General features: G+C 36.9%; 2 protein-coding genes across 25 annotated transcripts; both read right to left on the reverse strand.

The window, feature by feature from the left end:
* Nucleotides 1-34,143: 34,143 nt before the first annotated feature.
* Nucleotides 34,144-103,731, reverse strand: SNRPN (small nuclear ribonucleoprotein polypeptide N). 24 transcript variants are annotated; one of them, XR_002341281.1, is made up of 14 exons: nucleotides 87,782-87,946; nucleotides 72,040-72,135; nucleotides 67,445-67,612; nucleotides 60,726-60,871; nucleotides 59,152-59,303; nucleotides 56,190-56,301; nucleotides 55,360-55,512; nucleotides 54,815-54,953; nucleotides 54,068-54,193; nucleotides 49,354-53,949; nucleotides 38,259-38,387; nucleotides 37,659-37,810; nucleotides 36,968-37,061; nucleotides 34,144-35,190 (listed from the first exon to the last, which is right to left on the reverse strand). XR_002341281.1 is itself a non-coding variant. In XM_021082188.1 (11 exons), the coding sequence occupies exons 5-11, from the start codon at nucleotides 60,726-60,728 to the stop codon at nucleotides 53,912-53,914; spliced, it is 723 nt and encodes a 240-aa protein (XP_020937847.1). In that variant the 5' UTR covers nucleotides 60,729-60,794; nucleotides 67,445-67,612; nucleotides 72,040-72,135; nucleotides 84,491-84,645; nucleotides 87,782-87,929; the 3' UTR covers nucleotides 53,764-53,911.
* Nucleotides 60,740-87,919, reverse strand: SNURF (SNRPN upstream reading frame). Its single transcript, XM_021082196.1, has 4 exons — nucleotides 87,782-87,919; nucleotides 72,040-72,135; nucleotides 67,445-67,612; nucleotides 60,740-60,794 (listed from the first exon to the last, which is right to left on the reverse strand). Exons 1-3 carry the CDS (start codon nucleotides 87,793-87,795, stop codon nucleotides 67,507-67,509), a joined length of 216 nt encoding a protein of 71 aa, XP_020937855.1. The 5' UTR covers nucleotides 87,796-87,919; the 3' UTR covers nucleotides 60,740-60,794; nucleotides 67,445-67,506.
* Nucleotides 103,732-144,179: the final 40,448 nt, after the last annotated feature.

Raw genomic sequence — 144,179 nt, forward strand, 5'->3', positions numbered from 1 at the left:
TGTGATATCTTTTTAGCCTTGAAAATTAAACTTGAGAATTCTCATGGCTCTGACCTAAACCCTAAGGTAAAATAAATATGACTTCATAAATATGCACCATTACCCCAAAACAAGGGGAGATATAGCAAAATATAAGTATTTAAAATTATCATGTTCCAAAGTCTATGAAACCACAGGGTTGTGTGGGGTTTTTTTAGTTCTGAATAAAAGAATTAATACATACTTCAAATGTAGCATCAAAGTTAGCCTCTATTTTTCTTAAAAAATGAATGAACATCCTACTCTATATTATGAGCATTAAATAAGATAATCCGTGGAAAAGTGATATATACACCAGGAATTCAATAAATGCTATATACACATATGACACTGCAAACCACACACACACACGCCAGTAAAATAAATGACCGAAACTCACTATCGACATTTTTGAACATTCTTCCTATAAAATTGGTTTATTGACCATAACCAAACAAGCATATATATCATTTTATGTGAATTAAATACAATATTAATGCCTCAAACATAGTTGATACTCAATAACTGACAGAAAAATGAACTTTTGAAAGACAGATTTTCATATCAATTAATTTCAACATACATTACCACATATAACTGAAAAAATTCAACTGTATAAATGTATCACCACTAATTTCCCTAGCATTAGGACTTCATAAAAAGATTACATATAATTTGACAAGTATAACTATGGCTGTAATGAATATCCTAGAGTTTACATACAGGTTTGAAAACTCCAATTACATCCTATAGGTAAATTTCTAAGAAAAAACGTTAGTCAAAATGTGCTGATTTCCGTCTAATACATATTTTTTACCATGTGTTGGAAAGATTTTAATCCAGAAGGAGTCTGAAATTACCCACACTTTGTTAACAAACGTACCTATTAATCTAATAGGTGAAAAAGGTAATTGTTAATCTATTTTGTGTGTTTGTGTCTGTGTTTTTAAACACACACATATATTTAATGTATATATTTATAAAAATTGATGATTTAATACATTTTTGTTTAATTACGAAGATTGATAGGTTTGAGTATACTTTTTATGTGTTCTTGGCCATTCACAATCCTTTTATGAATTTCTCATTTATGTACTTTCCACTTTTGTAGTGGAATGATTGCCTTTTTCTAATTGATTTGGGTCAGGCTTTCATAGAAATAGTAACACTAAAATGGTCATGTAAGTTTCAAGTAACAATACAGGTAAATTCTCAGTTCATTGCAAAGTAATCAATAACCCAAATTCAATTTTAAGTTAATGGGTTTTAGCTACTATTTTTCGCTCCTCTAACTCTTCAATGCATATAAGATGGAGAAAACTTGGAAGACAAATTTTAATTGAATTAAAGATAGTATTCATTAATTAGGTATACTGTTGAATCTTCCACATTTTTACAAACTAGGTTAAATAATAGCCTTGGAATATACAAATCCTATTCTGAGAGGTTGAAACAATTACCAAAAAAGGATCATATGAAGTCAAAATAGACTGAAGTCAATGGCTAAGGAGACTGGATAACACCAAAGACGTGGAGAGACATTTTGACTTGAAGTGTATTGAAGGGGGAAAGAAGGCAGGAATGAGTTTGGACACAATGGACAAATGGAATATGGGAGAAGTATGCTCAATTTAAAATATAGTTTATTGGTTATAACTGGAAAGGGGTTCATATCTCCCCAGTCACTTATACAATACTGGCTTTACATTGTTTATGTTGACATGTAGTATTCATTGACAGCACTCTCTTATAAATAAGATTTACAGAGGAGCTAAAAATAATTTTCATGAAAATAAAATGGGGAGATAATTTTTAAATATTTTTTACAATGGTGGGGCTAATGTGATTATTTTCCAGGTTCTGGTTTAACCACTTATCTTGTTCAGGATGTGGTACTCAAGCCCACAGCCTGCTGTTATAAATAAAGTTTTATTGGAACACTGAAATTGTTTTATTGGAAAACAAATTGTTATTTGGCCCTTTACAGAAAAGGTTTACCAATCCATGGTCTAGTTTAGCATAGACTGAGCTGATAATTCCATGCAATTAATACTGAGTTTTAAAATATGGAGGCTGTACTGAAAAGACAGTCACAGAGACTAAATTTTAGAAGCTGAGACAGAATGGAGGCAGCTCTATTTTGAGGTTTCAAATTTGATCATGGTAGCAAGTCCAGAGTTCCTGATAGACATGTTCCTGAGTTAATATCCCTGTTATTATGTTCTATTCTTGCTGTCACTTTATATATCATCACCTCAGAGACCACTGTCATCACTATCATTTTATATGGGGGTAACTCCTTTGATTCTCCATTGTCGTACTCTTCAACTTAGCATACTTAATAGCAGGACGGATGTATGGATAGATGGAGATTAGACAGCTAGCTAGATGATATACAAACTATAGGTGACAAGATGGGTGACTAAATGATAATGTATCTATTAATAAGTTAGGCAGATGATAGGTAGAGATAGATAGATTACAGAAGATAGAACGGTAGATAAACAGTTGACATGTAGGAATGTCAAAGTGAAAAAATTTGCACATCAAATACAATTGAAAGGTTAATTTCATCTTCGCCAAAATCAGAGGTTGTAAGATAACCATATCCCAATGTCATCTTCAATAAAAAAATGTTACGTCAAGAGATGGATCAATTCAGTATTAAAAGAACTCATAGCAAATGTTTGCAACACTGCACAATTAACAAAATAGTACAAATATCTATGAACAAATGGTAACAATTAATTAAATGACATATTTCTAATATCAACTCACTCCAATCTTTTTTTACTTTGCTTTTTCTAACAAAACCATCCATTTTCTAACTTATTATTTTATTGTAAATACCATGAAAGAGAAACTATCCATTTAAAAGTATGGAATGATAAGAAGTTCCCATCATGGCACAGTGTAAATGAATCAGACTAGGAACCATGAGGTTGTGGGTTCAATCCTTGGCCTCACTCTGTGAGTTAAGGATCCAACATTGCCTTGAGCTGTGGTGTAGGTCACAAACGCTCAGATCTGGCGTTGTCGTGGCTGTGGCCTATAGTTCTGATTAGACCTCTAGCCTGGGAACCTCCACGTGCCATGGGTGCGGCCCTAAAAAGACAAAAGACAAAAAAAATTTTAATTTAAAAAAAAATTTTAAAAAGTATAGAATGATTATTTTTAAATGTATGATATATGACTTTCTGAGTAAGTCAAGAATATGAACAAAACCAAGTCCCAGTCAAAAGGAGCTCATTTGTTCAAAGCTATCGGGAGACACAGAGAAAATCATAAAACAAATTGTTTAGTTAAGAACTCTTCATAACTACTCTCTGTTAAAGTACCTATCATATCACACTTTGCTAGCTAAAACTTTTGCTTCAACTACTTTCTATATTAACTACCTAAAGAATGGATTTTATTTCAACAAAGTCCAGAACACTGTGGAAAATTATCTTTAAAGTAATAATGGAGAAAACCCAATCATAATTCTACAGAGAGTAACTATATCAATCAATAAAAAGGACTAAAAGGACAGAGTCAGATAAAAGAAAACAAAGAACTTATCACCAGTCAACTTGGCATGAAGGAAAATTCTTTGGGAAGACAGATAATGATAACAGAAGGAAACACAGATGTTCAGGATAGAGTAAAAAGAATTAAAACTGGTTAATACCTAGGTAGTTATGAAGTATTTTCCCCTCTTAAACTATTTAATATAAATATACCTGTTTAAAACAATTATGGCATTGGCTATAGGGTTTATAGTAGATATAGATATATATGACGACTATAGAATAAGAGGGGCCGGAGACTAGGCAATTAGGTACATATTATTGCAAGATTCTTCTTTTTATGTGAAGAGATTTAATAGTCTTTAAAAGACTGAAATAACTAAATATGTATATTGTAATCACTAGGAAAACCAGCAAAATTGCATAAAGGTAGAGTTAAAAAGGAATAGGAAAAGAAAATTCTGAAAAAAAGTCAAAAGGTAGGGAAGAAGGGACAGAATAATAAGAAACAAAAGACACATACTAAAAGGGAGTACACACAAAGCAACAAATGACAAAACTGGTGGACTTAAATCCACCTTTTTAATGATTATATTAGTCATTGAATAAACACTCAATCGTTAATGGCTAAAACATATCCCAACTACATGCTATCTAAAATTACAAAACGTTATACATAAAGATACAGGTAGGAAGAAATAAAAAGAGGGAAAGATACACTCTACAAACAGAAGGCGTAAGAAAGCTAGAGTTGTTATATTAATTTCAGAAAAAATAAACTTCAAATCAATTATTACCAGAGATAGAGATATTTCTTAATAGAGTCAATTTACAAGGAAAGTATAACAATCATGAGAGTTTATATGACTAATAACAAAGTTTCAACTTGAATGAAATGAAACTGGAAGAAATAAAAGGAGTAGTAAATAAATCTACAGTCATAGCTCTTTCAGTAATTTATAGAAAAAAACCAAAGTATTAGTCATAGAAGTAAAACACTACAGCAAATATCAGAATCAATTCATGTCTAGGGCATATTCACCAAGATGAACTATATACTAGGCCAAAAAACAATATTAAAATCTTTAAAATCATTCAAATGATATAGAATATATTAACTGATCATAATGAAAATTAGAAATCAATACAATAAAATGTCTTTAAAGAATGAAAGGAAAACAGTGAAAGACTTACCTATTTGTACAGCAAATGAAATTTCTATAGCTAATAAAAATTTCTCTGATTTTTCATAGTTGTATGATCTTAACTTAGGGAAGTTCTAGAGTTAAGCAATCCTTACTTGAGAGAGTAAGTAAGCATAGAATTGAAATGCAACCCTACATCTTCCCATGGTAGCACAATAGTATTGGCAGCATCTTGGGAGTGTTGGGATGAGGGTTCAATCCTCAGCCCAGCACCATGGGTTAAGGATCCAGTGTTGCTGCAGTTGCAGCTCAGGCAACTGTGGCTTGGATCTGATCCATGGCCTGATAATTGCATATGCCATGGAGCAACCAAAAAAAAAAAAGACTAAAGAAAAAGAAATATAACTCTACAATAACATGTCTACATCTCAATAAGACATAATGGAAGAAAAAATATTTTTTTACTGTCATTAATACAGGTTACCATACACAAGGCCAGAAAATCAAAAGACTAAATTGTTATTAAAGAAAACATCTCAAATTTCAAAAACACGTTAGAGCAAAGATAAAAATTTTGATGGAAAAGCAAGGATTCAAAACTTAGGAACTGGGAGGCAACAAGATCGTGACAAAGGAAGCTCCTGAGCTTCCCTCCTCATACTGACACATCAAATGGACAATTACACATGGAGCAACACCCAGCAACTAGCTGAGCAACTCCTACATGCCAGACAAATGAGAAAATACCCACATCAAAACAGGTAGGAAAAACTGTTCCTTCCATACTCTTGCCATAAACCCTCCTCTCAGCACAGTGCCCGACAATTAGGAGAGAAGCCCTGACTTCTAGCTTCTCCCTGAAAACCAAAGGGCTTGGACTCCATATCTAGCACTCAAACTTATAAGATTCACCAGAGACAGGCTCACAAAAACCACTTGCTCTAAAAACCAATGGAGCTTGTGTCCACAAGCCTCATAAGTATATAGCATAGAACCAATTCTTAACAAGCATGCAAGCACTCACCACAGCTATCATCCCAGCAATCTGCACAGAGGAAAAAGGCAAAAGTGTCCACCTCATAGTTTTCCCCTGAAAGAGTATCTGTGTACTTTAAAATTAAGCTGCTGCCTGAAGTCCAGTCTTCTAATTTAACAGGCATTAGGGACTAACCATGATCCTCCCCAGAAAATGGGGAAGTGGACAACATTCCTTCCCACTCAAGATGACTCTAAATTCCTAGTATCTCCCTGGAAGGAGCTAGTACACATGCCTACACCCCAGATTTTATAGCTGCTCCCCGAGAAATGGGTCTCCAGACCATCAGTCTTATAGCTAAAGGGGGTTCCACTAACAAGTTCCATAGGACTATAGAAAACAAAGGAGCAATTTCTAGCTGGCTATCCCCTTAGGGCGCAGTGCAAAAGGAGCAAAAAAATTTACCCATTTCCCAATCTTTCCCTGAAAAAGTTTTATATACATACTGTAAAAGATAGAAAAACACACCATGTTCATGGATTGGGAGAATAAATATCAGAAAATGACCATACTACCCAAAGCAATCTACAGATTCAATGCAATCCTTATCAAAATACCAACGGCATTTTTCACAGAACTAGAACAAATTTTAAAATTTGTATTGTAAAACAAAAGACACTTAATAGCAAAAAAAAAAAAAAATTTTTAAGCAAAAAAGAACAGAGCTGGAGGAATTACACTCCCTGGCTACAAAGCTACAATAATCAAAACAGAATGGTACTGGCACAAAAACAGACACATAGACCAATGGAACAAGACAGAAAGCCCAGAAATAAACACTTGCCCTTATTGATCAATTAATCTAAGACAAAAGAAGTAAGAAGACAGTGCAGCAGCTTGGGTCACTGCTGGGGTGAGGGTTTGATCCCTGGCAAAGGAACTTCCACATGCCACAGGCACAGCAAAAAAAAAAAAAAAAAAAAAAAAAAAAAAAAATCTCAAACATTCTATACAAAAATAAATCTAAAATGGATTAAAAACCAAAACATAAGACTGGAAATCATAAAACTTCTAGAGGAAAACATAGAGCACTCTGACATAAATTAGGTAAATTTTTTTTTTTTTGGATCCATCTCCTAAAGCAAAGGAAATCATCAATAAAACAAAAAAGATAAGCTACTGAGTGGGTGAAAATATTTGCAAATCATACATCTAATAAACTATTTGAATATCTCATACAACTCAACTATAAAAAAAAAAAAAACAGTTAAAAAATGGTCATAGGACCTGAAAAGACATTTGCTCAAAGAGAACATGTAGATGGCCAGCAGGCACATGAAAAGATGCTCAACATTGATAATCATCAGCAAAATGAAAAAACAAAACCACAATGAAATTATCACCTCACACCTTAGAATTGTTATCATCGAAAAGAACATAAGAAACACATGTTAGCAAGAATGTGGAGAAAAGCGAACCCTAGTATACTGTTAGTGGGAATATAAATTGGTGCAGCCACTATGGAAAATCATATGGAGATTCTCAGCATCTAAAAAGAGAACTACCACATGACCCAGCATTCCACTCCTAGGTATATATCCAAAAGAAAAAGAAAAGAAAAACGAAAACACTTAATTTAAAAAGATACAAGAAGTTCAATGCTCGTTGTGGCATTATTTATAGTAGCCAAGATATGTAAATAACCTAAATGTGCATCAGTGAATGAATGAATGGATAAAAAGATGAGATTTTATATATATATATATATATATATATGTATATATAGATAGATAAAATGGAATATTGTTCAGCCATAGAAAGAATGAAGTTCTACCATTTGCAACAACATGGATGGATGTGGAGGGTATTATGCTAAGTGAAAAGAGTCAGAGAGAAAGACAAATACTGTACGATATCACTTAGTATGGGATCTAAAAAGTAAAACTAAAGAATATAACAAAAAAAATAATCAGGAGTTCCCTAGTGGCCTAGTGGTCAAGGAACCAGTATTGTCACTGCTATGGGTTGGGTCACTGCTGTGTCATGGGTTCAATCCCTGACCCAAAAACTTCTGCATGCCATGGACTTAGCCAAAAAAAAAAAAAAAAAGAAGAAGACTCAGATACAGGAAAAAAAAAACAAAACAAAACTACTGGTTACAACTGGGGATAATTATTTCATTACAACTATAAATAGAATAAAATTTTTAGAAATTATGTATTATACATTATAAGCCTGTAACATATAATATTGTATATCAACTACTTTTTAATGTTTTAAAATGCTGCTAAAAATAAATAAAAATTAAAAATTGCTGCTGGCAGGCTGCTAATTTTGTGGCCATCCTAGAGCCTGGCTACAAAATTCCCCAGAGACCAGGAAGACAGTAAGACACTGACCCTCTATCTCCCTCCAGCCTACACCAATAATAAAACCATGTTTACCAGTATTTCCCTGGAAGGAGCTTCTACACACACTTAGTGCACAGCATTTCTGGCAGCCACCTGAGAGACAGGCCCCAGTATCACCGAGCTCTATCAGCCAAGGGGGCTTTCAATCACAAGTCCCACAAGACTTTAGCAAATAAGGAAATAGTGCTTAATGGGTACAGGAACACCCACATACACACGCACTTCATTTCTATAAACCCAGGCCCAAAACAGAAGGAGCAGTCAAAAATAACCATCTCCTGGTTTATTCCTAATAGGCACTTAACTACACTTTCCCAGCTGCTTCCTGAGGGACAAGCTTCTATTTAGCCTGCATCTAGATGCTGACTTCGAATCTTCCCTTTAGTAATGTGTCTTTGCACACTCAAAACTACAGGGAGCCACTAAGAAGGCTTGGACAATCACAAAGCCTGGATCAACGAATGGGAGCTTGGTCTGGGCTGATCAATAAGGTTCATCTCCTACATAAGACCATTCTGTAAAGACTGGCAGAGGTGGCTCTTTTAACTAATTCACAGAAACACAGAGAATCAAGAAAAATAAAGAAATAGAAGAAAATATTCTAAACCAGAAACAGATCTTAATAAAATGAAGATAGGTGATTTCCCTGACTAAGAGTTCAAAATAATGGCCATAAACATGCTGAAGTCAGGAGAGAACTATATGAGCAAAATGATAATTTCAACCAAAACAAAGGAAAATTATTATAAGTAACAAATACAAACTACGGAGCTAAAGAATAAAGCAACTAAAAAACTGAGTAGAGGGAGTCAACAGTAGACAACAGCAAGAGAAAGAAAGAATCAGCAAAACTGAAGACAGCACAGCAGAATTCATCTAATAAGTCAAAGGAAAAAATAATCAAAGAGTGAAATTAGCTTAAAGAACTTATGAGGTACTAGCAAGCAAGCCAATATAGGTGTTATAGAGGTCCCAGAAGGAGAAGATTGAAAGGAGCAGAAGGCTTATTCAAATAAATAATGGCTAAAGACTTCCCTAATATTGGAAAAGAAAGCTACATCCATATCCAGGAATCCCAGGGAATACCAAAATAAAAAATAAAAATAATCCAAAGGGACCCATATGAAGACATTATAATTAAACTGTCAAATGCTAAAAACTTAAGAATCCTAAAAACTGAATGAGAAGGAAAGTTTTATGTACAAGGTGAAACCCATAATACTAGCAAAAAAATTTCAGCAGAAACCTTGAAGATCAGAAAGCAGTGAAAAAAAACAAACAAACAAACAAACAAAAAAAACCCAACCAAGAATACCCTACCTAGGAGTTCCCTTGTGGAGTAGCAGGTTAAGGATGTGTCACTGGGACTGCAGGGGCTCAGAAGTCTGCTATGGTGCAGGTTCAGTCTCTGGCCTGAGAACTTCCACATGCCACAGGCATAGCCAAAAAATAAAAACAACAAAAAAGAATATCCTAATCAGGAAATAGTTTCCTCTGAACTCATACAGAAATAAGCAATTTTCTAAGCAAACAAAAGTTATCAGAGTTCATTGCCACTAGGAGAACTTTATAAGAAAGGTTAAAGGGGATTCTTTAAGCTGTAATACAATGATGTGAATTAGGAGAAAAACATACGAAAATATAAAATTTACCAGTAAGGGTAAATATACAGTTAAACTTAGAATACTGTAATATTGTAATGGTGATGGGTAAATCACTTACAATCTAATGAAGGTTAAAGGACAAAAGCATTTAAAAACTATAAAAACATTTATTCATGAATATACAGTTTTAAAAGATGCAAATTGTGACATCAAAAACATAAATATGTAGGGGTAGGAGTGCATTGGTACTCATTTGAAGTTATTTTCAGCTTAAAATAGACTGTTGTACATAAAAGATATTTTATGCAAGTCTCATAGTAACCACAAGCAAAAATCTACACTAATATACAAAAGAGAAAGAATCAAAGCAACTAGCAAAAAAAATCAATTCTAAAAGAAATATAGCAAGAGAGGAGTAAAGAAACAAAGGAATTACAAACAGCAAGAAACAATTAACAAAATGTCAATTAGTCCAAACCTATCAGTAATTACTTTAAATATAAATGGACAAAATGTACTGTCAATGGATGATTAACCTTCATAAAAGAAAAAAAATCTTGTCATTTGTGACAACATATATGAAACTTGGAGGATTTTATGCTAAGAAAACCATACTGCATATTATCACTTATATGTGGAATCTTGAAAAAAAATACTGCATACTATCTTATATATGGAATCTTACAAAAAAAAGTCAAACTTATAAAAACAGACTAAGAGACTAGTAGAGTGGTTTCCAGACTCTGAGGTTTGGGAGAAAGAGTTGAGTACTTGGTAAAATGGTACATACTTCCATTTAGAAAATAAAGCTGGAGGAGTTAATGTATAACATGGTGACTATAGTCAGTAACATTGTACTGTACAACTGCAATTTACTAAGAGTAAAATTTAAATGTTTACACATATGCAAATACAAAAAGAAAATATGTGATGTGATGGAGTTTTAATTAACTCAGTGGGGGGAGTACTTTCATATTGTATAAATATATATAATCATATTTAAATATCACTTTAAGGATCTTAACCATTTTAACTACCAATTACAACTCAATGTAAGCAAGGGAGAATACAGATTTCTTAAACAGAATCAAACATAAATGTTAACAACTGGCACAACTAAACCCTTATAGTTCTACAGGCAACAGAGCATTTCCTAGTCCACTGAGTTCATTTCCCTAGCAACCAAATAGACCTGAAGACAGACTCAAACCACTATCAGTGATATCACTCTCCACTCCCTACATAAACTCAAAATCTAGCAAAGTAAGAGCCTTGGCAAAGTGAGGTTTATATAGCAGTCACAAGGAAGCAATATAGGAGGGAGGCACCAAAAAGTGACCCTTTTCCAATTTCTCAAATTCAGATATGTTAAAGGTTTTTAGATATTATTTCAAAATAAACCCCAAAGTGTTAATACTACATGCCTACATCTAAGGGGGGGGGGAAATCACTAAATTTTATGTTCTTCTCTTTCAACATTGTCAAACACAAAATATTCCCAAATTACTCAAATAACATCACATGTCTATCTGACTAACACCATTGCTCCTTGATTGTTATATTATCTCATTAATTATTACCTCTCTCACATTCATTCCATTATAAATGTGTTTATTTAACAAATGTTGATGAAATTCTTATTTTCTAACATTGCAGCATAAGACAATAAAAATAATCCCTGTCAAGTAGGAGCTCATTATAAATTTTAGGAAAAGGAGACACTGTAAGACATTAGAAAAATCCAATCTGATACTTGTATTGATATAAATACAACATTTAAGAGTAAAGTGGGGAGCCAAAGCAAATAGGACTCAATACATGCAGCTATTTACATTAAGGCATATTGACCAATCCTGAGATACTTCACTTCTGAGTGCCATTCGACAATGCGATAATTCCATATTTACCATTTTGTCATGATTCATTCAGATGCTCTCTCCAAACCTACACTTTATCCACTAAGAGAAGAGGGTTTGAGTGGGAATCCCATTTAGTATTATGACTGAAAACAACATGAATCAAATGGACAGTTTAATAGGGCTTTGTTTGAATCTATCATTACTTCAAGCTGAACCAAGACCAGTACTTTTTCTCAAGGTAATAAAGTCGTAAGAAATCTTAAACTTACTCAGAACAGCTGACTAAAAGCCAGAATGAAAGAAAGAAGATGCACGTCTCCTGTTGACCTAATGTTTCAATGTCCTCCTAGAAATCGACAGTCTGACAGTTTGGTCAACTCCCTGCTGACAGGGCATTTCTTCCTCTTAACAATCTCCATAAAGGTTAGTAGTCTTATTCTTTAGACTTTGTGATCCTAAGAGCCATGTGGTGAAAGGCTCACATAAAAGCCTTTCTTCTTTTCCTTATTGTCTTTCTTGGTCTCTTATTTGAGACACAGATCCTTTCCCACCTACCAACAGTCAGTAGACAATTCTCCAAAACTCCTCAAATTCCAATACTAAACAAGTGAACTGGGTCACAAAGATGAATATAACTATCATACTTGGGGAAGCTATCCATAAGAACTGATGACATACAAATACACAAAGGAAGAATTTTTTAAAGTTAGGAAGTTCAAAAACATCAATATCAATACAGTATTGAGGACATACTGAAACATCTCACTGAAATCAGCTGTATAGACTATACTATGTTGGCCTTTCTCATGACTCAAAACCATTAATAAGGGACTATGTTCCACAATTTAATGTCTTATTATTCATCTTTCAACACTCTCTCAAGACCAGCTTTTCACTTTCAAGGTAGTTTTAAAAACAGAATTTATATTACAGAGAAAATGAGTATTTTAGGTACATATTGCACATAAAAAGAATGCTACTACAAAAGATGTTGATTTGATCCAGAGGGAACAGATTTATCTATAAGCTTCCTCTTTGGATTGCTTTTTTTGAAAGAACACAGTAAAGGGGGAAAAAAAGGCACCTCTGGTGCATGCTACACAAGCAGGCAAGAAAACAAGGGTTGCATTACACTATTCCACAACTATCAATGGGGATTAATCATCCTGTAATCTTCACCATAAAAAATCTAATTCGGAATATGCTCACTTCCTCAATACTAAATCTATATTTGCAAATTCCAACTCAGAGTAAGCTACAAAAATCTCTAATTTCCTCATTCATAGCCATACTACTACCAAAATCATCCTTAAAGAGCTGCCTCATGCAGGATCTCTATAACTTCTTACTTTCCTTGCCCTTTAAGTGACTGGCTAATTCATCAAAATTTCACTCATCCATACACTAAACAAATAGTTTAATCAACACAGTTAAATTTATTTGTCTGCTACATAATAGGCTCTGTAAGGTCATGAATGGAAAGTTAAATATGAATAGGAAAATATCCCTGTCAAAAGGAGCTCATTATTTTTCTAGTCTATTAAACAGACACAAAAATAAAACAAAATTTAGCAACTGAAATGTTAGAGACATAAAAAAGGTGTATTAAATGGTAGCAATTTTAGACAGTTTTGGATAAAAAATTTCCAGACTCATGTCCAAATCACTAATTATAAAACAAATTTCTGGACATATTCCAGACTCAATTGGGAAAGAAAATCTTCCACAGTCCTATCTTCTCCTTGACTTTTACAATGTTGTGTACATTTACTATCCTCCAGAACTACTATCTAAAATGTAGCTTCAGGGAGTTCCCATTATGGCTCAGTGGAAACAAACCTGACCAGTATCCATGAGGATGCAGGTTCTATCCCTGGCCTTGCTAAATGGGTTAAGGACCTGATGTTGCCATAAGCCATGGTGTAGGTGGCAGATGCAGCTGGGATCCTGCATTATGGTGGCTATGGCATAGGCCAGAGGCTATAGCTGCTATTTGACTCCTAGCCTGGGAACTTCCATATGCCATAGGTGTGGTCCTAAAAAGAATTTTTTTTAATTTTGAAAGTAAAATAAAACATAGGTTCAGCATATATTGGCTTTATCCTTACAGTTTTTTCCTTCAGAATTCTGTCATCTATATATTTCATCTGACTTTACTACTTTGATTCCTACCGTCATCCTTTTTCATTTGTTCATGATTAGGTTGATGCTTTTTCATTTGGACCCTCCCCCATTCATTTCTTCAATAGTCTTTGGTCAAGATCTCAAAAAGCCAAGATCTTTGGAACTACTGAGCTATCTTGATGAGATATTCTATATTAATAAGATATTCTTAATAAGATATTCTATCTTAACAAAATATTCTACCATAGCCAATGGATGCAGGAACAGAGACACACAGGTGGAAACTTAAAGGATAAAATTGCATGAAAGTTATTATGGCAATACTGACAACTTGTAGTGAAGAAATCAGTTATATCTTGTATACATATAGCGTGGAATTCTGAAAGGGATCTCAAACTGTACAACTAAGATTCACTTTCATTTTATGATGATTCATGGAATCATCTCATAAGCCATCAGCATGCATGTGTACCAGACTGACACTGCTAACAGTATTACAGGGCAAACTGTTGACTCAGAGGGATCTTTTGTTTTTGGCCTTGCCCATACTAAAAAGTACTAGTTAGTCTGCCAGTACATAGAGCAGTTTTACAAAACTCAATGATCTCTTTCATTTCCAAACTTTATTGTACCCTACAGTGCTACACAAAAGCCACCTGCAGCCTCTGTTATTCCTTTTTGAAATTCAAATCTTCTTTTCTCTTCATGGACAAAACAATATTTTCATTTTAACTCAATGACTCTAGCCACTATTGTCAATCTCATATACTAGGTCCTCCTCATTAGCTCACTATCTTAATGCTAGAGCATCCAAGGCACAGTCTTCAGGTCAATATATTCCAACATATATTTCATTTGTAGATCTCATCTTTATCCGTGTCCATAATTAACAGACTTGTACTGATTAAGTAGTATCTCAATCTCCAATCTCTCCCCTAAGCCTCAGATTTCTGTTTCTACCTTAAAAACCAAAATCTTAATCTGTAGGTAAAATATGAATATAAAACTTGCAAACAGAGCTTTCTTCCCTTGTGATCTAAGAAACCCAAAATTTGGCCAAAATGTATTAAAAAGTGTTCAGTAACACAGTTTCTATTACCCCAGAGAACAATTAAACAGTAACATCCTTTCCTTATTATGATTTCCTATTTTTTAAAAACTTTATATCATGGAAATTTTAAGCGCTTGCTAGATTCAGGCTGAATGTATGTATTTGGTAATAAAACTGTTTTAACATCAACAAGAAACAATAATACATGTGCCCTCATGGAAGAAAGGAGAATGTGTTTTAACCAGGCAGATTTCAAATTTTCCAAAATACCATTATATTACATGGGAAAGCACCATATATATATATTAAAATGATGACAAACTCCCCTTGGCCCCTGTCTTCTTCAATTCTTTTTCCTTCTTTCGATGACAAGTTTCTTTACTGGAAATTCATTTGCCTATTTATCTGCACATTCACTAAGTTCATAATTCATTTGTTTATAGTCACAAATTTTGGCTTCACTTCCATTTTCCCCTTCACACACTATGGCCAATATTCACTGAGCCTCCACTATAAGCATGTCATCAGAGACTAAGCAGAAATTTAGATTACAGGGGGTGGAGAATATTCAGATGACCATTTTGAGCCAAAGCCTTAGGTCATGCCCATGCCTCTATAAATACTCTTCACTGATTTACAATTTGCAAACTGGTATGACATTTCTATTCCTGGCCTGCACCTAGGGAACGCTGATCCATATTTTGAAACTCATCATATTCAGGATGATTAACAAGATTTCAATATTTCATCAAGGAGTTCTCTTGTAGTGCAGTAGGTTAAAGATCCAGTGTTGTCTACTGCAATGGCTCAGGCTGCTGCTGTGGTGAAGGTTTGATCCCTGGTCTGGGAACTTCCACATGCTACAGGTGTGGCCAAAAAAAAAAAAAAAAGAAAAAAGAAAAGAACATTTCATCAATTTAACCAGGCCATGTGTCACTTTTCAAAACTTAGAATATCTTCATTCTCTATATCTTATTTAACTAGCATAAAATTTGAGATTACATTTAGTAGTCTGCTTATAGTTCCCTGGTTATAGATAACCGAGAACAGAATTTAGGGATATAGAGATTTTAGCCAACATAATAAATGCAGCAGTCTATATCATCTATAGACATCACTACAGAATGTTGGAGGAACAGTGACAGGTTAAACATAAATAACAACTCTGAAAACTGAGTACTCATCTTTAGATAGCATCTGCAACATATGTCATTCATCATCAATCTCAGACACTATAACAGGTTTATGGAAACCTAACAAATTAAAAAAAATAGGGAGGAACACTGGTAATTGAACATCTATATGGAATATCAGTCTATAGTGAATCTGAACCTACTATACAGTCAGTTCAAGAAAACTGTTGCCCATTTCACCAGTAATGATGGCATGGTTACATTCCCTAGTTGGAACTTATTACAAAAACATGCTTTTCTCCCTCTACCATGTATTTAATCAACTATCTCTTAAAGAGTTATATATGCCTCTCACATACAGCTCTCTAGTTTAGACATAAACTTCATTAAATCTTTTAAATAACCCTTTCTCAGCTCTGAACTGTGAATCACCATCTCATTCTTTCACACGGTATTTAAGTTAGAAAATATTTCATTGAGCATTTCTCACAAGCCATGATACACAAACTCCCTTTAAAAAAAATGCCAACTAATATACATAACCAGTAAAAGAGATTTTGAAAAATCATTGATTCTGCTAAGACTTACTTGTGAATGCTAAAACCATAGTGTAAAAGTTGGATTCACAAGACTTAACTTGTGAATGCTAAAACTATACTGCAAAATTACACATATTCAAATGATTTCCCCATAGAATATTAATTACAAAGTGGAGAAACATAGTAAATATCAATTGAATCAAGTGATCAAATTTAATGTCATCAATAAGTGACATCACTCACCATTTACTGTGAACCACTGAGGTAGACACACATTATAGAATATATGGGGGTTGCCCACATGATTTTTGCAACACTGACTCTAAAATTATTCCAAAAATAAATAGTCAAAAATTAAACACTGGTATAAGATATACTTAGGAAGTTTATGAACCTCCAAGAAGCACTACATTTTAAAAACGTTTATGGTTTCTATGTCTCACAACTCTTGAAATTAGATGAAATGTGGACTATCGCTTTCCATTTTAGTTGGTCTTTTTATGTTTGCCCGTTTATAATTTATACTTAATTTAAATAATATTTTCACCTATTAGATTAGCCAAAAGTTTAAAGGATTGATAATATCCATCATGTACAGATTTTTGTGAAAATTAGCACTGCCATTATACTACATTGCATATGCTGGCTTAGAAAACATTTCAAAAGTAATTTCAAAATATCAACTAAAATCAAAGTATGCACAATTAATGATCCACAATGTCACATCTAAATCTATCATAGAATTAGGAGATCAGTTATATATGTATATAAAACATATATCATAGTATTATATACAACAACAAACAGTTAACCTCTATTTCTCAAATAGAGAAATGCATAAGTGTACTATGGTATGTACTTTACATCCAATGGAAAGTGTGTACTTAAGCTATAATTACTGGTTTGAAAATATGTCCAAAAATATTAAAAAAAATAAATTTGTAAAATACAACCATATTGACTACATATTTGTAAAATAAATTGCACATAAATTTATAAGCTTAGATAAATTATTGACCACTATACCATAAATGGTCACCCTAGAAAGTAGGAATGGAAAATGAAGGATGAATGACAATTCACTTTAAATTCTTTAATAACCCATTCATTCTCTGTGGCCCATATCAATGCATTCAGTTTTAGCCTGTATAGTAAGAGTCTGGACAATGTAATTACTAGTTCTCTAATGACAGGGCAGCTTATGTTCCAGAAGTAAACAAAACTTCGAATAAACACAGCTATCTATAATAAGCCCACTCAGAGTAAACAGATATGAGTGAAAATCAGAGTAATATGGATTAAATGAAAATCTCTTTGCTAACTTGAGTTTTTACTCCAGTCACAAATAAGAACATGTCAGTGATGCCAAGAAAATTGTGGAACCATTTTCTACAAGATTGCTTTACCATGGCTTCAAATGTCAATGAAAGCGTATGGTTCACCTATACACTAGTGTTGTGATGGCATCCAGGAATTATATTTGTATATTGGGAAGAGAAAAACTACACTCAGATTCAGATCATGTTCTATATTGAGACCTAGTAGGTTCAATATAAAGTGAAACTGGAGGCAGCCTGTTACAGGCAATACAAAAGTTTTAAAAGGATCTTTTAAAAAAACATTTTTTTAAAAGGGATTGACCTAAAAACTGTGGGCTTATGATTCAAAAGAGGAACAAAGTATCTTAAAAATGATACCAAAAATAGTACATGGGAAGCATGGGGTCATGGGAAAGCCTGGTTATTAACTGGGCCATGAGCAAGGTGTCCAGAGGGTTGCACTAATCATATTTATCACACACAAATCTCACATTTGTAAAGTAAAACATGGATAAAAAAAGTCCAATGGGGTAAAAACAATAATAAAGAAAAACACAAGATACATTCAGAGCACAGAGAACTACTAACAACATTCAAGGAAATTACTTGTCAAAAGCAACGTCACTTCTATTCCCAAGGATACATATATCAAGGCATGCCTTTCGGGATACAAAGATGAGACAAGCTTCTGAAAGGGGTAAATAATGACAGCAATTGGGTGATGCTGTGGATGAAACCACTGTGAAGATTTCTATGATCCTCTTGTCCATATGTTCACCACCTGGGAGAGTACAGAGGGAGATACTGCAAATGAAAATAAACAACAGGTTACAGGTAGCCACGCTTCATGACAGATGGGTATCATCTTCACATCAATATTTTACTGATACTCCATGGGGAAAAAAACACTCCCATTATCCTAATGCTAACTATCTCCAGAACATAAAAATCAGGCATATGAACAAAAATGATGACAATATAATCTTCTTTCCTTGGCCCATTTACTGTGATTTCATATCCACCTTCTATTCAAAATTATTTGCACACCACTCAACCACACATGTATTCTTGAAAAACTATTTCCTATGTATCTTCTTAATGATCATTTATAGACCAGTTCAGGTTTAGAACAAAATAAAAAAGATGATACAAGCAAATGCTGGTAATGTACTCTGTAAATTCCATGGTATTTCAGGGAAATCTTTCCAAAATCAAAACACATTGAAAAGATATTTGCATATCTATTCTCCCTGATTATGCAACTTCTGATAGTAATAACTGGAAAAGTCATAACTGGAAGAGAACTCTTTATACTTCAACTCCTGACTGACTTAAGTGTTGTTACTAACAAGAGGCACCTGAATATCCTTTACATAGTGTATATTATATAGTTTAACCCAACTATAACCTCAAAATAATCATGAAGGCCCTATAAAAAAATCTGATGAAAATTAAGAAGACACAATGTCAAATAATTCAAACAAGAATCCAATCTACCGTCAAAATAGGAATACAGGACTTAATGCTCTTATCTACAGACTAAATCTCTTTGATCCTTCCTTATGAAAGATGCTTGTAGAAAAAAGAAAAGAAGGCAGAAAGAAAGAGAAAAGAAACACTTGTAAATATATAAAGAATTGTCATTCACTCATCAAGTGAAAGGGTATCAAGAACCTCCTTCTATCACTCTAATATTGGAATATCCCTTAACTCCTGTCTACCCACCTTAACAACAAACTGATAGTGTTATTAATACCCTAAGTCATATATTTGGAAATACAATTCAGGCTCTTGCTGTCCTTAAGACTCATATTACACACAGCAAATTCTACTTTATAATGGCTTTGGTCTCTGATGTCTTTTTATACCCCTTTCACGTATACCCACATGCCTGATTTCCTTGTCTCTATCCAGCCACCATCGGTGCATTTATTTCAAAATATTTAATACTGGAGTTCCCGTCGTGGCACAGTGGTTAACGAATCCGACTAGGAACCATGAGGTTGCCGGTTAGGTCCCTGCCCTTGCTCAGTGGGTTAACGATCCGGCGTTGCCGTGAGCTGTGGTGTAGGTTGCAGACGCGGCTCGGGTCTGGTGTTGCTGTGGCTCTGGCGTAGGCTGGTGGCTACAGCTCCGATTGGACTCCTAGCCTGGGAACCTCCATATGCCATGGGAGCAGCCCAAGAAATAGCAAAAAAAAAAAAAGAAACAAAATATTTAATACTTAAATAAGTTAACAAAACTACTCGGTGTCAGAGATGGTAGCCTCTTTGTAGGTAACATATCCTCTTACCGTAGAATTTGATAAAAAGTAGTTAATCAAAACCTATATGATCTATGTATCATAGAGAAGAGCTTTTTTATCTCGACTATTGCATCTAACTGGCAATCACTCCACAATTTGAAATCTTATATGTCTTATGAAATTCATGTTTTTGGATTTTAAAAATATTACAAATTGGATTTCACATTAAACTGATCAAAAAATGAGCAGAGTACAGCAGTATAACTGATTTTTACCAGCACTTGAGGAAGAATGAATACTAATATATCTAAGGTAAGACGGTTCTTTGGGACACAAGTCCACCATCTTCTCAGTCTGCTTTCCTAAATCACTCACTACTGCTTGCCCTAACAATTCATCTCTTGACTTACTGGCTTATTGTGAAGCAAGAGTTATGAGCTTGGACTCAGTAACAATATATCCATTCATTCATGCAATTTTACATATGTGATATTATCACTGCATCTGTCTATTCTCCCAGTGATGAAATTCTTGCACCACCCTTTTGAATCAATCCATTCATGCATAGGTGGGAGGAGATGGGATTATGATGGTGGAACAGAAGGACTGGAGATCAACTTCTCTTCAAAAAACAACAAAATTTACAACTAAAGGCTGAGCAATCTTTGACCAAATGGACTGGAAACCTTAAAAAAGATATCATACTCCAGAAGACAAAGAAGAGGCCACATCAAGGGGTAGGAGGGATGATTTCACCATATAAGCAACTCCATACCTCCCAGGTGGGGATCCCCACAGACTTGAAACTAACTGGTCACAGAGACTCACCTAAAGGAGTGAGATTCTGAGCCCCTCATCAAACTCCCATGTGTGGGGATCTGGCACTGGGAGAAAGAGCCCCCAGAGAATCTAGCATTGAAGGCCAGTGGGGCTTGTCTGCAGGAGCTCCACAGGACTGAGGGAAAAGAGACCCCATTCTTAAAAAGGTACACACAGACTTTCATGTGTACTGGGTCCCAGGGCAAAGATAAGTCTCCATAGGAATCTGGGTCAAACATGACTACAGATCTTGGAGGACTTACTGGAAAAACAGGGGTGAATGTGGCTTGTTGTGGGGGAAGGACACTGGAAGCAAAGCTCTCAGGAATATTCAGCAGCCAAAGTGCCTTTATCTGGAGGTGGCCATTTTGGGAAAATCTGGCCCCACCCATCAGTCAGTGCTGACAAGCCCCAGGCCAAACAACAATCCAGGTGGGGTCACAGCCCCGCCCCTCAGCAAACAGGCTACCTAAAGACCCCTCAGGCACACAGCTGCTGCTAATCCCATCCAGGGACTAAGCCCCACCCACCAGAGGGATAGGAATCAGCTCCACCTACCAGTGGGCAGGCATCAGCCCCTCCCATCAGGAAGCCTACAGCAAGCTTGCCATACTGACTTCAGCCACAGGGGGGTAGATACCAGAAGTAAGAGAGGCTACAACTCTATTATCTGTAAAAACGTCACCACACCACAAACCTATAAAAATGAAAAGACAGAGAACTATAACTCAGATGAGGGAGAAAGAAAAAATCCCAGAAAAACAGCTAAGTAATCAGGAGATTCTCAGCATCCAGGAAAAAGACTTTAGACTGTTGATGCTTAAGATGATGCAAGACATTGGAATAAAGATGGATAATTTATAGGAAACACTGAGCAAAGAAATACAAGATATAAAACTTAAGCAAACAGAGATGCAAAATACGATAACTGAAATAAAAAATTCACTACAAGCAGCTAACAATAGAATACAAGAGGCAGAAGAACGAATAAGCGAGGTGGAGGACAGATTAGTAGAAATTATGAATGCAGAACAGAAAAGAGGAAAAAGATAGAAATCAAATGAAGAGAGTCTCAGAGAACTCTGGGACAACGTTAAATGCACCAACATCCATATTATAGGGGTGCCAGAAGGAGAAGAGAGAGAGAGAGAAGGGGACAGAAAAAATTCTCTAAGAGATAATAGCTGAAAAATTCCCTAACATGGGAAAGGAACCACTCACTCAAATCCAGGAAGCACAACGAGTACCATATAAAATAAACCCAAGGAGACACATATTGATCAAACTGACCAAAATTAAAGACCAAGAGAAAATACTGAAAGCAGCTAGGGAAAAGAAAGAAATGACATACAAGGGAACCCCGATAAGGTTATCAGCAGATTTTTCAGCAGAAACTCTGCAGGCCAGAAGGGTGTGGCATGATATACTTAATGTGAAGAAAGGATAAAACCTCCAACCAAGATTACTTTACCCAGCAAGGCTCTCATTCAGATTTGAAGGAGAAATCAAAAGCTTCAGAGAGAAGCAGAAGCTAAGAGACATCAGCAACACTAAACCAGTCTTGTGACAAATACTAAAGGAACTTCTCTAGGCAGAAAACAAAACACAGCAACAGGAAACAAAAATACCACAAATAACAAGGCTCACCATTAAAGGTATATATACACTAAAGATAAGAAATCATCCATGCAAAATTATGCCACCAAAATAAAAAATCATGACAAGAGGTGGGTACAAGTGCAGAACACTGAAGATGAACTTGCAATTAAGAGACCGGCAACTTAAAGCAAACTCATATATATATATAGACTCATATCAACACTTCAGAATAAATGAAAACAAAAATCTCCAATTGATAAACAAATAAGAAAAATCAACTCAAATACAACATTAGAGATAGTCATAAAACCAGAAGAGGAGAGAACAAGAAAAGAAGGGAAGAAAAAAGAGTAACAAGAACAAATATAAACCAATTAATAAAATGGCAATAAGAACATATATAAAAATAATTACCTTAAATGTTAATGGACTAAACGCCCCAACCAAAAGACATAGACTAGCTGAATGGATACAAAAACAAGATCCATATATATATATATATATATATATATATATATATATATATATATATGCTGTCTTCAAGAGACCCACTTCACTCCTAGGGACATATACAAATTGAAAGTGAGAGGATGGAAGAAAATATTTCATGCAAATGGGGATCAAAAGAAAGCTAGATGAGCAAAACTCATATCAGACAAAATAGACTTTAAAATAAAGAATATTTTAAGGGACAAGGAAGGTCACTACATAATGATCAAAGGATCAATCCAAGAAGAAGCTATTACAATTTTAAATATCTACGCACCCAACATAGGTTCACCACAATATATAAGGCAACTGCTAACAACCTTAAAAGGACAAATCGACAATAACACAATCATAGTGGGATACTTTCACACCCCACTTACAGCAATGGACATATCATCCAGACAGAAAATCAACAAGGAAACATAGGCCCTGAATGATACATTATACCAGATGGACTTTATAGATATTTATAGGACATTCCAGCCAAAAGCAAGAGAATACACATTCTTTTCAAGTTCACAGGGAAGATTCTCTAAGATTGATCACATCTTGGGCTACAAATCAATCTTTGTTAACTAAGAAAATTGAAGTCATATCAAGCATCTTTTCTGACCACAAAGCTATACGACTGTAAATCAAAAACAAGAAACAAACTGCAAAAAACACAAACACATGGAGACTCAACAATATGCTACTAAACAACCAATGGATCACTGAAGAAATCAAAGAGGAAATTCAAAAATACCTAGAAGCAAATAACAACAAAGATAAAGCACTCCAAAACCTATGGGATGCAGCAAAAGCCAATATAAGGGGAAAGTTTATAGCAATACAAGCCCACCTCAGGAAACAAGAAAAAGCTCAAATAAACAAGCTAACTTTACAGATAAAGCAGCTCAAGAGAGAAGAACAAACAAGACCTAAATTTAGTAGAAGGAAATAAATCATTGAGAGCAGAAATCAATGAAATGAAAACAAATAAAACCATAGAAAAGATCAATGAAACGAAAAGCTGGTTCTTTGAAAAGATCAACAAAATTGATAAACCCCTAGCCAGACTTATCAAGAAAAAGAGAGAGGACTCAAATCAATAAAATTAGAAATGAAAAAGGAGAAGTAACAACACACATCACAGAAATACACAGGGTCATAAGAGACTACTATATGCAACTATACGTCAATAAAACAAAAACCCAGAAGAAATGGACAAATTCTTAGAAAAGTACAATCTTCCAAGAATAAACCAAGATGAAATAGAAAAGATGAATGGACAAGTCACCAAGAGCTATTTCAGTTCTTGAAACTGTGATTAAAAAACTTCTAACACACAAAAGTCCAGGACCAGATGGCTTCACAGGTGAATTCTATCAAACATTTAGAGAAGAGCTAACACCTATCCTTCTGAAACTATTTCAAAAAATTGCAGAGGAAGGGATACTCCCAAACTCATTCTATGAGGCCAACACCACCCTGATACCAAAACCAGACAAAGATACCACAAAAAAAGAAAACTACAGAACAATTTCACGGATGAACATCAATGCAAAAATCCTCAACAAAATACTAGCAAACCACATCTAACAATACAATAAATGGATTGTTCGTCATGATCAGATGGGATTTATCCCAGGGATGCAAGGGTTCTTCAACACCTGCAAATCCATCAGTGTGATATACTACATTAACAAACTGAAGAATAAAAACCATACGATCCTCTCAATAGATGCAGAAAAAGCCTTTGACAAAATCCAACACCCATTTCTGATCGAAACCCTTCAGAAAGTGTTTTGAAGGAGACCCACCTCAACATAATGAAGGCCATAAATGACAAACCCACAGGGAACATCATTTTCAATGGTGAAAAGCTGAAATTCCCACTGAGATCAGGAACAAGACAAGGATTTCCGCTCTTGCCTCTAATCTTCAACATAGTTCTGGAAGTCCTAGCCACAGCAATTAGAGAAGTAAAAGAGATAAAAGGAATCCAAATTGGAAAGGAGGAAGTAAAACTATCACTATTTGCAGATGACATGATACTATACCTAGAGAATCCTAAAGACACTACCAGAAAACTGTTAGAACTCATCCACGAATTTGGCAAAGTCGCAGGGTACAAAATTAACACACAGAAATCAATGGCATTACTATACACTAACAATGAAAGATCAGAAAAAGAAATTAGGGAAGCAATCCCATTTACCATCGCATCCAAAAGAATAAAATAACCTAGGAGTAAACCTACCTAAAGAGACACAAGACCTGTACTCTGAAAACTCTAAGACACTGATGAAAGAAATCAAAGATGACACAAATAGATGGAAAGACATACCATGCTCTTGGATTGGAAGAGTCAATATTATCAAAATGAATATACTACCTAAGGGAATCTACAGATTCAATGCATAGCAAAAGACATCCTGAAAAAGAAAAATGGAGCTGGAGGAATCAGGCTCCCGGACTTCAGACTATACTACAAAGCAACAGTCATCAAAACCATATGGTACTGGCACAAAGACAGAAATATAGATCAGTGGAACAGGATAGAAAGCCCAGAACTAAACCCACGCACCCACAGCCAACTAATCTATGACAAAGGAGGCAAGAATATACAATGGAGAAAGGACAGCTTGTTCAATAAGTGGTGCTGGGAAAACTGGACAGCCACATGGAAAAGAATGAAATGAGAACACCCCCTAACACCATACACACACAAAAAAAAACTTATAATGGACTAAAGATCTAGATATAAGACCAGACACTATCAAACTCTTAGAGGAAAACATAGGCCAAACACTCTCTGACATAAACAACAGCAACATCTTCTCAGATCCATCTCTTAGAGTATGACAATAAAAACAAAAATAAATAAATGGGACCTAATCAAACTTAAAAGTTTCTGCACAGTGAAGGAAACCCTAAACAAAATGAAAAGACAACCCACAGAATGGGAGAAAATCTTTGCAATTGGATCGACTGACAAGGGGTTAATCTTCAAAATTTATAAACACCTCCTACAGGTCAATACCAAAAGAACAAACAACCCCATCAAAAAATGGGCAAAGATCTAAACAGACAGTTCTCCAATGAAGACATACGGAATGCCAAAAAAACACATGAAAAGATGTTCAACATCACTCATTATTAGAGAAATGCAAATCAAAACCTTTGATTTTGAGGTACCACCTTATACCAGCCAGTATGGCCATCATCAAAAAGCCTACAAACAGTAAGTGCTGGAGAGGGTGTGGGGAAAAAGGAATGCTAGTACACCAGTGGTGGGATTGTAAATTAATGCAACCACTGTGGAAAACAGTAGGGAGATTCCTCAGAAAACTAAACATAGAACTACCATTTGATCCAGCAATCCCACTTCTGGGCATCTATCCCACTTCTGGGCATCTCCATGACTCACAAAGACACATGTACTCCGATGTTCATTGCAACACTATTTTCAATAGCCAAGACATGGAAACAACCTAAATGTCCATCGACAGAGGAGTGGATCCAGAAGATGTGATACATATACACAAAAGGAACGAAATAATGGCATTCTTAGCCACGTGGATGAACCTAGAAATTACCATGCTAAGTGAAGTCAGCCATACAATGAGACACCAACATCAAATGCTTTCACTGAGATGTGGAATCTGAAAAATGGACAGACTGAACTTCTTTGAAGAACAGATACTGACGCAGACTTTGAAAAACTTATGGTCTCTAAAGGAGACAGTTTGGGGGGTGGGGAGATGTGCTTGGGTTGTGGGATGGAAATCCTGTGAATCTGGATTGTTATGGTCATTGTACAACTACAAATGTAATAAGTTCATTGAGTAATAAAATATAAATAAAAAGAGATAGTAAACAAGAAAAATAATCCATTCATGTATAAATACCTTTAGCAAGCCACCATGAAACCATCAATGATGCTGCTATTCATACATTCAATCTATCTATGCACTGACCTCTACATTCATCCATTATTCTAGCCAGCCTTACTTATATCCATCACTCTAAACACCTATATATCTGTATATGATCCATGCATCCAACATTCCATTCTGGAATCCACTCAAATTCTAGCATCTAGATATATACCTGTGCCTTCACTGATATCAATCCATACATACAACTGTTTGTTTCCAAAACATTAACTGAATCTTGTTTCTATCCACCCACTCATACATACTCTAATTTCCAACTGGTTTTATATTCAGCCAATTTTGCATTCATTCATCCAATATTGTACCCTAAATTCCATAAAGAAAATTTTGTATCTATCTCTCCCAATTTTCTCCTTCCAAATATCCAATCTTGCATTCCTTTCCTTAATTAATTTTTGTTGCTAAAAGCTTTATTGTTTCCATTTGTCCAAGCCTTAGTATAGGACTCACGCATGGTTAAAAAGGAACTTGTGGTTTCAGAGGGGGGCTTCTGTCGGAAAACAAGCAGTCATGCATTTTATCACCCATTAATTCTTGATTTCTCATAAGCTTAAATTATTAGGTAAAAATCTCATTATTATATCATTCATTCCATCTATCCACTCCTATAACTCTATAAAGTAGAGTTTTAACCCATCAATCTAACTGTCCATTCTATGCATTCATCCACAAATCCTTCAATTCTCCCTGGCAAATTATCCATTTACATTAGTTGGCATGAAGTCAAAGCAAATTCCAAGTCTCACTGGACAAACAATTAATTTTCATTCACTAAGAGACCTCTGCAGGTCTGACCTAATAGCTCTCCAGAATAGCTTTGCTCCATCCATGTTCCAGGATATTCTCCTTTCGTGGCAACTTTGCTTCAACACATGATTCTTTCAATACCACAGTTAAGAAGTGCAGAATCACTTGCAAGCTTCTAAAGTCTTCTGCCCATGACGTATCTCAAACATGCTACATTTTCAACAGTGAATTAGTTTGACTATAAATTGACTGGAAAATATTTTCAAAAGACAGTATTGGGTGACAAAAGCATGATACAACATGTGTGTTATAGGAACTGATTCTTACAGCAGAAACAAGTATAGAAATGCTTGTTTACAATCCACAGTTACAATTTCAGATTTCCACAGCCCACTCTCATCAACTGAGAGGCTACCATGCTGAAAATCAACATGCATATACAAAACTGAACATAGTCAAACAAAAAAATCTAGAAGACATTCATAACATGCTCCATGAAATCACAGTAGAATAAACATTCTTATCAAGTGCCAATGGAACATCTACCAAGACACACCATACCTCAAGCCATAGCAAGAAAATCTAACCACATTAAAAATAATTGAAATCAGTTATCTGACAATGGATTCAAATGGGAAATCAATAGAAAGACAAGAAAATATCTGAACACTTGTAAATTAAGCAACGTTGGCATGCTATATTTTAGAGTATGCTGTCTAACAAACTAAAAAAATCTGTGATTAAATGATATATTCTTTTAAAAGAGAGAAAGTTCTGCACTACTAGGAGGAATATATCTCACATTTCCCATCTTATAAATAAATGAACATGATAATGCAGAGGAACAATGTGCAAGAGACTGAGATAGGACCAGGAAGAACAAAGAACAAATTAACACCTCCCAACATCTTTTTAAAACATTCTCCACCCCCAAGATAGATGGTGTTCAGTATCTTTCCGGTAGGATATTTGAATTTATAAGAACAGTGATTAGTATGTCTCACATTCAATATCTTACATTTTATAAAGAATTTTCCCCCCTACGGTTGCCTTGTCCTTGCACCATAACTGTACAAGTGTGATGCTGTGTATCTATAGTGTGGTTCATGTATCTATATAATCATCTGCTTATCACCATGAACAAGACCTTGAAGTAACAAAATATATTCAGAAGATATTATGAAAGAAATAAAGGTCTTAGTTGTCATTTCTTGAGTGAGAAGACAGTAAAATGGAAGATGCATTATCAGATTCTATTACAGACATATTTTAAGAAATCCCAAGAGCCAAGAGCTTATGAAAAGTTGAGAGCATTGGAAAACACTATACATGAAATGAAACAAAAGAAAATTAACTCATCCATAAATAAAGAAAACAAGGTCACTTTCAGCAACATGGATGGAACTAGAGACTCTCATACTAAATGAAATAACTCAGGAGAAAGACAAATATCATATGGTATCACTTATATCTGGAATCTAATATTTGACACAAATGAACCTTTCTACAGAAAAGAAACTCACAGAGAACAGACTTGTGGTTGCCAAGGGGAAGAGACTGGGATGAACTAGGCTTCTGGGGTTAATAGATACAAACTATTGCATTTGGAGTGGATAAGCAATGAGATCTTGCTGTATGGCATAGGGAACTATATCTAGTCACTTGTAATGGTAAGATAATGTGAGAAAAAGAATATATATACATATATATGTATATATACATATATATGAAGGAACATTATGGAGGATAATATGAGAAATAGAAAATATTTATATGTATGTCTGGGTCACTGTTGTACAGCAGAAACTGTCAGAACATTGTAATAAACTATAATGGAAAAAAACAAAGTCAGGATTATCAATAGAAAATTAATTTAGAAAGAGTAAAATGCTCTCTAAACAATGACAAAGATACAGATTTCCAACAAGTTTACAGTTAACCATGATAACAATTATTATAGAACTCTGTACACTGGAGAATATGCATCTTTCCAAGCATCTCTAACACAGTTACAAATATGAACTATATTTTTGTTATTATCTATACAAATATAAATCCATTATAGTTTATTAGGGTATTTATATAGTCTATAAATATATAAATGTATAAACATGTGAAAGAATATCTGAGACAGAGAGAGGTAAAGTCAAGGCAGAAATAACTGAAACCAAAAAGCTCACCAATTGCATTCAATGCACTAGAAACGGTGAGTAAAATCATTAACATAACATGAAAATTAAATTCCTCCCAAGTGAAATGAATTACAAAAAACAAATCTTAAAAAAATATATAAAAGATACATAAAACAGCAAGGGAACTATCCCATATTAAAATGAAAGAAAATGAAAATGGGTAATTTAATAAATTTGCAAAAACTAAGATAAAAATGTACTAGATGGGGAGTTCCCGTCATGGCTTGGTGGTTAACGAATCCAACTAGGAACCATGACTTTGCGAGTTGAATCCCTGGCCTTGCTCGGTGGGTTAAAAATCACATGTTGCTGTGAGCTATGGTGTAGGTTGCAGTCACAGCTTGGATCCTGAGTTGCTGTGGCTGGTGTAGACAGGTGGCTGCAGCTCTGATTGGACCCCTGGCCTGGGACCCTCCATATGCCAAAGGAGCAGCCCTAGAAAAGGCAAAAAGACAAAAAAAAAAAATATATATATATATATATATATATACACACACTAGATGAAATGCAAGGTCATAGCCTGGGTACAGATTTCTTCAAACTACCATGTATAATTTTGGAATGACTAATAAATTTACATAAGGATTTATCTTAACATATATGAATGGATTCTAGTTTATAATTATATTGGGGATATGATCCTGTAATTTAAAATATTATTAGCACACATAAAACTTTAGGATTCAAATATGGCATTTATAATTTTGAAAATATGGCAAAATTTTATAAGTATTATGTTCTCACATGTGTCTTTGAAAATTAACAAAATAAAAACTAACAATTAATCCAAATATTAAATATGGAATTGCCGTGACTGTTAGAAATGGTACTCCTAGGTATATACCCAAAGGATATGAAAACAGACTCAGTGTTCATAATGTCATTGTTCAATGTGGAAAACCACACAGACACATTATTCAAAGTCAAAAAATGGAAATACTCAAGTGCTCAACTGATAAAATGTGGCATATTCATAAAATGAAATATTCAGCCATAAAAGGAAAAATGAAATTAATATATATCTTGCTTTCCAAATATTATTCCTCATAAGGAACCAGGAATCCTAGGAGAAATGGGTGGTTTCAGAACAGGAGCAAGTTAAGAACAAAATAAATTTGGATACTGTTAGGTGGCCAGGTGCTCAATAAAGGATGGGATATTTTGAAAAGACAGAGACCAACTTAAGAGAGAAAGGCCAAATGTGGGATCTTTTAAGGGATAAAAGGTAATGAATTTTACCCATAAGATAAAGAAAATATCCGGGAGTCAACATTTAAATGAACAACTTAAAAACGGAATGGGTCTTCTGCTCATTTTTCAATTGAAAAATTTGTATTTGTGTCAAGTTGTACGTATATTTTGGAGATTAGGCCTGTGTCTATTGCATCGTTTGCAAAGTTTCCCCCATTCTGTGGGTTGTCATTTCATTTTTTTTTTTAATGGTTTCCTTTGCTGTGCAAAAGCTTTTGAGCTTAAGTCCCATTGGTTTATTTTTGTCTTTACTGTCATTATTCTAGGGGGTGGAGCAATTAAGATATTGCTGTGATTTATGTCAAAGAGTGTTCTGCCTATGTTTTTCTCTGGAGTTTTATAGTATCTTCCCTTATATTTAGGTCTGTAATCCATTTCGAATTTATTTTTGTATATGGTGTTAGACAGTGTTCTAATTTCATTCTTTTACATATAGCTTTCCAATTTTTCCAGCACCATTTATTGAAGAGATTGTCTTTCTTCCACTGTAATTTCGTGTCTCCTGTGTCATAGATTATTTGACTATAGGTGTTTGGGTTTATTTTTGGGCTTTCTATCCTGTTCTATTGATCTATATTTCTAGTTTTGTGGCAATACCATACTGAAAAATTTGCAGAAGACCTAAATAGACATTTCTCCAAAGAAGACATACAAAAGGCCAGCAGGCACATGAAAAAATGCCCAACATCACTAGTCATTAGAGAAATGCAAATCAAAACTACAATGAGGTACCACCTCACACCAGTCAGAATGGCCATAATCTACAAATCAAGAAATAACCAATGCTAGAGAGGGAGTGGAGAAAGGGATACCCTTCTTCATTGTTGGTGGGAATGTAAATTGGTACAACCACTATGGAAAACTGTATGGAGGTACCTCAGAAAACTAAATATAAAACTACCATATGAACCAGTAATCCCACTCCTGGGCATATATCCAGACAAAACATTCAAGGAAAAAGATACATGAAACCCTATGTTCATCACAGTGCTATTCACAATAGCCAAGACATGGAAACAACCTAAATATCCACTGACAGATGAATGGATTAAAAAAAGACATAGTACATATATATACACAATGTAATAATACTTAGCCATAAAAAAAGACAAAGCAACAACATGGCTAGAACTAGTTTCTCATACCAAGTGAAGTAAGCAAGAAAGAAAAAGCCAAATACCATATAATATCATTATTTGTGGAATCTAAAATATGGCACAGATGATCCTAACTACAAAACAGAAATAGATAATGGGCAGGGAGGGCAGATTTGTGGTCCCCAGGGGAGAGGTGGGAGTACGATGTACAGGGTGTTTGGGGCTTTTGGAGTATAAAGTCTTACATTTGGAATGGATGGGCAATGAGGCCCTAATGTACAGCACTGGGCAATGTGTGAGATTGGGTAACTATTCTGTACAACAGAAAGTGAAGAAACATTATAAATTGACTATAATAAAAATAATTAAAAGAACCAGGCTATCAAAAAAACTGAATGGGGGAGAAAAATCAATTCCAATTAATAAAACATGGAAATCAGAGTCTTTTAACTCATGATTTGGCAAGAAATCTCAATCTGCAAAAATTAGCATATTACATACAGTATGAGAAGATACAGTATTTGCAGTATCTTTCCCCAAAATACTAAGTAAGCAAAATAAACAAAGTAAGCAAAATAAACAAAGCAAAATAAATATCACTAATCATGATTGGAACTATTTAACATTATTTTACCACTAGTAATGAACTAAGAACTATATCATTGCTGTAGTATTCTTGCCAAAAATATAAAACCTCAAACTCAAAAAAAAAAAAAAATTAAGCAAACCCACACTGAAAGACATGAATGCTTAGATATTTTGTAGTCTTCAAAAGTATCAACATCATGGAAAACTGGACAACTGTCCCAAAAAGGAAATTAAGGAGACTGACAAACATACACAATGTTGGACCCTGCTTTAAATCACTGGACATATCAAAGAATCAATAGTAGCATATTAATGGTAATTTCCTGCTTTTGATTATTGTATCTTACATATGGAAGATGTTAATATAAAAGCTGGAACATAATATTTAAAAAAACAAATAAGCAACAATAAGAAAAAACTATTTACTATTTTAGCAACATTTTTGTAGTCCAAAGTTATATCAAAAGAGAATTTTAAAGATATGTTAATACTTCTCAATTGTTTCCAGTCTACACTAAAAAAAAGTTTTGAGAGATGCAGTAAACCAAATAATAAATTCTAACAAATATAGGAAAAAATAATGCTATTTGTTTATCTATTCAGAAGTTTCAAATAAAATTATAATAACTGTAATATGGGCTAGTAAGATAGAAAAATGAAATATTTATTTTATAAAAATTCATTTTTTATCCTAATGGCAACTGTGACCAAATGCAATGCACAAGACATTTTATTAAAACTGTCACCCAATTTGGTGAAAAATCATAAATTAAAAGGAAAAATATTCCCAGTTACCTATAAGTACTTATGAAAGAAGAAACCCATAATTATGGAATTTTAATGAAATTGCATTCAAAAATATACAAAGATGGCTTTCATATATCAGTAATAATGTAGTGATAGGGATCATAAAACCAATTTAACTATGAAATGCCTGGGAATTAAATTTAAGAACTACACTAGCAGTATCCCAACATAATCTGATAAAAAAATAGACATACCTTGCTGTTGGGTAGGAAGACTCAATTTTTAAAGAGATCTAGTCTCTCCTAATTAATCTATTAAATTTGTTGCAAATGAAATTAAAACTGCATTATTTTTCCAACTTGCAAAGTAATTTTAAGCACCAATTGAGAGAAAAAATGCAAGTATAGACAGGGAATATTCTGAAAAAGAAGAGAAACGAGATAGAACTCAATGGAATAGATAAGACTCATCAGTTATTTTTAAGTATCAATATAAGGTAAGGCAAACAAATAAATAGAAACATGGTCAATTATGTCAGATTTTCTATAAGATTATGCTAGAAATGAAAATAAGTGGTAACCACATAAGCAAGTTAATAACTTGAATATGTAATGATTTAAAAGCACAATAATCATAATGGAAAGAGAAATGATGAAATATTTGATGAAAAATGAATACAGACCAAGAAATGATACTAAATCAAACATATTTTTAAAGAAAAACACAAAACTCAAAGGGCATAAAACATAACACAATTATATTTTAATACACAACCAAAATACAGAACACCATAGTAAACTAGTGGCATAAATACACAGTATTTCATTCCCGATGCATGACAAATGGTTCACATCCTTAATTATAAATGATTTCTTAGAAATCAGTAACACAGACATTAATATTCCAAGGGAAATGAAAAAAAAAGGAAAATGAAATAACACAAGTGACCAGTAAAGATTAAGCATAACATGAAGATGACCAAGCTAAACAACAGAGAAAAGCAATTTCTGTATAATCTCACATTACCAAAGATTAAACAGCTAATACTTGTATAATTTTGGGATATAGACCCTGGGGAACAAGACTGATGAGGACCCATCTATACAGTTGGGAGAAATCTGTAGATTGAACTCAAAATATAAATTTTGGATATCTTCAGAAGTAGCAGTTCTACTTCACTGGAACTATTTCAACAAATTATTCAGGCAAATTACAATTTATCAGTAAGTCATACTTACGGCAAAGAAAAATCTATAGCCAATATAGAGACCCCCAAATGACTTGCATATTAATTTATCAATACACTAGAAAGGATGTATAGAATTAGGAAAAGGCAAAGTAAAAACATACTTCACAAATTTCCATGTCCTTTGAGATCTTGAAAAAGACGATTTTTTATGAATCAATTTTAAATTTCCCTGTGATAAGTTAAAATTTTAAATACAAGAACCTAATGTTTATGAGAGCACTGAAACGAAGCCTTGCAATCACTCCATGCTGATCTTCTCCATGTAATGATGCCTCCATCAGTAAAGCTCCTGAGATTTAGTCCAATGGCAACAATTGAAATCTCTCAACATGCCTGGTTACAATTCTCTCCAATAACATCCTTCACGTCACTTTCGAACTTGAGCCTTCTAAGTCCAGTTTTTCTGATCTACAGGGAGTGTCTATTGTAACACATCAATGCCGAGTCTACATACATTATGAAGACTGTCTTTTGGTTTTTAGTGAAGATGGTTGCAGAAGTGATCAGTATCCTAATCAATCATCACCTAAAGGACACACTGGAGAGGAAAAAAAGAAAAAAAAATCAATAGGGAAAGGTTATTCACCCTTTATGAGATCATCCCCAGGGGCTAATAAAACTTTGATGTAAAGTGAAAGGCAACAGCTCTTCCATTATGAAGAAATAACAAGTGCATCAAAATTCATTTTGGAATTTTCTAACAATAAGAAAGGCAGACATTGGTAGTCTTTCTTCTTATATCTTGCTAAATTGACTGATCTGTTACAACTTTCTCCTCATGGCATCATTGTCTCTTTCTTATGGTTTCTTTTATCTCTAGATCACTGACTCATTCAGATACAGATACCATGCAAACCATACAGGCACTTTTGCACAAGAAACAGGACAACAATGCCTAAACATTGACATGAAAACAAAGGGAGCTCATTTCATTTGATAAGAAAAATAACTATGTAAAGATAGAAAGTAAAATGGAACTTAAGGAAAAATTTAGCTCCCGACCCATTATAGGGGCCACCAAAATTGCTTAGTGGGCACCTCCCAAAAACCATTAATCTTCTATTTAGCTATGATTTATCATAAAGAAAAAAGAAACATTTTCTCATAAAAACCTTCTCAAAGTTATTCCATGGATAAATGGTAGGCAACAAGGCTCTCTGAGAAAGAACGTTTAAGGAATTTGTCAGCATTCACTCTTGACAGCACATCACCTGAATTAAACTTCCAGAGGGTTATAGTGGGAGATGAAGGGAAATCTCCTAGGGTAGTAAGAGCTATGTCTATTTGCTATTTGTTACAACAATATTGGTTTCATCAACAATTGTTCTCTTTCATTCTTTTCATGGTTCCATAGCCTTAGTAGTTCTAAGATTTCAGTATCAGCACTTGGGCCTTTTCTTTTCTGTATTCCCCAAACTGACCTAATCCCCCAAATCATATTTTTTTTTTCTTTCTCTTAACTTCGCATCTTTTGCCTAATTACTCCCAAAGTCACAAAACAATTCACTAATTGTTGCCAGGCAATGAATAGGCATTTCTTGAAAACTTTGTACAAGACATTGAATGTTATAGAAGTGGAAGTCTGAAAATCATCTTATAATGGAAACACTGTGAAAGGACCCCATATTCCCAAAGCATAAAAAAAACAAACAAGCAAAAAAAAATAAACAAAACCCTGAAGTTCCACATTTTCTGATTAAAACCTTCTCAAAGTAACTACCGTGACTTCTTTGATTTGGTCTTACATGCAGTCTGGGTTGTGACACAAATCAACCATAAGATGGAATTTCCATTAACCAAATGACACTGCCAGCCAACAGAATATGGTAAAATTGATACTGTGTGACTTGTGAAACTAGATCAGAAAGGCCATGCCTTTCATTCAACATTTATATGATTCATGTGGGAACTGGTTATGAAGATACTCCAGTTGAAATAATCAGTCAAGCCCACCTTTCAAGTCATCTAAAACCAGTACCAGATATGAATGAACAAGTATCTGAAAAACTCCAGCCTCTGGGGGTCTAGGTCACTCTCAACCACTAGATTAGGTCTTCTATTTGATCCCACAGATATTCAGGAACTGTCAGAAATCTTTACCCACAGAATTCATGGAATTACATATGTGTATTACATGTTACTAAATTTTAGGATAATTTGTTAGTCAGCAGTATGTAACCTGAACAATACCTGCTCCTTTTTTCCTGCTGCCCCACCCCCGCCAAATCCATCAAGCTTAAGAAAAGCAGAATATCAATTCCTGTGTAACTTAAGTGATAAACTCTGAATTAAATGAGCACTCAAACTGTCCTTACGATTATGATGGCCAAGGGCTTCTCCAGGGTCCAAAGATGGGAGTGAAGAACACTTGGAATGAGAATACTGCAACAGGTCTGGTGGTACCAATTACTGAGATTTAAAAACAAAAGTGGCAAAAGTATGTTTTCTTGTAACTGTCATCACCTTATAGGGAAAAAGAAGAAACAATAAAAAGCAATCTGATGACATAGCTTAAGTAGAAGGTATATGTAGGCTCATGTTGAACTCTGCTACAAATTTCAGTTAAAGCTTAGAAACAGTTCCTCATGAATCAATCCATTTGCTGATTCAATTCTCCAACTTCAACATCCCTTTACTACTTTTCAGTATCAACACCATTTTAAAGTTTTCATCAACATCATCATACATCACACCACAAAAGTACACATGCAAAAACAGTTGGTCTATTCCAAATTTCTAATTATTAAAGAATTGATCATTTCCTTTATAATTAGTTAATGTTGTCATGTTTGGTTCTACATAATTAAAGGAGGCACAGATAATCTCCTACATTCCTCATACATTCCATTTTATTTTAATAAAATTTACTTTAAATAATTGCTTACTAATTCTGAGATATATTTGAAAATTTCAAGGTGCCCAAGAACAAAATCTATAGCAGTGTTATATTCCTCAACCTAGCCAAAACATTGTCCTAATAAAGCATTTTTTGATCCGGAATCTTACCTGTGGTTTAAATTTGAAATTTATAAATGAAAGAACTCCATAGGCATGTTTGCATAAGAATAAGAACTCCATAGGCATAGTTGCATAAGGATGTTCCTGATGCCAGCTATCCTCAGGTTATATGCAAGTGTGTCATTTTTTACCATGTTCACCTGAGAATTAATTATACAATATAGCCAAGGTTAGATACAAATTAAGCACCAGGAAACACAAAATAGGATGACTTTAGAATGGTCAGGAATAGTGACCATTCTGAATAATAATACCGAGCAAATATGATTGCCCAAAGACTAAGCTTTTAATAGCACTTTTAGCAAGAATGTTGAAAATCCTGAAACATTTTTCATGCTAATTCTGAATTTTAAGTCATAAAGACCTATGTGAAATTTTTCTGACTCAACTACCATAAAACAATCCATTTTCCAATTATGTCCATTTATTATAATTCCCAACCTATCCAAAGAAACCCATCCTCCAGTAACTTGAAGTCAGTAACCAAATATAGCATAGTCTTATTTAATTAACCTTCATAGAAAGTCTCAATGATTACTATCACCACACATCTTTTTGAGGATCCAAATATAATTGTTTAGTACCTACCTCAAATCCTGTCTTCTTTCTTCTTCTTTCCTTCGGTAACCCAACAGTCTTTATTTCGCTGGGTAACTCTGCTGCACTAGTCTATGTCACAGGTTCTTCATGATCACTCAAAACTATTCATTACAGCCACTGAGGATACAAAGTTGGATACAACAGCCCAACATTCCCAAGATGTCAATAGGCAACAATCAGGACAGGCACAAATCAATTATATCTCTAGAATTCCCTTCGTTGTTTAAACGTTGCTTTTGAAACACCTTTAAAATTACAAATGTGGGAAAGTAGCAGCAGACCCTTAATTTCTCATCTCTTTATACAGTAATGTTAAAATTTTGCCATGTTTTTTCAGGCAAGTTTCTCTACAATAACCCCTATATGCATTTTAGATTGTCACATAGCAATATACAAAGTTATAAACATTGTTTTAGTGTTTAAACATGTACAAAAATTTCAAGAAGAATGCCATTATAGTAACACAAATAAGTAAGCATTTCTTCACATTATTGTATCTAGACAGCCCCATTTTCCAGTAATAACAATGAATATTTAAATCAGGAAACCAGAGGCACATGGACAGACCTCTTATACATATTTAGTTGACCTTTCTTCAAAACTGACAATTTTAAAAATCAACTTAAAACATCCTTCAATATCAGAATATTTCAGTGTTTTTCAATGATATCCATATGAATAAGCTATCATTAGTCTTACACTCAACCTATAACATACTTTCTTCTTTATATTACTTGAGTAGGAATAGATAAAATGTAATCAGCAAATTCCAACAATTCAAAAGTTTTACACAAATTTTGATTGATTGCCAAACTGCTATTCAAAACGATATATTTATTTACACTTCAATTAATAGCAGATATATTCCCAACAAAAATTTTGTTTTTGGATAGATGTATTTAAATAAACATAACAGAAATGTTACAGCTTAACTGTTTTATATAAAAATTAATATTCCTTTATATATTACACAAGGAAGGCTTCTATACTTGCTTTTCAAACAGTAGCTTTATATGGCATATCAAAATAGCAGTTATTTTAGCAGAGTTATATAACTATAAATAAATCTATAGTTTAAAAGGACAATTACCTTCTCCTGTCTCTTTTACTTCTTAAAGAGAAATTAAATCCCAAGGACATTTTGTTTGTTAAAAGTGTATAATCTCAACATTTTTTATGCATGAGAACATAATGATATCCTTAGAAAGCCCGTGGCATAAACACAAAAATGTTACAAAGACTTAAAAGCCCAATTATTAATTACCTAAGTTGTTAAAACATTTATAGAAGCCAATTTATGATATTTTACAATTAGATATTTACAAATTTATACTCATGAAATTCCATGCATATAGAAAAAGTAGCCTTTTTAATGACATATTTCCTATTATTTACAAAATTGTCTTGAATGGTGTTATGCAGTCCGAATAAATACCAAACTATATTAATTCAGAGTGAATAAAATTTTTAAATACACATTTCTTATGATTGAAATATAATTTCCTATCAGCAATACAACTACAAATAAAATAAAATCTAAGCACTGAGTAATTAAAATGTAAAATTTTCTTTCAGCTGAGAAGGCAAAAATGAAAAACTGCCCTTTTAACCTCTGCTTTGCTGTAACAAATCAAGAAACAGATTCCAAAATATGTGTAACTCATGAAATCCACAAGTGTATCAATTTCACTGGTAGGTGAAGAAATAAACCATGAAACTTTACAATTAATTATTTACAAAATTGTACTTTGTGAGACTATACATCTAGAAAGACCAGATGTTAAAAATTAAAAACTCATATCTGCCTATTTACAAAGTTGTCTTGAATATTGTCATGCAACAAAGGGAACACATACAGAACTGTGTATAGTTCCAAGAGGTAGTATAAAATCTTTTTAACCAAGTCACTTATTAACTTGAATGTTGGCAGGAAGGAAGAGACGGAAAAAGGAAATAGTATAAGGGGAGGAATTAGTAACTGGAGGACAGAGAATTTTGAGGTCCATTAAAACACCATGTATGGTGTGATAATGATGAATATATGTTCATTATACATCTGTCTAAGCCACAGAATGTACAATACTAAGTTAATCATAATGTAAAGGATGGACTTTGGGTGATTTGTGACATGATGTGTCAACTTAGGTTCATCAATGTAGCAAATGTACTATTTTGATGGGGCATTTGATAATGCGGGTGAATTATGCATGTGTTGGGTTGATAACAGAGGAGGATTTATATATGCGTTGGGACAGGGAGTAAATGGAAAACCCCTGTATGTTCCCCTAAATTTTGCCGTGAACATAAAATTGCTCCTAGAAAAAAAAAAAGGCTTAATAAAAGATCATAACATAAAATACATCAGGAATATTGGTACCTCCAAAAACACCAAATAAATTTAAATGGCATAGGTTTTTAAATGGTATAGTTTTACATGGTGTAGTTTTTAAATACACATACTTGATAAAATGGCAAATTATTTTCCTATATGAGAACAGGGTAAATGCATAATCTTGTCAATGTTTCCTCGTAACCACCAAACAAACACATGACAAATTTTGCAAAACTCCAGGCCCTGTTTGTCAATTTCATGTCATTAATTTTAAAAGATTAACATACTTACAATGCAGTATTTACAAAATTATACCTTTTGAGACTCTCAATCCATTTAGAAATACTAGTTGTTTAAAACAAAATATTTCTCTTGCTGCTTATTTACAAAATTTTCTTGGTTATTGCCAGGTAACAAACTCAGAAACATTTCTATAAAATGTTCTGCAGAAAAATGAATTGCATCATGAGCCACAACACATCTTGGAAATTAAGTTATATCTACATGTTCCATAAATAAAAAGTATATGAGTATCAGAAATGTCTATATCTAGAAAAAAATGTGTTTTTAACATAACTATGTATAACATCAGTCTAAAAGTCACATTCTACAACTGTGAGGCTTAGTGTACCATTACATTTCTACAAACAAAAAAAAAATGATTATGTGCTATTAGTTTTAGGCAAATATTCAAAACTATGATAGAAATTTATGGACAGCTATAGAATAATGTGGTATAAAAACAAAAATTTGATCACATGCACAGAATTACAACCCTGACAATGTGTAAACACATAGATGTCATGTAACACTTCTATTGATATTTTTCTCCCACCAATGTGGCCACAACAATAAAAATATTTTTCGGTATTATTTCTACATTAAAATATTAATTCTGTTTGTTTGTGTGTATGTGAAGACAGAGTTTCGAAATACCTAGGTTAAAGTCAGTATGAAGCCTAATTTATAAATATGCTTACTCTAAAATCAATGACTGTTAACTTTAACATTTTAAAAGATATTTCTAAAATTACTGACAGAAATTATATAACCAAAAATGTTTTATCAAATGTATGTCTCTATATAGAAAACAAATTACTAACATAATCCTCAGCAAGCAACCAAACATCTCAAATAGACATAGTTTAGCAATCCAATTTACCAAAATACTGTTTTCACTTTCGTCTATCAGTTTGGTACTCACAATATATATACCTCAATCAGCAGGTCCTTTGTAGGTATCATAAGAAAAAAACACTAAATTTGTCTACCACATATCTAGCAGCCTCACAATATCCTCTAATAGACTGGAAAAAACTTCTGACCAAACAACCCAAAGAACATAGACTAAAGCTAAGATAATTGGGTCAAAAAAAATTCTATACTATGCCTTTTAATGAACACATCTATTCCACACAAATGTCCATGTATACATATTTATATGTAAGAAATCCTGATAAGTGTAAAGCAAAAACCATCATATATTCTATTTTATTCACGACCATCTAAAAGAGCACACTTCAGCTGCCAAATTATCTACTCAGAAATAATCTGACAATCATTAAGGAACTGTTTACTTCTATGTATAGCTAAAACACACAGAAATAATCATTTCTATGCTTAAAAAGCATAGCAGTGGTGTCTATTGAATACACATAACGCAAAAACATTCTCTTGATCAAGCCACTATTTAGTGTACTCAGGTCTGCTGGATCATGGCTAACATCACCCATAAAACTTGTAAATTCTCTATAAATTTGTAAATTTCCCTACAACTAGAAAAAAAGTGTTTTAAAGCAATTCACTATTTTCATCAAAAGTCAAATTCCACTGACCCCTGAAAATTTTTCTAAGCTATGCTATTTTATCAAATGCAGAGATTTTTATGTTACTCAAAGTGTTATATTCTATTTGTATACACACATATCCAAAAACCACAAATAAGCAGTCCAGTGATGTTTTCATCATAAGGAATCCTGTCATAAAGCAATGATATATTTATACCAGGCACTACACAATGAAATTCTCATAACCTATAAATTCAGCCTAATGATGTACCCAATGATTACAATGAGAGGCTAGATGGAACATCTCTTTTGCCAAATAGAAATATTTCTATACTATTAGAGTGATATGTATTTATAATGTTTATACATGTAGAAAACTATAGAGGTTAAAGAAAAAATTAACATTGTAACAAAAAGTTTTAACAATTTCTACCAGAAAATGAGATAATATGGAGAGATAATTTAACAATTCCACTGGCAAAAAAAAAAACTACCAACCAAACATTAGATTATTTATAGAATAGTCATAGATTCCCAATATCTGAGAATAAAGCCTTAGTGCCCTTTTAAATGTCTCTGTGCGTATGCATATATACAAACATCGAAATTTTCTATTCTCTATCTAGCTTTTATTTGCCTAATCTGTAGTCGTCTAGACATTTGTCTCAGTAATCAACACTACATTATAATAACTGAAATGCCTCAAATGTCAGTCCTCTCTATTACTGATGGGATTGTAACAGAGTACCTTTTCTATTACATATACAAACCAATATAACGGACCACTAAAGCCTTAACAGGCAAGTGTTCATTGTGCAAAAGTTCCACAATAAGGTAATATCGCCCCATACAAATTTTAACATAATGACCATTTACAGGATAATATCTATATTCAGTTAGAGCAGACTTAATAAAATTTATGTGACAGTTACATACAGGACATTCCCCTCCACCAAAAACCAAAAGCAATAATCCAATCAAATGATTTCAAATGTACATTACTCAGATGTACATTCTAACAATAGCACTTCTATAATCATGTAATAAAAATAATTATTCTATATGTTTTACCAAACTCCTTGTTAGCATTTGCAATACATTAACAAATGTCACAAAGCAAATATATTTGGTTATTTCATATAAACAATAACTAGTACCTTCCTTTGCTTTTCTGATTGATGTATTAAATGTTCCCATGTCTATCTCTTTTCTGCTATCCATAAACAATATAGAATTCTTCATAGCTTACAAAATGTTCTCGGAATCCCCTTCTAAAAGTGTTTCCAGAAGAGAATTTTACCAAACATGTAAAAGGTTTGTAAAACTTCTTTAGGAAATAAGTTCTACTATCACAATTTTCATTTTCAAAAGTATCTAAAAATAATATTTTTTTATAAAAAAAGACTGAGTAAAGAATAAAATACAATAATATAAACTATTACATATTGAATTTCATTCTCTCTATAATGTCCAATGAACAGTTCACATGTATTAATCATTCACTGAGTATTTTATATTTTAATTTCGATACCATTACCCAAACACAATTTCCTAAATATTTAAATAAATTCATAAGATATATATGTCCAGTAAATTACTTAACAGGATTTGATTCCAAATTGTTTTAAAATGCCAAGAGGGTAGGGAATAAGATTTGTTTATCACATATGCATACAACTACCATTTATATTTATATAGGGCTTTTACCAGTAAATCTTTTGAAGTTAGCTTGATATTCCACACACAGCAAGGAAAACATTCTTACTCCACCCCAAATCCAAAGATAACTAAGGAAATGTAAATATCTGAATCAAGAAGCTGCTTTAGGCGAATATAAATTTTTATTTTGTCTATAATTTTGTAGCTAATGAAAGCTTCTAGCTGAATTTAAAATGTATTATCCTTAGCTTCCTGTCCACATATATCTACAAGGTTGGCTTATGTTTACTTGAGATTGTCCAGAATAGCCCAGCACTTCAAGTTTTACCCAGCCCAAATAATTTTCAATTCAGTAGATACCCTTCACACACTGCCATCTTGGGGAGAAAACTGGTGTGAGAGATGTTCTCCTGCTGCTGTTAGATCAGGCAAATGAATTCAGGACAAAAAGATCTAAAGAATGTCTTTACAGGATAGGCCTGGCCAAGGACCCCTTAAATTGGCATGAGGTGCAAACTTCTCTAGCAGTCCACAAGCAAAACTTCTCAGGATACTCCAGAAAAATCTCCTTAACTATGTTAACAGAAAAAAGGTTTGCAAAACTACCCTAAATCATTCTGGGTTGCAATCATCTTGTATCTTGCTGTGTAAATTTCTTGAGGTTCCTATGGACCAAAGGTTTAAAGAAATGTCTGAAATTTATGAATCCAAATGTTCAGTAAATAAACATGAAAATTTTTCAGTTTCGACAGTGACAAAAGATGCTCTCAATATCAACTTATATAATCTTTGTCCTCTTCCCTGATTATTGCTTATTTCTAATTAACTTTTTAAATATGTCAACTGCAGATTTATGAAGAGTGTGATGTGGTTCATCTTCTTTCCCACTGGCAGACAGATGAATTAGAGAATCTGAAGCTAGAAAATGAGGAGCCAGTCAGAAGTTCCAATATGAAAGGTATCTCCAAAACAGCTATTTAATGGAGTCTGATCAGTACCTATCATGCACAAAAAAAGAATCTTAAAGTTTCTGGATGAAATCCTTGTCCATCTTTCTTAGGCTCCATTCATGTCCATGAATGATAGATAGCCAATTCCTCACCTTCTAGTTGGCATCACGTTTCAAATCTCTGTAAAATTGATAGTCAAATATATATTATACTTGGTTTTAAAAGAATGATGATGAATTAGTTTGAGTTATTTCATGTTTACTTGCCATTTTTTTCTTCTTTGTATATGTTTGCCATTTAAAAAATAATTATTCAATCTTTTCTTTTAAAATGAGTTCTGGGAAGACATTAATGGTACATAACAAAAACTAAGAAAATAAATAACCAATGTAATTTACCACCCTAATTTTCACATTTATTTCCTACCTAGGGCCACACCCATGGCATATGGAAGTTCCCAGGCTAGGGGTCTAATCGGAGCTATGGCCGCCAGCCTATGCCAGAGCCAGGATCCGAGCCGCATCTGCAACCTACACCACAGCTCAGGGCAACACTAGATCCTTAACCTACTGAGCGAGGCCAGGGATTGAACGTGCATCCTCATGGTTCCTAGTCAGATTCATTAACCACTGAGCCACGGCAGGAACTCCAATTTTCACATATTTTGATGTGGCTAAGCACTCTTTTAGCCACTAGCAAGTAAAGTCTGTCATATATGCCTCAACAAGTATCCCCTCTTTATTTGTAAGAGATTTGCTCTAGGAATAGCTTCAAATAAGGACTTTTTCTCTTTTTTTGGTTTTAACATGGAAAATTTATTCTCTGGCTAGCTAGAAAGGCATCCAGTAAGAATAGACAACTGTAAAGGATGCTCATTTCTCTTTCCACCAAAGCTCCACATGAAATTTTGCATACTCATGCGAGTTTAATTCCCTGATCCCAGATTGTGATACACTAAACATCCTTATTTCTTAACTCAAATCCTTACAAAAAAAAAAAAAAAAAAAAAACAGAAAATAAAGGTTAAACTGGAAATCAACTTTTGCCTATACTACAGGCAAATTTCATTCAAGTATTTTACCCATGATTATGGTAACAATAACAATTATTACTAACTATCCAAACACCTGCTAGATCCCAAATTTGTTTTGGCCACACTTGCAGTATATGGATGATCCCAAGTCAGGGATCAGGCCTAAGCCACATCAATGACAATGCTGGATCCTTAACCCATTAGGCCATCAGGGTACTCCCTAAATGTCAAATTTTTTTTGTCTTTTTGTCTCTTAGGGCTTCAACCGTGGCATATGGAGGGTCCCAGGCTAAGGTGGAATTGGAGTTGTAGCCCCTGGCCTATGCCACAACCACAGCAATGTCAGATCTGAGCCATGTCTGAGACCTACACCATAGCTCATGGCAATGCCGGATCCTTAACCCACTGAGCGAGGCCAGGGATCAAACCCACATCCTCATGGATGCTAGACAGGTTTGTTAACCACTGAGCAATGAGGGAACTCCTCCATAAATTTCAGTTTTTATTACAGGCCTTGGGGAAAGGCATAATGGCATAATTATAACAAGGCCCCTAGTGAACTATTGATGTTTCATTCTCCTAATAAAGGAAAAATACAGAAAAGTCAGTATATGTGCATTCTTATCACCATTTTTCCAAAACTTGCCAAGTTATAATCTTAAACAAAAGTTTAACAGCTTTTACAAAAGTTTCTTCATTGTGATTTAAGCAATTTTGGGGAAACAGAATATTCCTATTGTTACTTTAACATTACTTTTTCTGTCAAAATAACACCCAATCAATCTAAAACTCAAAGCGAGTGTCCAGCCAAGTTCATTAGAGTAACACATTATGCAAGAGTTACACATTATGCAAAGGATGATTAGAAAAATACAAAGCCCAAATCAGTATCACTGCAATATTTTCATAATACACATATTACAAATTTTAAAAATCCTCTCAATTCCACAGAAAAGCAGAATCCTTTATTCAAGTATGGGTTCATTCTTCAGTTGCTATAGCATGGGGAGTTACTGTATTTTGACTTACATGTTTATATTCTTTGCCACTTAGAAACTTGGAGGAATTGCAACTGAGTAATTTTTAGAGTTCGTAATTACAAGTGGACATTCCATTACAACACTAACATTATGGCGAACCGTCATTAAAAAAAAAACAGTACTGGATTTTAATAACCAATATGGCCACCAAGCTATTAATGTATTAGATGAAATTTCCTCAGAGAACAGTATTTCCTCAACTCAAAACCTGGACATCTATTGGTATTACAAATTTATGGTCTATCTAAAAAAAAAAAAATGACCTACAAGTGGATGCTTAAAATAAATTCAGTGTAATTCAAATTAGGCATAGTTCATTAACTAAAACAGAATATAAACTTGGTAAAACTTATTTATACTTTTTGGGTAAGGTTTATCAAGTTTATATTCTGTTCTAGTCACTTAACTATATATAATAGTACAAGTTGCAGGCAAAAATTACCATGTCTAGGAAATCAATATACTATTAACTCAGATCATATCTAAAACATCTATTTCCAAGAAAATTTTTTGTATTGGTCACTTTTATCACAGATAACTTAATTAAAAATTTAATATTGGTTCATTATTATGGAAATTACCAAAATTAAACTTTTTCCCTCAAATGAGTTATACGATTTAAATGTATATTGGCAAGAGCTCCCACTGTGGCTGAGAGGGTTGAGAATCAGACTAGGGAGTTCTAATTATGGCTCAGCAGTTAACGAACCTGACTGGCATCCATGAGGACAAAGGTTTAATCCTTGGCCTTGCTCAACGGGTTAAGGATCTGGCGTTGCCATGAGCAGTGGTGTAGGTCGCAGATGAGGCTTGGATCCTGCTTTGCTGTGGCCCTGGCATAGGCTGGAGGCTATAGCTCCAATTGGCCCCCTAACCTGGTAACCTCCATATGCTGCAGGTGGGTGCAGCCCTAAAAAAGAGAATTTAAGGACCTAGATTACATTGAAAACATGCACCAAATTATTCAAGTAATGTATTAAAAAGTACTATGGAAGAATTAATGTGAAATGTCACATAAAAAGGAAGACCAAATAGATGCATTTTGATTATTGGAAAGGCAATCCATTCTAAATTCTAATATCTATAATTCAAGGAACTAAAGTAGTATGGTAATTTAATTCCAATTTTAACACAGAAAAACAGGTGTACATGCTACTTTTCCTGATACATGTCTCCTAACAGATGAGAAATTACTATCAGGAACTACATTTTTTTAACTTTATTTTGCTATTTATAACACAAATGATCACATATAACAAACTTTATGTATAGCTGTTATCAATAAATGTCATGCGTACAGTCAGCCAAATGATTTATATGTGCAAATATTATTATGTTGTCCCCATCAACTGTAAATCAAACAAACAATAATTCACAATCAAACATCCAGTAAAGCTGACTGAGGCTTCTTCTTGGCCTCCTTGCCTACATTTTAAGATTAAACTTACTCAAAAGAAAATAACTCAGTCAAGTCTTTCCTAGAAAATCATTTCTAGTTCACAATGGAAATTCCTAAATTATAGGCAAAGAAGCATTATGTTAGCAAATGGGTTCTACAGCTCAACAGAAAAGGAACTAGTGAATTTGTTTCTTCTAGTCTATATCCTTGACACCAAAGGACACTGGAGCTTTGAGGGCATATCCCCTTTTTGTTCAGGGTTGAATTCACAGAAACAAGGTTATTTTGTCTACCATTTGTGAAGCTGAATTAAATTCCCCTGCAGTAACTGACCCTATTTGCTTTTGGCAATGAAGAAATGTCTGGGTAAATACCCGAGAAGATCAACATCTAGAATAAACATCTTAGAATCGGATTTCGAAAACTGCTCTTTCACTAGGCCCTCACCATACCTTTGTGAGAGGTATCCTCATCTTATGAACTCAAATAGCACTTTTTTATTTCCACTTTTGACCAAAATGACTATAATGTAACCCTAATTAACTTCATGACAAGGTATTTAGCTTCTCTAAAACAGACTTGGTTGTATACTAAATAGCTATTTCTTGAGAGGTGCCAAACTGACTACTACTGACTACTAAGTAACAAGCATATGAAATTAGTTATTAGACTGACCTAGATTCTAATCACAGACATTCCACTAAAAGAAGTAACTGGAAAGTACCTAATAATACTTTAACTAGTAGTGCCATTTTTCATAAATATCTATTCTGTGATAGGCCCTATGCCTGCTAATGAACTGTAGACCACCAAAATGGAAAATAAATAAACCATCCAAAACGGAAAATAAATAAACCAAAAACGTCTATGTGAGGGCACTTACCACACTCACCGTCTTCTTAAAATGTTCCATAAATATTCTTTTGGACATCACTTAGATATTTAGAACTTTGTCACTCAATGTTTGCTGTAAGAGGTGGTGATCTGCTTTTTACATGTCTTTGTTTCCATGTCACCACTTGCGGCCTTCTGAGATCCAAGGACGAGCCTCCATTTTTGTTTTGAACAGTGTTTGTGGGTACATACACACACAAACACACACACACACACATATATACACACACGTGTGTGTATATATAGTGTAAGAGAAAAAGAGAAAAAAAAGAATTAGCTCACACAAACCTATGAAAAGGGAAAAAAATAGGTATTTGAAGAACTGGCAAAGTGTACTACTACACCTGCCATTTCTAACTAAGTTTTCACATATCAAGCCAACATTTTCTGTCAAGAATAATATTCTCTGAAAAGTCTAGTGAGGCACATTGACTGGATTTCAGGGTATCCTTTTAAGCTCAAAATGTGAAATCACCATGTTCAGACAAGGTCCTGTGTCATCATAAACCGAGCCAAGGCCTCTGCAATATAGTCTTTTTTTTTTTTTTTTTTTTCTTTAACAAGATTATTTTACCTGGAGTAGTTTTATGTTTTGCTCCTAAAAGCAGCTAATATGATTCTCAGCTTCACTGCAACAACACTGGATCCATGGTGACATTACAGGAAATTCAGTGATTGAATTCTCTCTTCCTTTAGAGTTACCAACTATGTGGGCAAAAAGGCAGAAGACTGAAAGTTTCAAGACAAAAAAATAAATAAATAAATAAATGAAAACATGCATTGCTCTGTTTACTAACTGAAACAGCATTATTACATGTATTTCAGTCCCAAGATAATTACAATGCAAGATGAGAAAAACAAATCTTGCAATGTACTATAAAGTGACTAACATATCTGAAATTTCATGATATAACAGAGACTTTTACCTCACTACTTGCTGAAATCGATACCACTTTTATTTGAAATTAATACAATAGATTTTTCCTTGACCTTCAAAAAAAGACTTCTTAAATTCTAGACCAGTATTACAGTTTCAAATAATTCCAAAAAGCACTTACATCTATAAGATCTATAAGAAAACCTAAGTTTTGTTTACAAAAATTAAAGACTTCTCATCTCACTTATGTATGGATTGCAAAAAAAAAACTGAACTCAAAGAATAGAATGGTGACTGTTGCCAGGGGACTGGAGGTTGGGGAAATGGGGAGATGTTGATCAAAGCGAAAGTTTCCTTTCTTTCTTCCTCTTTTTTTTTTTTTTTTTCTTTAAAGGGCCTCAGGTGCGGCATTATAGAAGTTCCCAGGCTAGAGGTTGAATTGGAGCTACAGCTTCTGGCCCATGCTAGGCATAGCAATGCTAGATCTGAGGTGTGTCTGGGACCTTCAGCTTGTGGCAATACAGGATCCTTAACCCACTGAGACAGGCCAGGTATTGAACCTGCATACTCGTGGAAATTATTCAGGTTCCTTTCCCCTGAGCCATGACGGAAACTCCTGAAAGTTTTCAATTGTAAGATGCATAATTTCTAGGGATTTAATAGGCATCATTGTGACTATAGTTACCAATACCATATTAAATACTTAAAATTTGCTAAGACAATAGATCTTACATAATCTTCTGTAATTTTTAAAAATTACAGAACTTGTAAAATATAAACAATGGTAATTATGTAAGGTAATGAAAACAGCAACTAATATGATTGTGACAATCTTTTCACAATATATACATAACACAAGACATATTGTACATCTTCAAATTATACAATATTACTTAGCACTTACCATGAATTTTTAAAAATTACAGAACTTGTAAAATTTGACATGATTACATGATTAAGTGATAATGAGTTTATGAAGGTAAGAGCTATGTAACTTCTGATATGCTTCTTTACCAAGTATAGTTTATGTATTGCATAAACACAGAAAAAAACAATACCGCAAATAATTCAAAAACAAAGGTTAATATTAAATAACTATTAAATGCTTACTTTTAATCAAATTCCCAGAATTCCATTGAAGCTATAAAGCACAATGAAATGGATATCACAATACAATGTGTGTATATTTATAAAGTCACAGTTAATGTGACCAGGAAACCAAGTTGTTGTCTAACCATGTTTTAGATAAAATGTATACATCTGAATGGAGGAAAATTCTTAGGGTCTACACAAGTATTTGAAAACTGTTATGTTGGTATGTGATGCCCAATAGGACTCTACAGAAGCTGTGATCTAGGAGTGCCATAACAAAATATCCACACTTATCTTACATTCTACATGCAATTATATGAATATTCCTGCCTTAAGTTGTCTTAGAGTATGTTCCACAGTTAAGACTTCTCAAAAAAAAATTCAAGTAAATTCTAGGCAAAAAATGTATTTATACAAAAAAAGTCATTAGAATTACGTATCTCACAAAATATAATTCTTTTCACTCACCTCTAACTTGCAAGAGGACATATTTAGTTAAGAACATTATAGAACAAGTCTTTTTTAAATGTGTTGCATTCATGCCAAAATCTGAAAGCTACTATGCCAGCAGATCTATACGGGATAAAAAAAGCAAATTATTTGCAATTGATCCAGAGAGCAGATTGCTCAGAAAATAAGGTTCTTTTCATATTACCCTCATTTTTTATAACAAAAGTATGTGTCATACACAGAGTCAATTTTAGGCAATAGACTTTACCTATACTGATCCAGATGCCCAGGGCTCTAGTAACAATAGAATTTCTTTGTAACATTCACAAACTCAAAAAAAAATATCATATCCATATTACAAAAATCTCCTAAACCGAGGAAGGCTTGGCTACCCTATGTTTCTTACTTGATAGTGGCCATTAAGCTTATAAACTACTTTGCAATAGAACCCTTAATGATGGTGGCAGCAATGTAGCTATCTTGAAGGCCCGTTTTCTCCAGAAGACTATTACTGGAAAGGCTATAGTTTAAAAGCTGAAAAGGCAATATAGACAAAACCTCTGCTGATGAAAATCAAAGAAGAAAGAGTTCTCATTGTGGCTCTGTGGGTTAAGAACACGACTAATATCCATGAGGATGCAGGTTGATCCCTGGACTTGCTCAGTGGGTTAGGGATCTGGCATTGCCACGAGCTATGGAACAGGTTGCAGTTGCAGCTCAGATCTGGTGATGCTGTGGTTGTGTTGTAGGCCAGCAGCTGCAGCTCCAACTTGACCCCTAGTCGAGGAACTTCCATATGCCGCAGGTGTGACCCTAAAAAGATAAAAAGAACAATTGAAGGAGAAGACATGAAATTATGAAGGAGTTATTACCAATCTCTGTGGGATTTTACAAACCAACTCCTACGATCAATACGTCCTCACTGACTGTCTAGTTGAAACCTTAGCATAAAGCCTGGAAACCTTCAACCTCTTCCCTTTAAAAGTTATTTCATTATTACATAACTCAAACTGGACCTAGATATTTGGGGATGGCTTAACTATTTAACCAAAAGAGACTGTTACTCCCCTGAACACTTCCCAGGGGATAAGTGATGCAGTTGGATATAATCCTAATTTGTTTTTAAGAGTGTCAACTACATTTTTTGCCTTTTTTTAGGGTGGCAAACACAGCATAAAGAAGTTGCCAAGGTAGGGGTCAAATCAGAGCTGTAGCCACCAGCCTATGCCACAGCAACTCAGAATCCAAGCCCTGTCAACCAACTACAAGGAGGCCAGGGATCAAACCCGAATCCTCAGGGATACCAGTTGGGTTCATTCCCGCTGGGCCACAATGGAAACTCCCAAATGTTAACTATATTTAAAGTATAAATTACCTTAAAGTAATACAACTTGTCTCAAATATGCAGTCCCTGCACCTCCCAGGACCCAGAGTCTGCCATTCATTTAAAATTTTCTAAGTAAATACTTACTCACTGGCAGTAAATGATTATTCCAGGGTCACAGCATCTAATCTGATCACAGACACAAGGCGCTGTAAAAAGCTGATCAAATGAGGTAAATTTACCAAGAAAAGATGTACCTTCCTATGCCAAATGCTTTGATTTAATTAACAAAGTCTGATTTAGTACCACAGTTTCTTTCTAAAGTTGGCCTTCCAAGACCTTGCATCACATCCCTATTTTCCTTCAAGTAGGTATGGCAAAATACAGTAGAAGGGGCTATGTGTGAGTCCTAGACCAACCATTTAACCCCCAGTCACGTTTCCTTATGTGTAAAGACTATTACCTGATACCAGTAAGTGCACAAAGTCAAAGTTAGGAAGCTGAAATAAGTATCACAACTATTTTATCTTAAGAACTAAAAGAAAATTATTTAAATGTGTTGCCTAATAGGATTTACTTCATCCATAATAACTCCAAGACCAGAATAATCCCAGTCTTCAACTCTTATCTCAAAAAAAAAGTCAACAGGCAAAAAATGTCAACAGTACCTCACAGTTTAATTGCTCTATGCATTTATTCGCTAATATTAATGCAGCAAATAGGGGACAAAAGCTCACAAACACTCCACACATTTCACAAGACACATTGCAGGGAAAAAAGTGACTAAGAAGGATCAACAGTATCCTAGGGTCTTGGTGGACGCATTCCTGGGGGAGGTGGACCTAAAAAAGGACAAGCAAAATTCCATTTAAGAAAATAAGAAAAAAAAAACACAGAAAAAGAACATAGAAATATTCAGGGACATGGCTAGTACAACTGAGAACATGTGTACCCACTTACCTCTAATTCCTGGTGGAGGGGGTCTCATTCCTGGAGGGGGCATGCCTATTGGCGTCCCTCGAGTAGGAGGAAGTCCGATTGGTGGGCCCATTGGTGGTCTCATACCAGGTGGAGGAGCCATAATTCCTAGAAAGAAAAATGGCAGAAATAAAAGCCACATAAATCATCTCAGCCAAAATAGTAGCATTAAATACAAAATAATATTTAAAGAAATAGGCCCAGATACTAAGTAGATAGTTTAACAATTTGTCCTTGACCATTGCCATGTTGGTCATTCCCAAAAAAGTCCACAGCCTTTCATTAAAAATCAGTATCCAAAACTGGAAAACCCATCCAAAGTTCCTAGTTAGGTTGAATCTTAATTCAGTATCGTCTTAAGAATATTTTCAGTCATCACTTCTCGTGATGATATGATTTCTTTTTGTTGTTGTTGTTGTTGTTGCTGCTATTTCTTGGGCCGCTCCCGCGGCATATGGAGGTTCCCAGGCTAGGGGTTGAATCGGAGCTGTAGCCACCGGCCTACGCCAGAGCCACAGCAACGCGGGATCTGAGCCGCGTCTGCAACCTACACCACAGCTCACGGCAACGCCGGATCATTAACCCACTGAGCAAGGGCAGGGACCGAACCCGCAACCTCATGGTTCCTAGTCGGATTCGTTAACCACTGCGCCACGATGGGAACTCCCTGATTTCTTAACAGACCCACAACTATATCTAAGAATCAAATTCTTTTTGACAACCCCTTACCTGGAGGTGGGGTTGCTCGACCAACAGGTGTGGGTGGAGTCCCCCGGCCTGGTGGATACTGAGTTGGGGCTCCAGCAATGCTGGCAGTAGCAGCAACTGCAGCAGCAGCTACAGTGCCTCTTCCCTGTGGGGTCATTACCTAAGAAGGAATGGTCCAAAAGAAAGTAAATGTAAGGCACATTCTCACATCACTCAAATATAGAAAATAAAAGGTGGGTCACGGCCTATTAAACACAAAATGATTACAGCAAATCTGTACTTCTGTGATTGTCATTTAAAACAATTTTGGCACACCACCACAATCTCCTTTAAGCTGAGAATGTCCCTATCCACCTAATAAGGCTCTTTGATTTTTCTCAGCTCCAGTTTATCCATCCATTTCTCTTTACTCACCAACAGTGGTGAGCAATTTATATTTGTCCCTCACTTGCCTTTACAGCTATGCTGCTTACATAGTATGGGATGTACACTGAGATTTTTAAATGTCCTCAGCCTCAGGATCTAAGCACTTTTTCCTAATAATATAAAATCTTCTGGTTCCTCACCTGTTGGGATGGCCCCCCAACCCCTCGGACAGGACCTGCTAATCCAGCAGGTGCCTGGGGAATTGGAACACCAGCTGGTACACCTCTGCCAGCTGCCCTGCCAACCCCAGGGCCTCCTGCAGCTCCAGCAAGTGGTACACGAGCAATTCCAGTCTGAAACAAAAGAAAACTACAGCTTGAAATCAAACGATTTACCAAAGTTATCAATAAACTTATCCGTAAAAGATTACCCCTTCCTACTGTTTTCCCATACCACCTATATCATATTAGTTCTGTCTTCAAAACAAGAAATGGGTTTTCCCTTTGTGGCTCAGCATGTTAAGAACCTACTCACTGGGTTAAGGATCCAGCATTGCTGTCAGCTGCAGTGTACATAACAGAAGAGGCTCGATATGGCATTGCTATAACTGTGGTGTATGCCAGAAGCTGTAAGCTCTGATTTGAACTCTAGCCTGGGAACCTCCATATGCCAGGGGTACAGCCCTTAAAAGACAAAATAAAAAAACAACAAATGGTCAAGTGCACCAGAGAGGCATCCTATAGCTTAAGTGTTCATCTGTCAAATTGTGAGTTCCTGTATTTTCATGACCCTACCAAGAGAAAATAAATCAGCAACTCCTACCCTTATCTAGGCAGTTGTGGTCAGCACATAGATTAACCCACCAGGAAACTCTTAATCTCTAAGTATAGACAAGCAAGAATTGACATTAAACACCAGGCACATTTTACTTGACAAAAGCATGCCTCTGGTGTGCGTTGATTTAGCAAATATTTCAAATGATGTCATGTCTTTCCATATTAATGTTTTATTATGCCCTACATCTTCTTACATCTTTGGGGGGTGGTCCCTCCACAGTCATGGAAACCAAATTTTCCCCACGCAGCAACACCAGACCCAAAACCCGCTTTTCTTCACGCTCTGGCTGCTTTGCGTTCTTTGGCCTATAAATCAGAACAAAATTTTAGTATGTTAAGTCATGGATCACTCACTCACTAAAATATTTACAGATCATTAATATCAATTAAGGCAATAATTGATGCTAAGATGCTCATGTTAATGATTTGTGACAAAAACAAAACTAGACTCAACTAATACAAAGGTTAATGATAAAGCCCTTTTCCTATCATACCTCAATCCTCCAGAATATTCCCTCAATTTTATACTTCTTTGTGAAACACAGCTAACATGGCCAAAACCTTTTATTTTTGCTTTTTTGCTTTTTAGGGCTGTACCCATGGCATATGGAAGTTCCCAGGCTAGGGAGAGAATCAGAGCCACAGCTGCCAGCCAAGCCACAGCCACAGTGACGTGGGATCTGAACCACATCTCTGACCTACACCACAGCTCACAGCAACACCATATCCCGAACCCACTGAGCAAGGCCAGGGATCGAACCCACATCCCCATGTATACTTGTGGGATTCATTTCCACTGCACTGTAACGGGAACTCTGAAACCTTTTTTTTCTTTTTTTTTTTTTTTAATAGTACTGATTACAAACCTGAGAATCCCTTTTTTTCTTCCAGTTTTTAGATACAATGACATACAGCACTGTATAAGTTTAAGGTATACAACATAATGATCTTACTTATACTCTTCATGCAATTGTTACAAGAAAGTTTAAATGGACATTCAACATGTCTATTTTATACAAATGTTTCCCTTGTAATGAAAACTCTTAGCATTTACACTTAGCAAATGTCTCATATAATATATAGTAGTGTCATCCATAGTCATCATGTCGTACACTACATCTCTAGTGTCTTTTTGTAACAGAAAGTTTGCACCTTTTGACCACTTTTAAACAACTTACCCTGCCCCACATCTTGCCTCTGGTAGCCAAAAATCTGATCTCTCTTACTCTAAGTTTGCTTTTGAAGTATAACTGACCTACAACACTATGTTATAGTCTGGTAGCCAACACGGTGATTTGATATTTCTATACGTTATAAAATGATCACCCCGCACTAAGACTGCGAAGACAAACCAATATTTCAAGTTTTCATGGTAAGATGAGATTTAAATCATTTTAACTAAATAAATTAATGCTGATAACAGATAACTGAAATAAGGAATGGGAACAATAGGCGATAAAAGCTTAAGGTTTTGCATAAGACACTTGCATATTCCTGGCCTTACCACATATAACACAAACATGAGAAACTCTCAAAAAAACTTTATTCTAACCCCCATGATTCTTGTTTCTTAACTGTAAGCAGCAAAAATAAAACATGTGGGAGGTTTATACCACAAAATATGGGTAAAAGCACTTGACACGATGACATTAAACAAATAACACTATGTACTGTCACAGAGAACAATGCACAACTTAAGAATTATTTAGGTGAAATTATCTCCATAACTTAGTTAAGAGGGAAACAGACATTAAGAATATGCCTAATGTGCTCATCAAATGTCTTTAGGATTTAACATCATAAGTTTTTTTTTTTTTTAAATTATTTTCAGTTAAAAGTTAGATTATTTACACAAAAAATTAGCATTGAAGCATTTACCATCTTAAGAATTTTTGGGGAGTTCCCGTAGTGGCGCAACTAGGGGAATCCGACTAGGAACCATGAGGTTGAGGGTTTGGTCCCTGCCCTTGCTCAGTGGGTTAAGGATCCGGCGTTGCCGTGAGCTGTGGTGTAGGTTGCAGACGCGGCTCGGATCCCGCGTTGCTGTGGCTCTGGCGTAGGCCAGTGGCTACAGCTCTGATTAGACCCCTAGCCTGGGAATCTCCATATGCCGCGGGAGCGGCCCAAGAGATAGCAAAAAGACAAAAAAAAAAAAAAAAAAGAATTTTTGGAATGACCCAACTTGGTGTGGAGGAATAAATGAAAAGGGAAGGACAAGGAATAGGTTATGAGTTCTATTCAGATTTAAGAAAGACTTAAGACTATAGCAGGCAGGTAAAACTCATCATCACTTTTCTTTTCATATCTGAAATCCCTAAGATATGAGGTCAAATTAAACCTCTGGAGAGTATATCATTAACTATAGAAACAGAAGAAATCAAGCCAAGGGTCAAAGATGATGCCTTGTAAATTCTGTCCCAAGGGCCTGAAGCAAATTTATCTTTCATATCCAAAGATATTGCTAGTATAGACCCAAATACTCTGAAAAGTAGAAGTAGAATGTTGCTAGGATCTACCAAGTAGTATTCTTTTGTTACAGGCAGCCACCAGTGCAATTGAAGGAAGACCCCCCCAATCACAGGTACAAAGAGGGAAGCATCTTATCCTGAGGCACAAGCACCCAGAGGTTATTCTTGAAGAAATGGCATGGACATATCATAAAGACAGAGAAGCGAAAAGAGGATGAGTTAGGAATTGACACCAAATCATTACTTATCATGATTTGGACAAAACAAGGGGAATGCAAAGAGACTGGCTAAACAAATGTGAGTCCTAGCCTAGGGTATTCTATTCATATCCCAAATCATCAACCATGAAGAATAATTATTATTAAGATTCCTTCCATATGAAGGAAGGCTAAAGAACCTAACCTAATAATATTTCTCAATTTTTTGGGTAAATTTAATAAATTGGACATTTTGATCATACTATACAGTTTTATTCTCAGGTTAGCCCATAACTGTATTTCTAAATAGTAGTGAGGATACAGTGGCTTTAAGACTGGGAGATTCACCTAATGCAGAGATGAGCCCAGGACATTAGATAGACAACAGTCTTGCTACATTTTCCCTACCTGCTTCAGTTACCTGTGTAAGCCCTTACTATTATACTGCCTCTCCCTCAATGTGCCATTACCCAAACCCAAAGTGGTCTTACTTGATCTTCCTGAATTCATCACAATCACAGAGGATCAAGTTCATATGCTTGTCAAAAGCCTTAAAGGTGCCAATGAAGATCCGGCCATCTTGCAGGATACATCTCATTCTATAGTCAATGTGCTGCAGCATCTTGCTGCTCTTTCCCACGGTCTGGAAGGAGTAAGAAATCAGTCATCAGCTTGTCTGCATCTACTTTATCTTGAATTCCTATTTCCTCCCCACACCTAAGCAATCCAAACTTGACTTCCCTAACAAAAATATCATGCCTCCCACACCTTTAAGATACTGGACCAAATTTGTACCCAGGGCCACTTATACTCCCCATGAATCCTCTACTTCTAAGAATCCCTACGTAGTTTCCCATTGCCCTAAATATATTTCCTCCCTAATAGGGATCCCTAAATTCAGTTCTCCCTTTTAGTATTCCAACGTCCTTTCCCAATTCTAATCCCAAATCCTACCCTCCTACAGAACATGGAACCCTGTGGAAAAAATTCCCCCTGGACACATAGCTAAATAGTGGAAAATTCCTACCTCTATCACTAGCTTTGCAACCCTGATTAGCCAAATTCAAACTTGATATGTCATTTTCAGTTTCCCACAGGCCTCTGACCTAGTGCCACCACACCCACACTCATCACTGGGAACTTGCATTCATGTTTCACAAACATTTGTTTCACTTTTATCCCACTGAGACTCTTTTTTAATGTTCATCCTAGCCCACTGCACTGAAATTTTAATATGTAGAAATACTATCTCTACATACTGTGGCTCTCTAAAAGATCACAAACCAGTGTAAAATCTTTCCATTTCTCAAGAACTACTTTTGCTCTCTTGGGATTTCCTTCCCATTAAAAATGTTCTTGATTAGCTAAAATTAAACAGAACCACAAAGCTGAGCGGCATATTCTCTCTCTCCAGACTGCTTTCCTTTGTACTAATGAAGAACCCCCACCTCCCCCCACCCGCGTTTTATTTGCTTTTTAGGGCAACACCTGGAACATATGAAGTTCCCAGGTTAGAGGTCAAATCAGAGCTGCCTCTGCTGGCCTATGCCACAGCCAGAGCAACTCGGGACCTGAGCCCCATCTTCAAACTATGCTGCAGCTTATGGCAACGCAGGATCCTTAATGAATGAGGCTCGGGTTCAAACCCACATCCTCGTGGATATCAGTCGGATTCATTTCCACTGAGCTACAACAGGAACTCCCCAAACCCCTCCATTTTTATTATTATTAAAGTATAGCCCAAATCCCTCCTTCTTTTTAAAGCAGATTTTTGTCAATTTTAAACCAACCTCAGAGTCCCTTATTTGCAGAATGGTCCCTTACAACTAATTATAACTAAATGCTCTTCTATATTTCCTTACAAGATCTCTTAAAATATTTTCTAAACCATTTTATCCCTCTAACAACAGACAAAGCCCTTCCCCAGTTGTTATTCCATGCAATGCAGTATCATCCTTACAGGTTAATTCCTTATTAGGACCCACAAACACCCACACTCTGGCAATCCTTTCTATTAGGCCCTTAATATGGCTTCTCAGCCCCTCTGACTTAATAAATATCTTACCATGATTGCTTTTCCACCAAATCCAATGTCCACAGGAAAATTTCAGGATCCTTAAGACCTAAGGGAAGGCTACAGATAAAGGTAGGATGCAGGTTCTCCTACAAACAATGCAAGCTGGGGCAGAAGCTTCAAATAGTAGATGGAGCCTGTAGAGGAAAGCATGATCTAGCTGCACTGCAATCTACCATGGTTTAAAACAAGCAGACAATATTTCATGAAAATCACTGTAAGAGACATTCAAAAACACCTCCTCATGCTATTACACCCATAAGTAAACACCAAATTTCACTACTCCCTCACATTAAGTTATTTTTTACACACCTAGGTTTAACAATTTGTTGAATTTATTTTTATACAGATACAAAAATTAAGCTTCATTTTCCAATCCTAAAATGTAATATTTTTTCTAGACTTACTTAAAGTGGCATTTTATTCTCTGATCCCAAATTAATACCAAATCATTTCAACTTCAACATTTTGGTACACTTAAAAGTTTCTCCATATGAATTACTCCTAAATTAGTCCAAAATTTTGCTCCTTAGCTGAACTACTTAGTTGTTTTGAATTTCAGTGTTCCCTTCCCCTAAGCCTAAGTCCATTCAAAATAATGCTAGGAAATCTTTCTTCACTAGGAATCAAATATATTACCATGTATGTCCTTTGCTATGATGCCCTTAGCTAAAAGGAAACATACAACTACTGAATGCTTATATGGATATATAGTCAACTTTCTTAGTAATCAAAGGAGCATGCATTAAACAATATAATCATTTTCCCCAATATGCTTTTTAAAATGCTTCTATCATTATGAGAACCCAAACTGGCCACAATTGGTAAAGTGTCTAAAAGTGCTAATTAGGAAACACACAAATTATGTTCCTTTTGGAGTTCCCATTGTGGCTCAGCAGTCACGAATTAGTATCCCTGAAGATCAGGTTTGATCCCTGGCCCTACAGAGTGTGTTAAGGATTCGGCATTGCTGTGAGCTGCAGTGTAGGCTGCAGACCTGGCTCAGATTGGGCATTGTTGTGACCACGGTGTAGGCCAGCAGCTGCGGCTTCAATTCCATCCCTAACCTCAGAAGTTCCATATGTCATGGGTGGGGCCCTAAAAAAGAAAGAAAAATTATGTTCCTTTTGAATGGGAATTTGGATTTACTCATGAAAGTAACTCTGTATCATAAACAAAATCTGGTATAATTGTCCTTTTGCCAATGCAATTGTTTCCAATAATATTCTTCTCCAATGTTTTCAATAGAGAAAATTTGCCAACAGGTTAGGTTTAAAATCATCTAATTTAGGATGTAAAAATATAAACATTTAAATGGTGATTATGAACAATAGCAATATCAAATAAGGTGAAAGAATATTCTGTGGATACCATTTTCCATGTGGAAGTATAACGTTAGATCTGATCAGAAGAGAACATAAGGGTATAAAAGAAATAATTCAGTAAGAATGGTAAAATGTAGAGGGGATGTTTCGCTATAATTAGCAAAAAATTGATGGCAGTTAAATACATTTTTATGAGAACCTGGAGGAGTATTAGATTGTCTAAAAAATAAAACTCTTAATCATTGCTCAGACTATCTCCCAAGCTTTGTTCTCCATAAGCCAACTGCCTCACATCCTTTGTTCAGCTTTTCCCGGAAGACAATCAATCCTCCCCCTGTATATGTAATTTCTGACCTAAACGCAAATGAGAAGTTTAACATCTATAATTTAGATGTTCTGAATTCTGACAGGATTCTATTATAAAGCATAGTATAAATTCAGGAATACTTGTTATATGTTTGAATCAGTATCAATTTCCATTTTCACAGCAATATATTTCAGATTTAGGATGCTGAGCAATCCATGGAGACAAAGTAAATTAAGTGGTTGTCTGAACTAGGGGGTGGAAAAAGGTAATTATAGACATGAGGGTATCTTACTTGAGTAATGGAAAAATTCTAAGAGTACTGGGGGCAAAGACTACAGAATTCTATAAATTTACTAAAAATCATCTTTTTTTGTTTGTTTGCATTTTAGAACTGTACCTACAGCATATGGAAGTTCCTAGGCTCGGGGTCAAATCAAAGCTACAGCTGCTGGCCTACACAATAGCCAAGCAATTCGGGACCCAAGCCACATCTGTGACCTACACCAGAGCTCACAGCAATGTGGGACCCAAGCCACATCTGTGACCTATACCACAGTTCACAGCAATGCTGGATACTTGACCCACTGAGCAAGGCCAGGGATTGAACCCACATTATCACGGATACTAGTCAGATTTGTTTCCCACTGCACCAAGGAAACTCCCCAAATCACCTGTTTTTAAATAGTTTAACTCTATGGTATATAAACCATACACCAATAAAGCAGTATTTAAAACGTAAACTGTCAGAATCTTCAAATAATGTTCAGGGTCTATAGATTCTGCTGTGCTACAATGGGAACTCCCAAGATTACTTTTTATATTGCCATTGGTGCCCCCTAAAAATAAAACCAAACTAAATATTCAACAAGACACCATTACTAGAGCATACCCCCTTACCAATAATGGAGACTGGCCAGGAGTGAATGAGCCACAAGGTTAGTAGGGAGGAAAAAAAAGGGGAAGTTCCTATATGGCACATCAGGAAGGATCTAGCATTGCTGCAGCTGTGGCACAGGTCATAACTGTAGTATAGCTTCAATCTCTGGACCTGGTAACTTTCAACATGCAGCATGCCACCACTGACCAAAAAAAAGCAGAGCTAGATGCAGGTTTTCAAATTTCCATTTAAGGAAAATACATCATCACAAAAAGCTTTTTGATAAAACATTAATATAGTGATAACCAGTATCAAATGTACTGGTGGGAATTTGTAATCGGTCACCTCTTCATAAAAGTTTAAATTTCAGAGACAAAACTTTTTCGTTCAAGTACAAAACAGATTTTAGAGTACAGCTTTCTCAATCTGGCCTTTTTTTCAAATGTTTTATCCCATTTGGCATTTCAGTGAACACATACCTCATCAGCCTAGTTCACAGAATTTAGCTATTAAAAAAAAAATCGGAGTTCCTATCATGGCACAGCAGAAATGAATCCGACTAGGAACCATGAGGTTGCAGGTGTGATCCCTGGCCTCACTCTGTGGGTTAAGGATCTGGCGTTGCCGTTGAGCCGAGGTGTAGGTCACAGACAGGGCTTGGATCCTGAGTTGCTTTAGCTGTGATGTAGGCCAGCAGCTACAGCTCCAATTCGACCCCTAGCCTGGGAACCTTCATATGCCATGAGTGAGGCTCTAAAAAAGAAAAAAAAAAAGACAAAGAAAAAAGAAAAAAAAATTCAAATGAGCTTTCCGGTTCAGTAGATCAGAACAAAAAAGGAGGGCCAGTAAGGACTATGTTTGTCCATACAACTTGTTTGAGTTTCCAAAGACTTCCCACATTCACTATCCTTACCAAGTATAAAAATGCATCTGAGGATTTAAATCATGGGCTAAACAATTGGAGACCTATTGAACTGGGGATACAAACATGTAATAGGTATAAATAGGAGAAATACATTTCACTCAGAACTCAGAATAGGGGTTGACTGACTGAAGAGATTAAGAAAGGCTTCCCTTAATGAGATGGACTTGAAATTTCATCTCTAAATTTATCACAACACAATCATGAATCCCTGTAAGGGAAGAGAAATACATACATCACTTGATGAAATGATCAACTGTATCTCCACAGCAAAGGGAAACAAAATGCTTTATGAGGAAAAGACAATAAAATAAGCAATATCACACTGTACTAAGAAACTAGCAGCCACAGTAAATCTCATCAAAGTACACATAAGCAAATAAATAACCCAAAGACCCTATCTCAAACATCCTGGGATCCTTCACAGGAGGAAAAGCTCTTGAACTTTTGGAAAATGTGTACTTTCAAATTATTAAACTATGTGAACATCTAAAGCTTCTTTAAATCAAAAGATACAATGGTTAGGCTTGGCTAAGGTGCATATAAGAAAAGAGAAGTCACAGAATAATGTAATGTGTTGTGCTTGTTAATCTCATAAAATGATAGATCCATAACAGAAAAAAATGTGCCAAAGTCCAACAGGTGAAGATATAAATAAGTGTAAAGTATTAATCCACAATGAAATAACAGTTAAAACCTGAGGAAAACAACTTTTCCCTTTTGGAACTGTTTATCAAAGGAGAAAAGAAAAAAGGATACCAAAGGTGGTACTAAGGAACTACATCACTCTAGTAATTATTCTTTGTGGCAATCAACACTGTTTATGATGCTGTTAGAAAAGCAATGAAGTAAAACATTTATGAGTCATACTAATATTTATATCATGCAACTAAAAATTGGATACTTATCCTCATAAATGTAAAACACTAACTATATCTTAAAAATACAGAGTATTCATTAACAGCATAGCAAACTAGGGGAGAAAAAACACAAGTACAAAAGAAAAATAAATAATGAATGTACTGTCATTTATTCACTATCAATGATACCTATGAGCACTATGTAATAAAACGATGGAACATTAATGATACAAATTTAAGTGGAATAAAAAATAAATTAAAAGCATGATTACAACTGACTACTTTCTTAAAAGAAAAGCAAAAAAAAAAAAAAGAGTAAAACAGAACCTCATGCTATGGCTGACACACGAGTATTTAAAGTTGTTGGTTTACCTTCCCAATTTTCTTGGCTATCATTCACATGCTTTAGATTTTTATCATGAAAAAAGAAAACGTATCAATTGTTAAAATGTCTTTAAAAGCTGGCCATCTACATATATAGCATACTTTAACATGAGTCTTAGACCTGACCTTCGTCCCAGAAACTCATTTGTTTCTCCTTATATTTCCTTCATACATTCTTCTTCTACAACAACTCTTTTCCCTTAACCACTCTTTATAGTATTAACACTCTTCCACTGGCTCCACTTTGGTGTTTTTCAAAGTGGTCCTCTAAGAGATTAAGGATCAGCCAACTTTTTCTTTTAAAGGGGGAGGTAATAAATATTGGAGGCTTTGTCTGCAGTTCAATTTGTTGCAACTACTCCCACGTGCCACTGTATTGCCAAAAACAGTCACAGGCCAGACATAAGAAAATGGATATGGATGTGTGCCAATGATGTTATATTTACAAAAACAGGCAGTAAATAGGTCAGATACTTCACCCTCTCCTGCTCCAAAATAGTCCTAGCAACTAGTACTGTTCAGATGAAACTAGCACTTGAAAATAGAATAAAACACAGTATGAAAGAAATTAGATGGCCCTCCCTGCAGATCATAATGTATAATACTATACCTAGGAACTTATAAGAATATGTGAACTGCCTTGAAGAGTCAAAAAATTCTTGGTTTAAAAAAAAAAAAAAATCAAGGATTCCCATCATGGCACAGCAGAAATGAATCCGACTAGGAACCATGAGGTTGTAGGTTTAATCCCTGGCCTCACTCAGTGGGTTAGGGATCTGGCATTGCTGTGAGCTGTGGTGTAGGTCACAGACACGGCTCAGATCCTGCGCTGCTGTGGCTGTGGCTGACACCTCCAGCTCTGATTGGACCCCTAGCCTGGGAAACTCCATATGCCGGGGTGCAGCCATGAAAAGCAAAATAAATAAATAAAATAAAATAAATTATGCACACTGACTCATTTAAAACCGCCCTTGCTGTGGGAAAGATCTAGGGGTCATCGATCAGATTCCACTGTATGAAATCAATTCCATTGTCTTACAATCAAGTGCAGGAAACTACTGGCAAATCAAAATAGAAATATAATCTAAAGAAAACTCATCTATAAGCCCCTTTCTCCTCGTACTTTCTGAAAAGTGTATTATAACCTTTGAGTAGAGGTCATTCAAATCTTAAAGTAAAAAAGGTCAGAAGAAAGGAGAAACAAAGTATTAAATCAAAATTAACTTCATAGCTTTTTCCTAAACATTTAAGCAACCAAAACACAGACTGTAAATAAATCTGTATCATATTGAAAAATCATAGATAATAGCTATATTACATTTTCTGCTGATTCACATACATTAAAAAAATTGAGGAAAAAGACCAAAAAACAATAATTAGTAAATAAGCATGGGAAAATATTTAGCTTCTCATTTGCTTGCTAATAGATGTGATATGTATTTACACTTCAACAGACACACATAATATGTAATTAAAATAACCAATGCAGGTGAAAGTAACTGGTGTTATATCTTGTTATGGCGACAGACATAATTTGTGATACAATTTAGAAAATGTACCTTAATTTTATATTCCTTGATTCAAGTTATTTAACTTCTGCATATCCAAGAAAATTATCCTAGCTAATGTTTCATGGAAAGCAATTCACTGATGCTTTATTCAAACTACCAGCTGAACAAATTAAGTCTCTCACAAAAGGGAATCATAAAACATACTAGCAGGATGTTCTGCAGCCATTTATAATGAAATATTTTTCATAAGTTAAATTGAAAATCACTACAAGTTAAACATGAATAAAACTACCTAAAAAGTAAGGACTACAATGTCAGGAAAGTAATATGTGACCAAAGCATCAGGCTAAGAGCATTAATGCCCTGCTGCTATTTTTTTAACTTTCTACAGTGTGTTTGTTTGTATGACGCCTTTAAGGGAAAAAAAAAATCCTTTGAACATATCCCATATAATTAAATGAGCTTCAAACACCCCACTCTTTAATTAGTTCTTTATTCTTGATCATTACCTCATCAGATCTAACCTGTTTTTTTGATTTTTTTTTTCCTCTTGGAATCAGCTCCTTGAGTGTGTTGCAATACTGCTTTAACCACCCCTTGGTGTCTCAGCTAAGAATGCCTGTCTCAATTCTGCTTGAAAATCCACCACAGGGAGTTGCTGCTGCTGAGATCGCCTCAGATACAGCTGACACCTATGACAAAAGCACAATACATACAAATAAAAAGGCATTTGCCTATATAGATAACAATATGAAAGAAAACACAGAGGCCTTTACATTTAAGGGGATCCTAATTTTGGGTCAGAGCATGTTATCATCATCTTATGAAGAAAACTATAAACAGGGGGCTCTCTCCACACAGAGATATACAAGGAACTGAAGGATACTTACGCCATTTTGGGGGTACTACCAAGGAACTTAAAAGAAAAATGCTCTGTGTTAAGTATCATCAGCATAATATCCATTACTATGTTATAATCAGGAAACAATTATTTAACCCCTAAGGAAAGAGCTGGGCATTTGTTAAGGCATTTCCAGTGAGACATTAAGGCTGTCATCTATGCTGATCCTTTCCAAGAAGTCACTCCCTGAAACAAAGTATTTCCAGTCTATTAAGGCTTTCAAATTATGTCTATTGACCATTTATTATTTAGTATAAAGCTCTATAGAAAAGCACTCATCATACTCCTACCTATCAGTCATCTGTCTGTGTATCTGATCCTGAGGATAAGGAAGAAATGGAGGAAGTTACACAGGTTGCTGGCTAACAAGACAAGCAGGGAGAAAAAAAAAAAAATCAATCACCAGCAATTCTGCCCTTGTTGATTAAGTTCTAAAGTAAGATAATGTTCAAGAGCACTCAGATATGAAAATGGGACTGGGATAAAAGATTTTCCACTATTTTCTGTAGTTTTTAAATACCTTTTTATTGATCTTTTTTTTTTTTTTTTGGTCTTTTTGGTCTTTTTGCCTTTTCTAGGGCCATTCCCTTGGCATATGGAGGTTCCCAGGCTAGGGGTCTAATCGGATCTGTAGATGCCGGCCTATGCCAGAGCTACAGCAACGCCAAATCTGAGCCGTGACATACACCACGGCTGATGGCAATGCCAGATCCTTAACCCACTGAGCAAGGCCAGGGATCGAACCTGCAACCTCATGGTTCCTAGTCGGATTAGTTAACCACTGTGCCACAACAGGAACTCCTAAATAACTTTTTAAATACTATCTAATAAAGAATTATGCCAGGAGTTCCCGTCGTGGCACAGTGGTTAACGAATCCGACTAGGAACCATGAGGTTGCGGGTTCGGTCCCTGCCCTTGCTCAGTGGGTTAACGATCCGGCGTTGCCGTGAGCTGTGGTGTAGGTCGCAGACGCGGCTCGGATCCCGCGTTGCTGTGGCTCTGGCGTAGGCCGGTGGCTACAGCTCCAATTCAACCCCTAGCCTGGGAACCTCCATATGCCGCGGGAGCGGCCCAAGAAATAGCAACAACAGCAACAACAACAGACAAAAAAGACAAAAAAGACAAAAAAAAAAAAAAAAAAAAAAAAAAAAGAATTATGCCAGACTTTTTGTCCATGGTTCCTAGGAGGAACCACTGAGATTTAACAAGTGATAGGAGTGTCTTTGTCAGTCACATTGGGTCCCTTAGATCATTAATCAGAGTTAATGCAAATAAGATGGCTTATTACAGGGGCTGGGCTTAAGAAAATATCAATATTGCTTATCTGTTCCTATAATCCACTTACTCTTGAAGTACAGAAAGATGGCTGGAGAAATTACACTATTTCCCTAACTCAAAACTCCTCTCAGATTCTTCCCCTAGTACAGTACCCTGTGATATTTATATGTTATATATAAAACAGAGATCAGGAAAATTATTTCTTCTCCAAAAGCAACAAAATGTTTCCATGGATATGGACAAATTAATCACCCCTAAAACAGGCTTTTACAAGATTAGGATGTAATCACCTGTTATACAGGTCCACATTGATGCTGCATAGGATAAACTCTCCAATAAAATACAAAAAATGATAGAGCATTTACCCACTAACAGAGACCCTCCCATAAGAAATCCCCTCTACCAATACCCTCTGCCACAAACTTCAAACTACTTCAAGAAATTTCTAGAGATTTGGGGGGTGGATTATGGCACTTTCGAAAACTGAGGTTACAAGAGACTTACAGGGAAAAAAAGACTTTACCATGTAAACATTAATAAGCAAATACTTATTACAAAAGACAGAATATATAATATCCATAAACTACTCCGTTTTGGAGTCCCTTTGTGGCACAGCAGGTTAAGGACTCAACATTGTCACTGCAGTGGCCCAGGCTGCTGCTGTGGTGAGTTCAACTCCTTGCCTAAGAACTTCCATATGCAATAGGTGCAGCATTGCATATGGAAAAAAAAAGGAAAAAAAAGGAAAAGGAAAAAAAAAGATAAAAACCTAAAAGTAAAAAACAAAATAAAATAAAAATACTCTCTCTGCAAAAAAGCAAAAATGTAAAAGGCAATAATGAACTCTGAAAAATAAGTAAGATAAATATAGGAAAATAGAGAAATCTTTAGCCTCATCCAAAGTTTAAAATGTACTAATATACTGAAAGTTATCCACATATAAAAATGAGCAAATTGGAGTTCTTTTGTGGTGCTGTGGGTTGGGGATCAAGTATCACTTCAGAGGCAGAGGCTATTGCTACAGCCTAGGTTTGATCTCTGGTCCAGAAACTTTCACATCCCATGGGTAGGGCCAAAAAAACAAAAAGGCAAACAAAAAAATAAAGACACAAGATACTACACTCATTTTTTTTTTTACAACAAATTCTTTCAAAAGCTTTAGATTTGAAGAAGTGTAAAAAAATGCAAACAAATATTACCTATAGTTGAACACGGGTGTGAAATGAGTAGCTATATTGGAAAAATATTTGGAGGTTTGTTACAATTTGAAAAAACTTGCAGATAAACTGCAGAGCCTAGAAATACTAAAAAAAAATAAGTATGTCATGAATGCATTGAAATATATAGACATATGTAATATAATGTGTTAATCAACTGTTTACATTATCAGTAAGGCTGTTAGTCCACAATAGGGTATTAGTAGTTAAAGTTGGGGACACTCAAAAATATACATGGGGATTTTTACCTTTGTGTGTGTGTGTGGGGGGGGGGGTCAGACCCCCAATCTCTTTCACTGTTCAAGGGGCAAATGTAATATTGAGATAAACTGCTCTTATAGTCACCGTAACAACTAAGAAATACAAGCAACTTTAATATCCATCTGGAACCTAATGATTAATATATTATTACAACGACCATACTCTGCAAATTTGTAAAATAAGACAGATTTATACTCACTGACATGGAAAGAACCCCAAGGCATACTGTAACAGAATAAATCTAATAATGTATGCAAACAAATCACAAATATGCTTCCTCCCATCCCATGTGTGTGCACACATGAATGCACAAGAAAAGGTCTGAAATGACAGAGATCACAGTACCTGAGGATTATCTCTGGGAAAGTTAGTGGAATGGACTAGTAGGTTCCTGAAGCATATACTCCCTTTTATGTGAAAACTATGCGTGTTATGGAATTTCCCATTGTGGCTCAGTGGTAACTATTCCAAGTAGTATGAGGATGCAGGTTCAATACCTGGTCTCACTCAACAGGTCAAGGATCTAGAATTGCCATGATCTTTGGGGTAGGTGGCAGATGCAGCTTGGATCCCGCATTGCTGTGGCTGTGGTGTAGGCCAGCAGCTGTAGCTCCAATTCGACTCCTAGCCAGGGAATTTCCAAAGCCACAGGTGCAGCCCTAAAAAGCAAAAAAAAAAAAAAAAAAAAAAAAAAAGTGTTTTAAAAACAGGTTGTATTCAAACAATATTAAGACCTGTAATTTTGAAGAGTAACTTAACAGCTTTAGGTAAAAAAAAAAGAATGCTCATGTTAAGGATAAAATTCTTAAGATTGAAGTATACTTGGTGTGTATCAGGTCTTTAGGGATGTTCACAGATTTTTATTGAAAAGTCCCTTCTGGAAACCAAAATTTTAAACACTTGTTCATGTGTGTGGGGGTGTGTTCATATCCCCAAATAAAGGAAGGGAAAATGTATATATTTTAAATTTTTAACTGGATATATGTTAAAATAAAAACTAAATATTACAAAGCAAGCATGAACATATAAATTAACATCTCTTCAATGTATGGAATATTTTTCAAGTACAGAAAAAGTGATTTACTAATAACATAAATAACAAAGCAGGAGTAATTTTAGTATGAGTTCCCATTGTGACTCAGTGGTAACGACCTGGTTATTTCCACATGCCGGGGGTGCAGTCCTAAAAAGACCAAAAAAAAAAAAAAAGAGAGAAAAAGCATGGAATAATTTTAATATAAGTATGTTGAAAGTTGAATTTTTTTGAAGATAACACCCACCTACACATGTCTGGAAAAATAGGAAATTTGTATATATTATATATACATATATACACATATATATAATATGTTCATGCTTCTTTGATTACATTCATTTCTATCCCCTGATTTTAAGAAACTATGTTGCGTATCTGAAAATGGATTCTGCCCTAAATTGGTTCTCAACCCTGATTGTACTCACTCCTGGTTGCTCAGTGAAGCTGTCCTTCTACGTTTGACTTGGACTTCCACCTCTGGTACGTGCTGTTCTGTGGTCCGTCTCAGGTGTAAGCGGTCCCTGAATCAGAAAGAGGATTTGTTCCATAAACTTCATTAATTTAGGAAATAACCATTTATTTAAAGGTCATATTTAGAACTATACTTTATATGATGGAATTTTTCTAAGTGCCCATAATCTAATTTAAACAAGGTACAGCAATGTATGTCAATTATATCAATAAAACTGAAAAATAAAAGGTGAAATAGAAATATTAGAAGGTCTTTATCCTCAAAGAGTTGGAAACTATCCTCAAACTGCTTTTTTCCTTTCATATCATCTGTACATCAGAAAATGTGAAGGGGGGAAATATCAAAAAATTAAGCAAAAATACGTATTCACAGGAATACATACTGTATTCACATATGCAGATATTAAACTATACATAGATGTATTTATATAGAGATATACTTCCTATACCTACAGACCCCTGAAAAACAGCAATACTTATTCTAAGAATGGTTTGCAAAATATTTTATGATAGATCATTTCGTATAATGGAATAAAATTTGAATTAAAAAATGTCTATTTAACCAATCTCTGTGCAAATGCTTCTTGGGATTTCCAAAAGAAGAAACAAAAAGAATGCTTAAGAGAAAAAAAAAAAAGAAAGCATCACCACTGCCATATTACAATCTGCAGAACAGCTCGCAAAATGGCTGCTCAAGGGGCCTGAATATTAAATCCCCTACTTGGCTTGTCCGGCTTAGAAACAACAGGAACCACTCCTAAAATTAAATTTTTAAATGTCAAATCAGAAAGGAAAGAAAGAAAGTCATTTTACAAAAGTCATACAATGTAATATTTCAAAGGTAGAATTCAAAGGACACAGACACATCCTGAAAGATAATTCCCTGAACACTTGCTATTTTAGAATTCATCTTTGATTATGCATAGTAAATCAAAAGAGCTTAATAACCGCAAATTGTTTTACTGCTTCAGAAACTTTAATGTTGTAATCAAACAGGAGCAAAGACCTTTTTTTTTTTTTTTTTGTCTTGTCTTTTTAGGGCCACGCCCAAGGTATATGGAGGTTCCCCCAGACTAGGGGTCAAATCAGAACTACAGCTGGTGGCCTACACAACAGCTCATGGCAATGCCAGATCCTTAACCCAGTGAGTGAAGCCCAGGAACGAAACTGTGACCCCATGGACACTAGTCACGATGGGAATTTCAAAGACCATTTTTAAAAAAATCAGAGTTTTAAATGGGCTAATCTCCTTGACCTCAGATTAGGCAATGGTTTCTTAGATATGACACCTAAAGTCCCTAAGGGAGGGATTCATAAACAGTATTTCTTCAAAAACTAAATAGCTTTTGCTTTGAAAGAAACTATTAAGAAAGTGAAAAACAACTAGAAGAAAGGGAGAAAACATATGCAAATCATAGAGCTGATAAGTCTTGTATTCAGAATATGTAAAGAACTCTTATAACTCAATAATAGAATGTCAAAACTTAAAACGGATAAAGGATTTGAGAAGACTGCTTTGGTTAGCACATGAAAAGATGCCAATTAGCATCACTAAAAATGCAAATCAAAACCACAAACATGAGGCTCCATACATCACACCAGCAGTAGGACATGGAGAAACTGCTAGTAAAAATGCAAAGTGCTACAACCTCTGCAGGTCTTAAGAATATTAAGTATGCTGTGAACTCCTAGCTGAAATGAAATAAAACCACATAGAAGTTCCAGTCGTGGCTCAGAGGTTAGCGAAGCGGACTAGCATCCATGAGGACACAGGCTCGCTCAGTTAAGGATCCAGAGTTAAGGTGAGCTGTGGTGTAGGCCGGCTACAGTTCTGATTGGACCTGTAGCCTGAGAACCTCCAGGTGGCCCTGCAGTGCTGCAGGTGTGGCCCTAGAAAGACCAAAGAACCTCCCCCAAAAGAAATAAAACCACACAAACTTGACCATAAATGTTCCTACCAGCAAACCAGAAACAATGAAACCACCACTCATTTACTGATTAACCTAATAGTATAATTAAGAATGCCTCATTATTCTCCCGCCAAGAAATAATTTTCAGTTCTTTGTAGTTGCTCAGTCCTGAGTTCATTTGAGGAAAAAAAAAAAAAAACTGCATACAAAGATATTTTATTCAATTTTCTAAGTCTTAAAAGTTACTTGCAATTTTGAAAATATTGAAGTTTATTCCAAACACACACTAAGTGCATTTCACAACTCAGAAGCCAACATTTCATAGTTATGCATTTAAGGGAAAAAATGTCATTATATGTACACAATGTTACTTTTGTGCTCAAAAATCACTTTCATTAAAAAATAATACTCACCTGGAAATATACTTAAAGGCAAAATATGAGATCACACCATATTTATCCTTACTGCCTAATATTCTATCAAATATTTAAGACGCCTTATTCCTTCCCCCCCCAAAAAAAAAACTTAATAAAAACTCAGTTAAAAAAGCTCAAGAGGAGTTCCCTCGTGGCTTGGCAGAAATGAACTTAACTAGGATCCATGAGACCACAGTTTCGATCCCTAGCCTCACTCAGTGGGTTAAGAATCTGGCATTGCCATGAGCTATGGTATAGGTTGCAGATACAGCTTGGATCTGGCATTGCTGTGGCTTTGGTGAAAGCCAGCAGCTACAGCTCCAATTTGACCCTTAGTCTGGGAACCTCCATATGCCATAGGTGTGGCCCTAAAAAGCAAAACTGTAAAAAGCATAAAGAATGAAAAATAAAAATAAACACAATTTGAGTCCCAGCCTGTGGTCTTCCCACAAACATAAGAAAGTCAGTGTTCCAAAACAAACCCTGTGGAATCAGAATTCTGAACCATTCAGCATTCAGGAACAGCAAATAAAAAGAAATAACCTTCCCTGCCCAACCTTTATTAGTGAAGGATGCCGCCCCAAACCTCAACAATTATCACTAAAACTTCCTGTCTATGGGGCCACAAAACTGGAGGGGACAGACAGCACCAGCAATAAAGTCCTAATGTACACTAAAGAAGGATCATGTCATGATGAGGCAGCACTCATATCCTGCTGGCTTTGTTGCCAAAATTCATCCTGTCTGTTGATGCAGAATTGAAATGCAGAGACAGACTTTTGGGTAAATAAGAAAAGAACAGCTTTATTGCTTTGCTAGGCAAAGAGGGTCCTAGCAGGCCAATGCCCTAAAGACTGTGCCCCCTCACTGGAAAGGACTGCAAAGAGTTTTAAAGTAAAAAGGAGAAAAGCGGATTTTCAGATAGGAATCAGGATTGGGACAAACATGCATTCTTCTTTCTTCGGGGGAATCTTAGTTATCATAGCTGGACTCAGGAGATCTCTGTATGATCATTATTGTGGCCTTCTGGGTTATTGCCTATAATAAAAGTACTTGTGAAAAGGGCATATTGAAAAGGGATCAACAATCTAGGAAAGTTCCTGAAAAACATCATGTGCTAATGATAATGTTTAACCCACAGGCAGTCATGCTCAGGATGCCTCATCTTTTTTTTTTTTTTTTTTTGCTTTTCAGGGCTGCACCCGTGGCATTTGGAAGTTCCCAGGCTAGGGGTCAAATCAGAGCTATAGCTGCCAGCTTACACCACAGCTACAGTAACACCAGATCTGCTCCACATCTGCAACCTACACCACAGCTCACAGACATGTCAGATCCCTAACCCACTAAGCAAGCCCAGGTATGGAACCTGCAGCCTCAGGGATACTAGTGGGATTGTTTCTGCTGTGCCACAAGGGGAACTCCCTCAGGGTGCCTAATCTTTAGTTTATGGGTAATTGTGTTTAGGGGTGCAATTAAGCCAGATAGAAGGACAAGGAAAGATTCTAAGCTGTTCATTTTTTTTTTTTTTTTTAATCTTTTTAGGGCTGTACCTGTGATATATGGAGGTTCCCAGGCTAGGGATTGAATCCAAGCTGTAGCCGCTGGCCTACACCAGACACAGCAAGTCAATTTTTGAACCATATCTGCTACCTACACCACAGCTCAAGGCAACGCCAGATCCTTAACCCACTGAGTGAGGCCAGGGATCGAACCAGTGTCCTCATGGATGCTAGTCAGATTCATTTCCACTGAGCCCCAATGGGAACTCCCTATGCTGTTCAGTTTTAAAGCATTCAAAGGAATAAAAGTTTTAACTATATAAGATGCCTATATTTTTATGTGTCCCTTGGGAGGGAACCAGGATCCTGCACCAAGTCTTGATTATTGTTTCTTGACTGTTCCTCCCTAGTCTTTGCATCCCCTTCCTTCACTGATCACCAACTCTCTGAACCTTCCCCTTGGAACTCAAGGAAAGTCATGGTGGCTGAATGAGGCCCATTTCCAAAGAGCAAGAAATGGGGGACACCAAAAAGGCTTTTTGTGCCCAGGAGCCCTAGAGGGTCCTGCTCGGTTACATTCACCCCTTTTCTTGAGGAGAACAGGTGTTGAGCAATAAAGGAAATAATTATTTTGCACAGAGATGTTAATCACAAACTTGGCAAAAGTATTCAGTCTTAGTGGGACTTAAGTTTTAATTCCCACTTCTGTTTTAGCTTTTCCCAAGTCTTCCAGGGAATGCGACAAGCGCTCTGGCTACTTCCTACTAAAATGGGGCTTAGTCCCGCCTCGATTTGGGGAAAGGACATCAAATTAGAAAAATTCCTGAGTTCCAAGTCCTGGATCTGAGTTTCATATAATTATAATCTCAATTCCTTGACCATTCAGGTGCCAAAAGGCCCAGTAAGAAGTAGGAGTGACGACAGCTGGAGCTTTAACAGACAAAATAGACCTCACTGCCTGAGAATTCAGAAGCATTAGCCCAAAACCCAGTCTAGAACTGTCACTTTGGGGAACCTTGTAGCCAGGTAGCCAGTTGTCTACTTCTAAGTAGATTTTTTTTTTTTTTTTTTTTTTTTTTTTTTTTTTGGTCTTTTTGCCATTTCTTGGGCCGCTCCCGCGGCATATGGAGGTTCCCAGGCTAGGGGTCTAATCGGAGCTGCAGCCGCCAGCCTACGCCAGAGCCACAGCAACGCAGGATCCGAGCCGTGTCTGCGACCTACACCACAGCTCACGGCAACGCCGGAACCCTGACCCACTGAGCAAGGGCAGGGATCGAACCCGCAACCTCATGGTTCCCAGTCGGATTCGTTAACCACTGCGCCACGACGGGAACTCCCTCTAAGTAGATTTTTATCTTTCAATGTGGTACTGACATATATATAACATGAACTATTGGACACTGGCTATTTCCTTTTTCCCTGCTAATGTCTCATCTAGAGCAATTTCATTGACTACAAATTTAGTAGTTAGAAGAATCTTTGAAGCCATAAGGTTGCAGCGACCAGCTGCCAGCAAACATTGCTTTAAGAATGGCTGGTGGCATTCCAAGACTGACACAGCTCAGAGAGTTCTCAGTAATACAAGGCATTGTCTCAAACACTATCCTAATGCCCTCAGCATTACTCCGGATGTCTGAACCACAGCTACTCCATTTTTAATAGTATTTTCCTTGATGGCCAAGGCAGCTATCACTGTTAATGATTTTAGTGCTTTTCTAGATACAAGGAGATACAAGAATTGGGCTCTCAAAATATTCCCCTGAAAATATCTAAATGTCTAACGACCTGTTCTGCCAGTTCTCCCAGAGCACAGAGTGCCTCACTGCTGATTTCCACCCTGAGCACTTTGAAGGGGTGTTTAAAATCAGAAGCTACAGTGGTTCATGGCTCCATCCATGTAGAGGCAGATGACAAGTGCCAATCTCCAGTTCACAAGGCTCCCTCATGGTCATGAATTCCACCATAGTTTTGGGAGCTGTTTCATGACCATTTTGTCCCACAATGCTAAGAATGCTCATTCCCAGGTCTGGGAAAGATTTTGCTGTTAGGCCACCCAATGTGCTATTACTGGAATAGGCCTTATTACAGTAGTCAAATCTCTGGACCACCTATCTTACTAGTCTGTTATGGTTCAGGAAAATATTCCCTCTTGTTGCATCTTCCCATACCTAGAGTTACATTATTATAATCAGATCTAGTAAAAAAAAGTAACCTAGTCAATTACTTATCTTGGAGGCTCAGTCACACATTTGGTAATATAGCAACAATAATCTCATAAAACAGGCAAAATACAAGCAATATAGCTAATAGAGTTATAAGTAAATATTTAAGCCAATAGCTTCCTACTCCAAACAAGTTTTAGAATATGTTGTCAAGATTAGGGAAAATGTCCCTTCAGGCAACATAGAACCTCAGAATTCAGTAAATTAATAGCCTGGTTCCTATCATTTAAAATATGTTGAGTGAAGTTCCTTAAGGTTTTGGTGTGGCTGATTACAGGCTCCAATTCCACTGACAATACAAAAATAGCTGCTAAGTTGTCATACTAGCATAATACAGATTTCTTGACCCATTGCACTTATAGATTTGGTCAGGGTCATTTTTTAAGTTGTTATGTATAGGACCTTGAGTCCAAGGGGGGTCCTAGAGTACTTTTTCCTATCCAGCCTGGTGGTAGTAAAGGCCATAAATTAGTACTACAAATTCACTGAGTTCCATTAGGTACAACCAAGTGAATCTCTGGTCCTCTGACCCAGTCTGTTCCATACCAGTCACTATCTCTAAGGTTAATAATATGTAGGTATTGTTCATAAGGCACCTGGCCTATTTTCTTAATGTTACTAGGCTAGGCTGATTATTCTTAGTATGATTTAATTGTTCCCAACATACAGGAGCCTTTAAACTTAAATGGCCATAGCCTGGTGTTAACCACATGAACCATCCCACAACTGTGGGAGGTTCCCTTCTAATCAACAGGAGGTTATAGTTGTTGATTGAGACTTAGCTCAGTGTTCTGAGTTTGAGTGACCCTAAAAGAAAATCTGTATTTATGGTCAGGGTCAGAACAGTTATTATTAATTTGCCAGGTGAGAAAATCCCACCGGGTAATAAAATAAATTTCCTAAGGGTTATTCAGTCAGAGCCTTGGAGAGGAGAAATCCACCAAGGTAACCCAGAAATACTAGACACAAGTAATTGGCCACCAACCCAACAACTGGGTTGTTTTTTTAAAATTAGCATAGGATCATGCTCCTGATGGAAAAAAATTTTGATTCATATGCAAACGTTTAAGTCAAGAAAACATTATAAATCATCATACAAGTCAGGTCCAGCATCTTGAGCCAGCTGTCTACTTTTGATGTCGTCGTCTTCTCATCCTGGTACTTTTTCCTCCATGTGAGCATGATTTTGTCAGCAGTCCTCTCTATAGACCAGTCCAGTGCAGAGGCCTAGTTCAGAATTATGGTCTGAAAATCAGGAACTTGTATTTTTCAAAAAGTCCTTTCTATAGACCTCCTTGAAGAGGAAGCATTTTTGCAAAGGCATCAGAATAAAAACATTAACTGCCTTAATGACAAAAGAATTATAAAGGCACATTCAAGATCTTATTACAATCCAATTGACAAAGAAACTTGGTTACTACTGATACATCATACTATATAATCTGAGGAGGCTAATTACTCATTTGATAATGCTCTCCATGTATTTTCCTAGTTAATTTAACTCTCCCCTTCTCTGACTTCTGGGATGCCTCAGGGGCTCTCTTAACTATCCCAAAGTTATCTGGAGTCAGGAAAATCTTTAGTTAGAATTTGATAGGAAATTCATTAAAAACATTTCAACAGACAGAATTATAGGTCACTGTGGATAATACTTTCCCTAAAGTTATAGGAGATCTCAAAAACAAATACAGATCACTTAAAGGCAAAGAATATCACATAATCTGTTGTCAAAAGTGGCATTCCAAGAAGACGTTGTTCTCTTAGCAGAGAGAGAAAAAAGCCAAATTCAAATTTTGCACCAGCTTACTTTTAAAATAACTTTAGTCAATTAGGAGTTCCTGTCGTGGTACAGCAGAAACAAATCCGACTAGGAACCATGAGGTTGCAGGTTCAATCCCTGGCCTTGATCAGTGGGTTAAGGATCCAGTGTTGCTATGAGCTGTGGTGTGGATTGCAGACATGGCTCAGATCTGGCATTGCTGTAGCTCTGGTATAGTCTGGCAGCAACAGCTCCAATTAGACCCCTATCCTGGGAACCTGCATATGCCGAGGGTACAGCCCTAAAAAGACCAAAGACAATAAAATAAAATAAATTTAGTCAATTAAATTTATTCTAAACTTAGTCCCTACTATGCACAAATTCTTTTCTCAGTGTCCACTTCCCACACATCTTGCATCACTTTCTGTATCCATACTAGTCTGTCCCTTATTTTTCCATCCAGAGCAAAAAGCTACAAGACAGACTATCTTTCTTTTTTCTTAATGAAATGCAATTCCATTCCTCATTCCTTCTTTAGTGAAGGAACACATACCCTACTTTTCTAAAGCAACCATGGACTGTCTTTTCTAATTTCTAAAGACATGTTTCTCTATAGAGAACATCTCAGGGTGGCACTGAACATACTACTAGTCCTAAATACCCTCACAGTTTCTCTTTTTGGTAACTGATGTCTCAGTGTCTCATTTGACTTCTATTAAACCTAGATATAGTAAGGTATTATACTTAATGTTGATAACTCTAAAAACATGTCTATATTAATTGGATCAACAAACTTTAATTCTAACACAAGATTTTAATTCAATACTGAATATTAAATAGTTCACACAAACCTAAAATTAATTCTGGTTAATTCCCTTTCGTATTTTGAGAATTTATATATGCGTTTAATTTACTTTAAGCCAAATAAATAGATCTCATTTACATTTAATTTTTAATAAAACCATACCAAAGTTAGGACATATATGATGCACAAAAAAAACACACAGATTTCATGGCTTAATTTTCTAAAGCTTGGTCATGAGTCAGATATTACAAATACAACTCACTAGTTTATAAATAAGTTTTGAGGAGTTCCCATCATGGTGCAGTGGTTAACGATTCCGACTAGGAACAGTGAGGTTGCAGGTTCAATCCCTGGCCTTGCTCAGTGGGTTAAGGATCGAGTCTTGCCATGAGCTGTGGTATAGGTCGCAGACATGGCTTGGATCCCGAGTTGCTGCGGCTCTGGCGTAGGCTGGTGGCTACAGCTCGGATTAGACCCCTAGCATGGGAACCTCCATATGCCACAGGTGCATCCATAAAAAGACAAAAAAAAAAAAAAAAAAAAAAAGACAACACAGAACATAAAGTACAATTCACACAGGCATGGTCGTCTTTAATCAGACATTTTCTTAAATTCAATGTCGTAATCTCTCAGAGAACATACAGGGACACAGAAGCTTCAGATACAAGTACTAATCAACAGAGTAATCAGAAATATCTTGAGCCTTCAAAGGTTTCAAAGGGAGGAAAAGAGGCTAGCTTGAGAGAAGAGAAGGGGAAAAGGTTGACAAAGTCTCTTGTTGCTCAGGGCACTCTGGCCAGTCGTCTGTGTCAGGAGGAGACCAGGGACCAAAGGGTCCTGGCTGTGACCACTGGGTCTGGTCCATTAGTGGGTGAGCTAGTCCTCGAGCACCCCAAGTGTTCGGGATGTCCGACACGGCAAAGAAGGGATATCCCACCAGAGTTATGAATTGTGAAAAGATTTTTTTCCCCAAGTTAGCTTTCTCTAATAACTGCATATACAATAGAAGAGCCCATTTTGAGTATTTTTAGAGGAATTTTCTTCCTTTAATACTCAATTAAGGTGAGTGTCGTGGCGCATTGGAAGCGAATCCAACTAGGAACCAAGAGGTTGCAGGTTCGAACCCTGGCCTTGCTCAGTGGGTTAAGGATCCGGCGTTGCCATGAGCTGTGGTGTAGGTTGCAGACACGGCTTGGATCTGGCATTGCTATGGCTCTGGCATAGGCTGGCAGCTATAGCTCTGATTAGGACCCTAGCCTGGGAACCTCCATATCCCTCAGGTACAGCCCTAAAAAGACAAAGACCAAAAAAAAAAAAAAAAAAATTAAAAAACCAAAAACAAGAAAAACAAAACATTCAACTAAGTAGCTACTTGCACACATATAAATCTGGCTGAGGTGCTAAAAGCTGGATTTCTGGTGCTCTTCATTTTTCTGTTTGAGACTATTTCCCATTTTAAAATTGAATTTCTCAGGGATAAAGTTCACTAATGACATTGTGTGGTGGGCCATTGTGCTGCTTGAGAGCTTAATTCCTCTAGGTTTTATCCTAGAGTTGCTTCAGCTCTCTCTTACGTGTCTCTGATCTCCCACTGGCATATAGAACCCCACAGATGCTCAGATCCCTGAATGGCCAGTTCTTATTTGAGTCCCCAGTTGAGCAGGTTTTAATTAATAGGTGGATTTCCCTATGGGACTACTGCCTGGTGTGAGGACTTAGCCTCCACCACCCCCATTAAATTTCTGTCACCTGAGAAAACTAACTGGCCAGGAGTCTTGCTCCTTTTCTTTGAAGCAAATGCTCTCATGTAATACTTTCACCTTTATCCCAACAAATTCCATTAAAGCAGTTGAAGTGAGGAAAAGCATTAGATCATCCTCTTAACTAAACACTCAACCCAGATGCCTCAGTTCCTTCCAACTAAACAAGCCATAGTAACTCAGTCATTAGTTTATAGCTCTAAGATGACTAGCTGCTTGTGATCTTCCCCAGGGGACTGCATGATAGAATTTCAGAGATGTTCCCCCATATTGGCTTTGTTTTTCCTTAGCTTGCAAAACTGAGGCCTAGGCTAGAACTCTGTCAAAATCCTTTTTTCTAGGGTACCATCAGAAGGAACTAAATACTTGCGCACAAATCTGAAAGCAAAACTGGAATCCTCACCAGCCAAGTGGAAGTCACAAAATTACAAATGGAATCTCCTAAAAGGAAAATCCCCAAATAGGAGCCAAATGGACAAGGTCCAAGGGGCCTTGGAGTGCAAGCAGGGGGATTTACCAAGATGCTGGCAGAGGCATCTAGACCTCCCCAATACTACTGGGTCAAAGCTTTCTTAAAATGGGAAGTTTGGGTCTCCAGGAGCAGAGGGAAAGGAAGGAGTTCCCCTAAGGCCAATGGAGTTTAAGCAGCAAAGGGGTGGTCCTTTCCTTCCAAACACTTTTCTGCCCCAGAGTTCCAACTCCCCAGACAGCCAGTCAGGTCTGCTCAGGGCTGGTCCCAAAAGTGTCCGCCAACCCCTCCGCTCATCCAAAGGGAGACAGGAATAGAAAGAAAACTCAGAGCATCCGATCAAGCCGAGAGGCTTTTGGGGCTGCCCACAGGCAGAACCCAGATGAGCCCCCAAAATTTGTTGCTGAAATTTGGCTTCTGTCTGCTGGTACAGAATTGAAATGCAGAGTATAGGGGTAAAGGAGGAAAAAATAGCTTTATTGCTTTTCCAGGCAAAGGAGGGTCACAGTAGGCTAAAGACTGCCCCCGCCCCCAGGGAAAAACAGCAACGAGTTTTATGGTAAAAGAAGAAAAACAGGTTTTCAGATAGGAATCGAGATTGGGACAAAGATACATTCTTCTTTCTTGAGGGGAATCTTAAGTCCTCAAAGCTGGAGTCAGGAGACCTCAGTGTGATGATGGGGGTCTTCTTGATTATTGCCTAGAATAACAGTACTTGTAAAAAGGGCACAGTGATCAGAGTTCAGAACAAACTAACAAAGTTCCTTAAAAACATCATGTGCTAGTAATCTTTAACCCACAGACAATTATACTCAGGGTGCCTAATCTTTAGCTTAGGGGTGATTGTTTTTAGGATACAATTAAGCCAGGGAGAAGGACAAGGAGGGACTCTAAGCTGTTCAGTTTTAAAGCAATCATTTCTAAAAGACGTATAAGGAATATAACATTTCTCTTAGATGTATAAGGTGCCTATATTGTTATGTGTATCCCTTGGGAGGGAACCAGAATCCTGCCCCAAGACTGGACTACTGTTTCTTGACTGTTCCTCCTTTTTCTTTGCATCCCCTCCTTCCCTACAAGCAACTCTCTGAACCTGCCCCTTGTAACTCAGGGAAGTTCAGAGAGGCTGCGTAAGACCCATTTCCTCAGAACAAGAAATGGAGGACACAGAAAGGGTTTGCTGCCCAGGAGCCCCACAGGGCCCTGCTCAGTTACAACTTCAAAGATTCTTCCTAAAAGCTAAACAGCGGAGTGCAGGGTTAGAGATTAACTTATAGGCTTTAGCATCTTAAATACAAAATTTGTCAAAAACAAATCTTAGTATATTAAAAGGAAGAGGGAAACGGAGAAATAAAGATGTAATGTATATGGAGAAAATATCTCAAAGATAAAACACTGGTCAGATTAGGGAAACCAATGTAACATAAAACAAACCAAAACCTGTCAGTAACCTTGCCTTAACAACACAACAGCTTGTCAACTAACTGTCCTTTCTCTAAATTTCTGGAGGGGTTCACATGCCCTGCCCATTCTCAAAAAGCTGTGGTACTAAGCCAATTATTCACCGGGAAGGACAGGGACCTTCAAACCTCTTTCCACACGTCCACCATGTTGGGCCCTGCGCCTGAGGCAAAGACTACAAAATGGCAGACCAGGATGATGCACACTCATCTTGTAAAGTGCCAAGTGATCAGAGGTTCACATTTGAAGCAGAATTTTCCTACAAGCAGGAAAAAAAGATGCAAATCATTAAGTACTGCAAAGTACCAGACTCCTATTTTTCAAACTACTTGAAAACAAAACAATTCTAGAACAATGCCTCCCAAGCTTCTGAATTAACGCTTTCCTTAATTACATTCTTTTTTTTTTTTTTTTTTTGGTCTTTTTTTTTTTTGCTATTTCTTGGGCCACTCCCGCGGCATATGGAGGTTCCCAGGCTAGGGGCTGAATCGGAGCTGTAGCCACCAGCCTACGCCAGAGCCACAGCAACGCGGGATCTGAGCCGCGTCTGCAACCTACACCACAGCTCACGGCAACGCCGGATCGTTAACCCACTGAGCAAGGGCAGGGACGGAACCCGGTACCTCATGGTTCCCAGTCGGATTCGTTAACCACTGCGCCACGACGGGAACTCCCCCTCTTAATTACATTCTAACTCAGCACACAGCCAGGCGTTCAGCTTATGATGGGTGGGGAAAAAACAAAGGCAAGTATATCAAAAACATGCAAAGAATGTCCTTTAAAATGCCCCCCCAAATCAAATTAGTGAAATACAGAATATAGGAATAGTTATTGCATTAACTATCCTTTCTCACCATATATTCATAGCAGCTCCAAGTTCAAAAATGATGGATCAAAAGTATTAACTTAAAAACCTGATTAGGGTTCCGGTGGATCAATGGAAACGGATCTGACTAGTCCCCATGAAGACGCAGGTTTGACCCCTGGCCTTGTTAAGTGGGTTAAGGATCTGGCATGGCTGTGAGCTATGGCATAGGTTGCAGACACCTCTGGGATCGGCGTTGCAATGGCTGTGGCTTAGGCTACAGCTCCAATTCGACACCTAGCCTGGGAACTTCCATATGTTGCAGGTGTGGCCCTAAAAAGACAAAAAAAAAAATCTAATTAAAGTCAAGCATCCATTAATCACATGTACAGCCCTGGGGTATTCTACTTTCTCTCCTCTTTTCTCCTTAAGCAAACACAATCAATTTATAGCTCTTAGTTTCTGGAGCCCTAGAGAAGCCCCAATCCATCCTTAAGCAAATTATCTACAAAGGTGTCATCATCAATAGAATATCCAAAGATCAAAGCATATGATATTGAGAAACAAAAAATTAATAAAAAAACATGATAGACACAACTGTGTAATTATGGTAGATGGAACTGTTGAGTTATATAATCTGAAAAGCTGACATCAAAAGTTTGTAGGGAGGTGAGTTGTCTAAAAGGTTATTTGATAATGTATCATCGACTTGATATGGTGAACGGTTAAGATTTCTCACAATTCAACCTAGGAACAACCTATAAAAATGGAAAAAGCTCCTTCACCTGTGATGGAGGTTGTCCTATATGGATCCTGGAATGCCCTCATCTTTCTTGGTTTCCAGGCCCCCGCCTCTCCATTCTGCATCCCAGAAAACCAGGGTTGCAGTGCAAGTGCTCTCACATTGAAGCCAGGCACATAATATACAACTCACCCCCTATACGAATCTCTGGCCTCACCGCCTTACCCTCTCCACTGTCACGAAGCAGGCGGGGAGTGGGGTCAACACAAGGCAGAGGGTCGGCAAAACTGTCCTTCCTCCTTCCTCTACAACCCCACTGCAGTACAGCAGAGAAGGAATTGGGCACACAAGTGATGGGTGAGGCAGCACAAAACTCCTCCCCTGCTGCATGCCCACCGCACAGCGTAGGTGGTGTCATGTTTGCTGAGCCTGCGCACCCAAAACCCACACCTTTCCTACTGCGGCATCAGGGCTGCGGCAGCCACCCACCCAGCACTGTCTCCTCCCCCCACCACTGCGCACTGGGGAGGATGCAGCTGACACTTCTGCCAGGCAGAAGTGCCACAGCCGCCCCTAACCACTGAGTCAGGGATGTGGGGGAGGGGGGAGGAATGGGGGAAGGGGAAAGAGGTGAGGGGAGAAGGGAGGTGGTAAAAAGGGGGGAAAGGGGGGGCAAAGGGCGGCCCCCACCCCCACCCTGCTGCGCCTGCGCCTGCGCAGATCTTCACATCTGCAGTAGCAGCCATCTTGACCCTGCAGCACAATGGCCCGTGACATGGAACAGACCCCCGGGGTGTTCCCAAGCTGGGCTTTGAAAATCCGATTCCAAACACACATAAAATCAATGCAAACAGGAGATGCCCCTGGGTGTTACATCCCAGAACCTGGCAGTTCTCTCACAAGATCCAGTAAGAGGGCTCTAAATCACATCCCTCATCGTAACACCAAAGCCAGACAGGAGGGATCAGGAGTTAAACACTAAGGGCCGAACATTTCCGCAGCCACCTCCTCAGATGACCGGTAGAGTAAGACCTTTGCCTCAGTGTGCAAACTCGACTTAATATTCTCTCTTTTCTTCAAAAGAAGGGCCACTTCCACCCCCCCAACGCCCCCGCCACCCCCCAACGCCCCCGCCACCCCCCAACGCCCCCGCCACCCCCCTCCACCTCCGCCTCCTTTTTAGGTGCTGGTGGTACCACTGTCTGGGCAGACAATCCTCAAGACCGCCACCCCTTCCCGACTCCACTGCCACCATGTTGCCCTTCTCATCACCGTCATCGCAGTCATCCCGCCGCCCCCACACCACTGCAACACAAGCCACCCTGTCATAATCTCTGCCATCATCTCCAGGCACCCACCACAGCCTCCACATCACCTGCTACCCGCTCCATTTCACTGCCACCTTGGCGATCCCCACACCCGTTCCTGCCGCTGCCACATGCACCCGCGTCATGGATGCCCCACCTGCCACCCCCTAACCACCACTGTGGACACCAATTACTCCCAGCTGTGTACCCTCCCCTGCGTTTCTCACCACAGCCACTGAATGTATGCCCTCTGGACCCCCAAGGACAAAGGGTCACCCTAGAAAGGATCTCATAAGACAGGACGGGATGGTGCAAATGGGCCAAACAAGACGTCACAAGACACGGTCGGGATCCCACCTGAGGACGGTCAGCCAAGAGCCTAGCCTCCAAAATGTGTCCTATCCCATCGTCCAGACAAAGAATCAGAGGGCCCAGATCCCCAGTAAATACCATAATAGTCCAAGTTCCGCAATCTTGGGATATTGTACAAACAAAAATTTTCCCCACATTGTCTCTGACGAAAGACACCCTCATGGCTGACCTGGCCCGCTCCATTGCGCCGCTGGCCACTCCTCAAAAAGTAACCTCAGGCATCTCCAGCGGTCACTCCACTCTGCGCTGCTCTTGCCGCGGCGGCACCACAGATCTGCAAGCGCAGGCGCGGCAACCACACCAAACCTCCCCCTACCTCCTCTCTGTTTGGCCGCGCATGCGCGCGTATTTGCCGCAGTGGCGAGGTGCTGCGGCAGTGCAGGCGCCAGGGGAGCTACCCGACTGGAAAAACTGGGGGCGGGGGGGGAGGTGGGGGGGATGGTACTTGCCGTAAGATCCTGAGGGGTCAAAGCACAGGGTCCTTCACAGTGGGGGCTCTAGGGACCACCACTAGCCTACAGTTAATGGCTCTTAGAATTGCACTAAGTATTGGAGTAGTACTTCCACCCAAGGGGGTGGTACTTTTCAAGGGAGTGGGAATTGGGTATTTATTTTTTGTGAACTTTGTAAAGTCCATACGTTATTCAAAGGAAAATTGCCCCCACCCATGTCCTTTCCTGTTGCAACATAACATAAGTATTATGTTCAGTAGCCATGTCTCTCAACTCCTTTTGTCTGTGAGAAATTAGATTTTTGTTTAGTTTTTCAACTTTTACCATGTTTAGATTTTTACTGTAATCATTACTTTCAGAATGAAAAAATTAGGATAAAACAAAGTTTGAAAAAAGGAAAAAAAACGCAAAAAATATAATTAATTCAAAGCACTAATGTACTTGACTCTCAGTTTTAGCACCCACATTCCACCCTTTTCTAGCCTGCTCTTTTTGTTAGCTCTGACTATACTCCTCCTAATTTCCTGGCTACTCTGCATATTAAGAAGCTGGATTTGGGAGTAAGGAAGGGAAGCAGTGGGAGTTCAAGATTAGCAGATGCAAAATCTTATATAGGATGGCTAAACAAGGTCCTACTGTATAGTACAGGGAAATATATTCAATATCCAGTGATAAACCACAGTGGAAATGACTAGGTAAAAATATATGTGTTACTGAGTCACATTTCTGTACAGAAGAAATTAACACAAGATTGTAAATTTTTTTTGTCTTTTTTTTTTTTTTAATCTTTTCGGGCTTCTCCACAGCATATGGAGGTTCCTAGGCTAGGGGTCCATTCGGAGCCATAGCCGCCAGCCTACACCAGAGCCACAGCAATGCGGGATCCGAGCTGAGTCTGCCACCTACGCCACAGCTCACAGCAACGCCAGATCCTTAACCCACTGAGCAAGGCCAGGGATTGAACCTGCAGCCTCATGGTTCCTAGTCAGATTCATTAACCACTGCGCCAGGACGTGAACTCCAAGATTGTAAATTTAATTGAAATTTCAATGTGTTTTATCATAGAAAATTCACGAAAAAAAAAAAAAGGTAGTATCTGGCTTTGGATGCCAGGAAAGGCATGATAGGCTCCCCGACCCTTACAGAGGATTCAGAGAGTGGTCATTTTGCCCACTTGTATACTTACAGAGGGTATTTTAAGTCAATTTATAAGCCTGATTGAGTGTATCCTGCAATTAGGAAGTGAATTTACAGAAAAGGAGACTTATCAATAAACTATGCTTTAAGGATTTTGATGCTAGATCCTATTATCTCCCAACCATTCCTTTTTTTTTTTTTTTAATTTTTCCCCAAAAAACAAAGTCTACATTTATTTCCAAGTCAGACATTCAAGGATATGAGCTTAAAGGACATCAAACCTAGACTAAACTATTCTCTATATTAAAATAAAGCTAGAGGATCTGTGATCACTGATCAGAACTTCTCTGTCACACCATACATAAAAAATTAACTCAGGGGAGATCGAAGACCTAAATATGAGTTTAAAATGTAAATCTCTTGGGAAAAAATATAGACCTTAAGTTTGTGTGACTTTGACTTAAGCAATGGTTTTTTAGATATGACACTGAATGTAAAAGAAACCAAAAAAGAAAAGATAAATTTGACTTCATCACAAGTACATACATTTTTTTTTCCAACTATCACTATTAAGAAAATGAAAATATAACAAGAGTGCCCGTCGTGGAACAGTGGAAATGAATCCGACTAGGAACCATGAGGTTGCAGGTTCAATACCTAGCCTTGCTCAATGGGTTAAGGATCCTGCATTGCATGAGCTGTGATGTAGGTCACAGATGCTGCTCAGATCTGAGCCATCTGTATAGCTATGGCTGTGGTGTAGGCCAGCAGATGTAGGTTTGACTCGACCCCTAGCCTGGGAACCTCCATATGCTTCGGGTGCAGCCCTAAAAAAGGAAATAAAATAAAATAAAATTAAAAATAACTCAACCAATGAAATAGTAAAAGTATATTTGCAAGTCATATGCAAGCTGATAAAGAAAGTCTTACAACTCAACACCAAAAAGATGAAAAAAGTTTAATGGGTAAAGGATTTGAACAGATAGTTCACCAAAAACTGGCAAACAAATGGCCAATCAGCACATGAAAAGATGCTCAGCATCTTTAGTCATTATGGAGTCGCAAATGAATAGCTCAATGAAATGCCACTTCACACTCACTGGGAGGGCCGAAATTAAAAAGACAATAAGTATTATGAAGAATGTGGAGATTTTGGAACCCTCTTACTTTGCTGATAGGAATGTAAAACAGTGTAGTTATTTAGGAAAAGAATTTGGGGGTACTTAAATCACCATAAATTTACCTTATGGCTCTGCACATTTCCTCGCCTAATTATATAATCCAAAATAAATGAAAACATGCATCTGTGCAAAAAAAGTGGCACATGAATTTTCACAGCAACCTTGTTATTACAATAAAAAAAAAATGGAAACAACCCAAATGTCTATCACCTGATGAATGCATAAACGAAACATGTAGCATAGCATATCTGTACAATGGAATAGCATTTGACCATACCAAGGAATGAAGTCTTATTCATCTACATAATGGATAAACCCTGAAAATATTATGCTAAATGAAAGCCACATTTTGAATAAGTCCACTTACATGAATTTTTCAAAATAGGCAAGTCCATAGTCAGAAAGCTGATTAGGAATTGTCAGGGAATTGGAGAAAGGCAAATAGAAAGCAACTTCTAATGGTTATGGTGTTTCTTTATAGAATGATGAAATGTTCTGAAATTAGATAGTGGGGATAGTTGTAAAACATTATAAATATACTAAAAAGCACTGAATTATGCAATTTTTAAAAGGTAGTTTTTTCTGGTATGTGCATTGTAAGTCATTTTTTAGAAATCCCAATTCAGGGACACTCTACAAAGTACCTAAGTAGTAATCCCCAAAATTGTCAAGGGCATTAAAATTCAAAATCTGAGAAACTTTCTGAGTCTTGTCACAACCAAGAAGAGCCTTGAGATAAGAGTACTAAGGGTAACTTATTATCCTGAAAAAGATACTGGACATTATGGAGAAACTGAGGACATCAGAATAAAGTATAAACTACTGTCAATAATAATATACCAATATTGTAACAAATATACCATACCTTGATTTTAAGACCTGATACTAGGGGAATATGTGTATGAGGTATTAAGGGAACTCCTTCTACTACCTTCAAAATAATTATTTAAATACAAAAGTGTTCTGAACTAAAAATTAAGGGAACACAATTGATCATAAAAAAATAGGCAAAAATGTCCTAACATGGTCATCTATAAAGAAGAAGGCTGATAGATAAGGGTAGAAGGAAGACACTCCACTGAAAAAATCTCTGTAATTCCAATTAAATTTTTTTCTGTAATTTTAATTTATGAACTGTACAAAATAAAAAGCAAAGGGTGAAAAAAAAGTTGTTCAAGGAAACGTGTCTGGCAAAAGAAACAGTGAAAGGAAAAAAAGAGGAGTTTCTGTTGTGACGCAGTGGAAATGAATTCCACTAGGAACCATGAGGTTTCAGGTTTAATCCCAGGCCTCGCTCTGTGGGTTAAGGATCTGGCATTGCCGTGAGCTGTGGTGTAGTTTGCAGATGCAGCTCGGATCTGGCGTTGCTGTGGCTCTGGTATAGTTGGCAGCTGAAACTCTGATTAGATCCCTAGCCTGGGAACCTCCATATGCCAAGGGTGCAGCCCCAAAAAGCCAAAAAAAGAAAAGAGAAAGGAAAGAAAAAAGGATTTGTTTGTAATTATACTTAGATAATGAATTAATATCTATTCATCACATTAAGAATTTATAGAAATCAATAAGGAAAGGGAACCTCAAAAGAACGTACTGCAAGGATGCTCAGTCATTATGAAGTATTTTCCAGGTACTTTAACACCAGTCTAAGTAACAACCGTATAATTATTTCCACTCTCCAATCCTTTTATAGATTAGGAAACTGAGGCCCAGAGCAGTGAAGAAGCATACTCAAAGTCCCAGGTGGCTCACAGGCAGTTGAACCCAGGTTCAAGTCCAGCACTCTCTTCCCCGTGCCCTAGTTCTTAACCACTAACATATGCCGTTATGACTGTCCAGTATGGGTAATGACTCTCTCTGTTACAGCTAAAATACCACAAAGCATGTGTACAAATCCATATATATGAACCTCAAGCATAAAGCTGGGTAAAGAGGCAAAACAATGTAAAAGTCCCCAAATTGCCCCTATAAGCTCCTTACTTAAGGCACTGGGTGGCAGTCTTTCACTACATGCACAATTGTTTTAAGAGAAGACTGAACAGGAGAGCAAAATCGTTGCTGCAGATTCCCTCCCCCACCCTGAGGAAAGGCAGGAGGGAGATTCTTCTGTTAACCTTCTTGGAAAATCCCAGGACCAACTCTAGAAGAGGCTGAGCAGGGGAAGAATGTACCTACTCCTCTTGAGAGGGTTGAAAAGGATGCAAGCAACAACAACAAAAAAAGACATCCTTCTACCCACAATTTTTGCACACATTATCACTATGTCTCCAGGCTTCAGGGCAAGAATACTCTTAGACTGTCATATAACTATAACAAATCCCACCTACAGCCTGTGCATTTTTTAAATGGTGGGAGGGAATGAAAAGAAAGACTATCTTGTGAGACATGAGAATTACATGAAATTCAAATTTCAGTTTCTGGAAATAAAGTGTACTTAGAATACAGCTGAAGAAAAAAACCTGATCTTTCCCAGAGAAGGAAAAAAATCTGGGTCCCTAACTCCTGTTTGTTTTTCCTTTAGCCTCACATAGCACACTTGCAAACAATACTTCACTTCTGACACTTCTGTTACTAAATGTGTGTGGGGTTTTCCCTACAACAAGCAATTATCCATGACACCAGCTGGGTGTCCTACGATTTTAACTCAATTCTAATGCCATCTACCTGGATATAGTGTTAGATCCCACAGGTCCAGGGCTCAGTCCTCAAGACAGATGCCACCCACATCAGATGCCAAATACAAATAGTATGTTCCCAGGTTACCATATTTGAGAGAAAGAAGAATGTTGCCTGCCAAATCAATAAACAAAGGGGGTTGCCCATCAAGACCTCGGCCACTGCAGCGCCTAGATTGGGCACCCTGAGGGGATTCAGGATGGGGGAAAAACAGGATGCTAGCCCTAAATAGTTAAGGTGCATAACAAAGGAATGATTTCAATGAGCCCAGACGCTTCCACCTTTCCATACACAGAAAAGCACTAAATTTGCTGAGAGTTTTTTTTTCTTTAATTAAAAGTAATCTTTCGATGTTCACATTACCTGCTTGTTTAAACTCCTGTATATCCTGGCTCCTCACATCTGTGGAACAGAGAGGCTGTATGCAGGGCTCAGAAAATCTTCCAAATAAAACATACCTTCTTTTAGGTTGTGCATTCAGGTGACAAAATGAAGGTTCCTATGACCTCCTACTTTTGAGTTCGATTAATTTGCTAGAGCAACTCACAGAACTCAGGGAAATATTTACTTCTATCAGTGTACTAAAGGATATGATGCAGGATGCAGATGGATAACCTGATGAAGAGATACTTAGGGTGAGGTCTGGGAGGGTCCAAAGCACAGGAGGTTTTATCCCGTTAACCTGGGGGATATTCCCCTCCCCAGTACCTGGATATATTCACCAACCTAGAAGCTCTCCAAATACTATACTTTCAGAATTTTTATTGTGGCTTCCTCTCATGGGCAAAATCAACTATTAACTCCATTTCTGGCCCCTCTCTCCTCTCTAGAGAAGTGAGGGGCAGGTCTGAAAAATTCCAAGCTTCTGATAGCGACGGAGTAGGATAGTTACACAGGTAGTTGTAGAAGTCCCAGTAAGGGACCATGGATAGAGAGGGAAACCTAGGGAACTTTGAGAGATCACTACAAGTTAATAATTGCTCAAGAAAGCCGTCAGAACCTGGCAGGATTGCTTGACTAATGGAGGCATGAGATATGCCTCAGGTCATTGGGTGGGGGATGAGGTGACGCCTGCATTCAGGTTCAGACCAAGGGCAGGAGTTTAAGGACTACACCTCTGCTGACGAAAATAAGCAACGTGACAGTCCTAGTTTGACCTTATAGGGTCAAATACTCTCTTACAGGATACCAAGAAAGAGTTACTACTCAAAGAAAGAGAAGAGGCAGTCTTTTTCCCACCTCCATACCCCTTGGGTTATAAAACTGAAGCCCAACCTAATCCTCAGGGTAGAGCCTCCGTGCCTGCCTGCTTGCTTCTCTCACATGTGTCCTATCTTAATAAAACTATTTCTTGCCTATCATTTTATCTCTCATTTGGTTCTTTCTATACCAAGGCACAAAGAACCTGAACCTAAGTCCAGACACTGGGCGAGTGAAATACCATGGGTACAAGTCCCAAATGCTGTCAGTTTCACTTCTAAGCATGGCTTGATCTTTCTGACCAATCCCACCCAGGACCCCACCCAGAATTGCCTCCTTAGAACAAAAGACACCCCTATTTCTCTTACCATTTAGGAACTTACAAGGGGTTTAGAAACCCTTTTCAAGGATGAGGTCAAAGACCAAATAAATATTAGATCAAGAAATACTCCTAGTGTTCTAATTGCTTAGGGAATTAAAAATGTTTTTCAGAGCCCTATACCAAGAACTGGGGGTAGAAACTATATTTACTTATATATATTTTATATATGTATATATATTATATATGTATGTGTATATATAATATATGTGTGTTTTATATATATACACACACATATACATATTTATTTTCTATCATCTCACAATAGCCTTGCACATTGCTCATATACTATCTATGACTACAATGGCACAGTTGATTAGTTACATATGATGGGGTTATGGGAATACTACCCCATCATATACCACCTTGACATATTGAATATTTTTATCTGAAAGAGTTTGAGAAAAACATAAGCAGCAGCAAATTCACTTTGATCTTCTCCCAACCCTCCTCTTTTGAAATAAGTCACAAAAGACTCATATGAGATGTGCCCTTGTAACCAAGCAGGAACCTGTGAGGCTCTGGGGCACAAAAACCTTTGTGTCCCCCATTTCTTATTAGGGAATAAGCTTTAGCCTCTATGACTTTCCTGAATTCTGTAGGATAGGTTCAAACAATAAGGAAGAAAGGGGATGCAGAGAAAAGGGAAGGACAGTCAAGAAACAAGAGTGCAACCTTGGGGCAGGGTCCTGTTTCCTCTTCAAGAAATATACATAACAATATCTTTGATTACTTCTACAGAACTAAACTCCCCAACAAAAGAAAGCAGGAAAGGATCTTTACCATAACAAATCTTGGGGCCACTAAACATCAACTTTGAAGAAGAATAAAAGCCTGCATCTACCCTGATCCTCTACTCTGGAACTAGAAAACTCCTTCCTATTCTCTTTCAAAAGAAGGGCACATTTTTTTGTTTGTTTTGTTTTTGTTTTTGGCTTTTTTAGAGCTACACCTACTGCAGCACTATATATGGAGGTTCCCAGGCTAAGGGTCCAAGCAGAGCTATAGCTGCCAGCCTACACCACAGCCATAGCAGCAACAGGTCTGAGCCATGTCTGTGACCTCCACCACAGCTCAGGGCAATGCTGGATCCTTAACCCACTGAGAGAGACCAGGGATCAAACCCGCATCCTCATGGATCGTTGTTGTCAGGTTCATTAACCGCTAAGTTATGACTGGAACTCCAAGAAGGGCACAATCTTTAGGGCATCAGCCTGCTGTGGTCTCCTTTGCCTCCTATTTTTTTTCTCCTTCACCCAATACTCTGTCTCTGTATTTCTATCTAGCACCAGTGGACAGAGGCCAAGGCTGGGGAAGGACTCACCTTACGTCCAAAGACAAATGCCAAGTTTTCAAAAACAGATGCCAAGAAGAATCAGAACAGAAGGTTTTGATAAATTTTCCCCAGTTTGCTATACTAATCTCATCCTCTCTCACCTATTTCTACACAAGTTCCCATTCCTCATCAAACCTAACCACAACAACTAAAAAAAAAAACCTTTTCTACAGGCCTTAATTTTCTTGGAAATGAAGGCTCCTTTGTCACATAAAACTCACATTAAATAAACTGACATGCCTTGTCAGTTTATTTTCCAAACCCAGTCAGGGGGAGGGTTAAAGAAAGCTTTTTCCTTCCCTACACAGAAGAAACCATTTGGTCCAGAAAGACAAAAATATTTACTATTTGGCTGTGATGGTAATTTTATGTATCAAATTGACTAGGCCATAGTACTCAGATATTTGGTCAAACACCGCCAGCATGTTTCTGTGAAGATATTCTTTAGATGGGATTAACATCTAAATCAGTAAAGCAGATTAGCGTCATTCAATCAGTTGAAGGTCTTAAGCAAAAAAAGACTGAGGTCCTATAAGAAAAAGATGGAATTTTGCTGGACTGCCTTCAGACTCAAGCTATATTATCAACCCCTTCCCTGGATCTCCAACTTGCCAGCTTTCCATGCAAATTTTGGATTTCCCAGCCTCTATAATCTCAAGAGTTGACTTCTTAAAATAAATCTTTGACTCTCTAATGAATTGCCTCTTTATAAAAACTTTGCTTATCTCTACTCTAATTGCTTGACTTACATCACAAAAGTTGTCAGGGCTTCCTAGTTAGAATAGTGTGATTAATACACTTCTTTTCACTGTGTATATGTTTATAAATGAAGGCATCATGCTATACCATCTTAATCTTATAAAGTGATGCATGACAATTATTTCCCAATAAAAGTGAAAAAAATCTTTCTCACCGTATTTACCCCTACGTACTGTACTAGGAATGCTGATTGTATAATGTAAAGCTTAAAAAAAATATTTTTAAAGAATGCAAACCATATAGACCAATGGAATAGAGAGCTCAGTAATAAACATTTGCATACAGGTCAAATTATTTCAGCAAGGGTGCAAAGACCACTCATTGGGGAAAAGGGCAGTCTTTTTAACACAGTGCTGGGAAAATTGGAAATCCACATGCAAGAAGAACAAAATGAAGCTTGTCACTTACCTTACATAATACACAAAAATTAACTCACAATGGAACAAAGACCTAAACATCAAAGATAAAACTAAACATCCCTTAGAAAATATTGGGAAATGCTTCATAATATTAGGTTTAGTGATTTTTTTGTCTTGTCTTTTCAGGGCTGCACCCTAGGCATATGCAACTTCCCAGGCTAGGGGTCTAATTGGAGCTGGAGCCGCTGGCCTATACCACAGCCACAGCCACAGCTGATCCCAGCTGTGTCTGTGACCTACACCACAGCTCATGGCAACGCTGGATCCTTAACCCACTGAGCAAGGCCAGGGATTGAACCTGCAACCTCATGGTTCCTAGTCATTCGTTTCCTCTGTGCCACGGCAAGAACTTGCTAAAGCTAAAGCAAAATGTCCGGTTCATTGAATAAGTATGGACTGCTGTATTTGTGTATACTGCAGTACAATTTTAAAATACTGTTAATAATAATTTCATATCTTCAGAATTTGAATAGGTACCAAAATAAGAGTATTTTTTTCTTATGGGAAAAGAAGATCCTTTCAAAATCACTTGAAGCTTGGGCAAAAATTCTATAGCTATGTTCTTAGTATCCCTCTATAGAGTCTTCATGAATCGGATGATACAATGGAAGCTTCAATTCACCCTCTTAGAGAAGACATTCTAGCTCTCATGATCTCATCAATCAGGATAATGTTGGTGGAAATCACAGTACAGGAGTGGAGAAGCTGTTTCTTTACACAGTAACTACCCCATATACCTACTTCTGCTGCTACCATTGACTCACCTGTGTTCAAGTTCACACCCACAAGTTGACCTGACTCTGAATGTTCTGCTTGAAATTTAACCACTGTTTCCTGAAGGTCAGAACCAGAGTTCTGAGCATTATTCTTGGAAATAATGAGCAATACATCAGCAAATGCTTGAACTCCAATTTGGAGCCCTACCCTTTCCACCGGGTTTGTATTCAATCAGGGCTTCTGCCATTGCCATTTCTGCCACACCAGCACCAGCATCAGTCATCACTAGCATTTTTAACAGCCCTCAAATGGAAAGTCCTTTCTTATAATAGAATGTCAACAACAAAATACTAAAGGAATGATGCAGATATAAAACATTGTTTTGGACTATGGTATTAAATAATGTTGTGGCAAACAAAAAGTATCACTTTTATAGTCTTGATGACATTTCAGACAGACCTGTGTAGAGTGCATTCTATAAAATAACCGGCTTCAAAAATTATAACCACATGAAAGGCAAAGAAAGCTAACAAACAATTCCAGATTAAAGATGATCTTAAAAATGCACGGCAGGATCTATATTCCTGAACTATATATTTAACGGAAAAAAAAATGCTATAAAGAATACTGTATAGGAGTTCCAGTCATGGCACAGTGGAAACAAATCCAACTAGAAACCATGAGATTTCAGATTTGATCCCTGTCCTCAACTCAGTGGGTTAAGGATCCAGTGTTGCTGTGACCTGTGGTGTAGGTCACAGACTCAGCTCTGATCCTGTGTTGTTGTGGCTCCGATTAGACCTCTAGCCTGGGAATCTCCATAAGCCATGGGTGCAGCCCTAAAAAGCGAGAGGAAAAAAAAAGATATAGTTGAAAAAATAGGAATATAGACTGTAGATTAGATTAAATGTTAAATTTCCTGAATTAATAAGTATAGTGTGGAGAATTCCCGTCGTGGCGCAGTGGTTAACAAATCCGACTGGGAACCATGAGGTTTTGGGTTCGATCCCTGGCCTCGCTCAGTGGGTTAAGGATCTGGTGTTGCTGTGAGCTGTCGTGTAGCTCACTGATGTGGCTCGGATCCCACATTGCTGTGGCTCTGGCATAGGTCAGTGGCTACAGTTCCAATTCGACCCCTGGCCTGGGAACCTCCATATGCCATGGGAGCGGCCCTAGAAAAGGCAAAAAGACAAAAAACCAAAAACAAAAAAATAAGTTTACTGTAGTTATCTAAATGAATATCCCTCTTCTTAGATAGTACATGTGGCATGGTATTTGCAACTTTCAAATTGGTCAGAACAAATAAAGATGCTTATATATAGTGGAAAAGAGGGACATGACAAACCAAATGTAGCTAATATTTAAAATTAGTGAATCTGGGGGTTCCCGTCATGGCGCAGTGCTTAACGAATCCTACTAGGAACCATGAGATTGCGGGTTCAATCCCTGCCCTTGCTCAGTGGGTTAATGATCCGGCGTTAACAGCTCCGATTGGACCCCTAGCCTGGGAACCTCCATATGCTGCGGGAGCGGCCCAAGAAATGGCAAAAAGACAAAAAAAAAAAAAAAAAAAAAAAAAAAGTGAATCTGGTAGAGGGTAAATTAGACGGTATTTTTTTCATTTTTTTTTTTGTGCCACAGATGCACCATATGGAAGTTCCAGGCCCCAGGCTAGAGGTCTAGTCAGAGCTGCAACTGCTGGCCAATGCCACAGCCAAAGCAACATGGGATCCAAGCTGAGTCTGCCACCTACCAACACAGCTCACAGCAACACTGGATGCTTAACCCACTTAGCAAGGGCAGGGATCAAACTCAAGTCCTCATGGGTACTAGCTGAATTCATTACTGCTGAGCCACAACAGGAAATCCTAGAGCTCTTTTCAATATTCTTTTTTTTCTTTTTTTTTTTTTTTTTTTTTTTTTTTTTTGTCTTTTTAGGGCCACACCTGTGGCATATGGAAGTTCCCAGGCTAGGGGGTCAAATCAGAGCTGTGGTCACTGGCCTACACCACAGCCACACCAGATTCTAGCCATATCTGTGACCTACACCACTGCTCACAGCAAGGCCGGATCCTTAACCCACTGAGTGAGGCTAGGGATCGTACCTGCCACCTCATGGTTCCTAGTCAGATTCGTTTCCTCTGTGCCATGATGGGAACTCCCTCTTTTCAATATTCTTATAATTTCTATAATTTTAAGGTTTTTTTTTCCAAAATAAAAGTTAAATGAAAACAGTATGGTTACAGTATATCCATTTATTTAGTACATGTGTTGCCAAAACAAGTACTACACCCATCTGTTTAAAAAATTTAAATTACAGAATATGTATTGTTATACATGTATAAAAGTATTTTTATTGTGTAAAAAGATTTTTTACTGAGAAAAAGATGGGTTCTGAAACAAGTATAGATATTTACATTTATGCTTTTGGTACTAATAGAACATGTCTACCTAATTCTCTGAATAGCTATTTTATATTCCAATGTAGGGATATTCCAATAATTCATCCTGTTCCCAATGTTTACTATATTTATGAATATTTAAGTGGTTCCTTATTATGTTTACTTTTATTTTGTTTTGTTTTTGTCTGTGCCTGCGGCATGTGGAAATTCCCAGGTCAGGGACTGAACCCATGCCACAGAAGCGACCCAAACCACAGAGGTGACAACTGCCAGATCCTTAATCTGCAGAGCTACATGGGAAACCATTATTTTTTTTATCTGACTATCTAACTGTGTTCACCTAGTTTAAAAAAAAATAATGCATGAAATGATATACAATGAAAAGTCTGCCTGCAACCCATGATGACAATATATTTACCTGGTAACTCAGTTTACAACCATTATCCTGGAATAATTATGAATACCCCTTCTTTCTCTTAGAAGTGTCTTAGTTTAGATGATACACTCCATCTCAATCCCAATCCTTGTTTTTTTAATCAGACTGCCACCCCCAAAATTACACAGGCATTTATGTTATCTGCGTACAGTCCTGGAGGAATTTTATGCATATATGTTTCCATAAATTTTATTTTGTAAATATTTTTAAACAAATGGGTAGATCCATGTTATTATTTAACTTTTATTAGAAACACTCTTAAACATGCAGAATTTGCAAGGATATTAAAAAAGAATTTTCATTTGATTATCCACATCCACTAATTTAACATATTTTGCCACATTTGATTTATTATGTTACAGAGGCACCAACCATCACTTTCATGTAGATTACAGTTTCTAGCAGCCTTCCTCTTCCAACCCTCCTTCTAAATGATTCGCAAATATTAGTACACAAAAGGAAGATTCCAAGAGGACAATATTGAAAACTTCATAGAGTACATTTTCAGAAATGGTAGCAAAGGAAAGGGGGTGTGGAGACAGTGGAGTGTGGAGGGTGGTGCAAAACAGGAGATAGCAATCCTAATTTCAAGAATAAGAATTAAAAAAATCTATAGAGATACTTTTTCTGTGATTTATTATAAAACACTAGAAACCTCCTCCTAGAAGCCATTAAATAACTAACACGTGTACCAGACACGTGGCACCATAGGCAAAAAGAAGAAAAAAAAAAAAAAAGAGGCAGAAATTTTAGCTTTTCCTGCCTCAATCCTGAATAACCTCAGTATAAACTTGCATACACAATTCTATTTAAGCCAACCAAGAGAATAATCATATGGATTTTGCCCTTATTGCATTCAGTCTAAAAGATAGAAGTAACTAATGGAATTTCTATTTTAGTCAGCAAATCATCTCAGTAAAATCAGAAGCCTCAATTTCTCAATCTGCACCAGAATCCCCTGCTTTAACAATTATCATTTGTCAGTTTTCACATTACCATGTGTAAATGTCTGTTCAAATTTTACATTTCAGTGTTAGGTCTAAGGATACACATACTTGGATGTTCATGGTAGCAGTGTTGGTAAAAATTGTAGACTACATATAATCTAAACTAATGCCAGGTATACAGAAGGGGCACATCCACTGTGGGATATAGATATGATAGTACCATTCATACACATATATTTATCATTACTATATATGTGTGTATGTATACACATATATATATTTAGTTGTATTAGATATAGATGGAGTAGTGATATAGAAGAATGATGATAGAATACTATCTGGAGATGAAAATGAACAATGTAGCTATGTATAAATGGATAAATACTGGAAACATTAAGTGAAAAAAAAGTACACAAATAAAAGCAGGCAAAATTTTAACTGTATTCCTATAGCTTAAATATAAAAATCACAAGGAATAAAGGTGTAAAGAGCAGCATGGAGGATTCATCTCTTTGGAAGAAAAGACAAGATTGGAAGGGGATACTCAGTAGTTTTGGAAGAGACATGGATCTGCAATTTCTTCATTTGGGTGTAAGCCTGAATAAGGCACTTAGCCTTTTTGTATGGTGTTTTTTTATCATCTGTAAAATGGAACATTCCATGGAAAGTGAGAAAAACAGTGGCCAAAACAGAATGAGTACTCAATAGGTGCTGGCTGATACAGAAACCAAGCAGGGCCCTGTAGGGCTCCTGGGCACAAAAGCCTGTCTGTGTCCCCCATTTCTTTCTTAGGAAATGTGTCTCATTCAGCCTTAGTGACCTTACTAGGAAGAGGTTCAGACAGTTGCTGATCAGGAAAGGGGATGTAAAGAAGGAAGGGAGGAAAAGTCAAGAAAAAATAGTACAGAGAATTCCCCTTGTCGCACAGTGGAAAGGAATTCAACTAGTATTTATTAGGATGTGGGTTTTATCCTTGGCCTTTCTCAGTGGGCCAGGGATCCAGTGTTGCCATGAGCTGTGGTGTAGGCTGCAGACACTGCTCCAATCCTGTGTTGCTGTGGCTGTGGTGTAGGCTGTCAGCTGTAGTTCCGATTTTACACCTAGCCTGGGAACTTCCATATGCTGTAGGTGTGGCCCTAAAAAGCAAAAACTAAAACAAACAAAAAAAATCAACCAATAACAACAACAACAAAAAACAGCAAACAAACAGTAGTACAGCATTTGGAGCAGTATCCTGGTTTCCTTTCAAGGAATACACATAATAATATAGGCATCTTATACACCTAAGAAAAAACATTATATTCCTTATGATTCTTTTAGAAATAAATACTTTAAAATAAAACTGAACAGTTTAGAGTCCTTCCTTGTCCATCTCCCTGACTTAACAGCACCCTAAACACACATCACCTGTAAGCTGAAAATTAGGCACCTTGAGCACAATTTCCTGTGGGTTAAATATTATTAGCACATAATGTTTTTCAGGAACTTTCTTGGTTTGCTCTAATCTCTGATCAACATGCCCTTCTTGCAAGTACTGTTAGTTTAGGCAATAACCCAGAAAACCACCATTGTGATCATGCCTAGATCTCTTGACTCCAGTTTGTCAACTAAAATCCCCCTCCCCAAGAAAGAAGAATGCATGTTTATCCCAATACTGATTCCTACCTGAAAACTTATCTTTCTCCGTTTTAATATAAAACTCCTCAAAATTCTTTCCATTGGGGGGGCACAGTCTTTAAGGCATTACCCTGCTATAAGCCCTCTTTACCTGACAAAGCAATAAATCTTTTTCTCCTCTACCCAAAACTCTCTGAGTTTCAATTCAGCACCTGCAGACAGAGGGCAAATTTCAGCAACAAATTTTGGAGGCTCATCTAGGATCTGCCTGTGGGCAGATGGCCCCAAAGCCCTCTCAGTTTGATTGGATGCTCTGAGGCTGCTCTCCAAGCCAGTCTCCCTTTGGGTGAGTGGAGGGGTTGGAGGACACAGTTGCTTTTACCTGAATAATCAGTTGGGCACTCCTTAGACTAGTAGAAAGAAGAGTCTTCTTGACTGCAAATAGAGATGACTCCCAGCTTACTCTGCCACAGTGTTTTCTGGGAGAGTCCTCCAGGGCTTGAGTTTTTCAAGCTTAGAAAAGCATGCACCTGCTTCCTAACTGATTACTGAGTAAGCCTCAGGGCAAACTCTGTTCACCTGCTTGATGTCAGTTTTCTCAAGCCTGGCTGCTTCAGAATCCTTCACAAATCTGGGAAAGACCCATTCATGAATTAAGGTGATCCTGTCAGAAGAGCCTTGAACAGTTGGGATAGCATAGCCTATTTAGATCTATGCCACTCCCAAAGCTGTGAGTGTCCCTACTGGGCAAATCATGAGATGTCTCTGCCTTGTCAGTTAGAATTTGTCCTGAGGCAGAAGGGAAGATAGTATACTAATTAGGTACACCTTTAGGGCATGCCCTGCTTACTTGGAAGGGTCCTACACCTGGGTTACTCTCCAAAACAAATCTTCAACAGCTGCTGACTCAGGACAAAACTACAACACATTTGCCATCCCAATGCTCTCTGAGCTGAGCTCTGCTTCTGGGACTTGAGATTTGGGAGGTGGTCTAGTCCAGTGAGACAGCATGTTACCATTTGGATTGTGATTCAGTAGGCCTGGGGAGGGAATTGTGATTTGTCTTCCTAATAAGATCCCAGATGATGCTAATGCTGTTGGTTTATAGAATTCACTTTGAATAACAAAAGCATAGAATACTGCTCAAGGGATTACTTGTCAGTGAGACAAATATAGATAGCAAACCTCAAATCTTTTTGTTTGTTTGTTTTTGCTTTTTTAGGGACATAAGTGCACCATATGGAAGTTCCCAGGCTAGGGGTAGAATCAAGCTATAGCTGGGGCCACAGCCACAGCAATGGGAGATCTGAACCATGTCTGTGGCCTATACTACAGCTTTCAACAATGCTGGATCCTTAACTCACTGAGGGAGGCCAAGGATTGAATCAGAATCCTCATGGATGCTAGTCAGATTCATTTCCACTGTGCTACAATGGGAACTCTGATAGAAACCTAATTTTAATTAAACTGCTGTGGGAACTTGAACAACTCCTTTCCCTCCAGCCAGTGTTGGATTTAAGACTAACACCCCTCCACTATTTGCCTTGAGGGAATCCGAGTGTGTAAAGCATATTGGATTTTTTCTCTTCCAGTAGAAACACCATAATTTATTCTTTTGTATAAAAAAGTCATACTGGAGTTTCTTTCGTGACTCAGCTGTAACAGGCCTGACTAGTATCCATGAAGATGTGGGTTTGATCCCTAGCCTCCCTCCAGGAGTCAAAGGATCCAGAGTTGCCATGAGCTTTAGTGTAGGTTGCAGACATGGCTCAGATTATGTATTGCTGTGGCTGTGCCATAGGCCAGCAGCTGCAGCTCTGATTTAACCCCTAGCCTGGGAACATCCATATTACACAGGTGTAGCCCTTAAAAAAAAAGTCATACTTATGTAACAAAATATTTTCTAAGAAAAATATGACAACTAAAACAATTAAAAAGCCTTGACACTGATTTTTTCATCAGTGTGAAAACACGCTTAGAATATATTTACAAGATATTACCTTACTTAACCACACACACACACACACACACACACACACACAAATCCCAAGATATTTTGTTCTTCTAGGAGTAGACATTGATGTTTGTAAAAGCAGACAACCTAGAGAAAAAAAAAAAGTGTATGTTCCTATGTATATGTGTTGTCATGAATAGTGCGAGATATGTCAAACATGAAAATTTCTTCAAAATACAGGGAAAAACAAAAATAAATCAGCTCACAAACTGACTCCAATATTAAACTGGGCCTCATCTCTGCACTCTCAGTTTTGGTGTACTTTAGTGATTTCCTCTACCCTAAGTTAGTGAACCCCAGTCCCATGGATTGGACTGTTACTTTTCTCAAAGTGTGGTCCTGAGATCAACCATGGTACTTGTTAGAAATACAATTAGCAGGCCCCCAACCAGACCTAGTGAATTAGAAAAGCCTGGGGCTGGGGTTGCATTCTTTTTTAAGGAGCCCTCAAGTGATGCTGATGCACATTCAAGTTGGGTAATCATTACCTTGCCAGAGAAATACAGAGGACTCAAGCAGAACCACTGGAAAAAAGCAAATATACAAAAACAAGGAAAGGCCTAAACTGAAATTAAATTTTAATTGAAATGATGATTGCTTTAGCAATCTGAAAAGTGTTTCTGATATTAAGAAAAGTTTTCTAAACATCCATGTCAGAAGAGGTGGTGGACTACACAGGGTGTGCATGCAGGTGGAAAGTAATGAGAGAGGCAAGAGATATGGAATATTTCTGCTTACATAAGAGAAAGTAACTTCTGAGACTAGTAACAGGGGCAGGAAAATCTCCCCAGGAAAGTCTCATTTCTAAGTTCAGCTTCATTTATGCTAGTTGAGAATTACAAAAGGAAAAGCTATACATTGAGTCATTCAAAATACAAGCATATAAATCCATAATACTGCAAAGATGTGCTCGTGTTCCATGGAAAGGGGAGATATGGATATGAGAGAGGAAAATTTACAATAATTTTTAATTTCCTATTTTATCTCTCTCAGGAAAGTGAAACAACTATATACTGATATACTGTGCAAAATCTATATGATCTTTTAAGATAAATCATGTGGCACTGTGGCAATTTTCTTTAAAAAGCCCTTGTCTCAGCCTTGTGTAAGAATACTGTTATAGAAAGTGATAAAGTCAAAAGAAAATTCTGATGTTTTTAAGAAATAAAAGTAGTCTCATTCAAGTAAAAACCAAAAGAATTAATTCCACCAGCAAACCTACTTAAAAGCATTTCAAACATTTTGGCAGATATATTAAAAACAGCACAAAATATTTTAAAAGGAAGCACATAAGCAAATTTGCTCACAGATGATTCCTTAGCCATAGAATCACTGCAAAAATACTTTCATATTGTTCTATACAAAATCCAAAACTCTCTTCAAACTTCATTTGTAAAGCTGAAACTAAATAAAGTAAAAAAGGAAATGAGATCTTTTAAAATTTGTATTATATAGGGTACATTTCTAAATGTGTAGGTGTGAGCTCATGTTTTAAAAAACTAAATTCTGGGAGTTCCTGCTGTGGCTCAGCAAGTGCTAACCCAACTAGTGTCCATGATATTGCGGGTTAAGGATCTGGCATTGCCGTGAGTTACAGTGTAGGTCACAGACATGGCTTAGATCCTAAGTTGCTATGGCTGTGTCAGGCAGCTGCAGCTCCAATTCCACCCATAGCCCAGGAACTTCCATATGCCATAGGTGCAGCCCTAAAAAGCAAAAGCAAAACAGAACAAAACAAAACAAAACAAAAAACCCTAAAAAACAACAAAACCCCCCAAACTAAATTCTGAATATAATAATGAAAGGACAAAGAACCCCAATTAGGAGACATATTGATTTCTCTGGGAAGCAGAGATGGACACAGGAAAGAGCAGGGACACTGACTGTGCAGAGTCCAACCCCTGCTGCCCCTCACCCAGCTGTACCAGGTTATGGTGTATTTCCTCTAGGCTGTGGTGATGGGAGGACTCACTGATAAAGGCCAGTACAGGTAAGGGTTTGGTTGAAGCAGAACTTTGAGTGAAACTTTCTTATATAATTTTGTTTTCAAAACAGGTTACACTGGCCAAAATTTTTGTTTTTTTCAGAGTCACTCATTACTTAAATTTATTCTTTCAGAAAAGTCCAAAAATGCAAGTTTTAAAGAATGAAGACATTACCATAAACCATAAGAAGTGTTTGATTCAGAAGGAATTAATACCCCCCACTCCAAAAAAAGGCACTATATATTTCAAAAGAAATTTTCTTCTCTTTGTATTACACACTTGGTATATGCTACGTGCTGAACAAATACATGCTGCTACCAACTAAATGTTATACTGTTGTGATTATATGATCATATTATATACATAAATGTATATACATATACATTGTATACATAAATGTATATAATGAAGCATACATAGAAACATTCAATGAAGGCATTTCATAAGTATAGTGAATAAAAAGAAAGCAAAGTTAATAAAAAGAAAGCAAAGAAGATGCTGTAGGGTGTAACTGAACAACTTAGAAACAGACTTTCCTTTCCTAATTTTTGAATTGGTTATTTTTCAATTTGTAACACTAGTACATTTTAAAAAATAAAGTCAACATGACAAAAAATATATATAAATAATCACACGTCTCTGATTACTATAAAAAGAAATAAATACTATGAAAATATTTGAAGATCATTCTTAACTATGACACTAGTAGTTTCATTACATTAGAATTGTATCCTGCCTCCCCCCTAACTTTTCCAACATTTCCAATATTTTCTAACATTAAATTTTTTTGAAGTCAACTTCCAAATAATGAAAAAAACAGAAGGAATTCATAATTTTTGGAGTAGTTTGGAGTATTGACTTACTTATGTTGCAGAATGCAACAGATTAAAGTTTCTACCATAGTTTTGTAAAATACAATGAAGCTGGAAGGAGAAGACCAGCACTGGGAAAATGGTTCATTGGACAATAATGTTGCAGCAAAGTGAGCCCCAGTGCAAGATAGCAAAGGGAAGGAAATGGAGTGGAGATGTATACAATAGAGGTGGAGATAAACAAATTTCAGTGGCTACTTTGAAAAGAATCTGGACTTATTTGAAACATTTGCAAAACAAAAACTTATAGTTAGATTTTTTTTTCATTTTTTAAAGTTTTTTGAAGTTAGTTGATGTACAATGTTGTCATAATTTCTGCTGCACAGCAAAATGATTCAGGTAACATACACATTATTTTTCAAATTCTTTTCCCATTTTGGTTTCCACAGAATATTGGGTATATTTCCTTGTGCTATACAGCTGGTCCCAGTTAACCATCCATTCCATATACAATAGTGTGAATATGCCAAGAACATTTTTTTTTTGTCTTTTTTTGGGGACCATGTCATATGGTGGTTCCCAGGCTAGGGGTTGAATTGGAACTGTTGCTGCTTGCCTACCCTATAGCCACAGTAATGCCAGATCTGAGCTGTGTCTGTAACCTACACCACAGCTCATGGCAATGCTGGATCCTTAATCCATTGAGCGAGGCCAGGGATCGAACCCACAACCTCATGGTTACTAGTCGGGTTTGTTAACCACTGAGCCATGATGGGAACTCCACCAAGAACAATTCACAGTTATTTTTCACATACATCTGAAAACTCAGGTGAAATTTTGTCCCATCCAATCAAATGTTCTCTATTTAGCTGGATGGAAATTTTTAAAAAGGAAATACCAAAAAATGTAAGACAAAACTTAAAATTTAAGTTTATTAAAATAGTATTTCCATGGAAAATTCAGACCAATGAAATTAGATGAAATAAAAATATTATAAATAAGTTTATAAGTGATGTTTTTCCAGGCAGTAATTATAAAGGAAAAAGTCTATGGAAATAAAAACAGTAGTATATTTCTCTAAGGAAAGCCTAACTGTTGTATATGCTAAATTCTCAAATCACAATGCAAGAATGTCCCCCCCAGGACAAAATCAGGTGGAGTTAGTCCAGCAGTGTAGGTGATCTTGAGCTAAGTGCAAGACACTACTGATGGAAATTCCCCAAAATGAATGATCCCACAGAAGCTTGAAAGACCAAGGCCAGGAGGTGGAGTTAAGTCACACTTGGTTCTGCTTCCCCAACTCTGTGGTCACTCAAAGGGTTCAGTCCTTGCTGTCAATTTCTGCCGCACCTTCTCAGATGCCCAGCAACAATGGTGCTTTTCCTACTGGTGGCAGTGCCTGGCCTGGTGTACTGATAGGTCCAGAGCTCCTGCCATTAAGGCTTGGGGTAGTGGCCACATGGTGTCTGATTTCCATCTATCAGATATCCTGCAGATAATTCAGAAATAAGAATTTAAATTACCACACATTTCAAGGTCAAAGTATCCTAAAATTGAGTCTTCTGAAAACGTGTTATAAATGAAAACTCAATGTGTATCAATCTGATGAAAGAAAATCACAGAATTCAAGGCTGTTTTCTCTTTTACATTTTCAAATGCTGTGTAAATTGACTTGAACAAATTTTAATTAAAATCAACCAAATTTCAGCATAATAAGCCTAACCTGTAGGTTGAGGGAAAAATACCAAAGGCTTATCTCCAAGAGAAAAGATAGAAATGTTAAATCAAATGCTATAATTTAAGGACAAAGAAAATATCATATTTTCAGACCTAAGAATAACTTTTCAAACATAGTAGGAAATTTGATAATTTTTGACTTTATAGCAAAGATTTCAAAGAGCTATAAAGCAAAAGTAAATAAGGAAAAGCCTAGAAAAATGAAATGCTCATAAAAGTAGGGCATTAGAAAGATAAAAATTCAAATTCAGTAGCTAGACCTTTTCAAATGAAAAAATTATCAGAAGAAAAACAATCATGAGACTATAGAAGCCATTTAGAGGAATTCCAAAAAGATGAAAGTATAGTGACTTTTTTTTTCTCAGTCAGGTTGGAAAAATTTTTAAAAACAACTTACCAAGGATTTAAGCTATGAACCATCTTTTATAGCATCTGCAACTCTTAAGGAGACTTTATCCCTCCCATCATTACTCAGCTTTATTCCCAGCAGCTACTGATAAAGGTCTGTGAGTTTTTTGTTTTTTGTTTTTAGGCTGACTTTGGACTCTCCTTTTCTTGACGCCAGATGGTGTTGCAACCCTGAATTCTATAAACCAAGGGAAGTTTTGGAAAATGTTTAAGGAGGCACAAAAGTAACTTGTAGTATATGGAATATTCACAGGTTGATTCTTGATCCTGTACGGGAAACTCGAAAGTGGGTGAAGAGCATGGTGCAAGCTATAAACCATAATTCCTTGTGACCTCTCACTTGGCCCATATAATATTTTTTTCTCTGACAAATCTACCTTTTTTTTGTCTGCACAGACTTTCTCTAACCAGAGTTTTGCTTGAATAAATTTTCAAATACCAAGAAACCAAAATTCTTCACTTTAGTCATACCAGTGGCATTCCTATTAGGAAGGTATCAATTAGCTAATGAATGCATAAGAAAAGAACATAAAAGCAAGTAATTGAGGTATCATTTAATACCCTCAAAATCCAGTCCCAGCTTGTATATTCAGCTTGAGTCAGGTAGATGAAATATTCTCTGCATATAGTACCTAAAATATTTTATCATTTGTTCATAACCTGTTACCTACCTTGAACAGAAATCCACTTTTGTCTTCCTATTCTAATTTCCTTAATTTCTAGTAATTATCCTTTATGTCTCTAGTCATAATTTGCTTGCTTGAGGAAGCCTTCCCTGACTACTTAAATCTTGACTATATGCCCACATACCCTCTGAAATCTTCCAGTGCTGTGCACAATCCACATCACAACATTTCTACAGCAGGGGTGGAAAATAAAGTCTTTTTTTCTTTCTACCCTTCTAGGTTCTCACCTGAGGCTTTGTAACAAGACTGATTAACAGGAGAAAATATACTAATTTAAGTTTTACTTGATACAGGTGTCTTCATAAGGAATAAGGATACATAAAAATGGTTAGACATGAATGTTTTTATAGGAGTTTTGATGAGTGGAAAATCATGGGAAAATGTGATAAGAAAAAAAGGTATGTGCTGGGTGTAGTAAACTGTTGGAAGCTTAGCATGGCCTATTCTTTCAGATTCCTCTTGGTGTCTCTGTGTCTTCAGAGATAAGGATACTCTTTTCCTCTGAGTACAGGGAGGGCACTTCTCACTAGAGCCTTCTTATCACCTTCAGGGAACAGTGTCAGAGAGTGCTTCCAGGATCTTTCTTTTCTCAATTTACTTCAATTTAAAATAATCAATTTGCCTGGGTACCATATTTTGGGATATTTTGTCCTGAACCCTGTCAGCTTCACAAAGTTTAGTTGTCTATTCACTTATCTGAATTCCTACTCCTTTGGTGATGGAGGGAAAGCTATATTTTTTGTTCACCTGTTCATCCACTACATGTAACAAAGTACATGTCACATGGCTGCTATTTGAATTTTGTTTGTACACATGAAGAGATTTCCTTGTAGCCATCTTTCCTTTCCCAAATTTCACACAATTTATCATTCACATAGCATCATCCTAAAGTTCAAAAATATTATTAGACCTTTTTCTACATTGTGATTCCTCATTTTCTCCTAATTGCATAGAGGTAAAATGCTATCAGTTCTACCCTACCTATTTGGTCTCATCTCCTCCAAATTTCTTTTTTTTTTTTCTTTTTTTTTTTTTTTTTTTTGCTGCCAGCCCCATGGCATATGGATTTCCTGGGCTAGGGATCAGATCTGAGCTGTAGTTGTGACCTAAGCAGAAGCTGTGGTAATACTGGATCCTTAACCCACACTGTACCAGGCCAGGAATCAAACCTGTGTCCCAGTATTCCTAAGCCACCACCAATCCCATTGTGCCACAGTGGGAACTCCATCATCTCCAAATTTCATCTATGCCTCTGTAAACAGGGCATTTTGATTCCTTCGTAAGTTGTCTATGTGTCATGCTCCTTCTGGCCTCCTTACACTCATAAATTTTCTCTCTGTGTCTGTGTTTTTCCATTTCCATATTCTATACACTTGACATCTGTATTCACCATTTAATAATTAACCTGTAGGGGAAAATGTCCTGACAAAAAGGTAGAAAGGAGACACCCCAGCCATGATGACTAAGCAAAATCTGGCCAACTGCCCCTAACCTGGTCAACTACCCCTAACCACCCCTCCCCAACACATCTGCTTCTGTAAACTTGCTCCCACATCTATTACTTTGCCAGTTCTCACTCTGGTCCACCAAGCATGGACCCAGAAGAACTAGCCCATAAAATCCTTGTGAAACCCCTCTTTGGGGGCTCAGGCTCCAGAGAGCGATCTCCTCTGAGCCTGCCAGTTTAATAAACCTGAGTTCTCCAACTCTCCAAGTGCTCGCTTGGTTTCTCACCAGGTGAAAGAGCTGCTGGAGCTGGTACACTGTGGCCACAGAGCTGCTGGAGCTGGTACATTGCGGCCATAGGGCTGCAACCAGAGCTGTTACACTCCGGCCTTGGGCTGCTGACAGCTGTCACAACAAACTCACTCATTATCTTACTTCAGAAATTGATATTCACACCTCTTTTTTAAAAGAGACAGTTAATCCTCATTATTTGTGGATTCAGAATTTGCAAATCCACCTACTCACTAAAGTTTATTTATAACCACCAAATAATATGGAGGCAATTTTGTAGTCATCTACAGACAAGTGAAGAGCAGTAAAAAATTCGAGTCACTCTTTGAGAACATGTTCCCACATAAAGTCAAACAGGGCAACAATTTGCCTTTTTGTTTCTCCTCTCATGCTATAAACAAGTATAACTTTCATGGGCTATTTAACACCATTCTGAGCCCATGAATTACATCTTGAAGCTTGAAGTGTTACTGAGTGGGACCTCCTGGGTCCTTCATGGGGTAAACTCCCTCATGTCCTCCACCTGCCTTGGGAGAAAAACTTTATAGCATCCTGGGCCTGCTGCTGAAGCCCAGCCTATGTCCACTGGTGCCAAATAGAAATGCAGAAACAGAATTTTGGTGTAAGTAGAAAAATAACTTTATTGCTTTGCTAGGCAAAGGAAGGTCACAGCAGGCTAATGCCTTAAAGACAGTGTCCTCCATTGGGAAGAATTGCAGGGAGTTTTATAGTTAAAAAGGAGAAAAACAGCCTTTCAGATAGGAATCAGGATTGGGACAAGCATACATTCTTCTTTGGGGGAGTCTTAGTCATCATAGCTGAGATCAAAGGAGGGAATCTTCGCATGATCATGGTGGTGGTCTTCTGGGTTATTGCCTAGAATATCAGTACTTGCAAAAACGGTATATTGATCAGAGATTAGAACAAACTAGATAATTTGCAATTGTGCTTAGGGTGCCTAATCTTTAGTTTATGGGTGATTGATGTTTAGGGTGTAATTAAGCCAAAGAGAAGCACAAGGAAGGACTCTAAGTTTATTTTTAAAGTATTCACTTCTAAAAGAAGCATACAAAATATAAATTTTCTCTTAGGTGTATAAGATGCCTATGTCATTATGTGTATTCCTTGAGAGGGAACCAGGATACTGCCCCAAGGCTCTAGTATTGTTGCTTGACTGTTTCACCCTTGTTTTTGCATCCCCTTCCTTCCCTAGTCAGCAACTGTATGAACCTGCCCCTTAGAACTCAGGGAAGGCCATGGAGGCTGAATGAGGCCCATTTCCCAGAAGCAAGAAATGGGAACACAGAAAGGCCTTTGTTCTCAGGAGACTACAGGGTTCTGCTTGGTTATGGGCCTTCCCTGAGCTCCAAAGAATAAACAGAGAAGTGAGAAAATGCTGAACAAAGGAAAACAGTCAAGCAAGCAAAATAATAATAGCTTAGCCATTAAAAAAAAAAAAACAAAAAAAAACAACAACCTCAAAACAGATCTTTATTTCCACCTCAAGGGCTATAGATAATATGCAGAACCATATTCATTGAGCTGTGTCACAGATACTGAAACCCCCACCAGGTGGAAGAAGTTAATTGTATGATGATGATGATTCCAAATTATCTCACCACCAGGCAATCAGAGTAATGCCCATAAACTGATCTCACACCTCACAACCCTTTTGCTCACCAAGTCCCTGAAAACCTTTGGGGAGTTTGGGTCTTTGGAGCATTAGCTGCCAAGCTCCTTGTTTGGGGCCTGCAATATACATTGTACTTTCCTTCACCATAATTCAGTTTCAGTACATTGGCTTTTCTGAGAATGAGGGAATGGACCCAAATTTGGCTTAGTAACAGTAGGAATATGTTGTACTTTTGGCTTTTTATCTTATGCAGATCAAACCATATTTCAGTAGGCTTCCCATCTATTTACTTCTAGGGCTCCTCTGATTTATTAGCTACCATCAAACAGGCCTGTGAGCCAAACATTCTGATTACTGGTATATCCCCACTGGCCTTTATGGTTAATCATATACCATGTCTTTTGCAGTTAAGTGCTCATATGAGTAAGCTATTAGAACCATCTCTGGGTACATGAGGTAATACAATAAATCTTGAATCCTTGGTAATTGCACTGATATCATGAATTCACCCCGATCAAGTGTTACCTTGGACTAATAGTCCTAAAATCCACTTCTAAACATGTTCTCCAGGTTTCTGTCAATAAATGTTGCAAGTCTTTTAGCATTTAGGTATTCTCTTTGGGGTTCTGGTATGTACTTTCTCCTGGAGTCATGCTGCTATTTGACATTAATTATGGGTCTAGGAGTTCCCGTCGTGGCGCAGTGGTTAATGAATCCAACTAGGAACCATGAGGTTGTGGGTTCGGTCCCTGCCCTTGCTCATTGGGTTAAGGATCCAGCGTTGCCGTGAGCTGTGGTGTAGGTTGCAGACGCGGCTCAGATCCCGCGTTGCTGTGGTTCTGGCGTAGGCCGGCGGCTACAGCTCCGATTCAACCCCTAGCCTGGGAACCTCCATAGGCCGTGGGAGCAGCCCAAGAAATAGCAAAAAGACAAAAAAAAAAAAAAAAAAAAAAAAAAAAATTATGGGTCTAGTAACAAAAAAGAAATGATTTGTGTTGGGACTTGAATGGGCATCCCTTTAGTGACATCTAACACAGGTGAGGTTATCACATAATTTTCAAGCAGAAGGTGATTATCTTCAGCCAGTAGAGTGCAAATATTTCCACTGGTAAAAAATGCTCTGAGTGACTTTATGTTTCCATACTGTCAGTTTCAACTCAGTCCAAACAGATATCTCCATTTCAAGTTTAAGAATCTGATTTTTTATTAACATTCATGTGAAAAATGTATAGTCAAAACTGAAAGATTTTTCAAAAGAGGAAAAACAGATGACCAACAGGCACATGAAAAGATGCTGAACATGCCTAAGCATCAAAGAAATACAAATCAAAACCACAATGAGATATTATCTCACACCTGCTATAATGGCTATCATCATAAAGAACACAAATAACAAATTGTTGACAAGGAAGTGGAGAAAAGGGAACCCTCCTACATGGTGGGTAGGAATGTAAGTTGGTGCAATCATTATGGAAAATAATATGGAGGTTTTTATACTGTTTTCTTGGTGGTGCAGTGGATTAAGGATCCAGTTGTTGTCACTGTAGCAGCTTTGGTTGCTTCTGTGGCACTGATTCAATCACTTGCCTGGCAAATTCCATATGCCACAAGCACAGACAAAAATTTTTCTTTTTGAAGGGAAAATAAGGGAATAGGGAGGGGCATGAGTGGGGCCTCGGTAGAGTCAGGGATGTGAAAAATTACAAAAAGTAGGAGGTGGGGGTTGGTCCATGTGGAACCCATCCGAGTTTGTTAACTAGCACTCTTATCTTCCCACAGCAATTAGGAGGCAGGGGCCCTATCTTCAGATGCTGGCTGGGACAAAGATTAAATTCTCTTGGTAACCTTTGATTTTCCCAGGCAGACACTTTAAGGGTCTCTTTAGAATGATGCCTTGAGCTGTTAGAAATTATATTAGTATTTGTTCATGTCTTTTTAGGCCAAGGTTCAGACTTAGTAAGAGAGGAGTGTTCAGAGGAGCCTCGGTAGAGTTTTGTCAGGAGAGAATCTTTGTTAGTAATATCTGCTCATTCAGGAAAGAAGAGACATTCTTTATTCTTCTGAATGTAAGCCTTTTGCTTTTAAAATAATCTTTTTTTTATTAAGGACCAGTTGAATCACATGTTTAAACTTGGTAGTAGAAGATATTTTCTGGATAGTTTGCATGGTCAGACATTTAATGAAAGTGTACATATGAACACAAAAAGGGGAAAAAAGATATTAAAATTTGGAGAAGATTATAAACCCAAGCATTTGAGTCCAGAAAGCAAACACTTGAGAAGGTTTTTAGACATTGACCTCTAAGTATCTTTAGATGGTAGAGCAAGGACAAAGTGGCTATTTGGTTAATTTTGAAGTTTATAGTTTGAATGTTTGTGGTAATGGCATAAACTTTGTCATAATCATGATAGTCTGTTTTCTGGAACAGAGTATGGAAAATGCAGGAGTTCCAGTTTACTTTTGAGTTGCACATGCAGGTAGCAGCAGTTTCAGGCATGGAGGTTACCAACACATGGTTTTTTGTGATGATAAGTTATTTGAAGCTTATATTAAGATGTTCAGCTTCTGCTTGCAGGACTTCTTCATGTCCTGGGGGAAAGAAGAGCTATGAGAAGGCTTGAGTCACAAAAAGGATCTTGGCAGTAAAGCTTTAGTTTTCAGTAATGCCAGGCCAGGAGGGAGGTTAAAAAAAAAAAAAAGAAAAAAAAACTGAAAATGAAAACATTCATTTGGAGAGTGGTAGTCAGATGTTGAAGGAAACTAGAAGGATTCAGGATTTGGTAAAGGCTAACAAAATGTGTGAATACCAGTTCTATTTACAGGTAGATAATAAAACCTGAAATAAAATAAACAGGATTAGGATCTAATAATCCACAAGCATATGTTATAATTTTAAAATTTAAATGTAAATGAAGAAGGAAATGCCATGATTTATAATAGCATGGATAAACCTGTAAGATATTATTCTTGAAAGCCAGACACTGAAAGAAATGCTGTATAATCTTACTTATATGTTAAATCTAAAAAAAGTTAATTCAGGAACAGAGAGTAAATTGGTAATTGTCAGGGGCTGGGGAGTGGAAGAATTGGGGAGATATTGGTCAAAAGGAAAAAAACTTTAGTTTATAAGATAATTAAGTTCTGGGAATCTAAGGTATACCATGGTTACTGTAGTCAACAATGCTGCATCATATTCCTGAAATTTGCTAAGAAAATAAATCTCAAGTATTCTCACTACAAAAATGGTAACCATGAAAAAAAAAAAACACATAAGATTTATCTCAAGTCAACTATTTTGAGCAAATATAATCAAAGTAAGATTATTATTTATTATAAAGTAATTTTTTTTTGTCTTTTTTCAGGGCCACACCCACAGCATATGGAGGTTCCCAGGCTAGGGGTCTAATTGGAGCTGTAGCTGTTAGCCTATGCCAGAGCCACAGCAATGCAGGATCCGAGCCACGTCTGCAACCTACACCACAGCTCACAGCAATGCCAGATCTTTAACCCACTGAGTGAGGCCAAGGATGGAGCCCACAACCTCATGGTTCCTAGTCAGATTCGTTAACCAATGAGTCATGACTGGAACTCTGATTATAAAATAATTTTAGCTTTATTAATTTTGGCTTGATTATTTATATAAGTTCAGTGAGAATGGTAATTGACTGTACAGTCCTTTTAAAATTGTTTTGAGGAACTTAAAAAAAATTATAGTTGATTTACAATGTTCTGTAAATTTCTGATGTACAGCAAAGTGACCTAGTCATACATATATACATAGCTTTTTTTCTTATTATCTTCTTTCAGTTCTAAACCAAGAGATTAGACATAGTTCCCTGTGCTGTACTGTAGGACCCCATTGCTTACTCTTTCTAAATGTAATAGTTTACATCTACCAACTCCAGACTCCCTAGCCATCACACTCACTCCCCCACTTCCCTGGCAAACATAAGTCTGTCTTCCATGTCCATGATCTGTTTCTGTTTTCTAGATAAATCATTTTTGCTATATTTTAGACTCCACATATAAGTGATATCATGTGGTATCTGTTATGAAGAATCTCAGATTGAACTTTTAAAGGCCTCTCAAAGCTAAGAAACCAAGCTAGGAATTCTCAATCAGGCTTCACCTGTGATATCAATATATTTGACTGAATTTGTCCTTGAGCTCTCAAAAATATCAAAAGTTTCCTGGGTCTTCCAAGAAGTGACCTCCCTAACTCATTTGTAAAGATAGGGAATCTACCCTCCAAGTACTAAGCCTGTATCTTAAGAGGTTTTTGTGGGCATTGGCTCCATAAGGTAAAACTTAATTCCTTAAAACCCTCTGGTCATGAGTTCCTTTTATGACTCAGTGGAACTGAATCTGACTAGCATCCATGAGGATGCAGTTTCAATTCCTGACCTTGCTCAATGGATTCAGGATCTGGCGTTGCCATGATATGTGGTGTAGGTTGCAGACACGGCTCAGATCTAGCATTGGTGTGGCCCCTAACCTGGAAACATCCGTATGCTACAGGTGCAGCCCTAAAAAGACAAAAACAAACAAAAAACCAAAAAACTCTGTGGTCAAATGTGATTTTATGCATAATTTAAAAACATGATATTTTTATCTATGGCTTGGAAATAATACCATTTTTTACAACTATGTCCTGTTATAAAGAGGATAGATTCTTATTGAACTTATGAAAATAACTATATTGTTATGAATATAAGAATACTTAATAATATTTTCTGATTTTTGGAGGAATCAGGCGGGGAGAACAATAAATGTTTCAATTTGGTTTTCAAAAAATAATTTCTTAGATTGTTATGAGTCTGATAGCTTAAGAGAAAAAAGATTTTATTATGCTTAGAACATAGAACTTTAAAGAGTCAGTGATATTTCAAACAGAAGTCAACAAATATGTAATTTTTCATAAGTTTACTCAGTCTCAGGTAATTAATTATGTTTCACTTGATCTTAGGTTAACACTTTTATGAATGTATCAGCTTTTTTTACATTAGATTTTTTGGAAATTCTGAATTAGCACATTGATATGATATTAAATTTATTTAAATAGTGCTATCAGAAGCCTGTATACCAAAATATCTGACATAGTCCCCCCCCACTTTGGTTTCCAAGACAATTTCTTTTTGTTGAAGACTCTAACCTGTAGCTAGTCTATTCTACCAGATGTTAGGAAAGCATAAAAGTAAAAGAATACTCTCTATGAAGGACGAAGGAGTTTAAGTGGCCATAAAGATCTGATTAGAATCCATTTTCAAAATAACATAATTGACAGAGAAATTTGTATTGTTTTTGTGATATATAATCTTTTAAATACATGAAATGATGGTTGATAACATTAGATAAGGACATAGCATAAATAATGAAGGCATTGATAAATTTATAGGAATTTTATACAATTTCAGAAATAATAACAATTTACTCATACAAATGTAGCCTAGAAAATGTTGTCTCTCTTTTTTGACAGTGTTTCCCATGCAATTTAAATGTATCAAATAAATCTAATTTAATATCTCTTTTATTACAAGGTGAGAGAAAAAACCTTTGAGTTCTTCCATGGGCCTTTTGCAAAACTGCAGTCAATTCAAGGTAAAGAAAATTTATTTAGAGTTTGATTTTGGCAAGTCATCTAAAAGTGTCAAAATGTTTGAATATTTAGTTAAATAGAATCATAGGTGTGATGTTTAGTTATAATTGTACATTTGACTGGGCTAAAGAATGCCTATACAAACAAGCCTGTGAAACATTATTTCTAAGTGTGTCTGGAGGGTGTTTCTGTAAAAGGTTAATGTTTTATTAAGTATTCTGTATAAAGATTACCTCCCTTCACCAGTGTAGGCAATCATTATCTAATCCCTTGAGGGCACAATTAAAAAGGCTAGTTCTTGAGCTAGAACTTCTGTCTTTTCCTTCCTTCAGATCAGAGCTCCTGATTATCAGACCTTTGGACTAGAAACTGAATTCAACAACTGGCTTTCTTTGCTCTTGATGTTGCAGATGGCAGATTGTGGGACAACTTAACCTCCATAACCTCTTAGGCCAAACCAATAATAAATAACTTATGTAAATATCTCTGTATATACTATATAGCTTCTATTTTTCTGGGCTAATATATTTTGGTGTGGAGAGTGGCTCTAGAGGAACAGAATTAAGGAAGAGTTTTCTAAATTTGTTCTGGAATTCTGGAAGTGGCTCTCTAGTTATGATTAGATTTAAAGACACTAGTAATTGTTTATACAAATAATTGCATTGATAATTCTAATCAGCCACTTATAGAAACAAGGAGCTACATAATTCTGCATATGACGATTTTGAACATTTTGGAAAGCTAAGGAATGTGATAACTGATTCTCCTAATGACTTTGGACAAAGTGACCAAATAAAAGGATAAGCTCAAGGATTCAAATTCTAAGTTCAAGCATTGCATAACTTAAGATTTTGGTGGTGTGCCCTGTCAGATTTATTCCAAGCAGGGATGAAACTGCTGAAAATCAAACTAATTGGCTGAATTTCAAGACAAATTAAACTCCCATGCTCTTTGGGTGTCTTTTGTTAAAGTGAAGTTGATCTTGGAGAGATAGCAGTGAGTGATTACTTAAAGTGAATTCCCTGCTCAGGAATTGAGCCTGGACAGCCTGAGTGAAAAGAGGAGTCCCAACCACTAGAATAGCTAGAAGCTAAAAATAGAATTGCCATGATTCTTGCTCCTTTTGAAAGCAAGAATATTTGAAGGAGGCAAAAACTAAAAACAGGTACAAAGTTTATTGTTATAAACACAGCACAACATGTGGGAAAATCAGTCTATTTATCTAAGGCAGAAGCAAGAATTAATACACACCCAAAGGAGGAGTGTAGGTTTGGGTGTCCTCTTGCATGAGGATTGTGCCAAGAGGTGATTTAAATCACTTATATTGGGCAGTTCTTTTGGACCTTCATTTTCCTTTGGCCAATTTTCTTGTTTTATTGCTCACACCTGATCAGACCCAGTGCTCTCCCTGATACATTTGTGCATCTTTTGGCCAAGATGGATTCCAGAGCAAGGCCTTATGGGAAGGTTAGCTAGACCTATTATGGCCTTGCATGCCCTCCTTTTCTGACCCAGGAGGGTCTTTCTGCCCATGTGTAGTTGGGGTTTCCTTGACCCTTAGGATAGGAACTATATGACCTCTTGATCTTTGGCCTATATAGGGCCTAGCTCCTCTCTGCCCTTGCCATTACCATTATTTAAAATATCTACAGAAGAAATATTCCAGTTGTTTACTTATTCTTGTTGTTATTTCTATCTTGTTAAAAAATTAAAAAAATTTTATTATTGTTATTTCCCCAATATAATTTTTCCCCTACTGTACAGCATAGTGACCCAGTTACCTATACATGTATACATTTTTTTTCTCCCATTATCATGCTCTGTCATAGGTGACTAGACATAGTTCTCAGTGCTTAACAGCAGGATCTCATTGCTAATCCACACCAAAAGCAATAGTTTGCATCAGTTAACCCCAAACTCTAAATCCATCCCACTGCCTCCCCATTCCCCTAGACAACCACAAGTCTATTCTCAAAATCCATGATTTTCTTTTCTGTTGAAAAGTTCATTTGTGCTGTATATTAGATTCCAGATATCAGTGATATCATATGGTTTTTGTCTTTCTCTTTCTGACTTACTTCACTCAGGATGAGAGTCTCTAGTTCCATCCATGTTGCTGTAAATGGCATTATTTTGTTCTTTTTTATGGCTGACTAGTATTCCATTGTGTATATATACACCACTTCTTCCCAATCCAATCATCTGTCGATGGACATTTAGGTTGTTTCCATGTCTTGGCTATTGTGAATAGTGCTGCAATGAACATGCGGGTGCATGTGTTTTTTCAAGGTAAGTTTTGTCTGGAAATATGCCCAAGAGTGGGATGGCTGGGTCATATGGTAGTTCTATGTATAGTTTTCTAAGGTACCTCCATACTGGTCTACATAGTGGTTGTACCAGCTTAAATTCTCACTAAGAGTTCAGGAGGATTCCCTTTTCTCCACATCCCCACCAGCAATTTTTATTTGTGGACTTATCAATGATGGCTAATCTGACTGGTATGAGGTGGTATCTCATGGAAGTTTTGATTTGCATTTCTCTAATGATCAGGAATGTGGAGTATTTTTTCATGTGGTTTTTGGCCATCTGTATATCTTCCTTGGAGAAATGTCTATTCAGGTATTTTGCCCATTTTTCCATTGGGTGGTTGACTTTTTTGCGGTTGAGTTGTATAAATTGCTTGCATATTGTAGAGATTAAGTCCTTGTTGGTTGCATCATTTAAAACTATTTTCTCCCATTCTGTAAGTTGTCTTTTTTTCTTTTTGGTTTCCTTTGCTGTGCAAAAGCTTTTCAGTTTGATTAGGTCCCATTGGTTTATTTTTGCTCTTATTTCTGTTGCTTTGGGTGACTGACCTAAGAAAACATTTGTATGTTTGATGTCAGAGAATATTTTGCCTATATTCTCTTCCAGGAGTTTCATGGCATCTAGTCTTTCAGCCATTTCGAGTTTATTTTCATGCATGGTGTGAGGGTGTGTTCTAGTTTCATTGATTTACATGCAGCTCTCCAGGTTTCCCAGCACCACTTGCTGAAAAGACTCTTTTTCCCATTTTATATTTTTCCCTATTTTGTTGAATTTCAATTGACCATAAATGTCAGGGTTTATTTCAGGGTTCTCTCTTCTGTTCTATCGGTCTGTCTGTCTGTTTTGGTACCAGTACCACACTGTCTTTACTACTGTAGCTTTGTAATGTTGCCTGAAGTCTGGGAAAGTTATGTCTCCTGCTTGGGTTTTGTTCTTCAGCATTGCTTTGGCAGTTCTGGGTCTTTTGTGGTTCCAAATAAATTTTTGGATAGTTTGTTGTAGTTCTGTGAAAAATGTCATGGGTAATTTGATAGGGATTACATTGAATCTGTAGATCACTTTGGGTAGTATGGCCATTTTTACAATATTAATTTTTCCAGCCCAGGAGCATGGAATATCTTTCCATTTCTTTGAATCCTCTTTAATTTCCTTGATTATTGTTTTATAGTTCTCAGCATATAAATTGAGAACTATATTCTGGGATTCAGGTTTATTCAGCTTTATTCCTAGGAATTTAATTTTTTCCTGTGAGATTGTAAAATGTATTATATTTTTATATTCCTTTTCTAATATTTCATTTTTAGTATACAGAAAAGCAATTGATTTCTGAATGTTAACCTTGTATCCTGCTACTTTGCTGAATTTGTAGATTCAGTTTGAATAGTTTTTGTGTGTAGTCCTTAGGCTTTTCAATGTCTAGTATCAGGTTGTCTGCATAGAGTGACAATCTTACCTTTTCCCTTCCAATTTTGATGCCTTTTATTTCTTTCATTTGTCAGATTGCTGTGTTGTATTCAACTTTTATTTATGTTGAATAAAAGTGGTGATAGTGGTCATCCTCTTTTTCCAGATTTTATCATGAATTCTTTCAGCTTTTCTTCATTGAGTATTATACTGGCTGTGGGTTTATCATAAATGGTTTTGATTACGTTAAGGTATGTTCCCTCTATACCCACTTTGGTAAGAGTTTTTATCATGAAAGGATATTGGACTTTGCCAAATGCTTTTTCTGCATCTACTGAAATGATCATGTGGTTTTTGACTTTTCCTTCATTAATGTGGTGTATGATGTTGATTGATTTGCATCTGTCGAACTGTCCTTGTGAACCTGGGATGAATCCCACCTGGTCGTGGTGTATGATCTTTTTTCTACGTGGTTGGATTGGGTTGGCTAAAATTTTGTTGAGAATTTTTGCATCTACACTCATCAAAGATACTGGCCTATACTTTTCTTTTTTGGTAGTATCTTTGGTTTTGGCATTAGGGCGAAAGTGGGTTCATAGAAAGTCTTTGGGAATGTTCCTTCTTCTTAAACCTTTTGGAATAGTTTAAGAAGGATGAGTATAAGTTCTTTGTAAGTTTTGTGTAACTCACCTGTGAAGCCATCTGTTCCTGGACTTTTGTTTGTAGGGAGTGTGTTTATTACATATACAATTTCATGTCTAGGGATCAGTCTGTTCAGTTTATCTATTTCTTCTTGATTCAGTTTTGGTGGGCTGTATGTCTCTAGAACGTAGTCCATTTCTTCTAGGTTGTCAAATTTGTTGGCATATAATTTTTCACAGTATTATCTTATGGGTTTTTTTTTAATACTTCTGCAGTATCTGTTGAGGTTTCTGTTTTTTTCATTCCTTATTTGGTTTATTTGAGCTTTTTCTCTCCTCTTCATGGTAAGTCTGGCTAGAGGTTTGTCAATTTTGTTTACCCTTTCAAAGTACCAGTTCTTAATTTTATTAATTTTTTCTGTTGTTTTTTGAATCTCTATTTTAATGATTTCCTCTCTGATCTTTATGAGTTCCTTCCTTCTGCTGACTTTAGGTTTTCTTTGTTCTTCTTTTTCTAATTCTTTGGGGTGGTGGGTTAAGTTGTCTATATGAGATTTTTCTTCTTTTTTGAGGAAGGCCCGTATGGCTTTGAACTTCACTCTAAACACTGCTTTTGTGGCATCTATAGATTTTGAATGGTTGTGTTTTCATTATCATTTACCTCAAGTTATTTTTTAAATTTCCCTTTGATTTCCGAGTTGACCTATTGGTTTCTTGGTAGTATGCTGTTTAGTCTCCATGTAGTCAGTTTTTGGTCATTTGTTTTCCTGTGGTTGATTTCTAATTTCATGCCATTATGGTCAGAGATGATACTTGAAGTTATTTCTATACTCTTAAATTTGTTGAGGTTCATTTTGTGCCACAGTATGTGGTCAAGCCTTGAGAATGTGCACATCAAAAGAATGCATGTTTCCATATATTCTTATATTTTTGGATATAATGTCCTGAAAATGTCAATTAAGTCTAACTTTTCTATTGTGTCATTTAGGATCCCTGTTACCTTATTGATTTTCTGGCTAGAGGATCTGTCCATTGATGTGAGTGGGGCATGAAAGTCTTCTATTATAATTTTATTCTCATCAATTTCTGCTTTTATGTCTGTTAGTCTTTGTTGTATGTATCTGGGTGCGCCTATATTAGGGGCATATATATCGATAATTGTAATATCCTCTTCTTGAATGGATCTTTTATCATTAATTAGTGTCTTTCTTTGTGTATCTTCATGGTCTTTGTTTTAAAGAGTATTTTGTCTGATGTGAGTATTGCAATTCCTGCTTTCCTATCTTGTCCATTGGCATGAAATATCTTTTTCCAGCCCCTTATTTTCCATTTATATGTGTCCTTACCCTAAGGTGAGTCTCTTGTAGACAACATATTGTAGGCTCTTTTTTTTTTTTTTTTAAATCCAATCTTTCACCCTGTGTCTTTCGATTGGGGCATTCAGTCCATTGAGACTTAAGGTAATTATTGATAAACATGTATTTATTACCACTTTAAATCTTGTTTTCCCATTGATTCTATGTTTTTCCTTTCTTTCTTTCTTTTTCTTTTTTTTTTGGTTGGGTGATTTCCTTTTGTTTTATGCTTGTGTCCTTTTCTTTTTAGTTTTTGTGGTTATAATGTTTAGTTTTGATTTGTGGTTGCCCTGTTTTTCAAGTGTGTTAACCCCTTCCTATATCTGATTGCTTTAGCCTGATGGTCGTATAGGCTCAAACATATTCTTAAAAAAAAAAAAAAAAGGAAAATAAAGAGTCTAGATTTACTTACTTACTTTCCTTGCCCATATTTTATGATTTTGAAGTCTTTTTTTAACATCTTCGTATTTGTCTTTTTGCTTCCTGTGTTTATTGTCACTTTTATAATAGTTTCTCCCCACCCCCTTAGATCTGTATACTGGCTTATTACCCAGTGCCATCCGGTCTGCACTACCCAGTCACGCCGGATCATTCCCTACCACCGCATCTTTATCTTTTAAGTGATTCCTTTCCAGTTGTGATTTCCTACATCCATTTCTTTTTCTTTTTTTTTTTTTTTTTTTTATTTAGAGGAGCCCTTTCAGTATGTCTTTTAGAATGGGTTTAGTTTTGCTATACTCTTTTAGTTTAGTCTTTTTTTTTTTTTGGAGAAATTCTTTATTTCTCCTATTTTAAATGACATGCTTGCTGGGTAGAATATTCTTAGCTGCAAATTTTTCCCCTTTTAGAATTTTGACTATATCCTGCCACTCTCTTCTAGCCTGTACTGTTTCTGTAGAGAAACCAGGTGATAGCCTTATGGGGGTTCCCTTATAATTAACACTGTGATTTTTTCTTGCTGCCTTTAGAATCCTCTCTTTATCTTTACCTTTTGCCATTTTTATTATAATATGTCTTGGCATGGGCCTGTTTTGATTCAACTTGTTTTGGTGCCCTCTGTGCTTCCTGTACCTTGGTATACGTTTCCTTTAGACATGGAATGTTTTAAGCCATAGTTTTTTCAAATATATTTTTAATCTTCTTTCCCTTTCTTTTCCTTCTGGAATCCATATTATGCATATACTGACCCACTTTTGTTATCCCATAGATACCTTATATTGCTTTCATATTTTTTTCATTTGATTTTCTGTCTGCTGTCCTGATTGTGTGATTTACACTACTCTATCTTCCAAAGGCACTAATTTATTCCTCTGCATAATTCATTCTGCTCTTCAATGACTTTTAACTCAGCTTGTGTCTCTGCAAATGAATTTTCTAATTTTTCTTGGCTCCTCCTTATATTTTCTAGTTCCTTTCTAAAGAAATCTACAAAACTGTTCATATCCACTTTTAATTCCTTTATATTCACTCTTGATTCCTTCAATATTTTCACTATCTCCTTTTTGAATTCAGCGTATGTTAGACTGCAGAGGTCTGTTTCATTATTTGTTCCTTTAGGTGAATTCTCCTGTTCTTTTAGCTGGGAATGGTTCCTGAGTTTCTTCATTTTGCTTATATTTTACTTATTCTATGAGTTTAGGGAAAGGAACTACTGTAGTCTTGGAGTGCTATATCTATATATATATGCAAGCAACCCTAGGTATTTTTTTAGGACTTACTTTTTATTTTTAGGTGCTACATGTGCTTCCAGGGATAGGGAGGCAGTGGGCAGGGCTAGTAGCCAGTGCCAGGTTGCTGGGCCCTTGATAGTGACAAGGACCCACAGGAAGGTGGCATAGGCTGCTCCTAGTTGCAGGGCCTTGGGAAGTGACAGTGATTGGGCATGTGTAGGTGGTGCCAGGACATTTGGCAGTGGCAACACACACAGGGTGGGTGTGTTCCCAGGGGAGTGAGACAAACAATAGGTGGTGCTCTGTTGCAGTGCCCTCTTCTTTGCCAACCTCTGAGGTGACTGGAACCACAGGTGGTGCTTGTTCACAGAGCCCTAGTGGTGGTGGTCCATGACCCTTTCTAGTGTGTGAGATGACTGCTGTGGTTTATCCTCACTGTCTATCTGCTGCCTGTAGAACATGCAGAAGTTTCTGTGTCATGCTTAGCTCTCTGGTGCCTTAGCCCACACAAGAGGTGCCTGGTTACCTGTAGCAGGGGAAAGTGGCACTTTGCCACCCATAGCCTGCAGAAAATGTACCCCACCCTCTTGAGAGTCCACATGTGCATCAGGGAAAGATATTACTATAGCAGTTCACCTCTCCTCCTCTCACCCTCCCTAACAATGGCAGCTTGCTTCTCCTGCCAGCCCTGATCTCCTCCAGGTTCCCTTGCCTGTGGTATGTTAGGCTCCCCAGCCAGTGGAACATCACTCCCTGGCCCCTCAGGCTGTCTTCATACAGCCAACCCTAATCCTCTCCCTGGCACTGAACTTCAGAGCCTGAGTCTCAGTGCCCAGCTCACACCTGAATGTCTCAGGTCTGTGTCCAGTGGCAGTGGTGGTGCAGATGGTCAGTGCACCTCTCACTCTGCCCTCCTCAGTCCAGCTGCTATGCTTTTCTCCATGACTTTGAGCTCCCTCAGTCTCAGCTGATTACAATGTCAGTTAGGTGGCTTCCCATGGTTTTTGTTCTTTCTACTTTAACAGCTCTCTCTCAGGAGTGCTAGTCCCGTCCTGCTTCCTTTTCTCTCTCTCTTTTTCCCTTTTGTTCTACGCAGTTGGTTTGAGGCTTTTTTGCCATTTTTGGAGGTTTAAATTCTGCCAGAGTAGAGTAGATGTTCTGTGCAAATGGTTCTAAATGTAGAATTTTTTTTATGTGTTTGTGGGAGAAGGTGAATGCTGTGTCTTACTCCTCCACCATCTTGATCTTTCTCCCCCTTCCCCCAGAATCCCTTGAATAAAGGAAGGCCAGAAACACCTACCAAAAATTATACTATTAATCCTATTCCAAGCTTTCCCCAAAGGGACTGATATAGACTTTTAACACGATAACTATATGCTTGGGGAAAAGGAAATAGACAATTCAGGGTCTTCAGGTCAGTGGCTCTGAACTGACATTTTTTCCTGGGAGACTCAAAATGTTATGTTGTCTTATATTCAGGGTAGGGGCTTTTGAGAGTCAAGGGATCAATAGAGTTTTAGCTCAGATCTGTATCACAGTGGTTCCAATGTGTCCCCAGATCCATCCTGTGATTATTTCCCTAGTTCTAGAATGGATAATTGTAATAGACATACTTAAAAGGTGAGAAAATCACCACATTGATTCTTTGACCTGAGAAGTAGGGGATATTATGGTAAGATAGGCTAAATGGAAGTCATTAGAACTGATTATACATAGGGAAATAGTAAATCAAAAGCAATGCCACATGCCTGGAAGAATTGTAGAGATTTGTATCATCATGGATTTGAAAGATGCAGTAGCAGTGATCCCCACCCATCCCCACTCATCTCTTCATTTGGTTGGATAAAAGACAGATTAATTTGGAGGTGGATTATTACAAGCTTAACAGGTGACTCCAACTGCAGTTTCTGTACCAGATGAGGTTTCATTGCTTGGGCAAATTCACATCCCCTAGTACCTCTATGCAGCTACTGATCTGGCAAATACGTTTTCCTCAATATCTGTCCAAGGACATTTTCCCTCAGCCAATAAGGCAAAAACCATCCCTTCATTGTCCCACCTCCCAGGGAAATACCAACTCTCCATCCTTATATCATAATTTTATTTGTTCAGTTTTTTCATCATTGATTTACAATATTATGTTAGCTTCAGGTATGCTGCAAAGTGATTGAGTTACATAAGTATATAGCTAATATATCTTTCTATCTATATGCCTATCTATATTATTTTTTCAGATTCTTTTCCCTTCTAGGTTATCAAAATAACCTACAGTATATTTCCCTGTATCATACAATAGGTTCTTGTTGGTCATGTATTTTATATATAGTAGTTTTTATATGTTAATCCCAAACTCCTAATTTATCCCTCCTCTCCTTTCCCCAGTTTGTACAGATACTAATTGCCTTTCCCATTGAAAAGATACCCCACTGTTCCATTGTAATGATGACATTGTGCTGATTGGACATCATGAGTGGAAATAGCACTACATTAGACCTGATAAAACGTGTGAGTGTCAATGGGTGCAGAAAAAATATGACTAAAATTCAGGGACCTTCTAACTCAGTGAAATAACTATGGGTCAAGTGTGTTAAGCATGTCAGGTATTCCTTTCAAGGTGAAGGATAGGTTGTGGCATCTTGCCCTCTCACAACCAAGATGGAGGCACAGTGACTAGTGGTCTTTTCTGGACTTTGGAGGCAGTTTTTTCCTCAGCTGAGATTATTACGTTGATCCTTATTTTGGGGGGGGGGTCTGTAGAAGTTCCTAGGCCATGGATCAAACCTGTGCTACAGCACTGACCTGAGCCACAGCAGTGACAACATTGAAGCTTAAGTCACTACACCACAAGAAAATTCTTGGGCTCTTTTTCGGGTGAACAGAAAAGATGCTAGTTTTGAGTGGGGCCCAGAACAAGAGAAGGTTCTGCAACAGTTCTAGGCTGCTGCGCAAGCTGGTCTGTTACTTGGGCCATATATTCCAGCAGATCTAATGGTTCTTAAAGTTTCCTTGTCAGATAGAGATGCTGTTTGGAGATTTTGACAGATTTATAGGGGAAACACTGCAGATATTTAGGATTATGGAACAAGTCCATGAGTAGCAACCAACTCTTGCAACTCTTCTCCTACCCCACCACCCCGAGTCAAATCTACCTGGCAAACAAGTCTTTATTTTATTCTTTTTTTTTGCCTGCACCCATGGTATGTGGAAGTTTCTGGGCAAGGAATAAAACCTGCACAATAGCACCAACCTGAGCCATCACAGTGACTATGCCAGATCTCTAACCCTCTGCACCACAGGGAACTCTGCAAAAGTCTTTCTTGATAATACAGTCACATGAGTGGAGAAACTGTGGGACATAATCCAGGCCTCAAAACCATCTCCAGTCAGAAAATGAGGAATTAAGAGTTCCCTTCTTCTGTTGCCTTAATGGTATGATGGGGACAACACATGGAGAACTGATTGCAGGGCTTTGAATATCCTCTGAGAAATTCCCCCCTCCTGAGTTACAGATCAGCGGTAGGAACTGGACTCTGGGGCTGGCAAACCCTACACCCATGGTTCACTGGACTATAGAGAGCTGGACAGGAAGGAGGAATCCTGGAGGCTAAGTCTCCAAGGGTTGTAGTTCTAGATCCTTGCTCCTCAGGAACCTGGGAGCAGAAAGGAATCTAAGATAAGGCTGAGGCCCAGATTAGCATCACAGGCTAACTCCACATCCTTTTAAGTCCAAATATGGCCTGGCTAGGAGGGGCAGACTTTTAGGATAAGAAGTTGTCATTGCCCCTCATAATGGGCTATGATTTTTTCCAAACTCTTTTCTTTGGTTTAAGAGAATGAATCCTTAACAATGGGCCACCAATTTACCATGCAACCTTAGCTGTTAATCATGACTTGTGTGTTATCTGACCCATGAAGTCATACATTTGGTCATGCACAGGAGTACTGTGTTGTCAAACAGAAGTGATATATACATGATCAGACCTGAGCAAGCACTGAAGGCACAAGTAAGTTACATGAAGCAATAGCCCAAATGCTCTTGGTCCCCACTGCTATTTAATGTCCCCCTCAGCTTTTACCTATAGTATTACAGGGAACTCCATACCATTGATCTGTTGACAGAGAAAGGAAAGATGCCAACCTTATTTACAGATGTTTTTGCATGTTTTAATATGGAGGTACCCCAGAAAATGGATAGCTATGACGCTACATCTCATCTGTGGGTCATTTGTGAAGGATGGTGGATAAGAGAAGTCCTCCCAATGGGCAGAATTTTGGGCAGTGCATGTTGTTTTTAACTTTGCTAGAAAGAGAAATGGCCAGACATGTGATAATATGCTGATTCATGGGCTCTGGCCAATGCTATGTATCAATGGTCAAGGACATGGAAGAACATAGTTGGAAAATTGTTGACAATAAAACTTGGGGAAGAGGTATATGGATAGGTCTCTCACTGGGGAAAATATATTGGGCCCCATGTAATACTCACCACAATGTGACCTCACAGCAGAGGATTTTAATAATCAAGTGAATAGTATGAAAAGTTTTGCGGGTACTAGTCAGCCTGTTTTCCCAACAATCCCTATCATTTTCTAAAAAGCTCATGAAAAAAAAAGAGGGCATGGTGCCAAGAGTGGAGGTTATGCATGGGTTCAGAAACATGGAATTCCACTTATCAAGTCCAAACCTGAATCTGTCAGCATTAGACAGCAACACTGAGTCTCTCATAGGGAGCCACTCTACTGAATGTTTAGCCAGCTGCCTTGGAAGCTGGCTGATTATATTATTCTGCTTTCATCATGGAAAGGGTAGATTTTTATTCTTACTGGAATAGACATGTAATCTATATATGGGTTTTCCTTCCCTTCATCCAATGTTTCAGCCAAAACAACCTTCTGTATTTAAAGAACACCTTATCCACTGCCACGGTATTCCACATAGCATTGCTTTAAAACAAGAAACTAACTTTACACAAAAGAAGTATGGAAATGGGCTTATGTTCATGGAATTCCCTGGCCATACTAGGTTTCCTATAATTTTGAAGTAGCTAGTTTGATAAAATGGTAAGGGCCTTTAAAAGACTCAGTTACAGAGCTAATCAGATGACAGTATTTTGTAGCAAGTTTCTCCAAGAAGCTGTATATTTTCTGAATGAATTTCTTATATATGGTGCTATTTCTCTTATATCAAGGATTCGCAGTTTCAGGTATTAACTGGTGAAAATGGGATGGCACCATTTTTACTTCTTGTTCCTGTGATTTTGTATATACTCTGCTGATCTAGAGGCCATGGTTCTAGAGGAAGACATACTTTTACGTGGATACAAAGCAATGATTCTCCTGAATAAAACTTCAGACTGAAACAGGGCCACACTGGGCTCCTCATGCCTCTGAATTAACTTGTAAAGAAGGGAGTTTGGATTTAAGTTAGGGTGATTATGACTCCTATTGAGAAAATTTATAGTTAAAGTTATAAAAACATTTTTTTTTCTCTTTAGGGCCACACCTGAGACAAATGGAGGTTCCCAGGCTAGAGGTCTAATCGGAGCTATAGCTGCTGCTGGCCTATACCACAGCCATGGCAACACCCGATCCTAGCCATGTCTGTGACCTGCCCCACAGCTCATGGTAAGGCCGGATCCTTAACCCACTGAGCAAGGCCAGGGATTGAACCCACAACCTCATGGTTCTTAGTTGGATTCTTTTCCTCTGTGCCATGACAGGAACTCTTAAAAACAGATTTATTCAGGACCACCGTAATAGGTTAAAAGAGCTTGATGTTGAAAAATGGTCAATTCTGAATATAGATGGGCAAGTAGTTACTTATACCCAGTGGTCCTGAGGGAGTCAGTGGATTAATAATTACTGAGATAAAACAAATGTAAGAAAATTTATCAGAACAGATCTAACAGGATTATTACTGAAGACAGGCTATGCTGGCCAGATGTAACCTGGAGGATGGTGGATAATGAAACCTGATTACATACTGAAGGTGAGAAGATGTGGAGGGTTTGTAGGAATCCTGCTATATTAATCAACAGGGTTCTTGCTGAAGGAAGTATACAGGTGGGCCCATGAGGAGGTTCAGAGCCTGACTAAAGTTTGATTAAGCAAAAAAATTTTGTTAGTGTCTCCTATCATAATAAGGAAAGAAACAAGATTCTTTCCTTTGAATAATTCAAGTCCATGTCTTGTTTAGTTGTTTTTGTTCATTAAGTACCAGCCAAATCATCTGTTGAGACTGAGTGGTACAAGTTGTCATGCTTTTAATAAAATCACACAAAGATATATATTAAAAAGCCAATTTCTGAGTTTTCATTGTGACTCAGTGGGAACAAATCTGACTAGTATCCATGAGGATGCAGATTCCATCCCTGGTCATGCTCACTTGGTTAAGGATCCATCATTGCCGTGAGCTGTGGTATAGGTTATAGATGTGGCTCAGATCCTGAGTTGCTGTGGCTGTGGCATAGGCCAGTGGCTACAGCTCCAATTCAACCCCTAGCCTGGGAACCTCCATATGCCTTGGGTGTGGCCCTAAAAAGACAAACAACAACAATGAAAAACAATTACTGATTCCAGAGAGCAGCCTGTTGAGATTTCTAGATGTCGGGCTCAAATGTGTTTAGATGGTTGTATGTACAACAGTTTTAATATAGAGTATTTCCTGGTTTGCAACTGGATTATCTGTGACAATGGTGCTGGACATCCAGGCGAACTTTCTGAGTGGTCCAGACAGCAACAAGTAGGAAGTTTGCCTATATACACAATCCATTGTGGTGATATCTCTGAAGTTTGCATCAAGTCATTCAAGGGCTTGGAGAAGAGGAAAATTTTAGTTCTCAACGATTCTTAGAAGAGAATAAAAATGGGAATGTTAATTTGGAGAGATGCTGTTAGATATTGGAGGAAATTTATAAGACTTGAGATTTGTCAAGCATTGGCAAAATGTGCAACATAGAACCCATGAGGTTACATTATAGTTTTCCGTTAAACATAATTTTTCTTTCTATAGACATCACTATTCAATCAGAGATAAACAAAGCAAGACTTTTTTTTTTTTTTTGCAAAATAAATCCAGACACATTAAACTTAATTAGAGTGACTATTTACATAAGTACAGCAAAGATAGAGATTTGACTACAAAGGTCCTTTGTGTTTGCTTTGTTGGAACTTTTCATAAGGAATCTCAGATTGGATTTTTCAGTCTTTCAAGGCTAGGTAGCCAAGCTACGAATTTGCCATCAGATTTTCATGCAATACCTATAGATTTACTTGAATTCATCTACTCTAGTGATCTAAAAATTATCCTGCAATTTCTGGTGCTACCAGAACGTGACCTTTCTAACTGACTTTTGTTTATAGTTTAATGTATTTTAAGAGCAAACTTACAGGAATAGCACAGAAGATAGACAGTTTTAAAAACATGTGCTTGCATGTAGAACAACTCAGAAGAGTATAGTGAATGGATGGAATCTACTAAATGATAAAAATGCTAAAAACACCATTTATCTGTAGTCAATAACAAATTTACTTGTTTTAAAAAAATCCAAATGCTGGCATTGTCCAGAAAAACTTAACAGGTTTATTTATAATTGTTATAAAGTTGAACTGCTGAAACTTGTTCACCAAAACATTTTGACTTACATTAATGCTTTATGTCTCACATAAATTTTAATTTATTTAAAAAATTCACACACAAATGAAAATGGAAAAACTGCCAATACCTGATATCTGTCCCCTATTTTTCCACTTGAAATCTTATACTTAGTTATCTTATTACCCCATGGAAACACATATCTAGTGTTCAGAACTACCAATAACAGGAAGAAGAGATTTATTTTTTTAAAAGAATGAAATGTTTCCCATCATAGTGGATTCGTAAGGACATTCTTCATGTACACAGCATGCTAGCTGGTGTCTTTTGGCACAGTTGTTACATGTTTTGCATGGATAGCACACAGGTTGGTGTCTTCAAAAAGGCCAAACAGATAGGCCTCACTTGCCTCCTTCAAAGCACCAACAGCTGCACTCTGGAAGCACAAATCTGTTTTGAAATCCTGAGCAATTTCCTACACCAGATGCTGGAAGGGAAGCTGTGAATCAGAAATTCAGTGGACCTCTGATAACATCTAATTTCATGGAGTACTTTGGTACCAGGCCTGTAACAATGAGGTTTGTTCACCCCTTCAGTAGAGGGTGCCCTCTTGTGAGTGGTTTTTGTAGCTAGTTGCTTCATTCATGCTTTACCGCCTGTGGGGTTTTGGAGAGTTCCTTTTGTATGAGTCATGTTATAGAGACCTCCCTTCTTACTCCCCTTCTCCTTCTGCTGGAGCTAGGCGATCTAGAGGCAGCACTGGCACTGGCAAGCAATGCCGACTTGGTGGGGGCTGCGAACACCCTAATTAACTTTTTTTGGGTCTTTTTAGGGCCACGCCCCCAGCATATGGAGGTTTCCAGGCTAGGGGTCTAATAGGAGCTGTTGTCACCAGCCTAATCCAGAGCCACAGCAACGCCAAATCTGAGCTGCCTCTGCAACCTACACCACAGCTCATGGCAATGTGGGATCATTAACCCACTGAGCAAGGCTAGGGATCCAAACACAACCTCATGGTTCCTAGTAGGATTCATTTCTGCTGCACCATGATGGGAATGCCCTAATTGACTTTTAAGATAAAAAATCCTACAGAAAAGGTTCAGGCTGATTTTTCCAAGTAGAGTGATAATAATCAGCTCCTTAAAGTCAGTTTAAGTTCCTTAAAACTGTATGTTCATGCCTCATTCCAAGCACTTCATTCTCAAATTTAATCTGCCATTCAAAACCTTGGTAACATAACAAGAGCTTCAAATTGGTTTCTTTTATAAGGAGAATAGAGTCCTTAAATAACTATATTGACATAAAAATAAGAATATTCACTAAGAGTTTTCAAATTTTGGAGGAGTCAGTCAGGCAGAAAAATAAATTGCTTCATCTTTGTTCACAAAGTTATACTTTACCAAATTGCAGGAAGTCACATTAACTTAAGAGAAAAATGTTTTATTCTGTATGAAAAAAATACCTTTAAAATAACAGCAATGTTTAATCAAAATCATTAAAATTATAATAATCCTTACCAGTTTATTAAGCTCTGTGTAATTAATTCTTTTTGTAATAGCTCTTAGGTTAGTAATTTTCTGAATACGTTATCTTCTTTGTTACTTCTGGAAATTCTTATTCAGTCCAGAGACAAAGTCTCAAAGTTATTGCAGTTATGTGATCATGAGTATTCATGCCTATAGCTGATTGTAAGCACTTAAACAGAGAGGAATAGAAGCAAAAAAATTAAAATAAATAACTGTGAATTGCAAATCACTTAAAGTCCGAGGGTAAACTGATGAGAATTATTGGACAAGAAAAATACTTTTTTTCTGTCGTATACAACATTTAAGCATAATAGCTGCACAACAAGTGTGTTGACACTTTTCTATGAAATTCATACAATTTTTGGAATATCTGTATTAGTAACATATATACCAACATATAGATAATCTAAAAATGTTTATCATCACTTCTTATTTGATAATGTCTCACACTAAATATGCTAAATGAATATAATTAGTCTAACATATCCCTTTTATATTACAAATTTTTTGACATTTTCCAGAAATACTCTAGGAAATACAAAAGCTTCTTTGAAATAAAAAAAAAGTCAAAAATGTCAACTTGGAACACTTGACTAAATAGGATTATGAGTCACTGTGAAACCATATCTATTTAAACTAAGTGACACTCAAAAGATTCCAAGGCAAATATAGAAAGTTATGTGGTTGTTAAACTTTTAGTTCTTTTAATACTGAGAGGATTATTTTCTTATATAATCATTGACCTGATAAAGACAACACTAACCCACTTTCTTACAGAGAGAAAAAACTTGGACTATAACCCAGGCTGTTTATCTGGGACTCTGAGCTAACTTCTAGAATTTAATCAAAATCTTAAGAAACAAAATCTGTCCTTACCAACTACAAGGGAATTTAGCATGGATCATTGATTTATCAGACAGACTCACTAATATACCCTTGATAAATTAGTTAACAATGAAGAGAAAATTTCAAAGGTGTGCATTTAGGGTGAGTGGTCTGAAGCTCCAATGATAAACTGATCGTATTAAGTTGTAGTACTGTAGAATCAAATATAAACTAGAAAGGGGAAGCAGTTATATTGGTTTAAAAAAAAACAGGTTTTATTCAGGACTATAGCAATGGGGGGAAAAATACCTACATATGGAACTGGGTTCAAATCCAAATACAGCAAGGCCAACTGGGAATTTACAGGCAAAGAGCATGGTGGGGGTTGGTAGATATTAGGAAACATCAAGAGGAGTGAGGAATATGGCTAAATTGACCTAACAGAATTCTTCCTTAAGGCAGGCCAGGCTGATCAGACATCACCAGTGAATGGTAGAAGATGAGAAACTTGATTAGATGTAAAAAATGATCAGATACAAAGGATGAGACACTCTTACTACACAATCTTAGCAGCATTCTTGCTAACGATTGTATAAGGATGTGCACAGATAGCTCAAGGAGGTTTAGGAACTTCCCTAACACTGGGTAAAACAAAGAATTTTGTCACCACCAGAGGGAATTTAGTCAACTAATACAATGGAGGGAAAAAAAAGTACATCTGGTGTACACAATAATCCTTAAGATTTCTCCCAGGATTATCACATCCTGTATTCAAGATCAATAAGAATGACAACAACACAATCCAAGCAATACTAGTAATTGTATTACTAGTGTACTATTACTAGTAAAAGTAACCAGACGCTTCAGTATGAATATTTGAAACTTCCCACCAGAAGAAGGTTAGTTACTCATACCAGATTTGACCTAATATCTAGTTACAAAAATAAGGACTATAGTTGTCATGAGTATGTTCTCCTTATTTTGTTATAAATACCTTTCTTTGTGTGTGTGTGTACATGTGTGTATGTATGTATATATATAAAAATGGTTTTATATATATATAAAACCATAGGTATGTCTCCTATTTTCTTATGAATATCTTTTGTGTGTATATATACATACATGAAGCAAATATCTTTATTATCTATCCTACCCTATTCCTTTATTGGGTAACACTAGATATACTGACTATCATAGCATTTAAATACGTTAATTTTACATAATATTGCAGGATAATTTGCATAAAGTTGCAAGATAAAGAGAAGAGTAAACATTCAATAAAGAATTTCCCTCCTCTCCTGGAGGAGTTAGTATGTTTTTTATTGTATGCAGCAGAGTTGGATTATATTAGGCAGAATTATGATCTCTTTATTTGGGGATTAATATGGTTTAAGGTTATAAGTATACATGTTAAGTTGACAAAGGGTGGAATATGATGGCTAATTTTTATGTCAACTGACTTGTTTTATTTATTGGAAGTTCATTAAGCTGGTAAAACATTTCTGGTTGTGTCTCTGAGAGTTTTTTTCTGGAAGATATTGCCGTTGCAGTCAGCAGACTAAGGAGGTCCTCCATCACTGATGTGAGCAGATGTCATCCAGTCCAAATAGGGAGTCTGAATAGAAGAAAAAAATCAAAGGAAAGGCAAATTCTAATCTGTCTTCTGGAGCTCCAGCTCCATATTTTCTTACCCTAGGATACCAGTGCTCCATTTTCTTGGGCTGTTGGAGTCTGGGAATTATGCAAGTGGTCTCTTTTTATGCCTCCAGTGCTAGATTGAATTATTCCACTGGATTTTCTGCTTCTCCAGCTTCAAGATGACAGATTGTGGGACATCTCTACATCCATGACGTCCAAGTCATTCCTGAATTAACTCTCCTCTTCTCTCTCTCTCTGTGTGTCTCTGTCCCTCTACCTCTCCCTCTGATTTTCTCCCTCTCCCTCTTCCCATGGGCCTGTTTTACAGATTATTCTGCATTATATACAGGCATAACCTGACTCTGGACAGCTGCAGCACTAATACCGCTCTCTGGGATATCCTCTAGGCACAATGGTGAATGGGCAATGTACCTGATTATTAATCTAAATGACCAGATTTTTTCTTCTTTTTTGGCTGCCCCATGACACATGGAGTTCCAAGGCCAGAGAGCAGATCCGAGCTGCAGTTGTGACCTATGCTGCAGCTATGGCAATGCTGGATCCTTTAACTTATTGCTCTGGGTCAGGGATTGAACCTGCGACTTGGTGCTGTAGAGACACCACTGATCTTGTTGTGCCACAGTGAGAACTCCCAGATACTTGATTATATGTTGATTCATGAGTTGTTACTAATGGTTTCAATTGATAGTCAGGGACTTGAAATATTTGGAAAATTAGTAACAAAATTTTGGGAAAAAGTATATGGATAGACCTCTATCAATATGTAAAAATAAGTGAGAATATTTGTATGAATGACCACTATGACGATCTTGGTAGGTGATTTTAATAATCACATGGAAAGGAAGATGTGTAAATGCCATTCAATCTCTTTCCTAGTCAACCCTCTTTCTGCTCAATTGGCTCAACAAAATGACTATGGTGACAAGATAAAGTTAAGTATGGGTTCAGCACCATGGGATCCACTCACCAAGTCCCATGTCCAATCTGCCAGCAGCAGATAGTAACACTGAGTCCCTGATATGGCACCATCCTGATGTTCAGCGAATTTCCATGTGGTAGGTTTATTACATTAGACCACTTCCATCATGGAAGAGGAAGTGTTTTGTCCATACTTAAATGGATAATTACATTGGATTAAACATTTCCTTCCCTGCATACAATGGTTCTACCAAAACTAACATTCATAGACTGACAGAATGCTCTATCTACTGTGATGATATTCCACACTGCTCAAGGAACTCATTTACAGCAACATTTTAGTAATGGGCCCATATTTATAAAATTTCCTTGTCTTATCATTTTCTTCTTCATCCTGAAGCACCTGGCATGATAGAATGATAAAAAGGGATTTTGGAGATTAGTCACTGTTCCAGCTACGTGGCAGTATGTTGTGGGGTTGGGGCAAGGTTTTTTGGGGCCTACATATGCTCTAAATCAATGTCTAACATATTGGTGCTATTTCTTAGTCAGAATTCATGGGCCCAGGAAACAAGGAGTTCAAATGGAAGTGCCATCACTCATTATTACCCCTAGTGACACACTTTTTAAAAAATTTTTTGCTTTTGTACCCATAGCTTTTTGCCAGGATGATCTAGAAATATTAGTTAAAGAGGAAGGAATACTTCACCAAGGATGACCAAATAGTGGTTCCTCTGAATGGGAAGTTAACCGCTAAATGGCCACTTCCTCCACATGCAAGGAAGAGAGTTATTATGTATGATGCTTTTTAAAAAATAAGATCACTGTCAATTAAAAAAATAGCAGTAGGATCTTGCTAAAGTAGAAAAATTTTTTTTTTTCAGAACTATTGCAATAGGGGTAAAGGAGACCTTAGTATAGAAGGGGGCTCAAATTTGAATCTGAATGCATCACAGGCAATTGTGTATTTATACCTGAGTAGTCTGATGGTGGTCAGGGAATGGGAGACTGTTGAGATGAAACATCAAGTCTAAGGCGATTTTGGCAAAAACAGTCAATCAGGATTCTTGCTGAACAAAACCAAGCTAACCAGAAATCACCTGGTAGATGGTGGAGGATAAAAAACCCCATCAGATATAAGGGTAATCATAAAAGGAGAATGATATACTTTTTCCTACATGACTTGGTAGGATTCTTGTGAAGAATATTTAAGAAAGTAGAGAGTTGTGCCTAGGAGAAGGGCAAGAGGGTGATAAAATTTGGTCAAGCAAGGAAACTTTGTTACCCTTCTCTTGTTCAAAGGAAAGAGATGTTCTTTCCTTAAACAGCATAAGCCAGCCCATTTCTTGTTTGGCTGTCTCTTGTTCATTAAGGACAAGTTAAATCATCTGTTGAGACTTGGCAGTGGAGAGTATAATATATGGTGTTAGATGTCAGGCATTTCATGGGGGGAGTTTCTATGAAAATTAAACTCAGGAATAAAAACTAAAATTCATTTTATTATTCCAGAAGTCATCTGGTGGAGAAACTGTTTAGATTTGTGCATTGAATCATCATTAGATGGTGGAGTGAGAACAGCAGAAACAATGCATAGTATTACCACTTTGCAGTTTGAATATCTGTAGTTAAGGAATAGGCGTTTTGTAAAATTTCTGAGTGGTCCACACAGAAGCTAGCACAAAGGGTGCCCATTTGTTATCTGCTGTAAAGATTTCTATGACGTTTGTATTAAGTTACACAGACAGCTTGCAGGGCTTGGGAAATGGGCAGTTTTGGTTCTTATGGATTCTGAATCATTTCAAGTAAATAGAAACATTAATTTGGTGAGTTGTAGCCAGATATTGGTAATACTAGAAGAATTCAGGATTTATCAAAGACTGGCAAAATGTATAAGCCTGAACCCACAAGTTTGTACATTAGAGTTTTTCATTGAGACATAATTTTCTCTCTGTAGTAACAACCTTTTTAATTAGAATTAAAGTCAAATGAATTTGTTTTGGAAATAAGTTTAGTCTTATTAAAATTTGCCTAATTATTTACCTAAGCCAGCAAGAACAATGATTGGCTAAATTGGTCTTTTGAATTTGCGTGCTGGAAATTTTCTTAAAGAAAATTCTGCAGTCAGAATTTAAAAAGCCTCTTTAACCTGGGAAGCCAAGAGTAGTACGTGCCACCAGGTTTTGCTGGCAATACCTATAGATTTAAGCAAATTCCTCTATCTTGAGTTCCCCAAACATCCTGAGGTTTCAGAGCCTAGCATTAAGTTTCCATTCTTACCTCTAAAATGGCGACTGCCTTTAGCTAAGTTCAAGTTAGTTTTCCATGAATTCCTGCTGTGGTACAATAGGATTTGTGACATCTCTGCAGTGCCAGGATGTTGATTTGATTCCCAACCTGGCATGGTGGATTGGTGGGTTAAAGGATCTGGCATTGCCACAGCTGTAGCACCTCAGATCTGATCCCTGGCCCAGGAGCTCCATTTGCTGTTGGGCTGCCAAAATAAAATAAAACAAAATGTAACCTTTTAAAAAAAGTCAGCTCTCTGAAGGGAATATTATAAGCATTAAGGGACTGTAGGTTTGTGGGTTTATTTCTGGTTTCTCTATTCTCTATTCCAGTGATCCATATGTCTGTTTTTGTGCCAATACCATGCTGTTTAGATCACTGTAGCTTTTTAGTAGTATCTGAAGTCTGGGAGGATTATGCCTCCAGCTTTGTTCTATTTCATAAGGATTGCTTTGGCAATTCTGGGTCTCATGTTTCCTTAGGATTATTTGTTCTAGTTCTGTGAAAAATGTTATAGATAATTCGAAAGGGATCACATTAGGTGTGCACATTTTTTGGTTACTATGAAAATTTTAACAGTGTTAATTCCTTCTAATCCAAGAGCATGGGATATCTTTCCATTTCTTTGAATTATCTTAAATTTCCACTATCAATATATTATAGTTTTTAGCATATAAATCTCTCACTTCCATGGTCAGGTTTATTCCTAAGAGTTTTATTCTTTTTGACATAATTTTAAAAGGAATTTTTGGAGTTCCCTTTGTGGCACAGCAGAAACAAATCTGACTAGTAACCATGAGGTTGCAGGTTTGATCCCTGACCTTACTCAGTGGGTTAAGGATCTGGCATTGCTGTGAGCTGTGGTGTAGGTCACAGATAGGGCTTGGATCCTGCATTGCTGTGTTTGTGATATAGGCCAGCTGCTGTAGCTGCAATTAAACCCCTAGCCTGGGAAACTCCATAAGGAAAGTGTGACCCTAAAAAGCAAAAAAAAAAAAAAAAAAAAGGAATTTTTAAAACTTTTCCTTTCTTATATTTTATTGTTAGTGTAAAGAAATGCAGAAATGCAATAGATAGGGAGTTTGTGTCATGGCTCAGCAGGTTAAGAACCTGACATAGTAGCTCTATACCTGGCCTCCATTAGTGAATTAAGGATCCTGCATTGCCATAAGGGGTGACATAGGTCACCAATGTGGCTCAGATGTGGCATTGCTATGACTGTGGCATTGGCTGCAGCTGAGGCTCCAGGTTGACCCCTGGCCCAGTTAACTTCCACATGCTGCAGGTATGGACATAAAAGAAAAATAAATGTGACAGATAGAGTTCCCTTGTCGTTCAGCAGGTTAAGGATCCAGTGTTGTCAACACTGTGGGTCTGGTTATAGCTATGGCATGGGTTTGGTTCCTGTCCTGGGAACTTCTGCATGCTATAGATATGACCAAAAAAACCAAACCAAAACAAAAGAAATGCAACAGATTTTTGCATGTTAATTTTGTATCCTATTGCATTGATGGATTTGTTTATCAGTTCTAGCAGGTTTTTTTTGGTGAGGTCTTTAGGTTTTTCTATGTAGTATCATGTCATCTGCATATAATGATAGTTTTACATCTTCCCTTACAATTTGGATACTTTTATTTCTTTTTCTTGTCTGACTGCTGTGGCTAGGGCTTCCAGTACTATGTTGAATAGAAGTGGTAAGAGTGAGCATCCTTGTCTTGAAAACATGCAATAGATAGAGTTCCTTTTTGTGTCAGCAGGTTAAGGATCCAGTGTTGTCAATGCTGTGGCTCTGGTTATAGCTGTGGCATGGGTTTTGTTCCTGTCCTGGGAGCCTTCAGCTTTTCACCACTGAATATTATGTTGGCTGTGGGTTTGTCATAAATAGATTGTATTATGATGATATATGTTCCCTTTACCCCAATTTGGGTAAGATTATTTTTATCATGAGTGGATATTGAGTTTTATCGAATGCTTTTTTCTGCATCAGTTGAGATAATGATATGGTTCTTATCTTTTCTTTTGTCAGCGTAGAGTATCACGTTGATTGATTTGCATATTTTCAACCATCTCTGTGACTCCAGCATAATCTGACTTGATCACAGTATATGTTCCTTTTAATGTGT

The sequence above is a fragment of the Sus scrofa genome, unplaced genomic scaffold (genome assembly GCF_000003025.6).
Source record: "Sus scrofa isolate TJ Tabasco breed Duroc unplaced genomic scaffold, Sscrofa11.1 Contig556, whole genome shotgun sequence".
NCBI lineage: Eukaryota > Metazoa > Chordata > Mammalia > Artiodactyla > Suidae > Sus > Sus scrofa.

Excerpts from the sequence above, each read along its gene's own strand:
- SNRPN (XM_021082178.1), bottom strand. Across the intron at positions 54,194-54,814 it reads TCGAGCAACCCCACCTCCAG|GAATTATGGCTCCTCCACCT; the intron begins GTAAGGGGTTGT and ends TTTTCTTTCTAG. Across the intron at positions 53,950-54,067 it reads CCCTCCACCAGGAATTAGAG|GTCCACCTCCCCCAGGAATG; the intron begins GTAAGTGGGTAC and ends GTCCTTTTTTAG.
- SNURF (XM_021082196.1), bottom strand. Across the intron at positions 67,613-72,039 it reads GCTTCACTGAGCAACCAGGA|GTGTCAGCTGTATCTGAGGC; the intron begins GTGAGTACAATC and ends CTTTTGTCATAG.